This window comes from Molossus molossus, unplaced genomic scaffold, assembly GCF_014108415.1.
Source record: "Molossus molossus isolate mMolMol1 unplaced genomic scaffold, mMolMol1.p scaffold_m16_p_13, whole genome shotgun sequence".
Lineage (NCBI taxonomy): Eukaryota > Metazoa > Chordata > Mammalia > Chiroptera > Molossidae > Molossus > Molossus molossus.
Window position 1 is genome coordinate 74,814,302 of NW_023425348.1, and position 144,179 is coordinate 74,958,480.

The window sequence follows — 144,179 nt, forward strand, 5'->3', positions numbered from 1 at the left end:
TGGCAACAGGATTCCAACCCGGGAGGGAGAAAGAGCCCCCAGGTGGAGTGGGGAAGAACAAGAACATATTGGAAATCCTGCCTTTGCAGGTCTGACGTTTACCAATCAGAACTTTATGAAACAAAACAATTAGAAGAGTTTATCTTCATATGCACTCACTGTGTTTTTGTCTTGTTTTAAATTCATGATTAACACTTGTATTTATTTGTACATCCTGTGTTTTTTCTGTTTATCAAAGTAATACACGGCTAATAAAAATTAAACAGTACAAAAATCTATGGTAAATATGGTAAAACAAAAGAGAAAGATTTTTCATTCTCTGGTCTGACCGTCATGCCCCTGCCCCCATGTCCTGTACCACATTCTCTGATGAGTCTTTTTGAACACTCTAACTTCCCCAAGAACATTTGAAAAAGATTTCATTTAAGGATTTTTGAGCTCAGAACATTTTTCAGTTCTGGTTTGGGACAAAAGGGTGACCAACTGACCTTGTTTGCCTTGGATTTTCAGGGCTAAATCCAGGAAAGTCCTGGGTAAGTTGGGACGGTTGGTCACTCTGGTCTCACTTAACTTCTAAGTCAGTCTATGAACTAAACCTGATCCTTAGAAGCTGGAACTTGCTACTTTTCCCCCAATTATTTAAGATTTTACTGTTTCCTTGGAAGTGAAGTAAGAAAAGCTGGCCCTTCCCTTCCCTTTCTGTGAGTCCAGTGGGGATGGAGGTTTGGGAGCATGGAGGATGGACCGGAAGAACATCTTCTCGAGTGTCAGCCACCTGTAACTCCTCTGTCTCTGACCCCATGTGTACAGAGGACATCAAGGCACATCCTGGAGGCCCTGCATCCTGCTGACTTGAACATGTGCACTGCCTGCAGGAAATCGTGTGTTTCCACCTGTCCAGCCTCACAATGTCATGTGAACCTCAGGCAAAGGCTCCATCCATCCCCCGGGAATAAAACACAGAAGCTCCTAGAAGCCGCAGGCCAGTTCCCCTCCCTCCCAAAATTATTGCAATGGCTTCTGCCCTGTCTTGAGTTTACTGAGCAGAGCGGTGTCCCAGGACTGCTGTGTGGTTGGACAAGCCTACGTACAAAATAGTGGGGATATAAGAGGAGTGTCTAATAAGCAGGCAGAGCATGGAGAAATCCTTGCACCTGCCACCTTGCCAGCTCGTGCTGAGGACCAAGCGAGAGCAAGCTTATCCCTCATATCTCAGCTGAACACAGGGGTACTTTGGGGGTAACGCTGGTCTGAGGGTTAGAGAGGGGGTCTGAAATAGACACTGAGCTAGGTATACTGATGTTCATTTTTCCAGTCATCCTCACACTATTGCTACAAGTGGACTTCAATATTCTCTTTTTACAAGAGTGGAGTGGTTGAGAACACAGGCTATGGAAGCCCACTAGGTAGCGGTGATGGGACCACTGGCAAGTTCTTCATTGCTCTAAACCTCGGTTGCCTCTCTTTAGAGGTAAGAACATCAACTGTGTAGGACTGTTGTGACAATTGAAAAGCACTTAGCAGCCTCTCTATTGCTCTCAAGGACTGGGAGCCACTATGATCAATCCTAGGTTGTAGATGAGGAAATCGAGGCATCAAAGCCTGTTGACTTCAAAACCCTAGTAGTGTTTAAAGATGGTGTTGTTACAAGGAGCTCAACCTCCCCTGACTGAGACTTGACCCGGGAGGAGGATCCTGGGGTAGTTTGGATACCACTTCAAAATAATAATACAAATTATTGTATAGTTAGTGTTGGATGGGGTACTGTTCCAAATACTTCCCTATAACTCTCACTGAATAACCTCATCGACTCTTTGAGATATATACTCTTGGTATTTCCATCTTATAGATGAGGAAACTGAGGCACAGAACTATTGAACCTTTGCAGAACCCAGAGCTTATATGGGCAAGATCACTTCCAGCCAAACAGGGGAGTGAGCTGGTGGCTTTGGCATCGCTCCAGCACGTACCCGTGTAGGGTTTTCACTCAGGCCCCCAGCGAAGCCTCCTGAAGAGCCAGGTGCCAGCTGGAGCTGGGGGCTCCTGGGCTGCGGTTGGCTGCCATCATCTGTGGTTAGCCCTCTGTTGGGGGGGGGGGCTGGGAAGGGCAGTGGAAGATGATAAATAATGCAGCAGTCTGTTCTGAGGGACAAGAGAGCAAGGTGGGAGAGGAGAACACACTTTGCTCTCTTGTTGGTATCCAATAATATCAGCCGAATTACAGACATCCCAACACTTTGCCCAGGCAGCCTGCTGAGCAAGGTAACACTCGAACTTTTCCTGCCTTGAGTTACATATTTATTTACATTTTTATGTTTCTAATCAGAAATACTTGGGCGGTTCTTGCTTGCAGGGGATAAGGGGAGGGAGTGAGGGATGCTGACACCGATCTGATTTTGCTCTCTAATATATGGAAATCGGAAGGGTAGAGAAGCCAGGTTTAGGAAGACACTGTAGGTTCAGAGAGAAGCTGGAGGAGCTCTCAGTTACTATAAATGCATGCTGCAGGCAGAGGAACGGTTTGAGGTGTGCTTCTTGAATGGATGAGTCAACAAATCAGCAGAAGAAAAGATGTGAGACTCTCGGGGGAAAAATACTGTGCCGGTCCAGGCAGGAAAAATGATCAGGAGCAAACAAATTGCAGGGTGGGAGGAAATCTGTCTTTCCTCAGCTGTTGCCAAGTACTGCCAGGATGTGTTTGAACTGGATTGGACTAAGTAGGAGACCAGTATCTCTCAAAGTGACCCGTGGGCCACTTACAGCGGTATCACTGAAATGTTTGTTTTAAAAATACAGTTTCTGGATTCCATCCCAGATAAACCGAATCAGACTCTCTGGGACCTGATGATCTGCATTTTTTTTTTTTTTTTTAACAGAAGCTCCCTAATGATTCTAATACGTAATAAATTTGAGAGTTGCCACTGTAGAAACCCTGCTTTGACGTTATGGCCTTGAGCCTGGATTCCTGGCCAGGGCTTGTGACAGTAGCACTTCTCTTTCTGAAGCGGTTCAGGCGGTATTGCCTGGGGGAACGGCAAGAATCTTGGGGTTATTTTGTGGCTGCCTGAGACTTGGAAAAAGGCTTTTGATGCTGCCAACTTTTGGATGATGGTACCGGGGAAATTGTACATAATGGTATTTGTGGAGAGAATGAATGAATGAGTGGAACAGGTATGACAATGAGGGGTCACACCTGGGCACCCATTAGTCAATTAGAAATTGTGTATAGTCCAAGTTGAATGTGTTAAGAGGGGAGGTTGAGAGCCGAGTACTAGGATGTATATGTGCGTCGGGTGGGGAGCTGGCTAGGGTGGCGGGTGTTGCTGCTGTGGCCCAGCCTCCTGAAGGAAATCATGATAGTGCTCATCGCCAATGACAGCGTCTGCTCCACCCACGCCACCCCAGGCTGGTTTGTGCAGATGACTGCACGGTGAAGAAGGACCGTGGTAGCTGAGACGGCAACTCTGAGAAGGCAGTGTCCAATGGGACACTGAGACGGCAATGCTGGGACAGCAGTGTCCAATGGGATGCTGAGATGGCAATGCTGAGCCGGCAGTGTCCAATGGGATGCTGAGACGGCAATGCTGGGACGGCAGTGTCCAATGGGATGCTGAGACGGCAATGCTGGGACGGCAGTGTCCAATGGGATCAGAGCTGAGCCAGCAAGAGCCGCTGCCTGTTAGATTCTGAGGCTGTGGAGACCTTCTGTTAGAAGAGAGGAGATCAAGCATTTGCAAGATTCTTGAGTGTGGAAAAAAATGACTACAAGATAACTCTTTTCCAACTTCATGTTGTCTGTGGGTTCATATTTCAGTCCCCTCTCTACATTTCTTTCCAGAAAAGAAGGAGCAGCTAAGGATGGTGGTGGGCTCTGAGGGTTAGCCAGATCTCAAACTTTTCTCGGGGGCAAATCTAAATTTAAAATATTAAGAGTAATCTAAATACGAAATATGGGCAAATGATTATGGATATACAGGGAAATCTACTGTTTCAAACATTTCCCTCTGAACTGAAATTGAGGACCAAAATTTTAAAAATGTTTGCCGTGAAAAATTCAAATGATATGAGAATGAGTAAAATAGAACAAGAGGAGACCTCCTTCCCAGTGCCAATTCTATTTTGTTTAGAGAGTAAACATGGTTAAGACTGCAGTGCATCTCCTTCAGCATCTCTGTGCTTTCCGGTACACACACATGTGAACAAATATGTGCAAAAGGAGCCCCGCTGTATCGCTGCTGCTGCTGTTCTCTGCTTGGTCATGTGGGCATCTACCGCAGTACTCATGCACTCAGGAGTGGCACATATACACCCGTGTACACAGAAATGCTGACTTTCTGTATTGTTTTCCATTGTACACTGAACCATGGTTTAATAATGCCCCATTGGTAATCACTTGTACTGCTTCCTATTTTTAAAGTAACACTTTCTGAAAACAAATCTTTCTGTCTGTCTCCAGATAAGCGGGAATAACCTGTGGAATGTTTATTCCCACAATAATAACCCGTGGGACCCTTTCTACAGAATAACTTTCTAAAAGCAAATTTATTGCACCAAAGACAATATGTAGTTAAGCCTTTTAGAGACATTGCTGGCTTTTCCGCTAGAGATATTACACCAGTGTACACGCCTCCCAAGAATGTATGAAGTTGTCTTCATGTCCCCATGCCTTCATTAAAGCTAAATAACATCAATATTCTTAATCTTTGCTAATTAGATAGACACAAAATACCTCTTTAGTTTTAGCTCTTAAAAATTCTTTCTTCTTCTAGAAGTCATACATGGTAATTTTAGAAAGTAAAACTCATAGATAAGGATAAAAACATAAAATATCTATAGTGTTCACAGATAACTACTATTAGCATTTTGGTGACTGTTCCCCCCAAAACAAGAATTACAGCCCCCACACCCCCACCTCCAGTTTGAATAAACTTTTAGCAGTTGGGAGGCAATGTAATAAATACATTTGATTTGGATGTTGATCGCTAACCGCTCAGTGACTCTCTCTTTCCGTGGGATGATTTAAACAGAGGCATTTTGGTAGATTCTGCGATAACCTCACAGGCCAGTGGGAGTCAGCAGAGGAGCGGGGAGGGGGAGGAGGTCGGTCTAGGGGCCCTTCCAACACGCCTGTGGTTGACTGGCTCATTGTGATGAGCTCCAGAGAGGGTCATCATTGTCTTGGAAGTCCAGACAACATGCGCCTTCAGAAAAGACCGGGGAGGGGAAGGCTAAAGGAGGGAAAAGGCACTTGGGAATGAGTTCAAGCCCACAGGACAGGGGAGACATGGAAAGCCCTCGCCCCGACACAGGACAGAATTTAGGAACATGAATGAACCAGGAGCAACTCGGAGGTGTTTGCTGAAACACTTTTGAGGTTAACGAGACCTTGGCAATAGTTTGAAATTTGTTTAGTTCCCACATGGGTCTGCATATGGACCAATTTGACAGGGTTTTCCTTTTCAACGAGCCTTGGAAATTGGCTCTTAATTTCTACGGGGAAAAAAAAATAAATCTCTGAAACATGACACATGCAAAATGGAATGAACGTCAGTAGTTTAGGGGGATAAGCTAAAAAGAAACTTTGTCAGGTGCAGTCAGGATTAGCTTGCACCCCTCCCTCATCCCACCTGTGGCTAAAGCGTGTTCACCTGAGGATTACTGTCCATGACCACACGGTTATTATTATTATTATTTAAATCATCACTTAGTTAATTAATTGAGGGGGAGAAGTGTTGCTTGATATAATTGGTGGGTCAAGAGTGTTAACCCAGGCAAATCTGGGAGAGAAGAATGGTAGGTTGAAAATACAGTTGCTGCCCTGGCCAGTTTGGCTCAGCGGTTAGAGCATTGGCCTGCAGTCCAGAGAAACCCGGGTTCGATTTCCGCTAAGGGCGCGTAACTTGGTTGCAGTTTGTCCCTGGCCCTGGTTGGGTCGTGTGGGTGGCAACCACTCGATGTGTCCCTTTCACGTCGATGTTCCTCTCTCTTTCTCTCCCTCCCACTCTATCTGAACAAAAAATGGAAAAATGTCCTCGGGTGAGGATTAAAAAAAAAGAAGAAGAAAATACAGTTGCTGTTTTTTCCAGTTATGTGTACTAGAGCATTTTGAGAGTTTGGGGCTCATTGGATCTAGAAAGGACCCAAATGGCACTTCAGACATTTTTCTACAGCACTATTGATGTCTGCACCACAACCCAGACTTGCAGGGTTTCCTGGCATATATAATGGTGTTTTGTTTTTGTTTTTGTTTTTTTAACTAGAAGGTAAAGATTACTCCTTCCTCTTATTATAAGCTATAGAGCTAATGACCATTGCCCGGTAATGACTTTCAGGATGGCAGCCCAGTAAACACCTCAAAGCTGCTTATGATTATATCTGAAACAACTTGAATTTTTCATCTTAAAATCCTTTGGAATCTTTGCATGTGCACACTGTGGTTTATTGCGGGTTTAGAGAATAATGTGGTTTTCGCTTCTAATGTTGACACAGCCTTGTAATTTACAGCAGTGTTCACTAATTAAAATTGTAAGCAAAATTACTATCCATGATTCTTATTATTAGTTGGCATCCATAAACCTCAAAATTCACTTCATCCTTCAAGTAGTGAGTAATTACTTTCTTTGGGTTAGTAGCTTTATCATCTCTTTATGACCCGTTTGGAAGAAATAAACAACCAGCCTCCTGAGAGACTGCCTTAAAAAGCTGCAAATATATTGTCCAGCTAGTGCAAGAGGCTAATGCAATGTGAAAAATATGACTTTTCTTTGGTTTGAGCAGCCAGTTTTGCCTTGCATGTACTCAGCAAATAACTACTGAGCACCTAATGTGTACTAGGAAAATTGGAGAGACAGAGACGAATCACCCAGAGATGCTGTCTTCAGAGACGCTAAGATTTTGCTGGAAAGCAAATAGGATTGTACACGTGTATATGAAATGAACCGTGGTGGCGCATAAACTTCGATACCTGGTACGAAGACCAGAAGCAGGGTCAGAACAGGGAAGGGCTCTGTGCTCTGCTGTGTGATTAGCACCCGACGTAGTACATTAAAATAGGAGGTTTAACAGGTAACTTTTCGGATGAATTAATGAATGACTATTTGAACGTATTCGTTTGTCTACCTTCCAAGATGCATCAGTGGGATATTGACATTCCCCCCTAATCTGACTCGTTCTCATTGTTCTCAGGCACCTCAGCCAGCATGGCTGTCTCTTTGCCACCCACTCGGGGACTCAGTTCCGCTCCAGATGAAATCCAGCACCCACATCTTAAGTTTTCAGAATGGAAATTTAAGCTGTTCCGGGTGAGATCCTTAGAAAAGGCACCCGAAGAAGCTCAAGCGGAAAAGAAAGATCCCCCTGAGGGGAAACTCTCTCTGGAGCTGTCTCCTGCAGCCCCGGACAGGGCTGGAGGCGAGGAGCCGGCCTTGGTGCAACCAGCATTAAAGCCTCACCCTAAGTTTCTGAAGAAATTCCGTGACGATGGGAAGACAAGAGACAAAGCGATCCACCAAGCCAACCTCCGGCACCTCTGCCGCCTCTGTGGGAATTCTTTTAAAAACGGTGAGCACAATAGGAGATATCCAGTCCACGGGCCCGTGGATGTTAAAACCCAAGTCCTTCTGCGGAAGAAGGAAAAGAGAGCCACCTCCTGGCCAGACCTCATTGCCAAGGTCTTCCAGGTCGACGTGAAGGCAGATGTTGACTCAATCCACCCCACTGAGTTCTGCCATGACTGTTGGAGCATCATGCACAGGAAGTTCCGCAGCGCCCCGTGCAAGGTCTACGTCCCAAGGAATGCAACCGTGGAGTGGCACCCCCACACACCATCCTGTGACATCTGCCACGCTGCCCGTCGGGGACTCAAGAGGAAGAGTCATCAGTCAAATGTGCAGCTCAGCAAAAAACTCAAAATGGTGCTTGACCGAGCAAGACAAGCACGCCAGCGCAAGAAGAGGGCTCAGGCAAGGGTGGGTGGCAAGGACGTGATGAAGCAGATTGCCAACTGCGCTAAGATACATCTCAGTCCCAAGCTCCTTGCAGTGGACTTCCCGGCGCACTTCGTGAAATCTGTCACCTGCCAGATTTGTGAACACATTCTGGCTGACCCTGTGCAGACCAACTGTAAGCACGTATTCTGCAGGATCTGCATTCTCAGATGCCTCAAAGTCATGGGCAGCTATTGTCCCTCTTGCCGCTATCCCTGCTTCCCTACTGACCTGGAGAGTCCAGTGAAGTCCTTTCTGAGCATCTTGAATTCCCTGATGGTGAAATGTCCAGCAAAAGAGTGCAACGAGGAGGTCAGCTTGGATAAATATAACCACCATGTCGCAAGCCACAAGGACTCCAAAGAGGCTTTAGTGCATATTAATAAAGGAGGCCGGCCCCGCCAGCATCTCCTGTCCCTGACCCGGAGGGCTCAGAAGCACCGCCTGAGGGAGCTCAAGCTGCAAGTTAAGGCCTTCGCTGACAAAGAAGAAGGTGGCGATGTGAAGTCTGTGTGCCTGACCTTGTTCCTGCTGGCGCTGAGGGCGAGAAATGAGCACAGACAAGCCGACGAGCTGGAGGCCATCATGCAGGGACGTGGCTCTGGCCTGCAGCCAGCTGTCTGCTTGGCCATCCGTGTCAACACCTTCCTCAGCTGTAGTCAGTACCACAAGATGTACAGGACTGTGAAAGCCATCACGGGGAGGCAGATTTTTCAGCCTTTGCACGCCCTTCGGAATGCTGAGAAGATCCTCCTGCCGGGCTACCACCCCTTCGAGTGGCAGCCACCTCTGAAGAACGTGTCTTCCAGCACCGACGTGGGCATTATTGATGGACTGTCTGGACTGTCCTCCTCTGTGGACGATTACCCGGTGGACACCATTGCGAAGCGGTTTCGCTACGATTCGGCTTTGGTGTCTGCTTTGATGGACATGGAAGAGGACATCTTGGAAGGCATGAGAGCCCAAGACCTGGAGGACTATCTGAATGGCCCCTTCACCGTCGTGGTGAAGGAGTCTTGCGATGGAATGGGAGATGTGAGCGAGAAGCATGGCAGCGGGCCAGCAGTGCCAGAGAAGGCGGTTCGGTTCTCGTTCACAGTCATGAAAATCACCATAGCGCACGGCTCGCAGGATGTGAAGGTGTTCGAGGAAGCCAAACCTAACTCTGAACTGTGCTGCAAACCCTTGTGCCTTATGCTGGCAGATGAGTCTGACCACGAGACCCTGACGGCCATCCTGAGCCCTCTCATTGCCGAGAGGGAGGCCATGAAGAGCAGCGAGTTAATGCTGGAGATGGGGGGCATCCTCCGGACGTTCAAGTTCATCTTCAGGGGCACCGGTTATGATGAGAAACTTGTCCGCGAAGTGGAAGGCCTCGAGGCTTCTGGATCCGTCTACATCTGCACCCTTTGTGATGCCACCCGCCTGGAAGCCTCTCAGAACCTTGTCTTCCACTCCATAACCAGAAGCCATGGCGAGAACCTGGAGCGCTATGAGGTCTGGCGTTCCAACCCCTACCATGAGTCGGTGGAAGAACTCCGGGATCGGGTGAAAGGGGTCTCGGCCAAGCCCTTCATTGAGACAGTCCCTTCCATAGATGCCCTGCACTGTGACATTGGCAACGCAGCTGAGTTCTACAAGATTTTCCAGCTGGAGATAGGGGAGGTGTACAAGAACCCCAGCGCCTCCAAAGAAGAAAGGAAAAGATGGCAGGCGGCGCTGGACAAGCATCTCCGGAAGAAGATGAACCTGAAGCCAATCATGAGGATGAATGGCAACTTCGCCAGGAAGCTCATGACCAAAGAGACTGTTGAGGCCGTGTGTGAGTTGATCCCCTCCGAGGACAGGCACGAAGCTCTGAGGGAGCTGATGGACCTTTATCTGAAAATGAAGCCGGTATGGCGATCATCATGCCCTGCTAAGGAGTGCCCAGAATCCCTCTGCCAGTACAGCTTCAACTCACAGCGTTTTGCTGAGCTCCTCTCCACCAAGTTCAAGTATAGATACGAGGGCAAAATCACCAATTATTTTCACAAAACCCTGGCGCACGTGCCTGAAATTATTGAGAGGGATGGCTCCATCGGGGCCTGGGCAAGCGAGGGGAACGAGTCTGGCAACAAACTGTTCAGGCGCTTCCGGAAGATGAACGCCAGGCAGTCCAAGTGCTACGAGATGGAGGATGTCTTGAAACATCACTGGCTGTACACCTCCAAATACCTGCAGAAGTTTATGAATGCTCACAATGCATTGAAAAGCTCTGGGTTCACCCTACACTCGCAGGCAAGTTTGGAGGACCCATTATGCCTGGAGGACTCTCTGGAAACGCAAGATTCCATGGAATTTTAAGCAGGGCAGCCGCTGACGCGTTGGTTTTGCGAATGAGTTTTCCTTCGGGTTGCAGCGAGACCTTCTCCTCGCACCCTTCGCTCTTGTGTGTGGGGCTTCACCACCCAGGCGGTGGTAGGTGGGAGAGGCCGCAGGTGCTGAAACCATGTCAGGAATGGATAAATGATGAGCTGATTGCTTGCGCTGTTGAGGAAGTTCAGAGAAGTGACAGGAGAAATCAGTTATTTGAAAAGCTCGGTTGCTCAGAACAGGGACCAGAGGTTAGCACGGATCCGTGTGTGTGCACGAGTGATGTGGAAATCAAAGCCGATGTTGTCAAGGAAGAGTCGCCAGAGCAGCCGGGGAAGGAACTGGTCTTTGGTTTCCATTTTCCCTCCCAGTTCATTACAGTTTGTATTGAGATACATGTTTTCTATATCAATTTTGTAGAATTCTTTATTTTATAATTTTCACATATCTTGGCTTACTTGACAAGATACGAAAGAGCTTTCCAGATTTCTCTCATAATACTGACATCTGACAGTTGTACGGCACAGTGACCATGACAAAGTGTTTTCCATGCATTTTCTCATTTGGCACATTTACAGAAATGTCCTATACCCAGAAACATTTTTTGGGAAATTGAACGTTTAGGAGGTCATCTGCTGCCGTGGATTTTTCAAACATGAAGTTAGAAGAAAGAATACAACTGTTAGCTACAGTTAGTTATGAAATCTGGTAATACTTGTTTACCTAACCATTAGGAACCAGGTGTGACTCTTATATTTTTACTTCTGAATTTCAATCAGTTTAGTCTCCAAATGTTTTGTCTTCCAATCTCAAAGCCACAGAGGCTTTTAAAATCTGGGTTTGCTCACTGTGTAAAAACAGATTTAACAAGCTGTTGAAAGTGTCCGCCAGACTTTCTCCATGTGACACCTGGGTCATTTTGACTAAACCCAGGTTTCACGGAGTCTCTCCCACAGCAGGCTGTGATCACTGCTGTTATGATCAGTTTATTTTCAGTGTACTGAGATTTTGTAGCAGGTACCTTTGGGCTTTCCCCCTTACTCATTTTAGGTACAGCCTGCTCATAGCACAGTGGAACAGTTACCATTTGTAGATTGTTTTTACTTTTTTGCACTTTTGGAATATTTTTACTTTTTTTTTTTTTTTTTTGCTTTATTTTTCTGTGGGGTAGACGTAGATATTGCTATTATCCTTGTTTGACGGAGGGTTAAATGATTTGCCCAAAGTCACAGGGTTAATAAATACCTGATCTGGAATTTGAACACAGGCTTTTTGTCTCCAAATTTTATGTTTTTTTTTTTTTCCTACCACATCAAATAACTATTTTTTTTTCTGTAAGGCAAGATCATACTTGGTTAGGACCCACAATTAATCCCTACAGTTCATAATCCTGGGATTATGTTTCTTGGGGACAGGGATGGGTGGGTATTTAAGTTATTGGTGTGCTTTAGGACTTTTGACAAAGGAAAGAAATGCTAAAGTTCCCAAGAGCCCCTAAATCTCTGGGGCTCCAGTTTTTTAGAAACAATTGTCTGCATCCCGAGGATTTTGGGAATTGCCAATTGCTGGCACTTTAGAGCAGGCACGGGATTTTATATGCTCGTGAATCAAAATGATAGGTTAGTGTTCATTCGTGTTTTTTTTTCCCTTTGATTTTATTGGCCATAATTGCCACCCTTCATACATAGTGTATCGAAGAGCTTTGTGATTTAGTTGTCAAACGTGCATCAGTGACATTTTCCTAAATGGTATGCGTTCGGTGATTTTACGGGGGTCGAAGCCGGCGTTCTCCATTTAATAAAGCCAGCAGCTTTTCTTGCTTTTTTATATAGAGAATATATAGAAATTACAAGACATTTATAGTTTAGTCATCAAAAACATATACATGTTTCAATTTTATTCTTTCTTGAAAATGAAAGGTTTGCATTTTGTAAATGAAGGGGCTTCTGAACCACCCCTTTTCTTCATCCCGTTCAGTCCTCACAGCAGGTCTCTGCACTGACAAACAGCTGAGTCATGTCCTCATCTTACTCCGGGAAGCACGCTGCCACTGGTGGGTGGGCTTTTCCCCACGTGCGCTCTGTTAGTCAATGGCTGGCACTGTAAATACTTTGCAGTATTAAATTCCCCCTTTCTAGCACTGTAGGAACTATTCTGAATGCATGTGACTATCAGCATGATTAATAGCACAACCATCCCAATAATCCCTTCATTAGATCCCACTCTGACAAACTCCAGCAACATCTGGCCACGGGAATTTCAACGTGTAAACATGCCGCCTGTGGTTGTTTCTGCCCTCACTGTTGAGATGGCAACATCCGAGACTCTGATTTTATACCCAGCTTTGCTTTTTGACAATACCCATTGTCAATGCGGTCACATTCTCCAGGGAAATACAGCGCACTGAATGAAGCGTTGTTGTTTTTTTTTTAAGTCAATGCATTTTCCTCCTGTGAAACCTGATTCTACAAGTTTTCCTTCCAACCCACCAAGGGGCACTGCAGGGACCGGTGATAATGGCTGATGAAAATTGATGAATGGTCAGTGTGAAGTCAAAAAGCACTTTGGGATTAATAAACACGCACCGAGAAGCAAGAGCTGGAGGAAAAGATGTCTTTTCCTTCCAGGTGAACTGGAATTTAGTTTTGCCTCAATTTGTTTTCACAAAATATAGTTGAAGATATATATCCTTTTTTTTTGGTTGAGCGTGTGGGTCTTGCATTACATCAAACAGAATTCAAATTCCACACAAGTAGGAGTTAGGATTTGCAAGCACCTTGGGGTGATTAGAAGGAACAAATCATCATTTGGGTGCAAGTGATTTTTGACTGCAGATATGTATGTATCTTCTATTGTATGAGAAAGGCTCTATTCTTTCAATGTTAAGAGATTTTAAATGAGTGGATATTTTGACTCTATTTTGTTTTATTTTATTTTTAACTACAGTAATATACCTCAGGTAATTTTTGGTGAGATTTTCTTTGTTTTGTGGCATTATACTTCACTTTATTTTCTTACAAACAATCATGAAGTTTGTTTAATGGCTACCAAGAGGCTTCTTTTTTCTTGTTTTAGGAGAAGTTCAGGTACCAGGATGAATTGGATTTATTTGATGTGGGGGACCTCTATTTCCATGTTAAATGTTTTCAAATTCAATGAAGCATGTATTTCAATACTTGTTTTTATATTTTAATATTTCTACTCCTCATTAATATTATGGTTACTATTAACAATGTTATGTTAAAGTATTTGAAATAAAAATTTAAAATTTGGAAGTACTGAGTATTGTGATTTATATTCAAATAATATTGAGTTCAACATTAAAAAATTAAAGAAACACCTTTTTTCTCGAGGGAAACACAAAATAAATTTGTTGATCTTTAGAAGAAAGGGCATCAGAATAGTGATAATGAGTATTATTTGTCCTAATGTAGAATGAGACAATTTGGTTCTGGATACTTGAGGTAAACAGTAAGTCTTGGAAAATGTACGATTTGCAAATCAGTGGGTTTTAACTCCTTTGAGAATATGACAAAAATATGGATTTGTTCTCCAGAAAATTCACAGCTTCATAAACATAAAGTTTTGGTCAGAGAGGTTGACTTGTCTAGGGCTAATACAGATATTGGCAGAGCTGCACGGAGACCCAGGTTCTTCTGCCCAGTGCTTTGCCTGGTGATGGTGATGATGCCAGCGGCAATGACAATGGCTACCAGTTAGCACACAGTGTGGTGAGCCCTCTGCCTACGGTGTTCTCATTGGATCCTTTCGGAGCTGACCCTGCTATTCTCAACGTGTTACATACGAGGTCACTGAAGCTTATCTCAGCCAGAAACTGGCAAAGTCACATCTTCACAATCTCCCCTCTGCTTCTGTCCACCTCCCCTCATCACTGCCCAGTCATCCCTCCATCACCTCCAGGTTTTCCACCATCTTGGCACCATCTTTGCTGGAGACGTCCAGCTCCTTCTACTCAGAAGTGAGGTCAGCCTGGCTGCTCCCGTGCGGCCATACGGTTTTAAAACCCTGCCCCACCCCCCAGAAACCCACAATCCAGCAAGTGACAGGTTAACTTCCAGCATAACAGGGGCCTTAGGGATCCAGCACCCGGCTAGCATCTTGCTTTGTTTCATCCCCCCGCCCCAATGTTTTTGAGGTATATATAATTGACAAACAAAATTATATGTATTTAAAGGGTACAACATGATGATTTGTTATACGTAGACGTTGTGAAATATTTACTATCATCAAGTTAGTTAACACATCCATCACCTCACTTAGTTATTTTGTATGTGTGTTGACAATACTGAAGATCTACAGTCTTCACAAATTTCAAGTGTGCAATTCTATATTAGTAACGACAGTCACCACACTGTACACTAGTTCCTCAGAACTAAAACTCATCTTAGAACTGAAAGTTTGTACTCTCTGGCCAAGTATTTGAATAGTACCTTTGCATTTAAGAATGAAGTAGCTCCTTACCCTTGAAGGTCCAGCTAAGTTCTATATCATTCCTGATACTTTTCCTAACCACTTCAGCCTATATTATAAACAGATACTTATAGAATGCCTTCTATGGACAGGCAATGAGCGCTAGGCACTGGAGGTCGAGTACTGAACAACACAGGTGGTTGCTGCTCACAAAGAGTTAAGGGGAGGTGACATCGATAGACAATAAACCTAGTAATGCATGACTCCCACACTAGCAGGCATCATCAAGAAACGTGCTGGGTGCAATCATAAAACAATAGGATGATGGAATTTAAACTGAGGCATCAAAGAAAGCCCCTAGGTAGGAGGGACCTTCAGGTGGAGCCGGTAGAATGAGTGAACTGAGGCAGGTGAGAGGTGACAGACTGGAGAAGACGTAGCCCACCGCAGGCAGATGCTGAGGCAGGATGTGTAGGAATAGACGGCAGGTCCCTCTTGCTGGAGCTGACTGGGTGGAGGCGACGGGAGGCTGTGTGCGGGCGGAGAACCAGGCAGAGGCTTCATCGTGCGGGACCAGGTGGGCTGGGTCTAGACTTTCAATCCTACCCCCATGCAGATGGAAACCACTGAAGAGTTTGAGGTGGGCAACTGACGCAACCCGTCCTCAGCCAGGCGTGGGCACGAGCGGAATGCCATGGGAAGGTACTCCGTGTGAGGGGGTTTGAGCAAGAGTGAGGAAATGTACGCATACACCTTCAAAGGACGCAGTAGCCGTTCCAAATACTTTTTGACATGGGTCACACATGTCCTACCGCACAGGCCTCACGCCCTTCGATGACTGTCCAACCAGGAGGAAGTGAAGGGTTCCCTGCAGGAACCTCACTGCTAGACTCGTCTTCTCCTGAAGTCAACATTCCTTCCCTGACTTTCCCCTTCTTTCTCATGGAAACTTCCTTTCCCCTCTGGCTTTCACAGAATCTCCCCCACTCCCCCAAAGGTGAGAATGTATTTCTGCCTTCTCAAAATACATGTTGACTGATGTGGAGGCCAAGATCTGTTTAATTTTAAACCGCAGTCTGATCAAGGTCTAAATGAACGCCTAGGGCTCCCACAGGCATCTTTCCATGTTTGTCTTCAGGAAGTTCACGGAAATGGGTTATTCCTCTCCACAGCAACCAAGTCTCCAACACCAACTGGATGTCCTACAATTACATTTATTTCCGACATAAACTTTCCAGAATTTGCCCAGACCTCACAGGTGAAGGTTGAGTTCTGTAAGACTGCCCCTACTTCAGACATCAGCTGCAAATGGGATACCAGGCTCCCCACATTTCTGCCTGCTTGAATATAAATTTGGGGGTTCCCTTGACCCTCTCGGGTTTTTAATTTTTTTTATCCTCACCCAAGGACATTTTTTTTATTTTTTGTTCAGGTAGAGTGAGAGGGAGAGAGAGGGAAAGAGAGACAGAGGGAAACATCGATGTGAAAGGGACACATTGAGTGGCTGCCACCCACACGACCAACCGGGGCCAGGGACAAACTGCAACCGAGGTACATGCCCTTAGCGGGAACCGAACCCAAGTCTCTCTGGACCACAGGCCGACGCTTTAACCGCTGAGCCAAATCGGCCAGGGCGACCCTCTCAGGTTTGATAATACACAGGAATGGCTCACAGAACTCGGGAAACTAGTTACACTAACTGGCTTATCATAAATGATACAAGTGAACAGCCAGATGAAGAGGTGCATGGGGTGAGGTCTGGAAGGGTCCTGAGTGCAGGAACTTCTGGTCCCATGGGATTGAGGCAGGTCACCCTCCCACTTCAGAAACTCTCTGAACCTCGTTGTCCAGGGTTATTTGCATGAAGGGTTCAGTAAGTAAACATGATTTATTAAATCACTGGCCGCTGGTGATTGAACTCAATCTGGAGCCTTCTTCCTATCAGGAGGGTGGGGTTGGGGGCTGGGGCTGGAAGATCTGAGCTTCCAGTCGAGGCTTGATGTTGCCAGTGACTTGGAAGCTCTCTAGGGGTCTGTCAAGAGTTGCCTCATTCAAACAAAAGACGCTTGTTTCACCCTCATCACTCGGAAAATTCAAAGGGTTTTAGGAGCTTTGTGCCAGGGTCTGGGGACAAATATCCTCCTATCATCCCACATGCATACCTTTTCATGGTTTAAATGGACGAGTTAGCCACTCTTCACATATCCACACAAGCGCCTCTCCTTTTGAGTGATCACTTTGCACAGCGCTGCAAAACATTTTGCACTTTCCTTGGGCACATCTCTTCAGCAATGGTCGGTATAACAAAGGAGGTGTAGAGATATGTCAGCTCAATTTCGTAGTTTTACCAATATATCCAGGTTAAAAAAAAGTAAACTGTTGCCCTGGCCAGTTTGGCTCAGCGGTTGGAGCATTGGCCCACGGACCAGAGAGACCCGGGTTCGGTTCCCGCTGAGGGCACGTACCTTGGTTGTGGTTTGTCCCCGGCCCTGGTTGGTGTCGTGTGGGTGGCAAACAGTCAATGTGGCTCTCTTTTGCATCTATGTGTCTCCCTCTCTCCCTCCTGCTCTCTCTGAAGTTAAATGCAAGAATGTCCTTGGGTGAGGATTAAAAAAAAAAGTAAACTGTTATTGCATGGATGCCAATTTTAAATTTCCCACCAGTTGCTTCAAGCGCATCGCTTTATTTTCTGTAACTCTCCTGCCCTTCCCGGTTGCCTCATTCTACAGTGAGAATGTAACTTCCCTGAAGATGGGCCCCTCTTTTATGCTCTTTCTTTTCAGGTCCCATAATATTTTGTGTGGATCTTGGATTTTTAATAATGCTTACTGACGGACACCCCAAAGAGGCCATTCAAAGGCTCTTCATCCTTAAGCTATTACATACTAATTAGGCTTTTTGAAAGGAGTATTATTGACAACCTTTCATTTCTAGTGTTTCAAAGTTACGATTTAAATAAATACGCATTTGCTAGATTGATATGTGGAGACGGAATGAGGTATCAGCTCCCGCAGACATGGGAGTGCTGCATGCGGTGCCTCCTGGCAGAATGAGGTCTGGGGAAGGGTGGTGTCATCTGTGCTCAGCGCCAAGTCAGAAGAGCAGTATTCGACGCTGGAGTGAGATTCGGGGACATAGCACCGATTTGGAATTCTTGTCACTGTGGATTAGAATGGCTGCCCTCTCTATCTAAATTTACTGTGATATCCATTCTAAACCTGTGTGACCTCTTTTCCCTGGAAAAGAGAATAAATTTAACCCAAGACCTCACCTCATTTTCTTTGCGGCACATTGTTCTTTTTGTTTCCAAGTTCTGTAAGATGAGATGTTTTGATTGGGAAAGCTATTTAGAACACAAGGGATGTATTTCCATGCCTCGTCCTTCAGTTATTAAGGAATCTGAAGGCAACCACTACAGAGGAAGTACATTTCGGTCCATACACAGTGAATTTAATTCTCTTTGGTGAACATTTATTGAGCAATAATCGTCATATACCAGAAAGAGTGCTCGGGATTAAGAAGACAAAGCTAAAGAAGAAACTGTTCTTGTTTTCAAGGACCCCAGTGCCAACTAGAGAAGGCAGACCTGTAAATAAGTGCCATCTATGTTGATAAATGCTATAAAGAAAGACTGGGCAAAGAGGTGGCTGTACCACAAAGGTGACTGTTTCACTCTCTGTCGGCTGAAGCCATCACAGAGAACATCACAGAGAACTAAATCTTGAAGGACGATAATGATTGACCAGAGGAAAGAATTTTCCAGATGGGGGAAGTTCAGCTTTGATGAAGAATCAAGTGCAAGAGGGTTATGGGGAGAGAGGGATGGGCCTAGGGAGTCATGTCCTATTCATGGGACTTGGGGAATCACTGGAGAGTTTTCTTCTATGTAATAGCATGTTTTTATTTTGGAATGATTGCTGTGGTCTCAGAACTGTTAGATGATTGGGGTAGGCCATGCTGGAGGCAAGGAGACCAGTTAGGAGGTTGTTTAAGTAGTCCAAGCACAAGATGATACATGTGGTGGCCATGAATGTGCAGAGCATGTGGCTTTGTTTCCAGTGTAAGAACTACGCTAGCGCCCTTCATGGTCATTTCAAGGTGAGTAGGACTGTTTCATCTGGATGTTTAAACATGTGCTATAGCAGATATTGGCTCAGTGTTCACAACATTTAAAAGGCACACAGCTAAACTATATTTCCCAGTCCCCTTGCATCCAGGTGGCGGCCACGTGTTCAGTTTTTTGGCAATGAAATGTTTTTTGAAATGTCAGAGGAAATGATGTATCACTTGCAGGCTGAAACATTCATAAGTAGGTGTGTCTTTTCCATGCTCTTTCTTTTCCTTGTATGTGAATTCTTGAGGACACACAATAAAGAAAGATGGCCATAGTTGCTAAGTCGAAAAACCCAGATTGCCTGAGACACGTCTTGGAGAAGGGTCACTCAGGTGGATTAGCTAATAATGAAAACCTGCACTGGACTCTACCTGAACGAGAAATAAACTTTAATTGTGACCATTTACTGGCATTTGAAATTATTTTTTTGTGACAGCATCTAGTGTTAATTATCCTAATACTTAATTTCTTATTCTCATCTATGTAGTCATTCAGGGGTTTGTTGGTTTCATTTATTCTCATATCTCTTGCTTATTCAGTGAAATTAATTTATTCACTCAATTTTATTCTCTCTATGCATAAATATACATAGTTACATATATCTATACATATATACACACACACATGTATACATACATGTATATATATCAGTGTTATGCTAGACAAAAAAATAGGTCACTTTGGCTGCCCATACTGAAACATGATGCAACTCACCAAAGAATTTAATTCAGTTCAGTTCAACAGCACTTTAACCGCTGAGCCAAACCGGCCAGGGCTCAACAGCACTTTAAAAGCCTATAATATGCCAGGCAGAATGCTAAGTATTAGAAATTATAGATATACAGAAATAATAAAGTCACCATTTGAGTCCTAATGGGATTCAGAGTTGGTTAGACAATGCAGACACTTAGTGTATTTAGTGACCAGTAGTTTACAGTTTTAGGTGTAAGACTAGAAATCACTGTATGATGTTGAAACAGCACCGAGGAGAGATGATGGACACTGTGTGGTGTGACAATGGTGTGAGATAGTACTCTTGTTTTTTGGAAATGAATGTAATTAAAATGTTACTCTGTAATTCTGTTACACAATGAGTTTGAACTTCAGAACATGTCTGAAAACGACATGGCCCTCAAATAATATTATCTAAAGATAATCTTTAAAAAGATTTTACTAATGTGGATCAATAAAAATCTATTTTCTTATATTTTAACTATGGATATTAATAAAAATGACCTTAGTGTGTGGCTGGTTTTCTATTTCTGTTAACACAGAATCATTGTAAATGTATTTCAAGTTTGATTCTTTTACAAAGAACTGATGGATTAAAGACACTTTTATTTTTTCTTAATCTTAATAATTTATTTTTTCCAGAGTTAAAGATATAATTGGCATATAACATTGTGTAAGTTTATGGTACACAATGTGATAATTTGATATATGTACATATCGAGAAATAATTAATGCAATAAAATTAATTAACACATCCCTGACCTCACACACTATTTTTGCGTGTGGTTGATGAGGACACTTAATATCTACTCTCTTAGCAACTTATAAGTTTTTTTTTTTTTTTTCCTGGGTAACTGTAGTTTTATTATTATTATTATTATTTTATTTTTTTATGAATTTTTATTTATTTTTTTGTTACAGATATTTTACCTTTTTACCCCATTGGCACCCCCCCCCCTCCACCCTGTCCCCGGCTTAGTTGTCCATGTCCATTGGTCATGCATACATGCATATAAGTTCTGTGGTTTATCTCTTCCCACCCCCCCCACCCCCCATCCCCTCTTCTGAGGGATGTCAGTCTGTGCCCTACTTCCATGTGTCTGGGTCTACTGTATTCCTCAGACTGTTATGTTCATTATATTCCGTATAAGCAACTTATAAGTTTTAAATGTAAAGCAACTTTTTCGGTCAAAGACAAATTTTTTTCTGTATTGTCAAAAATAAAAACGACATGTCTCTGGAGCAGAGCATTGGTCAATCAACCTAACGGTCAGATAAGGTTAGAATTATTTTCAAAATACTTTTGCCATTTTTGTGTGTTTGGGGGAATTTTTGGAAATAGTGTGAAACAAGGTGGAACCAGGTCTGGTAGATAAAGTGGGTTATCAAACTTTGTAATAACAGCTCAGGTGTTTGTGATAAGTAGCACTTGACTTGTTTTCCTCCTAGTTGTTTTCATTCTGACTTTGAGTTTCAAATGCTCATGCTTCATAGGGAATGAAAAGAACTAAAAATATTAGCTCAGGTTTTGAAGGCTAGCTGATGAGTAAGAGCCGGTCTATTGTGCCTCATTCATTCATTCTAACAATTTATTTGGTGCTCACCAGAACCAGAAACTGTTTCTGTGTTAAACAAAAGTTTCTAAGGAAAGAGTAAGGGGAAAAGCTGGGATGAGCAGACACTGAATCCTAGAGAGAAAGGATCCTTGTATCCTATACCTTGGGTTGAGCTATGAAGTTGGGGAGACCAACAGAAACCCAAGATAAGTTTAGGGAGCCAGAGGCAGAGAGGATCTGGATCTCACTTTCCTGATAAAGCCAAGGAGGCCAATGACATCCAGAAGCAAGATGGTGGTGAGTTGCGCTTGGCCAGAGACAGTCAGGAACAGGTTCTGCGACCCAGGAAGGTGTAGAAGCAGCACCATGTGCAAGACTGGTACAGAAATAGGTCTCACAGAGAGAACTGTGGCCACTGTGGGACAGGAAGGGGAAAAATGATCTCCTCATTATCATGTGAGCCCACCACGGCCCTGAAAGCAGCCGGGAGAGCTAGACCTAAAGAGACCTTGTGGTTAATGCTGAGGTGCAACTCGGAGTCACCTTCAAAGCTGGTAACCTCAGGCCAGGTAGGAGTCTGGGTGTTTGTTACAGCAGAAGCTAGTGAGGAGGGACGATGACCCTAAGGACTAGAGGCTTCCCCACACTCACTCCCACTCCTGAAAACTCAACCATATAGTTCTCCCTGGAACATGGCTAAAATGTTAGGTGAAGAGGGAGAACCTAAATTTGTTGAAATTAAACTCTTGACACACAGAAAAAGAGATGCATAACATAATGCGAGTTGATGCATAATGTAATGTGAGTTTGAGTTGTTGAAAAATACAATTTTATTTCATGTGGTTCTGAGTATAGAAGCAGAGATCTGTGAGCACTACACCTCTCAAGGTGGAGGTGATGGGGTGGAGAAAAGCCTTCCTTGGGGAGCAGCTGTTCGACTGGGAGGTAAAGAATGGATTGGAGTGGGCCAAGTGGACTAGGGTATTAACATGAGTCATAAAGTGCAAGAGGGAAGGTATGCCCTGCACAGGGAATGGGTTGCTCCCAAACACCCAGGGGTGCTCACTAGGAATGTTACCAGTTCAGCATTTCTGGTGATTGAGCACAAGGTGTGCGGGGAGCAGTGACACAGAGGTAAACAGGAGGACATAGGTCAAAATGATATCAAGTTGTGTATGATTTTATTTTACTGATGAAAAACTGGGAGCCCTGGCCCCTGCGTACCTACCTCTCCAGGCTGATGCCATTCCACGCTCCCCTTGTTTGCTGTTTTCATCAGACTGACATCTCATGGCACACTTCTCATCCTCAAACATGACACACGCCCCAACTAGACCAACTATTTCTTTATAATGATGATTTCCCTTATCCTAATGTATTAAACTCACTTGTACTTGTAGATGAGTGTAGTCCCTTAAAATAGTCACCTTGGAAAGCCATGTATCGTTTGTTGATATTATTCAACAGTTTTGGGACTTATCTTCGAACCCATTTATGAGCCAAATCAGGAAATCCGTTTTGTTAGCTTGTACTCCGACTTCCTTCTGACCTCTAAGGAACAGGAACAACTGTTAAATATCTTCACAAGAATGCACCAGAGGCTTGGAAAGTGATTGAAATGTGAGCCTAGAAATGTTTTAGGTAAGAGCTGTAGTTCTGAGTATAGAAGCAGAGATCTTGGAATATCTTGGAAGAAGAGAGTGTTCTTCTAAAGTGCTTCATTTAAATGTTTGCGTATGCCTATTAGAAAAGAAGTCTTGTTATCCTAAAGTTGCATCCAATGAGCTCATTGGTGAGATGACTTAAAAAGACCTATTTTAACTCAAATATACGGTAAGTAAAACCAAAGTACTTACTCTTGAGACACACACACACACACACACACACACACACACACACCCCAAAAAGTAGCTATGCTGATGAGATCTCAGTTTAATTATAGAACCCAATGAGTTCAGAATCAAATCATTTGGATTATCACATCTTGATCTCATCGACTACCAAACAAACATGGTAATAATTCTTTAGCCACTCAGTCATTGTAGACAAATCAAGATAAGAGTATGTATCTATCTTTAGAAGAAACAACCCTTTTGAGCTCTGTCAAGGATGTTTCAGCTCTTACTTAGGCCGGTTTCTACTACCAGTTAAAAAAGAAATTACAATGATCTTGAGAAAATTACATAGTATGATTTTGCTCTTAATTGGGTAACTGTGAATGTTAATACTTGGAGTGAATCAATACAAACAGAAGGCATTTTACTATTTTATTAGTTTTATGTAGGTGATGGAAACAACAACAAAAAAAATCAAAACAATGGTATAGCAAATTGTTACCGAAACAAAGTGAACATGATTTTATTTACTCAAGTTAATTTTAGTATCTAAGACATGGGACTGTTAGCTGAAGAACTTGGGTTCCAGGATTTTATCTCTAGGATGGTTAATGCTTTTCTAAATTTTGCACTGTGGACTCTCAATGAAGACTGATGAATAAGAGGCTATAGCTCTTATGATAAACTTAAACGCCTTTCCAGAAATATACTTTAGGAGGGAAGATTTTTTTTTTCTAAAGTCACCTAACTATCAATTGATTTCTTGAAACCTCAAAATTAACAGTCCTTTTAACTTTCATTCTAGAAAGTATTTAATTAAATCTTAGCAAGCTCACTGATTTTATTATTTTCACTGGCAGCAAACACTACATATTAACCGGACATATACACAAATTTATTTTTCCCCATTTGAAATCTTCTTCCTGTTAACTCTTGGAAAGCCTTTAAACTTTTAGTACTTGGGGAAATAAACAATACTATTTTTGTCCATGAGATTTATTTTTTGGTCCTTTTTTTTTTTAGTGTACTCTTGACATCTTCTTTTTCAGAGCGCTAAGTATGAGTGGACTTCAGTTTTCATTAAATCTCTGCAAGAATTGATTCAAGTGACCGACTTTTGTACACATTATGACGGGGGAATCCTTTGAAGAAAGTGCAGAGGATAATTTGATAAAAATGTAACAAACTTGACACATATTCCTTTTCTATTTATTCATGTTAATGGAGTCTCTCTCTCTCTCTCTCTCTCTCTCTCTCGTTATTACTACTCCTGTATTTAAGATTCTTTGAATGAAACAATTCAGATCAGACATTTTCATTTGATTGAAATATTTTCAGGTATTCAGCATTGCATTATAAATACTTTTTTTTACCGTCACTGAATTAATCGAACGAAAAGAACACAATTTCAATAAATGAAAATAAGAATGTAATTTTATCACTGTTATGATTCTTTAAAATAGGTGAAAAAATCTGATGCACTTGAATCTGGAAGGCTTTTGTGAAACTAATCAAACAACCTTCTAAGAAAGGATTTTTTGGCAGGAGTAAGGATTTTCCCAGAACCCTTTTTGTGGAGGGATTTCAGTGGAGGCTTTTTTAAGGGTGGCGCTCGTTTTGGGGTTTGCAGTGCTCTTGCTATCTCCACATGCCCATTGCAGTAATACTTGTTGCTCCCTTCTGACAATTGGATGAGTGTGTGTTCTGCCAGATCCATGCACTGGGCATGGACCCAGTGCCCATCACCATGAGAGCAATAGATCATGGCAGGTTTGTTTAGTTCAGTGGAATAAAATGGTACCCAAGTGTTGATATCCACATCACAAGTAGAGCAGCATGTAATCCAGTAGCCAGTTACAGACTCATCTTCCTCATCATCTTCATTATAGGTGTCAAATTCATCATCTCCATCAAAACTATTTGCTTCTGCACTGAAGCAGAATTCTTCTGAGTCTTCAAAGGGAGTGGAGTCCCCTGGGTCTTCTGTTGATGTCTGGCTATTTGTGAATGTTTGCTGATCTTCATTCACATCATCTTCCATACATTTCAACATGTAGAAATAGTATGTTTCTGAAAGAGCCTGTTTATTGTCTCCTGGTATGCCAAGAAAAATACTTCCATTTCCCATGTTGCTTCCAAACCATATCTTGCTGTGCTTAATATCTGGGGTCCAATCTGGAGTCTCCATCTCACGAATTTCTATCTTGTTGTCCTCAAAAGAGATGATGTTGCAGACCATTCTTTTTTGATTGTCAAGCTGATAGCCACCCACAATCACAAATTCATCATTGTTTGTTTGAGTCAGGATTGCACTGGAGACAGAGATTCCTCTTGGCAAAACTGTGCAGTTTACAGCTGGGCTACCCAGGGGGAGATCAACCCTTATTCTGTATAAGTTGGCAGGGCGGACGTTATTGGCAAGTGAATGTCCTCCTAAAATATAAATGGTATCATTTCTGACAATGGAGACATGAAAAGATAGCCCATCCTGAAGTTCTGGAAGGACGTATGATGTAGAGCACCCAAATTCAAAATCCACCAAGAAAACATGGGGCAGGCAGTCAGCTACACTATTCCATTTTTCTGTGATTCTTTGGGCAGAGGGTATGTATGATCGGCCTCCAAAGACAACACCCATGCTTTTCCCTCGACTGTAGACCACATCAATGGAATGACCATATCTGGCTTCAGGAACATCTCCTACCAAGTCTCTCTCAGTGCAGCGAAAAGTAACTTTTTTGTTGTTCTTGCACACAACAGACATGACATAAATCTTATCTGAAAGCTCATTGTTGGGTGTCTTCCCTCCATGGATAATGTATTGTTGCTTTTCAGACTCTAAGCCTCCTTTGAAGGTGCAAGTGGCTGGGTAGCGAAGAGGGGGAAGGTAGCAGGAATCCTTAGAAAAAACTGCAGGCTTCAGTTTGAGATGGTTATTTTTTACATCAAAATGAAAAACTCCCGTGGGGCAGGACCTCTTGGGCCAGCCCTTTTGGCCAAAGAAGAAAACTTGCCCATCAAAATTCAGTAGTGAGAAGCCCGGTTGAATTAAGGTTGCATTATTACTGACTGTAATCATCTGCAGTGACATTTTCTGATCGTGGATAGATCTTTTATCTGTAAGAATAAAAAAAATTAACGTATTATATCTCTTTATATGAATCATTGTGTTTAGATCCCCTCACATGTAAAAAGCATGTTAAAAAAAGTTTCCTCACAAACTTGTAGTGGGACTGAATTAGCAAAATCTAGGCAGTTATGGAAGCAAACAGCCACAGAACCTTCCTGTCTAAGACAATGGAAGCAGCTGGGACATGGTTCAGACATGGACAGTCCTCCCTTAGATTTCTGGGAATTGTAGTCCTTTTTCCCTTAAAGATTCACCCCTGGACGTCGGAAAGAACTACATTTCCCAGGAATCAGTTCTTCACGGGATGCGTGGCTATGGTTGTTTTTGTTGCTCCAGGAGAGGGAACTCCTAGGAAGTTTCTCTGAATGAGAGCGTCAAAAGCCGAAGTGACTAAATGGGAGCCAAAGCAGAAAACTAGGGAATGGGAGGTGAGAGTGGCTAACGCAGATCCAGTCTCCGGGTTACGGGAGGTCTGCAGCGCCAGGAGCGGCTTCAGGCAGCCCTCCGCCAGGTGTGGCCGGTGCTTCTCCCGGGGACTCTTAAACCGGCGACTTAGGAGGAACAGCTGCTTCTGGCCTGAGTAGGGTTGCCTGGAAACCGGAGCCTGAAGGACGCCCGGCGAGGTGACCTTGCAGACTCCTGCCTGGATGCTGTGGCGCTGGGCCCAGACGTGTACCCCTGAGCATCCTTAGGTTGCTGGGGCGGGGAGCTCAGGGGGGCACCGAGGTTAGAAATGCCCTGACTATTTTACAGAACCAAACGATGAGTCTCAGAATACCTGGAGTGCAGGGGATAAATGACTTGATCATGATTTTTACCACGCCTATATTTAGTAATGAAAATACAGTAATTAGACTTTAGTGAGTGCCACGTCAAAGGCCTTTTGTTTTCTCAATTGCTCTTGCTCTGGTTTTTAGGGTTCTTTTAGAAAAGCAGAAAATATTTCTCAACCACTAACTCTTTCTCCCCCCTCCGTCTTCCTTCTTCCCACTCACTCTCTCTTTCAGAAAACAGTTACTGGCTGTTATTTCAGACCTCTTTCCAGCCCAAGAAATTTGAAGTGATTCTTGAGTAATATAGCAAGCAGGCACTAAGCCAAGAGGTTCCAGAATTATTCAGGGTTTAATATCTATATTATAATATTTTTAAAAAGGTATTTACTAGATGAAGTAAGCTTGATGAATTTTTATTTTTATTATTATCACCTACCTTAGAGAGATGTCACGAGCCTTAATGAGAAACACCGGCCCTGTTTGCAGAGTGAAGTCCTAGGCACTGAAGGATAAAGGAAACAAAATATCACAGATTCCTTGACCTTTAAGAGTAAATTGTTAATATGCTTCATAAAACAGTGGCTAAGAGTGGACTCAAGGCTGTATTCAAATCCTGGCTCTGTCACCTACTAAGTACATGAACTCGGAAAAGTAATTTAACGTCTCTCTGCTTCAGATTCCTCATCTGTAAAATGAGATAATTTTACCTACTTTATAGGCTGATATTAGTTATGATTGATACATTAGTACATGTAAAGGACTTAGAACAGTACTTTGCACACAGTAAGTGATAGTTGTTATGATTATGCTTGAACTTATCAAACGTAAGATTGTTAGTACACAATTACCTGCTGGTCATGGCAGATGATATTTATAATATTAGAGATATTAGAAGAGCTTTAGGATCTGGGAATCTGCTCAGTAGGTATAAACTGATAATTTTTTTTAGACCAATAGAATTGGATAAACATATACAATGGAGGTGTGGGTGGTGAGTTCAATTTAGATAACAGGAAATAATTCATTTTTCTTGTTACTCTTTCTGTAACCCCTCATTAAATATGCAAACTTAAATTGGATTGTCTGAGTCCAAGTCTGGGCTCCAAAAACTGCTCTATAACTATCTTGGACAAGTTATTTTTTCTCTCTCTTTTTTTTATATCTGTAAAATGGGGATAATATTAGTTCCTATTCATTGGGTTGTTTTGAAAAATAAATGGAGTAACGTAAATCCCTGTGTACATAAATTTCATAGCACAGTGCCTGGCACATAAGTATTCAGTACATGTTAATACTATAATTCATTTTTATCTCCCTTGCAAAGATTCCTTGGACTATTTATGATCTATGGTCAGTCTAATGGTGGGGCTTTTTACCTTGAAGCACTTCTGTAGATGGATGTAATTAATTGCTAAATATTCTTTTCTACCTATTAGTTTTAGTTGGAAGAGTCCTCAGAGTGTGATATTTTAATAATCATCTTGTGGGCTATTAAACCAAGGGAGTAATGAATGGTGAGTGAGATGGACTATTACTAAAGTTATGAAAGCAAGCCTCCCTCTTCCTCAGACCATAGTGGTTTGTAGGTTCAGCAGCTTGTCCTGCTTTTGAAATAATGTGGGCAAGTGTTTTCTTTATTTGCGGCCTATCCAAGTGTACATAAGAGAATGCATCTGTGCAGCTAAGGAAATGCACTCTTTAGGAACCAAAAGGAAGCACTGTCCACCCTCAATTTAGTAAATGCAGACCATAAGTGACTACACTCAGTATGTTGTGCGATGATGTGAGTTGCCCACTTTTGGGTGGAGGGTGTGCTAAAGCCATGTTTGTTTTAAATATTTTTGAAGACTGTTATTGGGATATAAAGCAACCTATTTAGGTGAACATACACCAAGAACAGTTACTTTTAAACAGCAAGCTTTAAAATAATGTTTTCAACCTGGCCAGTGTGGCCAAGTGGTTGAGCGTTGACCCATGCACCAAGAGGTTGCTGATTCGATTCCTGGTCAGGACACGTGCCCAGGTTGTGGGCCTGATCCCCAGTGGGGTCATGCAGGAGGCGGCCGATTAATGGTCTCTCATCGATGTTTCTCTCTCTCCCTCTCCCTTCCTCTCTAACCAATAAAGAAAAAATATTTTTAAAAAATAATGTTTTCATTGTAGCCTGTTGACTTTATTATGTTAAGGTTGTCATAGGGATATTGGCTTCTCATAAGTGAAAACATGATTATCGTAGATTAAATAGGAACATTTTCTCAGGCAAGACATAAGGAATACTTATGTCTTCTTTGTAGGTTAGTTCAGGTTCCTAAATATTTGTGACCTGTTCTCCTTGTGATGCCCTCATAATTTCAGGGACCAAAAAATAGTGCTAAAGTTTATTAAGATGAATTATCGCCTCTTGTAACACAGTTCAAATATTGGTGTATTTAATTTTAGATTACCCATATTAAACCATGACCAGGTGACTTATGTATTTAAAGAATAAACAGGAATGCTGAAGGTGTTTTCACATTATTTTGCAATATTCATCTAGTTTTTGAAATTTTGCTTTATTAACTTAATTATGTTTTCACTAGAGCAGACTATGGTATATTTTCCATGGTTTTAACATGACTACATTAGTGACATCTTTTTTTTGGTAAGAGTTTTTTGAAAGGTTATACTAGGATTAAATGAATATACTTTCTTTAAATAGGCTACATAAAAACAGGCAGGTTTTGAAAAGAAGACACTGTTCTTCAACTGAAGGAAGTTTCAAAGTCAACACATTAAAGATTCTTTTTAACAGACAGAAATAGAGGCCCACTAAATTTATACAGTTTTCCCAACCCCATGCTAACATTTCTCAGCAGGGAGATTTCATTTATACACTGTGAAACTAGGGCCTAATTGAGAGTCAAAAGAGGACTAATAGTGTGAGGTCTGGGTTTGTAGTTTCCTGTGTCTGAACTGACTCTTTTTCCTTTCAAAGAAAACCACCATGCCCTGAAGCATGAAAACGTACTGATCAGTGTTGCCCGTGTTTTCCTGATTGCTCCAAAAGCAGGTAACCTCATGGAACTGCGGTTGTTTGGTGCATGAATTAACCATACCTTGCACGGTTAATCAGGTTTGAGACATATATATATATATTTGCTAGCAATAAAACCAGAATTAGGTCTTTCTAATTTCTGACACTTAGGCCAGAGAAGCATTCATGCACTAAGATTAACACATGAGCTCTGATGCCCCTGGAATCGAATCCTGGCAGAAGCTTGAGAGCAGAAAGCCCCAGAATTTCCAAATTCTACCTCTTCCCTTCCCCATCTCGACCTCCAGTCCACCTGTTAACTAACAGGCTGCTGAAGGGTCTTTCCCTTCCTGTTGACAAACATAGGCGCCCATCTTTTAGCTCTGGTAGAAATGAAGGTATTGGACCTACCTGGAAGCCAGAGGGGCTGCTCACCCCTCTCTGAATCTTTGCCGCTAAACCAGGTTTTAAATGTCAGCAGCACTTGGGGAAGATTCACTAACTGCCCACTCTGAGCGTGGCAAGCCGAAGGCAGACGGTAGAGAGAGTGTGTGGGCCTACAGATGTTCAAGTGCACACTGATCTAACGGGAGTAACTGACTGTGACCTTTTTTTTTCTTTAGATGGTTGAGGGAGATATCCACCAGGGTGTACCCTCAAGATTTAACTATTTCCTGACTGGCAAACAAAGGAAATGCAGTCCACTATTCATCAGCAAAGACACAAAATAAAAATCTGGTTGAGCCCTGGCCGGTTTGGCTCAGCAGTTAGAGCGTCAGCCTGCGGTCCAGAGAGACCCAGGTTCGGTTCCCGCTAAGGGCACATACCTTGGTTGCAGTTTGTCCCCGGCCTTGGTTGGGTCGTGCGGGTGGCAGCCACTCACTGTGTCCCTTTCACATCGATGTTTCTCTCTCTCTCTTCCTCTCTCTCCCTCCCACTCTATCTGAACAAAAATTGGAAAAAATGTCCTTGGGTGAGGATAAAAAAAAAAAATCTGGTTGAGACCTTATTTATATTTGTATTAAGAACATTTTAGAAAAGCACAGAAGAAAATGAAAATAATTGCTGTGATTTAAGTAAGAATCAAAGGGGAAATTATTTTTCCTAAAGCAGAGACCACTAATCCCATTGTCAGTCATTCTGACTTGGAATTGTGCTACGACGGTCCTGTCTTCTCGCGTGTAAGGCTCAGAAGGAGTTCTAATTATTGGGGATCTGTTACATGCTTTGTATCAGGGAGCTGCTGTGTAGTACTGTACAAGGGCATGATGAAGACCATGGGCTTTGGAGTCAAGCTAGCCGGGTTTTCTCTGCCAGCTTTGCCATTATCCAGGTGGAGCCAACTTAATCCCTAAGCCTCTTTGCCCACCTGTGAAATGGGGATACTGGAAATACCTACCTGAGAAGATTGTTGCACATGATTAAATGAGACAATGTCTTTGAAGTGCTCAGCCAACTAGTTGGTAGCCGCTCCTGCTCCCACCCCACAGTTTCACAATCAAAGGACGAATAAACCAAAGGTGGCCAGATTTAATTTTTCACTAGACTTTATGTTTTAGAGCAGTTTTAGGTTCACAGAAACTGGGTGGAAGTTACAGAGATTTCCCACATACCCCCTGCACCACTCATGCATAGCCTCCCCCATTATCAACACCCCCCACCAGAGGTACATTTGTTACAATTGATGAACCTACACTGACACATCATTGTCACCCAAAGTCCATAGTTTACATCAGGGTCCACTCCTGGTGTAGTCTATGGGCTTGGACAAATGTAAAATGACCTGTATCTACAATTATAGTGTCATATAGAATAGGTTTGCTACCCTAAAAATATTCTGTACTCTGCCTATTCATGTCCCCCTCCCTGCTCTTTTTACTGTTTCCATGGTTTTGCCTTTTCCCGAATGTCATACGCAGGCATACCTTGGAGATACTGTGGTTTCAGTTCCAGACCACTGGAATAAAGTGAGTGTAGCAATAAAGTGAGCTGTGATCATTGTGCTGGTGGAGGGTCTTGCCTTCAGCTTGTTAAGAAACGAAACATTTGCCCTGGCCGGTTTGGCTCAGCAGTTAGAGCATCCGCCTGCGGTCCAGAGAGACCCGGGTTCGGTTCCCCCAAGGTGCGTACCTCGGTTGCAGTTTGTCCCCGGCCCTGGTTGGGTCGTGGGGGTGGCAGCCACTTGATGTGTCCCTTTCACATCGATGTTTCTCTCTCTCCCTTCCTCTCTCTCCCTCCCACTCTATCTGAACAAAAAATGGAAAAGTGTCCTCGAGTGAGGATAAAATAAATAAATAAATAAAAGAAATGAAACATTTGTGAAGCACAATGAAGTGAGGCGCAATAACATGATGTATGCCTGTAGCTGGAATCACACTATGTAGCCTATTCACATTGGCTTCTTTATCTTAGTAATATGCACGTAAGGCTACTTTCTCTCTTTTCCTGGCTTGATAGCTCATTTCTTTTTAGTGCTAAATAAGATTCCATTGTCTGGATGGACCACAGTTTATTCATTCACTTTCCTACTGAAGGACATCATGGTTGCTTCCAGGATTGGGCATTTATGAATAAAGCTGGTATAAACACGCCTGTGCATGTGTTTGTGTAGGCACATGTTTTTAGCTCCTTTGAGTAAATGCCAAGGAGTGTGATTGATGGATTTTATGGCGAGTGTATGTTTTGTTTTGTAAGCAAATGCCAAACCGTCTTCCAAAGGGGCCCTAGGACTGTGCGCTCCCACCAGCGTGCTCAGGAGCGCCGGCTGCCGCACCTCCCTGCCAGCATGCGGTGTCGGCCCTGTCCTGGATTTGGGCTCTTCGGATGGTTGTGTAGTAGTATCTCCTTGTTTTAATTCGCATTTCCCTGAGGACACAGCTGCACGTGTGTGCACGTGGTGGGTTGAGGGGAGGCTGGGAAGAAACACTCTTCCTCGAACTCGTGACAGTGTGAACCAAGAAGTCCAGTGCACCTCTCAAGCATTTCTGTCCCAACAAGTTACATCGTTGCTCAGTGAGCTAATTAGTGTTTGAAATAAGGTCAGCCGCAACTTTTCATAGCATTTGGATAGGCATAGACAGTTTAAACATTTTTAATAGGTGATTTATTTTTTTAAATTAATTTATTTTTGTTACAGATGTTTCTCCATTGACATCCTCCTCCAGATTCCACCTTAGGTAGTTGATTTTTAAGAAAATAATATAACTAGTTTAGGAAAGGGAGATGTTTGGTTTATTAAGTGTATCTTACAATATAGGAGCTATAACCGAAACTGACAAGAGAAAAGAGGAAGGAAAAGGAAATATATGGACAGAAGCAATCTACAGTTAGTATGATGGATTGTCAAGAGAAGAACATGACAAGTAACTTGTCATTTTTTGTTTAAAGCAAGTAATTAAATATAGACGCCTGACCAGAATCACTGGTATTTTTCTGTGTTCCATGTTCTCTGATTTAAGAGTTCCATGCACTCTTTGCTGTAAAGTTAAACAGGGAAAGATTTCACAGGTGTTTTACAATGTTGTACCACTAATAAAATTCACTTAAAATTTTTACTTTTAGAGGAGGGAATTTGTGTTTTAATTTTTACCTTTGAATATAGAAACTATGTTGGTAATAAGAAATTGTGTGTGTGTGTGTGTATTGTGTACATTGAGGCAAAATTGCAAATAAAAATGCTGAGAGTAATTGGTAGCTGGGAAATTACTGTATTATCTCTAAAGCCCATTTATAACTTCAAACTTATAGGAATTCAGAATTAAAAATAGTTGGGAAATGCATCTTCAAATTTCATTTCTTTTAGGAGAATAGCAAATGGAAAGGTCGATGTTATGTGCAAGATCTGGCACTTAGAAATGAATTCCTGCAAGCAGAGAGTTGATTTAGTTCTGTTGGTCAACACCTGCTTCTAACCAACTGTGCAGGCTTTGCTTTAAAATTGGCTTTCTGGTATTGTACAAGTGCTGTGCAGTGGCTGGCAGGCCCAGGGAGCTGGGGGAGGGGATGCCTTTAATCAAGAGTGGATGCCTTCAAGTTACTGTTGTGTAAGACAGATAAAATAAGCATTGATGGGGCATTGCATCCCGTGTGAAGGTGGCATTATAATGAGCTAATACAGCTTTTATGATTGAAATATTATTGCATGATTATAAAGCTATAAAGTTGACTCAGAAATGACCGCCTTAGGGATTCCCGGCTTTGTCAGGGGCCTTGAAAGAATGTTCACTGAAAACACTCCCTGCTACTGTCCATAGTGCACTGATGTAGTTGATCGCAACTCCGAAGGTAGGAGAGCAGTTTGATATGGTTGATAAATGTGATTGTACATCCTCCTTAATAAATGTGTTAGTCTAGAGGTCCAGCGCTGTAGGAATTTTGTTCGGGGATGAAGACAGGATATTTACTTGTGATTACCCACAACTCTAAAATTTTCACACAAAAGCCAATAAAAGAAACAAAAATGGTGATAAAGGGTATTCTTCCTGATTTCAAAAAATGGGTTTTCTGAAATTTGTCTTATGGGATATCTTCCAGATTCCATGTCCACAGATAATCTGTTTTGTTTTGTTTTTTAAAAACGACAGGGTGTGAGCAGGGAAAGGAAGTTTGAATGCTTAACTGTTTGCATATTTCTTTGTTTAATGGAATGAAGAACTGTGTAATTGAAAACAGTCTGTTGACCTGTCTCCATGAGCCAATGCAGATATTTCTGGATTGGCTTAAACAGCTTGGAGGAAGAGTATATTTTGGGGAAATAAAATTGATTTTATACAATCTGCTGATGAGCAGCAAGGCTTAATGAATGATAGCCTCAAGAAACCTCATTACAGTAGCTTGGATGAATGAGCAGGAAAGGGAAGCAAATTTTTCAAGAGGAAAGTTTCTGCTAAAACATGTAATTTTACAGATTAGTGTTATTCCCACCCCCCAGAGCTTTCTGCAGGGGGAAAGCAATCAGCACGCCCGAGTTCCAACGTTCTTGTAAAACTTCTAGTGATCATTTTTTTCTTTTCCTAAATCTCTTTTGCCTTAATTGGCTTACCCTTCTTCTGTGCCTCTCTCCCCGTTTTTAAACTTAAAATTTTAAAAGAATTGTAGATTCACATGATGTTGCAAAGAAATATACAGGGAGATTCCATGTACCCTTGGTCTAGCCTTTTGCAATGTTAACATCTTGTGTGACTGTAGCATTATAACTTGGGAAATTGATACAGGTGGAATCCTCAGAGCATATTTAGATTTCACCGGTTATATATTGTTTGTATGTGTGAGTAGTTCCGCTATATCACATGTGTAGCCATGCATAACCGCCACCACAATCAGGATACTTGGCTGTACCACCGCTAAAAGACTCCACAGTATTATCCCATTTATAGTCACACCCATCTCCTCCCCTCATCCCCTCATGAATAACCCTAGCAACCACTAATCTGTTCTCTGTCCATCTCTATAATTGTCATTTCATGAATGTTACATAAAATGGAATCATGTGATATGTATATAGCCATTTGAGATTGGATTTTTTTCACTCTGCATAATTTCTTTGAGGTTCATCCAAGTTATTGAACGAATCAATATTTTGTTCCTTTTTAAAATTTTTTTATCCTCACCTGAGGACGTTTTTCCATATTTTGTTCAGATAGAGTGGGAGGGAGAGAGAGAGAGAGAAACATTGACGTGAAAGGGACACATCGAGTGGTTGCCACCTGCACGACCCAACCAGGGCAGGGGACAAACTGCAACTGAGTTACTAGCCCTTAGTGGGAACTGAACCCGGGTCTCTCTGGACCACAGGCTGATGCTCTAACCGCTGAGCCAAACCGGCCAGGGCAGTTTGTTCTTTTATTGCTGAGTAATATTCTGTGGTAGGGACGTACCACAGTTTGTTTAACTATTTACCCGTTAAAGAACATTTAGGTAGTTTTATATTTTTGGCTGTTAGAAATGTAGCTGTTACGAACATTTGTGTGCAAGTTCTTGCATGAGAATAAGTCTTTATTTGGGATAAATGCAAAGAGTGCAGTTGTTAGTTTGTATGCTAAGTCCAGTTTCAGTTTTGCCAGGAACTGCTAAACTGTTTTGCAGACTGGCTGAATCCTTTTGCCTTGCCACCAGCAACGTGAGTTATTCAGTTTTCTGCATCCTTGCCAGCATTTGGTGTTATCATAATTTTTCATTTTAGCCATTCTAATAAGTACCTCATTGTGGTTTTAATTTTCATTTCTCTAAAAGCTAATGATACCGAATATTTTTCATGAGATCATTTGCCATTTATATATCCTCTTTGCTGAAATATCTGTGTGTCTTTTGCTCTTTTTAAATTGGATTTTTCTATAATGTTAAATTTTGAGAGTTCTTTGTATATTCTATATGCTAGTCCTTTATTGGATATGTGATTTATGAATATTTTCTGCAATTTTTCTTTTCATCTTAACAGGATCTTTCACAGAGCAAAGTTTTTAATTTTTCTGAAGTTTGTTTATCAAATTTTTCTCCTATGGATCATGCTTTTGGTGTCAAGTATGAGAACTCGTTGTCTAGACCCATGTTTATAAAGATTGTCTACATATTTTCTTGCTTTCTTTATAAAATTCACTATTTTGCCTTGGTATGTTTTTATTGTTCTTATTCCTGTTCCATCCTTTATTTTAAAAAGCTTTCACTCCATTCCATACTGCTGATCATGTAACAGGTCATCATCAGACTCATTCCTGTTACAAAAACAGTGTCCTGTATTGAGCACATAGATTATAATCCTCTTTAGGAGAGGAACTAGACCTGGTCTGTTAAGCGAATGTTGCGATATCTATGTTCATGGCAAGCATGTAGTGAGCACACGTGTTTCCTTACATGCAGTTTTTAGAATGGGTGTCTTTTCTTTTCCTTAAGATGAAATTTCTGTCAAGGAAAAAAGTATAGCCAAGACACGCCTACCCGAGACATCTGCGTGGATGACAGCCCGTCCCTCTCTTTTCTAAAGCTTTGTAGCCCACAGTCCCCCAGGCCTGGCCTACCTCTCTCCAGGTGCTTCCTGTAATATTCCCGCAGTGCCCTCGGAGCATTTATGTAGAATAGAGATGCTCGTGCCATCAACATTTTTGATGATAATGAAAAATTCTGTGCCTTTTGAGTGTTAGGGTAGATTTGTTGGGAGAAGCTTATAATTTGAAGTGCAGTGTATTTTTTGATGTGGGAATTGCATCTTTTTATCTCATCCTTATGAAAAAAAGAACAGAAAAGGAGTTGAGATCCTTTTCTATTTTGTAAGATTTCTATCTATGCCTTCTTCTTTATTCCTTTGATCTCTTCTGTTGTTTTCTTGTTTGTATTGGGTAAGTGTCTGAAAGAACAATATTATTGGGTACAAAATATAGTTGGAGGCGTGGATACACCCATCAAGGGGAGATGGCTGCTTTTTGCTTAATTTCCTGCTGACTTCACACATGCCTTAAAATTCATAACCATGAGCATGTCATTACTATTTATGACATGAGTCACACAACATTCCTCATCGACAGAATCATTAGATGGCAAAAACCCTATCTAAAATTTCCCAGATTTGCTGTAGTTGGACTAGATGACCTTCAGTTTTCTCTCTGAGAATTTGTGGCAACTTCTGTCATTGGACTTCTTTCTGTTTCCTTAATGTGATCTAAAAAAAAAGAGGGAATGCAAAATAGGTGTAGTTAAGTCAAGGAGGATGAAATCAGTTCACATCAAGTCTCTGCGGTCACTGTAAATAAATCAGTACATTTACAATGCCACTTGGTCTTTTTGAGATTTGTCCATTTTTCAAACTATATATATAAGCAGATGCATCCTTGAAGTACCAAGGTTGTGTTTCATCTCCTTAGGCAAGGAGACTTATTCTGATAATATCCCATCTTACCTTTTAGCACAGGCGGGAGATTTTTGTTGAGCAGAAAGAACTATGCACACTTGAGGAAGTGGGTTCTGATAGTCCCTGCACAATTCTTTAAAAACGTGCTCGTTATTATTTTTATGTATCAGTGGTAAGCCTCCCAGTGTTTTAAAAAAAAAATCTTTCTGTGGAGACACACCTCTCTGTGCAGTGAAAAGCAGGCTTAAGCACGCTGACAGGAGGCTAGCTCATGGCATCCTGTTTCGTGAGCCTGTGACTCTTGTCTCTGAAAGTTGCACTTGGTGTAGTAAGTTGCATCAGGCAGGGATCTGAAGGGAAACATCAAAGATGTACGAAATCAGTGGTGGTAATTCGGCACACCACAATTCGTAATGGTATCCTTTCAGAGAGCACACTACACCAACTGGCGTGGGTGGTTGTAGAAAATAGGACCCCGGGAGGGTTATGCGGTTCCTTTGCTGTCTCTCAGCGACTGGGTAAGAGAATCCTGTCCTCACCAAGCCTGTGGCTTTCGCGTGTTGTTTAGTAGTCCAAGCGGAGCAACGCTTCCTCCCCGTGTTTCCTACTGGAGGCTGTGATTGTGAAAGTGTTACCTATGATTTACCAGTAGATATTCATGCACATTTACTTACCATCATAATATGTTCTGGGTCTTTCGTGTGGAGCTCAAAGCCTCACAACATAAAAACCAAACCAAAACAAAGAATCTCGTTATCTAGTAAGTGTCTCCCCCCCTCCCCTTCTTTCTTTTAGAAAAATACTTTATGATCAAAACACAAACACATGTGAATAGTAACTGAAAAAGCATTGCTTCCTTTCAGAAAACCGCTAGGATTTGCATAAACCACTGGACTGTCTGGTAAATGATGATCTGCCCTGTCAGTCCCCGGGGACGTGTGACACTCGGTTGTTTGTATTTTTACAGACAGGGAAAGTTCTAAATTTGGAGATGGATGTTTGTTAAATGCTTTAAATAATGGCATTTTGCGAAAGTGGATTTTCTAGAAGTCTTATAAAAGTCAATGAAAACATAACTTCTTCTGTATTGTGATAATCACATGAAGAAAATTAAAGGTCTTGAAGGATTTTGAATTTGTGCTGTGCACAGTCTGTTAATTATTTGCCCTTAGTAAAGCGGACGTGTGTTAAGGCTAAATACTCAAAACATTCCGGTTTGTGAATTGGAAAGGTTTAAAGGAATTTCTGTCGTCGCTCTTAAAGGAGACGCGTACAGCAATCTCAGACCCAGCTGACTGCTGCTGTGTGGTGTTTGCTCGTGGAAGTGGGTGCCCTGGGCTGCTGTGAGGGTCTAGGACAGTGTTAGAATTTTGTTGGGGTCCAGTTCTGGAAAATCAGATGAACACTGACATTCTTGGAATCAAGCACATGTCCTACTGATAGTGAAGTTATAGCCACTTTTCATTTTATTTATCTTCACGTTTTGTCTAGCAGTTTCAAATGTAATTGATTAAATTTTGGCAGTGTTGCAAGTAAATCTGCATAAACCTTAACTAATGCTTTTTTTCTACATCTAATTAAGAGGTACAGATAGTTTGGAACAGTTTGGAGCAGTTTCTTTCTTTGAGTTGGTACAGAGCTGCACATTTAATTTTCACCCGGTCTTTTACCAGCACCATGTTTTATCTAGGGTTGTAACGCATGAGGAATTATCTTCATTTTTCTCGAGGTCACAGCAGCGCCTTCAAAGGCAGAGGAGTGACTGTCAAAGGACGTCCTTGTGTAGGCGGAGGACAGATCGTGGAGGCGGGTCCATTGTCATCACCGCGACCACCGGCTAACGTTCCTTGAGGTGCCGTGCGTTCGATGAACCCTCGTCGGATCCCGTGAGGCGCACGCAGCTCCACGGTTCTTCATTTAAGACCCTTGGGGTCAGATGTACTGCAGAATCCAGAATTTTTTGGCGTTTAGAAAGGGAATCAGGGCAAATGCCACTTATTACACAAAATCTCCAGTGGGGTCTTTCTTGGAAAGCATCTCAAAAGTAAGCCAATTAGTATTTCTGCAGGGAAATATCTGAATAGTTACACTGAATGAAGTAAATAGAAGCTATAAATACTTTCATGTTAATTCAGATCAGGTTTTGCCACCCAATGAAGTTGGGCATTTTTTTTTTTCTTTCTGAGCTTTTTGATACATACCAAATACGTACAGTTACTATTGGCAGATTTTTACTCTCACTTTAGAAAAAGATAAGAATCTTGGTGCTTTCTCTGTCTGCTCTACAGTATAGGAGGACCCCTCCTTTTCATGATCCCCCAGGAATCTTACTAGCTACTTCGGCAGTCATTACTCCTCTGCTTTTTGTAGATAGCACTGTCCCCAGAGCTACGTGAGACCACATTCCGCACAGTGAATGGGCTTGAACAAGGTGAAATGTCAGTAAAGGAAGTTCAGACGCGTGACGGAGGCATTGCGTCTTGGCCGACAGGCGGACAGGCGGACAGGCGGTCCGTTAGCCGAGAGGCGAACTGACACCGCGGAGGGGCACCGGCAACGTGAGCGTGGTCTGCAGCTTCACAGCAGGAGCGCAATATCGGGACCGTGGGAGGCAGTCATGTCTCACAGTCGCAGACCATTTCTGGGTCTTGTCTTCATTTTGGGTGGCCTGCTTTAAAGGAATGTAGGCAGTGTGAGGCCTCTTCCCGGCCGATGGGTCGGGAGGGCGAGGGACTTGCCGCTGCGTCAGGTACAGCACAGGGGAAGTGATTGGGCACCTTTATATGAGTATTTTGCCAGTTTCCAGCCACATTGGACTAGAGGACCTGCTCAAATGAGAACGGATACTCCTTGACTTACCACAGGGTCACATCAAGATAAACCCATCATAAGCTTGTGAAAATACTGTAAGTTGAAAACGCATCTAACACTACACCAGCACTTGTTTACCTTCACAATCGGGTGGCTGGCTGGGAGCTGCGGCCTTTGTCACAGCTCAGCACCACGAAGGAGCATCGCCCTGCATATCGTTAGCCCAGGAAGAGCCCAACATGCGGATCTGAAATATGGTTTCCTGAAGTCTTATTGCCTTCACACCACCGGTACAGCGAAAAGCACCGCCATAAGCCAGAGATAGTCTGTGATTTCAGCTTGACACCGTCTGCCTGCGCTCTGTGCCCTTTCCTGGGCTGTTAAACATTTGGGGTACAAAGATGAGAGGACATGTGAATTCAGGAGATGGGAATGAGGAAACGGAAGCAGAACCAGAATGGTGACAGCAGCCCCGAAGCCAAGACATGAATACACGCTGGTCTCTTGAACTAGAGCTTATTTATTGCTGCAGTAACTTTCCTGATCTGTCCTGTTGGGGTCTTGGCATTCTTTCACCTGCCATTAGAGGGTTTTCAGAGAGGCTGGTACCACATGCCTCTCTCTAGCTCATGTTTTTCTTTGTTTCACAGATAGAGTGGCCTCGTGAATAGGAGTGCTTGCCCAGATAGCAGAGCTGGAGATCATGGATGAAGATCAAATAATTGAAGAAGTCTTGGATAAGTTTGTTAATTGTCATGAGCAAACGTATGAAGAATTTCTGAGCACCTTTACTCACCTTTCACAAGGTAAAATGGGAAAGTAAACTTCCTATAGCCGTAGAGATAAAGAATATTATTATAATGTTATGCCTTTGCTGCCTTCTCAGAAAGACTACTTAATGAGCATTCATTCATTCCACTCCTTTGATCAGGCATTCCTATTAGGCATTCGGGCTGATACATGTAAATGTCAACATTTTAATGCAACCAACAGCTGTATTATGAAGTCAGAACTATTGAATTTGAGAACTAAAAGGGGCCTGAGAAATCAGTATTATTTTTGAAGAAACCCAAGTGCAAACAGTGGAGGGTTTTAAAAGCATATTTAAAACTTTAAAGATCTACATCGTAGTATATAGGCGGTGGAGTTACACTGCACACATGTGTACCCTGACATCGCCACTTTCTGGCTGTGTGACCTCGGGTGGGATGGTTATCAGGGAAAGAGGATCCTCAGAGGTTGGTGCAAGTGAATTGAGATAATCTGTAAAGCTCTTAGCATAGTGGCTGACATATAAGTACTTAATGAGATCCGGGTATTGTTGTTGTTGGGATGATGAGGAGGATGATGATGAGGAGGATGATGGTGGTGCTGTTATGATTTCCTGCAATGGAAACCACCCTTTAGACTAGAAGTGATTAACTGAAGCTGAAAGTCCAAACCTGTGTTGTGTGTTTCATGATGTGTTTTGTTTGCCACCTACTGTATTGGTTTTTTTCAAAGCTGGAAATTTTTACATAAAAATCTTGATCTGTGTTTCTTTCCGATTAAGTGAGAAAATCTGTTCCCAGTTATTTCCCTGATGGCAATGTCAGCTGGAGCTCAGGTGTGTCTACATGGCCTGCGCCACTTACTTAAGTGGTTCCCGTAGGCAGCTGAGCTTGTAATCTGTATTGTGAATCCTGCTTCAGATCGCCCTGGCTTGATCTCAACCTCGGGCCCTTCTGGGTCATTGGTCCACATTTGTGAGACCATTGGTTCTCCATTTAGCTGCATATTGGACTCACCAGGGGAACTTTTAGAGCTTATGGATACTAGGGTTCACTCTAAATCTTAGCTGGGGCCTAGGAATCAGTAGTTTGTAAAAGTTCCTCTGGGGATTCTAACCTGTACCCCAGAATGAGAACAGGAAGTTTCAAATCTTCCAGTTCATGACACTCAAGATGCTTGACTTTATGATTTTAAGTCATGATTCATGAGTCCTTAACAAATCTGAAGGTAGGGTAGTCAACATGAAGAAAAGGAAAAGTGATTCTAAGCTGTTTCTTTTGTGGTACAAAACAGCTGGAATATCGATAACTGTTTTGTTTACACCTAAAAGCTGTGGGCTGTGGTTTGGTTTACACTAAAGGTAAACGGAGAATTTAGAAACTCTCTAGTTAACTTTAGGACTGTGAATGATCTATTTTGACATGATATGTAGATCAAATTCATCATGATAATGGCCAAATCACCTGAGTTTAGGAACTGGGGTTTAGGAAGATGCTTGCTTGCTTTGAGGCTAACGATTTAGTTCCATAGTTACTGGAGCCCAGCATGCCAGTATGCAGTGACTGGGAGTGTGTGTGTGTGTGTGTGTGTGTGTGTGTAGACAAGAGTAAAACCAACAGAGTTTATGCAATGGCGTTTGGCGTTTTGATACTTGACATTGTTTGTAAAGCTGATTTTATTTTTGTACTATGGAAGAGGAAGAACTTGCAAGGACTTGGATGCTTTAAGGGGGTTATTTATAATATTTTTGTTTTGGGGATAAGGGGTCTGTTCTCTTTTCAGATTTCTGTATGATCATTACATGCTGAGACAGACACTGTGGCACATGTGTTCACTTATTTTGAGTTTAGTTTTGGGCCCCAAATTGAGATGAAATAAATGATGATGCAAATAACATAAACTGCATCTCAAAGCTCACTAGCTTTTTTATTTTTTTTCTCCTTTCAAAATATCCCGAGGCACCATTCTCATTATAAACTAATGACCTGAAAAAATTCCTCTTAAAGCACAAAGAATTGTGAGTGCAAAAATGTGTCTTAAATCAGTAAGCATCCTCCTCCTCCAGAAACATTTAAATGCCTTCTGAAAAGCCCAGCAGGACTGGGGACAGGCCTAAGAGTTGAGTGACAGCAGGCTGATCCGAGTGAAAATGGTTCGTTCGGCTTCAGGAAAACGTGAAAGCCATCTCTACAAAGTCTTCCCCTTCTCTTCAGCCCTTCATTTCTCTGTGTGTTCGGTCGTTTTGCTGCTACGTAGTGGAATCTGTTCCCTGTTAAAGATTATGCGTGGTTAGCACCGTGCATACTTACGTGCATTTCTGTAGTAGGTTTAGGTCCTCAAGTCCATTCCCATTTCTACAGATTGACTGTTCTATTTAATTTTATAATAGCTATACGCCAGAGTGCTCATGGGAGTCATTTTCTTTCTAAGAGTGTTAAAAGGATCAGTAATCCTATTAAAAATATTTCCCTGGAAAAAATTAAACTATAGCTTTATTGAAAGATGTTCACATTACTGCTTCCAACTCTTGGAAATCAGTTGGAAACTGTTAATATTATATAGCATAATTCTCACTACAGTACATTTATGTTGATCAGATTTTGCGGTTTTTTTGTTTTTTAGAACAGCTCTGGTTTTTTAAAAGAGGTATATATTTGATAATAAATAAAATATTCTATCAAAATCTTTAAAGAGACATATTAATTATACATTTAAAGAGACAGTTATAACTTCCGGTCTAGACGGCGGGTAGGTAAACGCGGTATCGCGTCCTCCCACACCCACATCAAAGGTACAACTAAACTACAGAACAACCATCATTCAAAACCGCCTGAAATCGAGCTGGATGGAAGTCCTACAGCTACGGGATTAAAGCAGCAGCCACATCCAGACTGTAGGAGGGCGGAGGGGACAGCCTGGGCCCACACCCACGTGTGGGGATACGAATCAGGAGGACACCTCGGCTGGGAAGGTCCTCCCTGAGGACTGAGGGGTCCCCTCCCACACCAGGTGCCCCGCTAAGGGTTCCAGTGCCAGGAAGAGAATCCCCATCACTTCTGGCTGGAAAACCAGCGGGAACTGAGGCTCAGGGAGGCTGAGGGGCTGGAGCCCCAGGCAGCTCCTTAAAGGGCCCGCGCACAGACTTATCGGACTCTCTCCCTCTAAGCTCGGAGGGGAGGCAGCTCGAGGGGCGCCAGAGACACACAGGGAAGAACTGAGCTGTTTGGCACTGGAGGGAAGGCTGGAGAGGGGGCTTTCTCCGGGACAAACGTGCTGTCAGAGGCCTTTGTTCCTTTGGTGAGCCCTTCCCGGGGGTGGCAGACAGAAGCCATATCTGGGATTCCAGCAACCTGGCTCACACTGGTAGCCCCGCCCTGGTGACTCCTGAGGCCCCGCCCCACCCAACTTTCAGGCCCACCCAAGCTGTTGCCACTTGCTTAACCATAGGATTGGCCGGTCTTGGATCCTGCTTCAGGTTTTCCTAAATTCTTTCAAACGAGCAGCATCTGGTCTCAGCTAGCCCCATACCTCTTGTTAAGTAATACACAGAAACAAACACAGGGAGGCAGCCAAAATGAGTAGACAAAGAAACAGGTCCCTAATGAAAGAACAGAACAAAACCCTAGGAAAAGAACTAAGCGAAATGGAGATAAGCACCATAACAGATGCTGAGTTCAAAATACTGCTTATAAGGATGCTCAATGAACTTAGTGAGAACCTCAGTGAACTTAGGGAGGGCCTCAAGAGCATAAAAAAGGACCAGTCAGAAATTATGGATGCACAGTTAGAATTGAAGGAGGCATTAACTGAAATAAAGAATAATTTACACAGCTTCAATAATAGAGTACGTAAATCCAAGGAGCAAACCATCGATTTAGAATATAAGGAAGCAAAAAATGCCCAATTAGAACAGCAAAAAGAAAAAAGAATCCAAAAAAATGAGGATAGTGTAAGGACAACTTCAAGCATGCCAACATTCGCATCTTGGGGGTGCCAGAAGGAGAAGAGCGAGAACAAGAAATCAAAAACCTGTTTGAAACAATAATGGCAGAAAACTTTCCTAACTGGGTGAAGGAAACAGACATACAAGTCCAGGAAGCACAGAGAGTCCCAAACAAGATGACCCCCAAGAGGCCCACACCAAGACACAGCATCATCAAAATACAAAAGGTTTAAGACAGAGAGAATCTTAAAAGCAGCAAGAGAAAGGCAGCTAGTTAGCTACAAGGGAGTTCCCATAAGGCTGTCAGCTGATTTCTCAAAAGAAACTTGGCAGGCCAGAAGGGAGTGGCAAGAAATATTCAGAGTGATGAAAAGCAAGAACCTACAACCAAGATTACTCTATCCTGCAAAGCTGTCATTTAGAATCAATGGCCATATAAAGACTTTCCCAGACCAGAAAAAGTTAAAGGATTTCATCACCACCAAACCGTTATTATATGAAATGATGAAGGATCTTTTTGAAGAAAAAGATAAAATGTATGAACAAACAAAATGGCAATGAATACATATCTATCAACAATGGAATCTACAAACAGAATGAACAGGAAGAACAGAAACATTCTCATAGATACAGAGAACATTTTGTTGGTTGCCAGTTGGGAAGGGGGTTGGGGGATTGGGTGAAAAGGTGAAGGGGCACAAATTCATTGCTAGACTGACAAACCTCAAAGGGAAAGGGGTTGGGGGTGGGTGGGAAGAAATAAATCAAAGAACTTATATGCATAACCAATGGACACAGACAATAGTGTGGGAAAAGGCGGGAGGGGGCGGGAGTGGGGAGGAGGGGGTCAATGGGGGAAAAATGTGGAACATCTGTAACACATTTTACATCCAACAATAAAGATTTAAAAAAACAAAAACAAAACAACAACAAAAAAAGAGACAGTTATAGTTGAATTCTCAATAGTGTTTTTGGTTCAAGAGAGGAAGACCAAGCTGTAAGATTTATGTTAGAAAATCAGAATGCAGATTTGGTTTTATTTTTTGTTGGTGAAGACGTTATTATATTGTTGACATTACTGTGGATAAAAATGAGATGCTAAGTTTCCATCTTCGGTATCTCAATTGTAGTAAATGGTATTAATATATAGGCCTTTTTAGAACGTCCATCTGAAGGGAAAAGTGCTCTTCCTCCTTATCTGTCATATTGCTGTCATTTTCTTAGGTGATAAAAACCTAGATGTGAAGACTTCTGTTTGATTTTCTGTTAATGCATTCATTCATTCTCTGAGTATCTCCTTGTGGTCTAGGTATTATTTTAGGTGCTGAGGATCCAAAAATAAATAGTGTTCTCAAGCACTTACATAGTCCAGTGTGAGAGAGAAATAAGCAAACCAGAAATTATGCTAATGTATGATAAGTGCCATAATGCAGAGCTGCACAGAGCTTCGTGAAAGCTCTCAGGAGGGCCGTTCAGCCCGTACTCCAGAGAAAGTCTACCCGCTGAGAGGCTGCTGGGTGAGTGTGGGATAACGACTGAGCCACACTTACCTTGGGTCCTAAACATCAGAGTGCAGAGGTGTTCGATCGATAACAGAAGAATTTGAAAGATGTTAAAAATGCTTCCATTGGTGACAGTGCTTTTGGATCATGGTCCCATTTGTTTTAGTGCTGATACACACACACACACACACACACACAAACTTTTAATAATAGGTTTAAATAATGTTTTCAAGATGGAGATGTACCCTTGCTTTAATAAGGATTAGTTATTTCTAAACTGCTGAAAGAAAAAGGCAGTTTTTAAAAATTCCCTTGCACACCGAGATTACCACACAATCTAATTTGGGAAGCATTTGCTCCCACCATTTAGAGTGGTAGTTACTGCTCATTCTGCCGTCGCACAGAAGGTGTATGTGTAAGAAGCCAGTGACCTAGAAGTTGACATTCAATCTTTTCAACTCCACTTTGTCACATATACTAACCTTGGGGGGTTTCAGTAGTGACATGCAATTCTCAGTCTCTCTCTCTCTCTCACCCTATTATTGCTAGGATTTTGTGTTTCAGGCTAAATGATTAATTTTCATTAAAGTTTCCCACTTTACCAACTATTCAGCTTAAAATAGTTTAGAAATTGCAATGAATCTACTGTGATGTTATGATTAACTCTTAAGCAAGTCTTTGTTTTTCATCCTCCCATGTCATTCTTAAAAACTCAGTACCCAGTTGCCCGAGTGATTTTACCAGTTTCTGTATCACCACTTTAGCCTGTATGGATCCACTTTAGCCTGTTTTCCTGTGTCCAGATCAAAGGTTTTGTATCTAATTTTAATGTTTAATTTTGTCTCCAGTTTTCTTTAAGCTGTTTTCATTTCCCCTGCAATACTTTGTGCTTTTAGCATTTTACTGTTCTTTCCACATATATTTGAAAAAATGTCCTATCAACTCACCCTTTCTTTTGCCTTCCTACTAGTTAGCATTTTTTTTTTTCTTAACACTCACCCAAGGATATTTTTCCATTTATCTTCAGATAGAGTGGGAGGGAGGAAAGGAGAGAGAGAGTAACATTGATGTGACAGAATTACACGGACTAGTTGCCTCCTGTACGACCCTGACCAGGGCCTGGGACAAACCGCAGCTGAGGGACGTGCCCTTGGCTGCAGTCGAACCTGGGACGCTTTGGTCTGCAGGCTGACGCTCTAACCGCTGAGCCACACTGTCCAGAGCCCTACTTGTTAACGTTTGAATGAAATACCCCCGTAAGTAGAACATTGCATGTCTGAATGGTCAGTGCCAATGGCCATGCCTGTGGCTTTAGTAACACTGGTGGTGCTCTGACCTTCAATTGTGCCAATGAAAATCTTTGAAACTCTTATTTCAGAACCTCTAAATAGGTTTCAGCTTTTCTTAGATTTTAATAATCTTATGTAATCACAAGAGTTTAATCTATACTTCTTACTTCCTTCTCATTTTGTTCCTTAAAGGGCTTTGCCAGTGGTCGAGCACCATTTCAGATTTCACAAATGCACACTTGCCACGTGATCTGTGGTCACGAGGCCTGCACTGTCCAGCACGGCAGCCACTGGCCACGCGTGGCTACTGAGCATTTGAACTGTGGCTAGTGCTACCCAGGAACTGAGTTTTAAATTTTTCTTAATTTTAATTAATTTAAATTTAAATTAAAACACTGATATTCAATTTAGTTACTGGAAACCTTTTAAATGTGTTTGGGACAACTTGTGAATCAATTTTTTAAACTGTGTATTTTATGAATTATAAATGCAGACTAAGTATTTCTGATGAAAATTCTGCATTTGGACTGAGAGATAAAATGTGCACAGGAATTTGAAGACAGTATAAAAATCGGATGTAAATATCTCAGTAATATTTTTTTACTACATTTGAGAGGACAGTAATTTAGCTTAAATAAAATATATCATTAAAATTAACTTCAGTTTTATTTTTAACTTCTTAAAATATGGTTGCGTAAAAACGTTGAACTGCGCATGTGGCTTACACTGTGCTTCTGGGCAGCTCCTATAGGCCAGTCGTTTCAGACTCGACTGATACTCAGAAAGGCGTTTATAATAGCAAACTTCTATAAAAATACACATTTCCAGACACTGTCCCGGGCTTGTTAACGAGAGACTCCACGGCGAGGGGTCCGGCGCCCCGCTGGTTCTGAGCACACCTGCGAAAACGCAGTCCCCGCGAAGCAGGGCCGCCCGCGCTCCTTGAGGACACCGCTCGACGCCCAGGGTTTCTTTCTGTCTAAACTGTAGCCTGGAAGAGGCAGCCCAGGGCTCTTTATTTTCGATTCGTTCACTGGTGTATTCACTGCGCACTTGTCTCGAGTCATTTATTTGTCACAAGGATGCGATTGGTAATCGCAATAGCGATGACTATTCCTTTGTAAAGCTCCGAGAGATGAGCAGTTTGCCTGAGGTCCAGTCAAGCATTCAGACTTCACACTTCTGCCCCCCTCTGTATCACTCACCATACCCCTTCCCCAGAGACATCTGGGGTTGTGAGATTGTAAGAAATCTAGTCTAATATTATTATTGATAAGCAGGTCACATTTATTAAGTACTAGGTTTTATGCTTAGTCCTTTACTTGGACCATTTTAATTAATCCTTATAATAACATAGTGAATATTTTTACATTTTAATTTTTATTATTCCCAATTTACAGATGAGGAAACCAAGGCTTAAGGACAAGTAACTTGCTGTTATGGACTGAGTTCATCCCCTTAAAATTTATTCATTGAAGTCTTAACTGCCAATGTGACTCTATTTAGATTTAGGGTCTTTAAAGAGGTAATTAAGATTAAGTGAGGTCAGCCCGGCTGGTGTGGCGCAGTGGCTGAGTGTCGACCCAAGCACCAAGAGGTCACCGGTTTGATTTCCAGTCAGGGCACATGCCCAGGTTGTGGGCCTGATCCCCAGTGGGGGGCATGCAGGAGGCAGCCAGTCCATGTTCTCTCTCATCAATGTTTCTCTCCCCCTCCCCTTCATTTCTCTCTCTTTCTAACATCAATAAAGAAAAAAAAAGATTAAATGTGGTCATACGAGTGGGTCCTAGCCCAGTATGACTGGTGTCCTCACGAGAGAGACATGGGGGAGTGCACACAGAGAGAAAAGGCTGCAGGACACAGCAAGGGAGCAGCCAAGGAGGGGGCACCTCAGGAGAAACCGAACCTGGCAACACCTTGATCTGAACTTTCAGCCTCCAGAGTTGTTGGGAAATACATGCCTGTTGTTTATGTCACCAGCCCGTGGTGATTTTGGATGGCAGGCCTAACAGACCTGCCCAAGGTCATGTAACTAGTTAGCGGTGGCATTGTATTACCTGCGAATGCTCGGATGCTCGATGCTCGTGGCCCGGAGCCCCTGCTCCGCCCCACTCCTCCTTCCTGCCTTGCTTCCAGCACTGGGCAGTTCTCCGGATCTGGGAGCCACTGGCGTGCAGGTGGTACGAGCCATAGGAATGGATGTGCCCCCTCAAGACAGGGCTATTCTATCTTTTCTAGAGTGTAGGCGTCATGAGGCCTGGCTGCTTGTGGGTTTTGTTCACCGTTATTCCTCCAGTGCCTAAAACGGTGCCTGGTAATATGGAGTAAGTAGATGCTTAATAAATATTTGTTAAAGAAATGAAATCTAAAGAAAATAAGAGAAGTCAGAATGATGGAAAGACGGACGGGACTGCCTGAGGCTGAGCCCCAAAGAACATTCACATTGAATGGATAGACAGGAAGGAGAGCCTGCAAAGTGGGCTGTGCCGCGCATGTGAGACACTAGCTAACTGGGAGTCTTAGAATTTAAACACACGTGTGCGTGCACGTTATTTGGAAAGGTAGACGCAAGAAGGAAAGAGACAATTGGAGTCAGATGACAAGCTGGAGGCTGAGCAGGTGACTGACAGAGGATTAGGGAGAACAAAGAGGCAAAGACCAGTCACAAGTATCTTAGCACCCAGGCCACAGTTCTCATTACAGGAGTTTTATTTTTTTCCTCATTGAGCGTGTGTTCTGTCCAGATCTTAGAATCTTGGGCTGGGATTTGGTTTACATTTCCAGACTGATACACTTTGAGTTGTCATTTCAGCCAAAGGAGTATCACTACTCACACTTGACAGCGTCTAAAAATGTAATTAAAAAGGAAACTGGTGACAGCGCACGACAACACGTTTCCACAGCTGACACATCATCTTGGTCCCCAAAGCTGTTTCGAATTGGAATGTTAGAAACGCATCTTTACGCTTCCATAGCAGTACAAAGAGTCTTTTCCTACTCTGAAGAATGCATTTAAAGTCCGCTGCAGAAAAACACCACAGAGAAAACTAGGAAGCTGCTGGCCCTCTTACCAATTTCAAGTAGGAAAGGACTTTCAGCCGAGCATAAAAATGTCTTTCTCTTATGAAAGAAAACACAAGAACAAAAAAGTGCTCCTTGATGGGCAGCCTTTTGCAGTTGTTTTCTGCAGAACCTAAGAGAGAGACCAGTGGGCTTCACATTGTTTTGATGCCCTTGCAACTGGCAGATTGTCTGCCGGAGGAAGTTGGAAACGAACTGGCCAGCTTTACCCTTCCAGGTGGTACCTAAGCCACAGTTTCTGTGCTGTTGTTATCAGTCATTTAATTCCCTGCTGAATATTGAGTGGTGTTTTCAGTGGTGTTTTTAGTTCACAGGCCATTTGCAGTGTCTTTCTGTTTCCTTTTTATCGTTAGCCACATTGAAGAAAAAAAAAAAAAAGCAATTCTGGAAACACTCTTGCAAGCGTGAGTTGAACAGTGTAGCACACAATTGAAAAGAACACAGCAGGTAGCAATAAACATATTGCAACTTAAGACATGGGCTATTGGGATGTTGACCTCAGGAGAAATTTGTAGAAGGCATCATAAGAGGACTTGCCAGGAAAAGCAACAAGGAAATTAAGAAACTCACCTAATTAATCTGACATCCCAAGGGAGAGAAGAAGGATATGGTGTTATTTTAAAGCTTTTTATTGATGGGTTCTTTCTTTGGTATTGCTTCAAAGGATAAAAGGAAGAGAAAAAAAAAAAAAAAGCTTATGGTTTTATACTGATCATAAATTCAGTAGCTATCTATATGTGACTCCTTTATCACAACATAACATCAAATATCACATAGAACACTGGAAGAGAAAAAGAGTATTGTAATTTATAGAACAGTCCTATGGAAGAAACAGCATTAGTAGCATTAACCTGTTCTTTCTCTTTGGGAGAACATCTGCAAACTGTAATTAAGCAATTTTCATTTGTTTCTCTATTTCTTTTGTCATCACTAAATCACTACACTTAGGGAATAAATTGACAGATTATGAAACACATAAAAATGCTGTTTCAGTCACAGAAGGAAATTTCTTCCCTCCAATTATGATGGATTTTGAGCTGATGGAACCATTTTGTTTTCAGATACATTAGCAGAAATCTCCAGCTGCAGTTATTACAATTCATTTTTATTCTACCCATGAATATTTGGTCCAAAGATATTCTTGTGTTTGCTGTGTCTGCTGTAGTTAGGTGTAATTGGATAAGAAAAGAAAATCTGTTTAAGTCTTTACAGCATTTTGAATTACGATCATTAAATTTCTCTTGGGCAGTGTTTTTAGTGCATCATATTTTGTTACAATAAGTACCTTTTCCTGGTATTTTTCAGTGAAGTAAGATATTATGAGAAGTTTCTAAATTCGATTTATGTACAAATAAAAAAATCATTTTTTAAATTCTCTTTTCGACATATATATTATACAGTATACAGTGATACCTCGGTTCTCGAACATAATTCGTTCCAGGAGGATGGTCGAGAACCGAATTGTTCGAGAACCGAAGCAATGAAACCCAATAGGAAAGCGGACTCCACAAAGCGTGACTCTCTCTCTGCACTCACACTGATGACACAAGCAAGGCGCGCTGAGCTGAATGAACGCCATTCGGCTCAACTCGGAAGTTCGAGTTCCAAATATTTGTTCGGATTCCGAGACAAAAGTTTCTCGAATCCTGATTTGGTCGAAAACCAAGGCGTTCGAGAACCGAGGTATCACTGTACATATGTATTTTATATGTACATGTAAATTAGAGAGGTGAACTTTCTTCTTTTTTTGTTTTGTTTTAATCCTCACCTGAGGATATTTTTCTATTTATCTTCAGATAGAGTGGGAGAGAGGGAGGGAGGGAGGCAGGGAGAGAGAGAGAGAGAGAGAGAGAGAGAGAGAGAGAGAGAGAGAGAAAGACATTGATACGAGAAGGACACATCAACTGGTTGCCTTCCCCACAACCCCAACCAGGGCCAGGGACGAACCGCAACCAAGGTGCGGCCCTTGATCAGAATCGAACTCACGACTCATTGGTATACGGGCCAATGCTTTAACCGCTGAACCAATCTGGCCAGGGCGAGAGGTGAACTTTCTTAGGCAAATGGAATTTTGAACTTTTACAAAACATAAGCAGAGAACTTTATAGTAACCATATAAACCTTTAAGATGGTCATGACCAACCTTTAATTAGGTGATTTAAACAATATTTGTTTTGTATGCATTTCTCTTTAACTTGCAACATTATTTTTACTCATTGTTGTTAAAGATAGTGTTGAACTTGATGGAAAAGAATAAATCATCAACTTGAAACTGGGGTGATCATCAGACTGCATCCCCAGATTCAGCTGAATGGGCATGTATTCAAATCTGGATGGTTTTAGCAAAATGTTCTTTCAACCATAAAACAATAATATTTTCTTTGAAATGGTCAGCTAAACCCAAAGGATGCAAACAGGAAACTGTATCTTAACCCAAACTCCTATCTTCCTTATATGAAAATGAAACGACAGTCTGTCTTGTATGAGGTGTTTAGTGTCTGTCTTTCCCGACTTGGATTCATTCCAGAGGAGACGGATTCCCGCCGCAGCCCACTGCTTCGTTAGCACGGGGAGAAATCCTTACACCGTGCTGATGTGTTCATGTGTTTTCAGATTTTACAGTGCATGAGTTCCTGATTAGAAAAAAGCGATTGGGAATCAAGTACCATAGTTTCTTTTTTTCCTTTTCCTCTGTAAATTATGTTTGGTATGACTTGTAGCCAGTCATCTAATTTCTGAGTATCATGTTTCATCCCTAATTATAGCGTCAATCCGGTTTTGCTTGTAATGTTGAGGTCATTTCAGTATGACCTCATGAGGGAGATGACAGAGACTGGCTGCCCACTCTGACACGTCGTTCTTATTTACTTCCGTGTGCTGTGTGTCCCAAGTGCTCCTGATGTGTGAAGGCAATGCTTGCAGACTCTGCAGCTGGAGGTCGATTGGTGAGGCAGTGCTAACTACTCCATATAATGCTGCTCAAACAATGTCTAGAATATCACCTTCGGTTTTTTGGTCGTCTCAGTTTTAGATCAACTATGCACTGTTTATGAGTTAATAAAAGCAATAAGGTAAAAAAAAGTGTACATTTACACAGTGGAATACTATACAGCTGTACAAAAGAAGGAACTCTTTTTAAGACAGCATGGAGGAACCATTATTTCATTATGCTAAATGAAATAAGCCAGTCAGAGAAAGACAAGTATCACATGATCTCACTTGTGTGTGGCATCTAATGAACAAAATAAACCGATGAACAAAATAGGTCCAGAGGCAGGGAAGAATGGCTCAGACCGACTGATCTCAGGGAGGAGGGCCAGGTAGAGATTAACCAAAGGATTTATATGCATATATGCATAATCCATGGTCACAGATAATAGTGTGCTAAATGCCTGGGGTGTTGTGGGAACTGGATGGAGGGGGGTAATGGGAGAAAAGTAGGGGACATCTGTAATATTCTCAGCAATAAAGATAAATTTTAAAAAAGCAACAAGAACGATAAGAACAGTGAACTTTTAAACTGTTTCTTCTTTTTTTTTTTAACTTTGTTTTTTGTTTTTCCTCCCTGAGGGATGTTCTAAAGTGCCCTGGAAAAATGAGGGAATGTGAAAGACATGTAGCATTTAGGTCTGCTCTTGAATTGTCCTAATGCTGTGCGCCAATGTATGAGGCCTGGATTATACAGTTTTGTGCAGGAGAGATCACTCTACTTCATCAAGTTCGGAAACTCCTAAGAAGCATTATTTGTAAAGGAGACAGAATTGCTTTACTCCCTCTCTCTTCTTCTGCCTACGTGAGCGAGAGAGGTTGGCTCAAGTAGCTGCATCTTCATGCAGACAGGCAGAAGGGCATGATTTCGGGGCGAAGGGACATTTTTTCTATGGATAAGGTTTAGTTTTATGAAGAGTTGAGTATAGTGTCCTTCTATTTCTTACTTGTTTGCAGGGCCAGTTTAATGGAAAAGGTCCTCGTCTAGCTTAGGATGCAGAAGACCTGGTTCAGGCATTTATTAATTCTGTGGGGCTGCAGGCCTGCCGCTTACTCTCTCTGGACCTGTACATCAGGGATAACTGTGCCTGCTTGGGGTGATGGGTGTGGGGAGGATCGAATGAAATATACATGAAGGTTCTTGGTGAGTTTTAAAGATTTACTCAAGTGTTAAGTTTTATGATTATGGGAACTATTTATGATTTAGGAGCGGGACATCAAGGTTAAGTATTAAAGAAATCTTGCATCTACAATATAAAAAATGTAAAGTACTTTCTACAATGTTAGTTGCCTACATCATATTCCTCGAAGTAGTTAAAACCAGCTGTGTGTAGTGTGTATTGTATAATATCTCTGTATAGAGTATGTTGTGTGAGTGTAAGGCTACACAATTCAGAGAATAACCCTACACTGGCCTCTGGTGGATGGACTAAAAGTATGACTACACATGACCTTCAAGGCAAGGTATCATATACCTCTTTAAAACAAATTGTTTTTTCTTAATTGATTTTAGAGAGAAAGGAAGGGGGAGAGAGAGTGAGATAGAAACACTGATGAGAGAGAACATCAATTGGCCTCCTCCTGCACGCCCCCCACTGGAGATCGGGCCCACAACCTGGGCATGTGCCCTGACCGGGAATCGAACCTCTTGGTGCCTGGGTCTACACTCAACCACTGAGCCACACCGGCTGGGCTCAGATACTTCTTTTTTATTCTCAGTCTTTGGATTCTACTCCATGGACTCTTTACATGGGACTTTTGCCATAAGTATACATAAAGGTCACCTGGGAGATGCTTATTAAAGTGCAGGTTCCTGGGAATAAAGCTCCAAAGTCTGATTTTGCAGTTCTAGTGGGCAGCCCAGGCACCTTGACTTTCAGACCAGCTCTGAGTAGTACACCCTAAATGAGATCAAGGCAGAGTTTGGGGAGATGTGCGAATTCCTCAAAATTCTGTGCTTTTTAAGGATTGCATTTTCTAGGGAAAAGGACCATAACTTTTGTAAAATTTTTTGCATACTCCAACCATAAGGTAAGAACAGTTATTTTACTTTAAATATAATTTTTCATTTCCTGTCACCATTTTACACTACTTCAAGGCACTTTGACAGTGAAACAGTGTGATGGGTTACAGGAATAATTTTACTGTTCACCTCTGATACAGAGGCTAGAATATAACAGTTTGCAGAATTTTAGGGTGTGCTTTGATTCAGCATACATTCTGTCCCAAGTCGGAAGGATTACTGTGTACGTGCCTACAGGCCAAAGCCACTCCATCCCAGGGAAGTCTCCTGGCGACTTCTGTTATTGCCGAAGAACTGTGTTCTCTGGAGCATTTTGCCATCAGCAGTGCACGAGTCTGGGGAGACCACCTGGGCTACGGAAGCATCTTATTCATGGAGTTCTGGGAAGTGCCCCTCCAATAATTTTGTTGCTTTTGGTACCTTTTCTGCTATATATTTCATTCATGTACTTTGTAGGCTGAAAAAATTTATTCAAGTGTAAAATTTTATGATTAGGGTAACTGTGATTTAAAAGAGGAACATTAAAGTTAAATATTAAAGGAATATTGGCTCTAAAATATAAAAAATGTAAATGTAAAATATTACATATGTATATGTGTTTTTTTTTTTTCTTCAGTGTTTCCAGGAAAGACTTTTTTAAGAAAGAAGAGCTACGTGTAGGTATTCTCCCTAGACTGAGGATTAGAAGAAAATACTTTACGCTCCTATACATACATTTTTTATTTTTTTGGTCATTGTAGGAAAATTAGAAAATACAGAGAGGCACCAAATCCCACAAATAAAAACCCAGCAAAATAAAACAATAATGCTCTTTGTATAGCAATGGAATTTTTAGCTACTCTGTAGCCTCTCAGAAAGAATGAAGATGACATTTCCCAGTCTCCCTTGCAGTTAGGAATAGCCATTTGACTATGTTTTTGCCAATAAGTGAGGAGACTGATATGTGTAACTTCTGGGCCATGTCCTTAAGATACGTTCCCTGGACTCTTTTAAAAAATGATTTTTCACCCTGGCCGGTTTGGCTCAGCCCTTAGAGCGTCGGCCTGCGGTCCAGAGACAACACCCGGGTTGGGTTCCCGCTAAGGGCACGTACCTCGGTTGCAGTTTGTCACCAGCCCTGGTTGGGTCGTGCGGGAGGCAGCCACTCGATGTGTCCCTTTCACATCGATGTCTCTCTCTCTCTCTCTCTCTCTCTCTCTCTCTCTCTCTCTCTCTCTCTCTCTCTCCCTTCCACTCTATCTGAACAAAAAATGGGAAAATGTCCTCGGGTGAGGATAAAAAAAAAAAAAAAAAGATTTTTCCCCTTATCAGAAAGAGGTGATCATTGGAGCAACTCCTTAGACCCAGATATAGAAGCCATGTGCTGGGGGTAGCAGAGCACCTGACCAGCCTTGATCCCTGGATCATCTCAGGGAACAGAGCCTGCCCACCTGTCCTAAACTGTTACACGAGAGAGAGAAAACATTCTTGTCTTAGCTGCTCTATGTTGGTGTTTTTTGTTTTTTTGTTGTTGTTGTTCAGATAGAGTGGGAGGGAGAGAGAGGGAGAGAGAGAGAGAGAGAGAGAGAGAGAGGGAGAGAGAGAGAGAGAGAGAAACATCGACGTGAAAGCGACACATCGAGTGGCTGCCACCTGCACGACCAACCAGGGCCGGGGACAAACTGCAACCGGGGTACATGCCCTTAGCGGGAACTGAACCCAGGTCTCTCTGGACCGCAGGCCAATGCTCTAACCGCTGAGCCAAACCGGCCAGGGCCCTTCTTGATACAGTAGCTGAAACCACACCTTCACTAATAGCAGGGGAAGAGATGGACACACTTTCCTCTTCTGTTTCTTTATCCACTTGCATGGGGCAAGGCTGTGGTGGTGCACCCTCCTGGACCATGTGGGGAAGGGTGGTACCCTAGGGATGGCAGACAGAGAGATAGAAGGAGACCGATTCTATGATGACTGTGGAGCAGAACAACCGTATTAGCCCTGAATTATCGATGTCTGTATTATTGCGTGAGGGAGAAACAAATTTCTATCTTGTTTAAGCTGTTGTTACTTTGGGTGTCTGTTTCGTGTAGGTGAACATATATACCCAATTAATTGATTAATTAATAATACCATAATCCTGTGTTTTAGAGATAAACTATGGGTGTATCCATCCTTCCTGAACTTTTCTGTTGATTATATTGTATATAATTCTTGGTTAAGAACTTGGGATGTGGTGACAACCAGGATTTGAATTGGAGCTCTGCTACTTCCCAACGAGGAGGGCTTAGGAAAATTACTTAAAATCTCTGGGCTTCAGACGGTGTAATAGCATCTACCTCGTAAACGAGTTGTTAGGATTAAATAATTAAGTGCACACACACGCATTACATATATGTTTATCTGAACGGTATCTGAATCACAGTAAGGGTCCAACTGAAGTTTCATTTATTTATATATTCAGCAAATTCATTATAATTAGTTTATATGAGCGGGATTATACGATAAGTAAAGAAGTCAGGTACAAAAGACCACCAGTTGTGTGAGTCCATTTGTGTGGACTGCCTGGAAAAGGCCGGCCTACGGCTGTAAGAAGTGGGTTGGGCCCTGTGCCTGCGGGTGGGGACGGCGGGACTGCAGATGAGTGTAGGGGCTCTTTCTGGGGTGATGGAAAAGACCCGAAGTTTAACCGTGGTGATGGTGGCACAACTCTGCATTTACTAAAAATCATAGACCTGCATACTTGAGTGCATTTTGTAAATGACACTTCAGCAAAGCTGTGTAGTGGCAGAGGCACTGTTCACGTCCTCACCTTGAGTTCTTCCCTGGATGAGCATATGACCTTGGGACTCCGGACTTGACTCAAGAACTGGGGGGGTGGGGAGAGGGTGGGGTGTGTCCTGTTTTTTGTAGATATTTCCTGTTAAGACAATACATCATTTGTGCATGGACTTGAAAGTGTTAAGTAGGTAAGGGCTGTTATTCAAAAAGAAATGAACTTTTGGATGCAGCAAGACCCCACCCTGCATAGACAGTGTCACGGGCAGCTGTCACTGTTAGGGATTCTGGGAGCTAAGGGGAGCTGTGCTGAAATCTGCTCCATCTGCTACCCTCTGGGCCACCTACCTCCCGTGGTCTTGATGGAATCAGCTGGGAAGGAGCTTATCTTGGGGGGCGATACGTGTGTCCTCTTTGCACCAAACTAACCCGCCAGGCAGGTTGCAAACACGCTGTATTATCTACTCCCACCATCACAGAGATTGCTAAGAAAAAGGAAGTCACCTAGGGCACGCCGAATTAAACTAAAAGAATAGTGCAGGTTGCAGTGGAAAGATAAGGTGAATATTCCGAGATATCTAAAGGGAGGGAACATAACCACGTGGAGATAATGTCTTCATTTCTGTTCCAGAAACCCCAAAATAATTCACTTTATGAGCTCTTTTTACCTGAAATCCCCCTTTATTTCCCGCTCTGATGGCTACAATAGCTCTGTCCTTTCTACCTCCAGTGTCTGAACCTCTCTGCTCCATTCTCTCCATCATCAGCGCTCTGACTCCCAAGGGCCTGGGTCAAGTCCAGAGTTTTCTTCAGGCCCTTCAAACATCCTGCCTTCCACGTGTCACCAGGTGTTACTGCCATCTTCCTGGACATACTTGGGGACGCTTCCTCAGGCACTGTGCTTCCCCACCTTGGGGGCTTTGCTCATGCACCTTTCTCTTTGTAGGTGAATTCCTCCCAGTGTTCACCCGTTGAATTTGTAGCCGTGTTTCAAAGCCCAGCTCAGATCCCTATTCCTGTGTGAAGCCTTTTGTGATTTCCCAAACCGACTGTGACTTTACCGTTCTCGAACTGTCCCTCCCTCGCATCATCTCCCATACTTGTATTCTGTTTTGGTGGTTTGCAGTCTTTGCTGAACGTCCTAGTTTGTAAATTCTGGAAGGGCAGGACTGGGTCTCATCCAGCTTTGTCACCTTGCACGTGGTTGGTGCCCAGATGTAACTTTCGGATGGATTGAGTGGCCTAAGTCAGCTACCACTCAGATTTTTCTTCCCGAAAGTACACGTTCAGCAACTTGACACTCTTCATAGTTTTTTCCCTGTAAGTGCCTAACACTGGACATTTAAAAATTTCGACTGACTGCCATTGTGTCCCTCACCTTGGGCTTTTGACACAGGTCTTTCCGGGCCGGGGTTGTGCATTTGTGTCTTGGCAGCTTGAGAGCGATGGCTGTGAATAATGAGTCAATTATCATCCGGCCTCAGGGAGAGCACAATTATTCCCGACTGGCCAGGCTGAGGTAATCCTCTCTCCTCTGCTCTTTCAACGAACAACATAAAACAGTTGGAATTCAGAGCATTGCAAAGGGAATTTAGACAAAACATTTGTCTGCTGAATTTAGCGTCTTTGGATTTATTCTGATTTATGATTGATTGGTTTTTAAATTGCTTATTTAATCCTCACGACTGTCTCTCCGGGGGAGGCCAGATACCAAGTAGCAGGTGATCAAGAAGCAGTCAAGCAAAGTAGTTCGGCTGGACCCATCCAGCGCACATATTATTGTCCAGAGAAACATTGCCCTAGGCTAGGAGCATAATGTGAAAATCACCCCATGACTTTCAAAGTACCCAACCTTGTTACAAGCATGATTGCTTATCCCCTCTGCTCTTTGCGGAAGGCTTTCTGCCGCTGCCCAGCATTGCACAGAATTTCCCCCACGCATTCTCCCTTCCTTCCAGCAATGTATTCGGTATCTCTTGGCGACAGAGAACATGCTCTTGATTTATATTGCTATTGACCACGGTGCCAAAGAACAGAGCCTCAGAGGATGCTGACAGGATTGGGTCGTGAATTCTGATGGCGGCGGTGGTGACCTGTGAACACCCTCCTGCGAGTGGGGCGATGCTTCTCAGCACATGGACCCCAGTTTGGCTTTTGTGTGGGCGAGCTTGCGTTTTTAAAGGGTTTCCTGCAAAATAGACTCTCGCGTGGAAGCTGCGTAATCAATGTATGATTAGTATCTCATTTGTCAAGACATCAGGAATCTCACCCTTTGCAAGGAGCGCAACCTTTTCCTTTGGCCTGAAATAAGACATCGCTGGTGGTCCAGCAAGGGGGACCTGCTGTAAGCTTGTCTGCTTGGTATCGAAAACGAAACATTGTAATTCCATTGCTTCAGATGCATGAAACCTTTAAAAATCCTTCAGAAGAAGAAGAAAAAAAAACCCTTTTGTTTCTTCTTTATTGAAGTGTTGACTCAGAAATGCCCAAAGAAATGCTCTTTCAGGTCTCAACAACCTACTTGTTCCCTGAAATATTGCCGTTAGATTTTTATAATGTATTATGCCTGACACGTATTTCAGTGCAAGAAGCATGAGGGATACATTGAAAGAGTGGAAAAGGATTGCTGAGAAACGAACAGAAGAAGAGACGAACACGTGGGTGGCACGCTTGGACTGTCACCAGGACACGGGGGCGGCTCTGGGAGGCAGCAGCTGGCTCTCACCAGGCTTTTCAAACCTTTGGATCATTTTGACGTTATCATATGGAAAAAGAACTTCTTTCCTATCTCGATCTGCCAAGAGATAAATTATTTGTTGTTTTTTAAAATGAAAAGGGTAGCTTTAGGGGAAGCACTCTGGGTCTTTGGAGCTATACCGATTCCGTATGTGTTCATGGGAGGTTTAGGGAGGGGCCCTACATATCAGGTTCAGTCTGAGAGAGAACATGTTCTTTCCTGAATCTTCTGGTTGTTGACCTATGAACAAACCTGTAGTGAAGTTTTATAAGCACTTATTTGAGCCAAACTGATGATAATTGCTGGGAAACAAGATCTCAGATGCTCAGGAGAAGGGGAGAAATACAGTTTGCAGTTCCTTTTACACATTTGGAACTGAGGGGACTTAAGGAAGATGACAAGAAGGTGGGAAAAAACACAGCGGGGATGGTCATGGGACAGATAAGATTATGTGCTCTCTCTCTCTCTCTTTTTAAAAAATTCTTACCTGAGGATATTTTTCCATTTATCTTCAGATATATTGGGGTGCGGGGGAGGAGACAGAGAGACAGATAGTGACCTGAGAAGAACACATTGATCGGTTGCCTCCCACACAACCCCAACCAGGCCTGGGACCGAACTGCAACTGAGGTACATGCCCTTGACCAGAATCGAACCCGCGACTCTTTGGTCTGCGGGCTGACACTCTAACCACTGAGCCAAACCGGCCAGGGTGATTTTTGTGCTCTCTTGAAGGTGGTTATACTTTCGAGGGGTATTCCTTCTGATATTTCAAAGGTGTATTAACCTAGATGCACAAGAACTGTGGACAGGGCTGGCTTAGACACCTTTCACTAAAGAAGTTGTCGGCCTGGGCGTGACTGCCCACCATGATCTGCCCAGTTAGGAACTTACAGTTTATCACAGCAACCCTTTTTTGCCCACATGATATTTAAAAAAATGAAAGCTTTATGTTTCCAAAAGGCAGAAACTTGAAAGGCGTGAACAAAAAATTGTGTTCGATCCGAGTACCCAGCAATAGTTCAACATCAGCATCAGAAGCGGGGACTTCATTATATTTTGCTCTTTCTTTCGAAGAGTGTCACCTGGTTATCTGTCAAATAGCCTGGTTATCTTATTGGAGATGGCACAGGAGTACCTTGTGTGATTTGAGTACAAACAGAACTTGTCCTTATGGAACATCTGTTTGACTCAACGCTTTTCAAGTATTTAAGTCAAACAGTCACGTTGTGCTGGGTACATAGTATTTTCTTAGTCGAGACTTAAAGGTAAGCAGGGAGGACTGAGGGAATCCCACCTCATTAGAGCAGCGCACTGAACAATGGCAGCTGGCCACAGGAAGCCTGGCTTCTAACTTGGATGAGTTTAGGAACCCTTTCGTTTCTCAGATAACCTCTGTTCCCAAGCGTTTTCAGACTTGTCTTGCTCCACCCTGCTAATGCTGCCTATCTTTGCCTGGGACTGATGTAGGACATCTTTGTGGCTGCAAAGAGGAAGACTTCAGGGAGGATAAGTCTCCTTCACTTACCTGATCTTTCACAGTGCTGGTCACTGCAGCAATATTCTTCGCAAGCCCCCCATCACCCGACTCACTCAGCGCCCCCAGCCCCTGCGCCCCAGCAGCCAAGGCTACTGCCTCACATCAGAGTTGCTAAGGGTTTGTTGAGGCCAGAGACAGGGGTCACTTGTTCCAGGAGTAGCTAGTTAGGAGTCACAGGTGCTGGTGCAGGAGGAAGAAGAGAGAGAGCTGGCCCGAGCTTGTGTTATTTACTAACATAACCCTGTTAAAGAGAAGGTGATACATTCAGCGTTTATGTTTTCCCTATCTGGCTTATTGAGTTAATCATTATAGACTAGGTTATCTTACCTCTGCTCCCCAACAGTATTTCAGTGTTAATGTCCTTTAGACATCCCCACAAGTTTCAATTCTACCAGTGATGGGCATTCAGAAGCAGACAAAGGCTTCTGGCTGGGGGTGCACCAGCAATGATCATTAGAGCAGCAGGCATCTCACCGATTTTGATGCCATGTGACTAACAATCCAACAGCAAACACGGTCACCTTTTTGGGTTAGGCTGTCTCATAACCCCTTCAGCAAGATGCCTGCCTAAGGAGCGCACAGGTTGAACAGCCCCTGTGTCTCTGGAGCCTTTTCCTAAAGGGACGATACAGTGTTCCCCAGCCTCACAATACCTTGGTCCTGCCCCTCGGCCCCTTTGAGTCCTGTGTCACTCGTGTAGTGACCCCCGACATAGATTTCTGTGTCTGCTGCGGTCAGTAGCAGCAAACACATTCTAGTTCGGGAATGGGTCACGTGCTTTGGTTCTTTCTGTACTATTGTAGACTTTTCTTCATCTCCTTTTTGGATTTTTCCTGTCATCATGTCCTTTTCCTATTTTCTAATGACCCTTGCCCTTCATTTGCAGCTTGAGTCTAGGTGGCACAGCACAGTGGTTAGGAGCGTGGATCGCAGTCAGAGGCCTGGGTTCAAATCCCCCACTGCGGTTTACCAGCTGCCTTACCTCGAACAAAATGCACGGATAAGATACGCGGAAACTAGCCCCTGAAAACATTTTGTTGCAGCTTTTCTTTCTTATCAGGATTATGAGTAATTTTCAAGTTTTAATGTTTTCTCTTACAAATTTTCTAAAAGCATCCATATATTGCTTCCATATAAGTAAAAATCCCTCTCAAATTTAGGAAAAAAAAAGAGACAGGTAGTGCCAAAGAGTCTTGCAAACACTATACTTTACCAACCTTTTCACAATGGCTGAGAACAATGTTGGGTACATAGTAAGCACTTAATATATATTTTTGTGCAGTAAATGAAATAGTGTTCTTCTTCTTACATTTTTAGAAATAACTTTGTAAAGTTAGGAGTGCTTAATGCCTCAAGCACCCAGGTTATCGATTTCTTTGAAAACGATTTTTTGTTTGCTTGGAAGAGTCTCAACAGGAAATGAACCAGCCTGGGTGTGGGGGATGTTTTCCAGTGATGATGTAATTTATCATTTCAGAGGATAATGTGACCAAAAGAGGTGTGTTTGGAACCAATTCCTCAGAAAACAGAATTTCTTTGATACCGTGTACTCATGAAAATGGACCACGTGCTCACCACCCCGGGAGGAGAGCCGTCATCCCTCGTGCTTCACCCCCGTGTCCGGAAGCGGAGCCGGTAAGGCCCTGGCACCCTTCGAAACAGTCTGAGAAAAGAGCACTCTCTGTGAATGAGGAAAAGGTGTCTGTAAGAAGATGAGAGACTCTGGAGAGGGATTGCATCAATACTCAGACTCCAAATTCTAGAAGGAGGACCACTGGGATACTTGATTGAAAATCATCATTATGTTTTATGTTTTCACAGCCAATGTTTAGGATGGTAACTTGGTTATCCCTAATTTTTGTTAAAAACCCCTTAAAGCCCTGCAATGTAGCTCAGTTGGAGCATCATCCCGTACACTGAAAGTTGTGTGTTTGATCCCCGGTTGGGGCTTGTATGGGAGACAACCGATTGATGTCTCTGTCTCTCACATAGATGTTTCTCTCTCTCTCTCCTTTCCCCTCTCTCTAAAATCAGTAAACATATCCCCAGGTGAGGAATAAAAAAACAAAACAAAAACACCTCTTAAGAAGCTGCCATCTACAAAACCTTCTTGAAATACATTTTAACGTGTCCTCTATGTAGAACAAAAGAATTCCTTTTTAAATTCTCTGTGTAAAATGGGAGCTTCTTTTACCTGTTCTGGACTTATCTCTTTTGAACTTAAAGTAGAAGTTGTTATCTTGTTTTTCTTTCCAGGATTTGGTCAATAAATATTATATGCTTTCTCCCTAATCTTCAGGACTTCATAGTTGTATTCTTCTTAGCTTTGTGTTTTTTGTTTTTTGTTTTTTTTATCCTCACCTGAGGACATTTTTTCTTTTTCTTTTTTTTTGTTCAGATAGAGTGGGAGGGAGAGAGAGGAAGAGAGAGAGAGAAACATTGATGTGAAAGGGACACATCGAGTGGCTGCCACCCGCACAATCCAACCAGGGCCGGGGACAAACTGCAACCGAGGTACCTGCCCCTAGTGGGAACCGAACCCAGGTCTCTCTGGACCACAGGCCGACGCTCTAACCGCTGAGCCAAATCAGCAGGGCTTAGCTTTGGTTTTTAACTATTGAGGAATCTAAGTGGAAGTTATTCTACTTTTTATTATTATTTATTTAAAACAAAATTCTCATTTTATTTAGGTTGAAATAAATTACACAAAATTGATTTTCTTCATTAAAAATAACAGCAGCATTTTCTGTATTTGTCCTAGATAAACCACAAAACACATTTTTGTAGGTTTTCAGGTTTTGGTTATAAATTAAGACAAGGCAGTAGATAGTCACGGAAAATGTTCTACTTTTTAAATCACTTGAGTTTCTGGTTTCTGCTTCATCATGTCTTCCCTGTGATACTGTGGATAGAATTGTATTTGGGATTGTAGTTTTATACCAGGGAACAAACATTTCTGCTTTAGAAAATTAGAGAGATGATTGTGGGACAAACACCTTCCCCCCCTGGTGAATTCACTGTCTGCTGGCAATCCTCAGCAAATGGAACTCTATACCTCTCGAGTCTTTGACCAGCATGCGAGAGGCAAAGGATTGTTCGATGGCATTGTTTTCTAATAACTTGAAAAAGTTGTATTAGCATTTTTGGGTTTGTCCTTCCAGGGTTCATTGAGAAGGGCTGGTTCATTCATCATGAATAGCTAATTCACAAAAACCGGACGGAGAGTTTTATTGTCTGGCCTATAAGTCAGCTCCTTTATTTTCACTTGTTTCATTTTCCCACCGACATGTGCTCACTGTATTATTTCTCAGGTAGTGCTGCATGAAGGCCAAAACGTTGGCAGCTCCTTCCACGGTGATCTGAATCGGGCAGGAAAGGTGAAGGTAAGGCATGATTTAATTTTTTTCCAGGGTAAAAAAAAACAAAAAAAAACCCAAACGATAAAAGCACAAAAATCCCCACAGGACTCATTTGCTGTCTCATACAAATTGGAGAGTTCAACAGATTTTGTCAGCATACTTTTTTTTTTTTTTTAATCACCGTTTGAGTATGTTTCATGGTTGGCTGGGTTCCAGATCTTTTATTTCCTCAAAGCTTCATACATGGAAGGGGTGCTTTGATAGAGAAGCACGCCTCTAGTCCCCCTTAGCGCGTACCAGTAAGAGACATGACAATGTAACAGATTCTCACATTTTAGTACTGAAACTGGCATATGGAAGATACATTTTTCTGTCACTGGGTGCCAGGAAATAACTGCCGCTATGTACTTATAAGCACTGGAAGCTTCCATTTTTAATTCCCATGTGAGAGCCTTGGTCTGGCACATATTCTTGCTGAGAGAAGAAAGACCAAGACGGTCTTTTGAATCCCAATGATGGGATCTAAATTTGCAATTTGAAGGTATTTTGTTATGCACATAGTTTAGGTCATAAGCACAAAAGGCTCTTTGACATTATGCCTTTACTCTACCAGGTCTCCTAGGAGCCAGTGGTGAAATCATTTTCTTATTTACACTCTTTGATAGTCACTGGAGATGAATTAGTTCGGTGTCTGAAATGTTACCATTTTGTTAATCTAAAATGTCTCATTGTCAGCTTGCAGTGGAAAGCAGTTATTCTATGTGGAATAGTTTTTCATTGAAATGTTGCTATTGTGTCTGTAAAGGTCATTTGCTCTGCTTTTTACCTTTGAAGTAATTTTTAGTTTTGTTTGTTCCAAAGCGAGAACACTTGATTTTTTTTGCCCTGCTCACCTCTCTTGTGATTTTCCTGGGGCAGGATGATTTTTTTTTTTTTTCGAATGAAGCTTTCTCTCCTGCTTCCTTTAGTTTTTTTCTCCCTGGCTCTTCGGAGTGAAAAGCATGCTGTTATGACAATAGCCAGACCCACCACCATCATTTGCTTGAGAAGCAAAAGCAATACGATGACAATAGCAACAACAACAACAGATAGAGACACTGTTGTGGACTGTCTTGGTGGTGGAATATATTCTGGGATAGAATCTGGAACAAAGTTCCTTTTCAAAAACTCTCCAGATGGTTTTTTCCCTTTCAGTATAAAGATCTTACTATGGTGCCTACAAAATCCAGGCCAACTTCCAAATTGATTGCTTCTTTCCCACATCTCTGGGAGAGCGTTGTGAACACAGAGACCTTTAGCTGGGACTCCAAAGTTAATGAGAAAATTGGATTCAGTTGCTCACTTGAGTGTTGTGGAAGTGGATTCATTGATTCTTAATTGCATTTTTTAAAGTCTAATGTGCATAAAAATAATGTTAATCCTTTTCTAGGTCGATAATTTCCTAGAAGTAGAAGACTTGGACATGGATGAAGAGATTAAGCCCCAAATGAACAAGGGTATGCCTTCTGTTTCCTTCCATCACTGCTGAACCTCTTTCTAGAAGCTACAAATAGGACTTGAGGCAGCTTTTCTTTTTTCCGGCGGTCCCAGCCCCATCTTCCCTGAGACGGGGAAAGCTGGAGTTCTGCAATTCTTTTTTCAAAAATAGAGATTTCAGCGGGAAGGTCAAAGCCTGTTGAAGGTCGTAAGTGAGGTCTTGCACCTTCTCCCCTCCCCCCACGCTGATTTACCATAGGATTGATTTTTGGATCATTGTCTCAAATAAAGTCATTGAAGTCATACCCAATTTCTTAGAAGCACCATGTTGTAAATTGAGGTTATTTTGGAATGATACATAAGACATCAATTGATAATAAAAAATCATAGAAATATCAGAATTGATCATAAACAAAATAAAATCCAAATCTTTGCTTTTATAAATATTTATTAAATATATAAACCCAACATTTAAGACTTATGATATATTGTAAATGTTTCTTCTGGGGGCATTCCCCCCCATGGGCTGGGCAGAGAGTCTTAATGCGAGTTCATTGATGTCTGTGTAGAGGAGGACTCTTTCCTTGTCTGGTACACGTTTCTTTGTAACATAGTATCTTTTTTGCTCAAAGGATCTTTGAAATATGTTCACAATGAGAGTTATTTGCTTTGAAAAATCTCATTCCTAATTTAATATGGAAGACTATTTCCAAGTCAATGTTAGATGTTAGGAAAGGGGCATTTTCCATGGGGTTTTGGTGGTGGGCATTTAAGTGTTGCTTAGTGTTTAGGTAGTCACAAACATGAATTACAGTCATTTAAAAATTTTTTTTTCTTTATCGATTTGAAAGAGATGAAGAGAGAGGGAGGGAGAGAGAGATAGAAACATCGATGAGAAAGAACATCAATTGGCCTCCTCCTGCATGTCCCCCACTGGGGATTTGGCCCACAACCTGGGCATGTGCCCTGACTGGGATTCGAACTGGCGACCTCTTGGTGCATGGGTCGATGCTCAACCACTGAGCCACACCGGCCAGGCTATAGTCATTTTTTTATTGGATGGGGACTTCTTTACAACCAGGCAGGAGTTAGAGTGACTGAGTGTAGTTGGGTTGGGGATGGTGACTCTCTGTAAACCCTACTCTGGCTTCTCTGGGGCTCGGGTAATTGGAAGCAACTGACCTTAATATTTTGCTTCCAAACATGACGCTATTCTATTGAAGGGTTTGTTTTTCAAGCACCCTGTTAACTAGCAGACTTACTTGGTTCAAGTGAGATAAGAGACCTAAAGGAATCACATAGTCCAAGGAGAAGTTCTTTTAACTTTTTAAAAAAATATATTTTTATTGATTTTTTGAGAGAGAGGAAGGGAGAGGGAGAAAGAGATAGAAACGTCCATGTGAAAGAGAACCATCAATCAACTCCTCCTGCACTCCCCCTACATGGGATCGAACCTGCAACCCCTGACTGGGAATCCAACCTGTGACCTCTCTGTGCATGGGTCTACGCTCACCCACTGAGCCACACTGGCTGGGCAGGTTCTCTTAACTTTAATACCCTGGGTTGCTCCGAATTTCTTTGTAAGAGCAACGTAGGGGCTCCCATTGGATTAGAAAGGGTAGCTAAGGACTTATCAAGAGCCGAGTTTATAGAGCAAGCACACTGTTTCAGGGTATTGGGTGACTGGGGAGGGGAGGCTGGTTAAAAATGAACGTTCCTGGGTCTTGTGCCCAAGGGAGAGTCTAATTCAGAAGGTCTTTGGTGGCATCCAGTAATCTGTGTTTTTAGCCACCACCCCGGGGATTCTGACAGTGTTCACCCGTGGATGACACTTGGAGACAAAGACTTTGCATGTAGTACATTTGCGATATACAATTAATTTTATGGGAGGGCAAAAAATACACGGGTTGAGCATTTTTGGCGACGGTTGAAATTTCTTGCTTCCTGCCAGTAATGAGAAGATCTACATACTGACATAAACCTGCTTAGCCAACCAAAGTGATTTTGGTTTATAGCCATTATCTTAAATGAGCTCTTTTACCTTTTTCATTATTTTCACATTGTTTTTCCTTAAACATTTTTTCAAGTTATGTTTTAATGTTTTGTTTTGTTTTTTTTTTTAAATCAGATCTATTTCTTTAGTTTAAAATATTGCATAAAAAAGCCTCTCTGGTATGATTTTTCCAGAAATCAGATAACAGGCAGTCTTGCATTTTTATACAGAGGTTACTGAGGCCTGAACCAAGTCTCAGTGGACTTGGATGAGCTAGTCAAGACCTTTCCATATGTAAAATAATGTGAAAAGCACAGGCTGGAAAGCAACCCGGCTTCATCGATCTATTCCAATTACCAAAAAGACCACCAGGGCTTCATACTTTTCATCATGGGTCACTTAAAAGGAAAAAATAAAACTAAATAGTCTGTGCCAGGGTGAATTTTAGTTTGGGCCTAATTTGTATTACACTTGAGGAATATGAGCAGAAGGCAAATATTTATGTCAGACGGGAAATGTGACATTTTAAATAGGCAAGTTGCTTGTATAATTTTGGCAGCTGAGAGGTTTACTGATTAGATTCTGTTGTTATTGTTTAAGCAACAGCTTTGCCTAGGGCAATAAGGAAGTGGGTTGAGCATTGTTTTCCTACCGTTGACTTCATTTGCTCACCTTATTTGCTTTCATAAATATTCTTCAAGATTCAGGCGCATGATTCTCTCCCCGTATTTGGCTTATCATTTTGGCAGCTCAGATGGACCCGGTTTTTCAGAGGCGCCCACTCAGTGCAGTGGTGTTGAGCTGTTGTAGTTGCCACAAAGTGGGGGCCCTGCGTTTCTTTGAAATCAGGTTAATCACTTTTTCTTCCTTTGAATCTGAGATAAGGTAATTAGCCATCAGGGTAATTGCCATCATACCCCTGAATGCTATCCGGTAGAATTATTATTTGGACTAGGTATGCTGAGGCCATTCGAGTAGAAGAATCTTCTGGCCATCTTTGTTTATTTGTGTTTCCCCTCAGTTGGCGCAGCCTGTTCTCTGGCTGAGTGCAGTTGGCTGAAGAGACTTACTGAGGTCTAGTTCTCAGAATTATACCCTCTTGCACAACTTAGTCAGTAGGCGTACCTATTCTGTGGTTGATTGTGTTGGATGAGAATGGGCAAATAATTCCTGCTCAAAGACTGGCAGTCTTATCTGTTTCCACTTTCCAGCTCTCTAGTACTGCCAATTTAATGAAGGCATCAGTCATCTCTTTCTTGTTTTAAAACAGTTCTTTCCTTATCTGTAACTTTAAGCAGCTTGTCAATGACCTGGGACTCTTACTGAACAAATATTTAACCTGTGATTGGTGCCTGGAACACAATGAAGAATAAAACAGATCTGGTTCCTGTTCTGATGAAGTTCATAGTTCATTGGAAGAATCAAATGTTAACCAGATAATCACAAATATATGAGTGCAGATCATTCTAGATCTCACGAGAACGTACGTCGTATGGCAGGGGAACTTAAATTTGTCTGTGGGATCAGAGAAAACTCCGTGAGAGCTGGAGATCCACAGGATGAGTAGTAACCTTCCACCAGCTGAGGGGGGCGGAGTGAGGCTGAGGGATGGGGGGGAGAATAAGAACAGCATGTGCAAAGGCCCGAGCTAGGAGACAGCATACTTCAGTCAACTTATAGTTTAGGCATTTCATTTATTTCACACTTAGTACTGTTAAAATCATTCTTTCATTGCCTGGAAGATCACTAAAAACACTAAGGGGGGAAAAAATCCTTGCTTCCAAATGTTCCTCTATCCCCATTCCTCCAATTTTTACACGGGAAAACTTAACAGTCCATTAAAGTCTAGCTCGAATGCCATGTTAACCGTGAGGGCAAACCTCCTGCCCAGGCCTCATGATTTCAGGAGGAAACTTCACCCCATTCCTGAGAAGAGAAGAGAATTGAGAAAACAGTTCTGCTCCTTTACAATTCCTATGCCTGTATTTTTCCTCCAGGGAAAGGAAGCCTTTCTGGGACTGGAGAGATTGGGAAGAGGAAGTAGTGTAGACGGATCAGCCCTGGGTGTCTTCTGGCTCCTGCGGTTGGAAAGGCGAATGCTCTCTTCTGTGTCTATGCCACACTTTGGATGGGGCCCGGCCTGCCTCATGCACTAGTTTCCAACCTTTGAGACAAATTGGAATCACTTAAGGAGTTTAAAAAGAAACATTGATACCTGGAAATTCTTTTCCATTGGCCTTGCACATCATCAATTTTTAAAGCTCCCTGGATGATTTTAATGTGCAACTGAGGCTGAGAACCAGCTCTAGACAGAAGTCTGGAGCTATTACTCTTGAGCCCCTACTCTAAGAGCTCTGTGGATTGGAAATAGTTCTCCTTAGACCTGACGGGAGATGTGTTAGCTATGCAGAATTTCTCTCAGGTGGGATAGTCCAAGGTCTAGACTTGGGAGGAAAGCTTGACAAATGAGAAGCTCAGTTGTGACTTCAGGACAAGGAGCATTTTTAAGTTCAGCTTCATCTGTTATAAAGTTCATATTTTGATCCCTATCTTTCTGACTCCTGTATTTATTTCTTTTTTATTTCTGAACTTGGAGGGAGAGGGATATGATTTATTATCGTTGTGTTGTCAAATGCCAACCTCATCCATGAAGTAAGTCTTCCCTGATCTTCTCCACCTTCTCCTTGGATAGCAGGTATCTTTCTTGTTTTGCATTTCCACTTTTATTTATTCTGATTTTTGTCTCTTGAAAACTATCATTTATACATATGCATCTACACACACACACACACACACACACACACATTCTAAAACTTTGTCTTTTAATTGGAGTATTTAATCCATTTACATTAAATGTAGTTACTGATACATTTGGTTTTAAATCTGTTCTCTTAGTATTTTGTTTTCTATGTGTCCTGCCATATACATATTGCTTATTTTGTGTTAATCAAGTATTATTGTATTATTATTTCATATTTCCATATTTTTGCTGGGTAGAGAATTCTAAGTTTGTAATTTTTTTCTTTCAGCATTTTAACGACGTTACTCTATTCCTTTCTGATCTTCATTACTGAAAACTGTTGAAAAATGTCAATCTGATTGTTGTTCCTTTGAAGACAGTATGTTTCTTTTCTCTCATTTGGCTGCTTTTATGATTTTTTTTTGGTCTTTGGTTTTTAGTCATTTCACTGTGTCTTGATATTGCTTTTATTTGCATTTATTTTGTTTGGAGTTTGTAGAGATTCCTGAAAGTGTGGTGAAATTCTCCGCTGCTAGCTCTTCAAATGTTACCTGTGCCTGAACGTTTTCACATGTCCCATGTATCCCTTAGCTCTTTGCTGCATTTCTATCCTTTTTTATTTCCATTCTTGCTTCAGTCAGAGTATATTCTACTATCTATATTGTAGTTTATTAATCCTTTCTTGAATTGAAAAATTCACTGAAATGGTTTCAGACTGCACACTGAAACTATTTTTTTTAAAGCTTTATAATGTGTTGAGATCTGGTATAGTATCAATATTGCCAATTATATAAAAAGACTATTAAAGTACTCCTCCCTTTTCCAATTACATATCTGTGTACTAAGACTGGATTTTTTTTCATTTACTTCAAGTGAAACAGAATATTCCAAAACTTGAATACTTAAACAAATATAGAATCCAGCTTTCTTTGCTTAAGGCAGACAAAAATTTTTTAAAAATGTAGAACAATGCTTCTCTTCTCATTATTTTCTTTGTTTGGGCAAATAGATTTTTCATTAAACTACTTATTTTAATATATAATGATATTTTAAATAAATACATGTTCAAAAAATTCTCAGTTTTAATTTATGATATGGTAAATATTCATGTATATAACCCACATAAGCTAAAGTTCTTTGGAATTTTCACAAAGTTTTAAGAATAAGAACCACTGAGCTAGACGATCATAGCTGTATGCTGTATGCAGAAGAGGTCATTTCTTATCTATATCCTTTTTGGTCTTGGGGAAGTCCCAAGATTTCAAAAAATTGTGGCCATTTCTACATGACAAGAGAGGAACGGATTGGTTGACTTTATAATCAGGCCAGGCAGATTAAATATTATTCTTATCTGAATTATTAGATGTCAGATAGATTGTTTACTTTTTAATGTTGTACTAGATTATGGAATTATAACTTTTGACTTTCTCATTATTGACTAAATACAGAAAGACAAATGGTATGAACACATAGTTCATAAGTATTGGAAATTCTTATGATGTAGTTGAGAAAGAAGAGAGTGAAATGTTTTCAGTCAGTCTTACTGTCCAACAAGAAGGTTCATTTTGAGAGTTGCCTTGACCCTACAATGTACATCAGTATAGATGGTGGTATTTATTTATTTTATTTATTTTTCCTTTTTATTGATTTTAGGGAGAGGGAGAGAGAGATATAGAAACATTGATGAAAGAGAACTTCGATTGGTCGCCTTCTGCATGCCTCCCACTGGGGATCGGGCCCACAACCTGGGCATGTGCCCTGACTGGGAATTGAACAGGCAGCCTTTTGGTGCATGGGTCGATGCTCAACCACTGAGCCACACGGACCGAACAAGATGGTGGTATTTAGTTAAGAAGAAAACAAAGCCTTTGGTAGTTTCAGAAATAATCAAGATAGGATTAAGTTTCTCAAAGCATTTCAGTTTTAGAATGCCTTATAGAGCCTTTAGAAATTCCATTCCCCACTATTAATGAATAGTATAATGCCTGCCCCCCCCACCTCGAGATAATGTTTATATATAAATAACCCACCATGATTATAGAATGGTAAAAGATAAGGTAGCTTTCTTCATAACTGTCTTATCAGACTATTCTCGTTCATACTGGTTTTACTCTTTCATGAGTCTGTCCTCTTTAGAGTTAACGTTGTTCAATTTTGTTTTGATTATTCTCTGATTGATTTTACATGTGAAAATCTTACTCCTGTAACAAAGTCTAGTTTTTGGAGGTAAGGACTCTGCATCTTTCACGTCATTGACAACGTCCTCTTGGTAGGTAGACTCTCGATGCTTGCAGTTCAGTGCAAGTTGAGATGCAGGAAATTCATTTCCATCTCCAGTGTTTGTTGAGACTAGGCCACATACAAGATGTGGTATTAGTCACCAGTGGATATGCATCTGCTCATTTCGCTGTTACACTGAAGAAACAAATGGCAAGAAGAGTGCGGAAGATTCTGAGCCTTCTTGTTTTAAAGGAATTGTTCCCGTGGCAGTAGAATTTTTATGAAAGAAAATATTCTTTGCAAAATACTAGAGAGGTTTAGCAAAGGAATTGCAGAGTTGTCCTCCTTGGTGCACACTGTTGTCCATCAGATTTTCAATAGCTCTGAAGGCGGGAATGGATACACTTACACTTGAGCTGATGTTTGCACTGGCAGTCAGTGGGTCTGCTAGATACCGGCTGTTACATTAAGAGGCCTGAGCCTTTCTCTGTTTGCCTCTGTTGCTGGCAGGCCCCACCCAGGCTTGTACCTGTCCTAGGTAGTTCTACCAAGTTTGGCTTTGAACTCATAAATAGATATAGTAGAAAGCCAATCTTTCCACCAACCTTATTGAGATAAAAAATAGTACTTCTCTGGGCATAAAATGTTTGAGTGCACTTAACACTGATTAACCGTGCTAATGAGCTATTGCAGTGACATTTCTTGGCCCCGAGTTTGGATTTATAATCTGATAGATTTAAATAATATGTGTATGAAAATGCTTATTTAAACGAAGTTTATAATGTGACATCATGGACTCTGCAGACAGCCTGCCCGGCTCTGCCACTTTCTAGCTGTGGCACCTTGAATGAGGTTGCTTTCAGTGCTTAGAGCTCATTCCCTACAAAACAGAAAATAACTGTCGGATTAGCTGAGTTAATAATGCATATAGTATGTCAGCTCATAAGACTTGGCTATTATTATTGTTTTTATTTCTGCTAGTTAATTAGGTCACATTTTATGGTTCCAATAATTAATCATAGCAAAACTACCTTCTCCACCATCCCCCTGCCTACATGCTCAGTTTCTAGGCTATGTTCTCTGTTGCTGGAGTCTTACGAATTTTATAATTATGTTTTTTTGAGAAGGTGACATCGCAGTGGTGAGAGATGTGTTTCAGATAAGTTTCAGACTTTGAATATCGAGTCATATTCAGTTACCTGCTTATATATGCTCCACTGGCAAACAGCCAAGGCATGTCCACTGTGAATGAATTACTTCCGAGGAGAACCATTGGGACCGTCACTGAGGAGCAGGCAGCGCCGTGAGCCGGCCAGCTGCCAGTTACTGGCCAGCTCCAGCAGCCCTTCGGGTCCTGGGAAAACTCAGACCCAGGAGGGAACCTGCTGTGTTTCTGTTTGTTCTCTCGCCCTCCTTGAAGAGAGTGGCGCAAGAGCATCGGTTGTCTGCAGTGCTTCCCTGTCCTCTCACACGTGCAAAATTAAGGGGACACACCCCTTGCGAGGGGTTGATCAGAAAACCGAGGCCGGCTATTGAATTCTTGTAATTGTGCCAAACAAGCCGGAAACACATTTTTGTTGTTTGCAGGTGTTGAAAGTTAGAGCATGCATTCTGAATATGACAGAGTAGTTCATTTTTTTTCTGCTGCAAGCTGAAGTTCTTTCCGTCTGGCATCATCATTTTTTAGTATATATATTTTGGAAATATCGCCCTGTCATTACAGGATGAAATCAACACTCCATTTTCTTTGTCTTCATCCCTCAGGAAAAGATGGGAAAATGAGACAAAAATAACATCGTCTTGCCTTATTTTCCTCTGGAGGTAGAAAGTGGGTTGAGGGGACAGAGGCATGAGCACGTTACTCCCGAGCAGCATTTCTCCCAGACCTGTGGGAAGGACTCTCACCGCAGCAGTAAGACACAAATAGGTGCACCAAGGGCTTCATCTTTCTGGAAAGCGGAATCCCTTGAGTCAAGTTCCCAAACAAGGACAGGCATTGTGAGCGGGACCTACTCTTCTTGAGCATATTTGCTTTATTCTTTCAACTGTTCCAGGCTTTTAGATGATTTAGGTCAACTGTGAACCCCGTGAAGGGATCAAGTGGAATATTTTGTATCCAACAGGTTTGCCGCTGCTGCCGGGAGAAGCGGAGCAGGACGGGAGCGCCTGTGTCCCTGCTCCCACCCCTGCCGGGGCCCAGCCTCTGAGCCCTGGAGTGCAGCCCAGGTCCCCAGTGGAAGGAGCAGACCGGCAGAGGGACCAGCCCAGGTCCCCAGTGAAAGGAGCAGACCAGCAGAGGGACGAGGTACTCCGCCGGAATTTGATCAGTCTCGAAACTGCCTTGACTTTGTAACGTCCTTTCAGGGGAAGCTGCTACCCAGTGTGCCCTGGTATTCTTCTCAGATTTGGGACAAATTTAGAGTTCAAGTTGCTTCACTGGGTCCCCCTCACTGCCGTCGATTTTTATGCGTGTATTTCTTTTCAAGCACAGAGAGCACTTATGTTTATATGTGGAGTTATTATGTGTATGTGTTTCATGATGTAACAGGCCAGTGCTACCTGGGGACAAGGGAACAGCAAGGACAGACGGTCTTCTCATCTCTTTTAGTCTGAACCGGCCTTTTTTCTTTGTATTATTGTTCCTAAGGTCCTGCAAACATCTTGTATTTGCTAAGATAAGGCTGCTACAGTAGCGGATCCCAACAGTAATTGGCTGAAGAGGATATAAGTTTGTTTCTTTCGCGTAACAATCTGTGGAGGGTCTTCAAAGTTAGCAAGTGGCTCTGTTCTCTGGGATCATTATGCTCCTTCTCTCTGGAACTGGACTATGCTTCAGGACATTGTCCTCGGGTTCACATTGCAAGTCAGGTCCCCATCCTCCCTGAATGGGCAGGGGATGAGGTCATGGGGCAGCCTGCTTCCCCAAGGCTCAGAACTCTATATATTTTTTAAATCTTCACCCATGGATATTTTCCCATTTATCTTCAGATAGAGTGGGAGGGAGGGGGATAGAGGGAGTGAGGAGAGAGAGAAACATCGACATAAGAGAGACACATTGACTGGCTGCCTCCCACAGGACCCCAACCAGGGCCAGGGACAAGCGAAAACCAAGGTGTGTGCCCTTGACCGGAATTGAACCCGAAACTCTTTGGTCCACGGGCCGATACTGTAACCGCTGAGCCAAACCGGCTGGGGCTCAGGACTCTATTTTTGTTCACATTCCAGAGGCAGCCATTCAGTTCCATGTTCTGTCCAGCCACAAGGGAGGCTGGACAATGTCATCTAACCATTTGCTTCACCTGCAGGTAGGACGGGATCTCTGCCACATGTTTTCTCTCCCAAATGCACACCTTGAAAGTCATCTTTCGCCATCATTTGCAGCCTGTCTGCATGTACTTGACCAACACGCAGCCGCCGAGGCTGCGGTGGTGCTGGATGTGACCATTATCCCCCCGTTCTCTCTCACACGAGGACCAGGCACAGAGGGTGTTGGAGCTCTTTGTTATTGCCTCCTTTTAAAACCCCGAGGATGCTTCTGGATTATTAGTTATTCAGGTACTAGTCTTGTCACTTGAAGATATTTTGTGATGGAATTATCCACACATTTCAGTTTTAAATGACCCCTTTATCGTAACACTCTGTTCACTGGCATCGCAAACGTATGTCTGGGATGCTTGTGGGCCTATGTTAACCCCCTAAATTGGTTACCAGGTCCACTGGTGGGAAAGCCACTTTTCAGTGTGCTTTTTGAATTATGGATGACTTTTGTTGAGCAGTAGGAAACTAAAAGTGTGAAGTTATTTCTATCAGGAAGCAGTCTCTTTCAGAGATGTTATGTCGTTGACTTCCACTGCGACCACACACATCATTCGACCAGCTGTGGTCACAGCACCTAGTGCCATTACAGACATTTTTATAAAATGATTTTAGTTGATGGGTTAAAAAAGCTGAATGATTTCTGGAACCTATCAAACATCCAGTCAAATGCTATTTAAAACCCTGTATATGATTGTATCTTCCAAAAGAATATAAATTTCTTCCCAGAAGAGGTGAACATTTTAAAATGCTGGAATCAAAATGATATAAATGTGTATGTGTGCGTGCGCGTGTGTGTGGGTGTGTGTTGGCTAACTCACGAGACATAGATGAATAACTTTTGCTGTTTTTTGAATATCCAGAGTAATATCTTGGTTTGGGATTTTTTATTTCTATCCGCTATTTATTAAGGAAACTTTTTAGAACTGTCTAGCATCATAATACTTTGCTGTGGTTTAATAGTCTTCATCTTATTTTAAAGCGTCCGATGTCAGTAAAAGAACATAAGCATCAGCTCCCAGCAAACACGGCCTCTGAGGGCCAGCCGTCGGGCTAGAGGTAGCTGCCCTCGGTCTGGGACTTCATTCTCGAAAGATGAAAATGTCCCTGGGTGTCCTGACTTCCTATAATTGCTTAATAAGAATCCACAACTTCCTGGCATGGATGGGACCAATTAAAATAACTTGTTTTGGTAATTTTATCACTGGTTTTATACGTGTGCATTTCCCCCTCAGAGTCAGGCATTTCCCAGGAACCTTCCACTCTCTATTTGTGAATAATTTCTTGCCTTTAGTTCATCTATTTTGATGAAAGGAATTCACAGTAGGAAGATGAAAAATTGTGAGTTCCTCCTCCCTATCCCCAACCATAGAAGAGGTCACAGAAGAAACTTTTGTAGCATTTTAATGGAATATCTCCTGCTTTTCCAATTCATATTGGAACTTTGAAAATTTTCACCTATTAAGACAGTTAATTTACCATATTGCTTTGAAAGAGGGCCTATAGCTAAATGCTGCTACTATTGATTTGAGCGTTAGTTCTGTTGTCTTTGATTCTCCTGTGTGGTAACTATGAATGAAAATGATTCCTCTTGTAGCTGAGTCTCTCTCAGAATATGTCATATGAGCAATTTTAAGGAAACTAGCGGTGTTCTGCTAGTGTACAAATTCTACTCCCTGAGAGGCTACAAAAAGACTTCAATTAAATTTGAAATTAGACACCTGAAATTCACACATTTCTCTCAGCTCCTTAGGCAAAAATAACGAGCTAATAACTTAATTCACAGTTGTTTTCTGTTTAATAGTGGGGGATTTGGCTTTCCACTGCACAGATTCTTCTCTTTGAAATAAATCGGAATCTGAGTTCGCAATCGGAAAACCTTGAGTCTTTTTAGCTCAGGACACTAAAATGAACCTAACTTGAAGGAAGGGAATTCCCCAAGTGTGCCACAGTAGCCAATAGCTGAGATACATCAATAGAATTACTACTTTGTTATCTTTTGAAAGCTGTCATTTCGAAGTTCACAGCGATGTCTTCTGAGTTGCAGTGTGCATCCAGTTATTTCTTTGTTTTTGTTTTGAAAGTTAGGTTCATTGAGATTTCATTTACAGAGTCAAATTTACCATTTTGTGGTGTATAGTAAAAAATACTAAATAAAAACACTGGAGTACCTTTTATTAAATTTAGAATTTTTAAATGGCATCATTAACATATATAGTAAAATAATAGTGACCTTTTAAGTCCTGGGTTGGTTTATACATTTCTAAGTATTATGTTGATTTATAAATCTATGCATACTAGGGTATTCATAATTACATACTCATAATTACGTTGTTCTAATAACATTTATTTCTATTCAGTCTGTGAGAGCCATTGATAGATATGTAATGTTAATAAAAAAAAATCAGAATAATAGATTAGTACAAAATTGTAATGGCAGAGGCATGGGAAAAACCCAAAGTGCATAAAAATGTATGCTAAAATTGTTAAGTCTTTCAAATTATCCATCTGCACTTCCTTTCCCAGCCACATTTGTATCTGTGTACACGTTCTGAAAGACTGTTATGTAGAAAGTTTACTTTTAAAATTACATTGTAAAGTATACTAGATCCTAAAATAAGTTAGACTCCTCAACTTTAGTAAGAAGTCCATTTGATCTACAATTGGGCTTACTTTTTTGCATGAATAATAACGTGTTCTTATTTTTCCTACTTATAATTTCTTAAATGGTTTATATTCTTTCTTGCCTTTAGTTCTTAGACACTCATTTTCTAGTTCTGTTTTTTATTTTTTTATTCCTCATCCGAGGACATTTTTCTATTTATCATCAAATAGATTGGGAGGGAGAGACAGAGAGAAACATTGACGTGTTAGAGCCACATCGACTGGTTGCCTCCTGCACAACTGGACCAGAGCCGGGGATCAACTGCAACCCAGGTACATGTTCTTAGCCAGAATCGAACCCACGGCTCATTGGTCCAAGGGCTGACGCTCTAACCGCTGAGCCAAACAGGCCAGGACGACACTCATTTTCTTTGGCTTGGCATGTTCACTCTGTTCTCGCAGGCTTGCTCTCGCGTATCCTCTGACTTCTACCAGTCCTTTCGGAGTTGGGGTCAGTTTCTTTCTGGGAGTTCTCCTTGACCTCCAGGCTGCGGTTACTTCCCCTCCTCTGTGATCCCACCGCACCTTGTGTGAGCTCCTGTAACAACCCTGTGCCGCATTAGCTTCTGTTCATGGTGCTCCACCCCGTGTCGCTGGAAACTCCTGTAGGCTGGGACTGCAGCCTCATCTGAGTACCGCTGCCTGTGCTAGCACAGGGTCTGATGCTACCAGCAGCAGGACACCTGCGCACGTCCTTCAGCCAGGTCTGAAAGGGCAGCGAGGGTCCCGCTAGTCCGAATGCACTGCTAAAGATGGGGCTCCCCTCGTCCCGCAGGATCCATGAGCTCGGCTCAGGACGGGGTCGGGGCGGCAAGCCTCGGTGCTTCGCCGAGCAGACTTGAGACGGCAGGGGTGAGTCTAATTCAGGAGGTGAACGTATGCTGTCCTTGTGTGTGTGTGTTTCTACACCTGAGCTGCTCTCAACACTATTACTCGTTGTCACTTCGGCTGTGGCGATGGTGAGTTTACTCTCAGCGAGTGACCATGATGGATCCGTCACCGTGCAGGTGGATCTACTCCTGAGCCCGCTGCTCCTTCATATGTACACAGTCGTGGTATTATGTGGAGCCTCGAGTGCTTTTTAAAGTATATGCTGTGGGATTCGTTTGGGTTATTTAGGGAAGGCCTTTTTTTCCTGGCCAGTGTGGCTCAGCGGTTGAGCACTGACCATGCACCAAGAGGTCGCCCGTTCGATTCCCGGTCAGGGCACATGCCCAGGCTGTGGGCTCATTCCCCAGTGGGGGGCATGCAGGATGCGGCCAATTGATGTTCTCTCTCATCGATGTTTCCATCTCTCTCTCCCTCTCCCTTCCTCTCTCTCTCAAATCAATAAAGGAAAATATTTTAAAAAAGAAAAAGGTCTTTTCTCCCAGACAGTGATGACTTGGCTTAATGAAAACTTCCAGGATATTTTTGCTGGTGTTTTTTGAGAAGGTGAAACTGTCCGTGCAGCAGGTCACTGTGGATTCAGCTCTGCTTCTCTTCCTTCCTGATGGTGTTGTGTGGGGCAAGTGCTCCGACCTGCAGCGCGTCACGAGATGGGCTGTGTGAATTACTGCGCGTGCCCACACAGCGCCCAGTGCTGGCTGGCGCTTGGTGGGACTCACCTGGTGACGGTTCCCGTCATCGCCCCCATCATCGCCCTGGCCCGGAAGGCACGCACTTTCCGGTAAAGAGGAAGCAGACACGTCTCTGCGATGTGTGCTCTTGCTGGTTTTACTAAGAAAGGATGATAGATGTCTGGGTGTTTGCTACGAACCCTGTACCCCTAGCTATGAAATTCAACTTGCCGAACAGACAGGAGGTGTCTCCTTTTCATGGTTGTAGGTTTTTATTTCTTCACCTTTAACAACAGCACAGTTTCTGAGCTGTATGCTCCATTTTCAAGAACATTGCAAAAGCTACTCAATGAGATCATTTTCCAGGCAGGAATATTTAAAGCTGATTATAGCCTCAGAGCATTTATTTTTTTCATTCTGGCATAAACTATAGTTTTCAATTATTTCGGCATCACCGTACATATGATAGAGCTGCACCGAGGTGCCAGCTGATTTCACTGGGTCACACACCATTTGCTGTGTGAGCAGCTTCTCAAGGGGGGAGACCGCGAGATTCAAGGCATTCTCTTTTTGTTGATTGGAAAATATGCTTTTAAAAATACTTCACCTTTAGGAAATATTAAAAACACCGACTATGAATAAACAGATACAAAATTATTATACCTCTTTGCAGTTTCTCTGACTTGTAGATAAGTTCTGTACTATTTTAAAAATTCTTGGTAGGACAGAGGGATCCTGGACTTGTAAATTTAAGATGATGCTATGTGTTCTCATTCCTACTGTTACTGGAACAGGAATTATAGGTATTAGCCGAAGAAGTTAATGTGTTATGTGTAGAGTATTTTTAACTTTGGAAATTGTTTTATTGATATGTCTTTTATAGTAAAATGTATTCAAGGTTGATCAAAATCTTAAGGTGTGTTTTTTTACACTTTAATATAATTGTCAGTGTTTCCATGTGCCTGTAGCTCTAACACTACAGGTGGTAAAAACGTAATGAATGTGTGCAAGGGAGACGTTCTGATTCTTGCTGTGGGTGGAATTAGTTAATGGCATCTGTTTCCAGGCAGGGCGTACAAATGGGGTCTATTAAGGGGCTTAAAGTAGGTCAAATTGAATCATTGAATTTATCCCTTTACTTAAAAAGAGCTTAATCAGCTGAGAGAGCTGAATTCTAAAAAAAGTTTAATTAAATATTAATAGGGAATTTATGTTTTCAACTTGATCTTCATTTACAATGATTGTAAATGATTTGCCTCCTTTGTTACCTCTTGTAGACACCCGGAGATGAAGTTCAGCCCTTCAGACTTGATGAAGAATTTGATTATGACGCTGTGATGCTAACCCCCAAGTTCAGTCCTGCAGAGATGGAAGCCATCAAAGAACTATCCAGGCAACATCGAGAGAACACCAGCACACCTGGAGGAACCCTGTGACCGATTCACCAAGACATCTTCCTGTTTACGTTTCTTTGGTTCTTATTCAAGCCACAATAGAATAAACGATAAACCTCCTATAGTCCCCGTGTGGAAATTTATGTGTGCATTGATTCATCAGAGTTATTTGTCCGTAGGGAGATGCTACTAACAAGACCACAGATCTGTACCCTCACAGGGTTCCCCTCTGTCTCGTTGTCCCTGCAGCCCGTGGCTGGCAGGGAGCTCTGGAGGTAGCAAGCGGGGACAGGAAGCAACATCTACCGAAGGGTTCGTTTTGATGAGAGCACTGTAATTAGGTAACACCGGGTATTGTGACCAAGATTGGAAACATCATCCCACCTTTCTGGAAGGACGGTTGCACACGTAGAACACACTGCAGCACACAGAGAAGTCTTGATAATGTGGGAGGTTACTGGCCCCGGCTATCCAGACATAGTGGTATGACTCCGAACGCTGAGAGGTTGGGCTTCTAGGATTGATTGGGAAAGGCTTCACTGAAAAAGAAGGGATCCGAGAATTGATTCTGTGTCATATATTAAATTCTTGTACTTTGTTATTGCCATTGTGATGATAGCTACAAAGTGCAAGGAATCATCTCTGTCCGCAGAAGCGTAAAATATAATTTGAAAAGGCAAGATGTAGCTAGAGAAAACAGCTAGAGAATGTAAAAACTTATTACAAAGTGCTAATTGTGTACAGTACCCATAAATGCGTTAAGGAAAGGAGACTAGATGGATGCAGTCACAGGTGAAGGGGGAACAGTATGTATGAAGTCATTTTTATTATTGAGTAAATCAGTTACAAATGAAATATACTTAATTAGTTTTCACACAGGCCTGTGCTTGTGTGCGTGCATGTATGTGTGTATGTATGTATTCATAAAAGTGGCCATTTATATTCCTTAAAAAAGAATGCTTTTGGCCCAGCCGGTGTGGCTCAGTGGTTGAGCGTTGACCCATGCACCAAGAGGTCGCCAGTTCGATTCCGGTCAGGGCACATGCCCAGGTTGTGGGCCCAATCCCCAGTGAGGGGCATGCAGGAGGCGGCCAATCGATGTTCTCTCTCATCAGTGCTTCTATCTCTCTCTCCCTCTCCCTTCCTCTCTAAAATCAATAAAGAAAAAATTTTTTTAAATGCTCTTGATTTAACTTTACAGTGGAGTCAAGTGATTTCCACATCTATTTTCCTGTGTTTAATGAACACACATACATAGGACTCCCTTCTGTGCCGGGGCACCGGGGAGGACGTGAGTGGGTGAGGCCTGGTCTGACTGGAGCGAGGCTGGGTACACAGATGACCGCCGTAGAGCTGCGCCGCCCCAGAGCATGGGACTGCCGAGCACTTGAGGTGTAGCAAGTGTGACAGGGACTGATTTTTAAATGTTCATTTTATTTTAACTTAAAATAGAAAGTTGATATTTGATGCAGTTATTATAAAACTTTCAAGTACATTTGGAACAACTTGGGTATGGGCACCTATCCTTTTTCAGCTATAAATTTTATGACATCTAAATAAATACAAATCAGTTATTTTTGACGACAGCTTAGTGCCTACATTTAAAATATGCTACAAAAGTGAAATGCACATTGGATTTCGAAGGACTAATATGAAAAACTGTAGAATGACTTGCTATATTTTTATGTGTCGATATGATAATATTTTGGATATGCCTGCTTAAATAAAATTCGCCAATTTCTTTTTACCTTGTAGACGAGGCTCCTGGAACATTAAGGATTGCACACGTGGCGTGCATATGCGTACGCGCGGCTCTGCAGTACAGGGTCATCTGTATTGAAGCTCTGTGTACTGAGAGCTGGGACAAAGCAACCTGGAGTGATTTAACCACTCCATGGATCGTCTTCACAGAGGAGGTGGCATTGGAGCTTGGTCAGGAAGAAGTCAGGAGTTTTGGGCTGTGGGCTATTAGAATAGCTTGTCTGGGGAGATGAAGGAACCTGGATTAAAGCAGTGTAGGTGGAAGTGGAGAGCATGGATTTGATTAGGGATTTGAATGTAGAACTAGCAAGGTGGGAATGAGAGAGCAATTGCAAGGTGAAGAGGATTTAATTAATTAATTTTTTTTAATCCTCACCTGAGGACATTTTTGCATTCATCTTCAGATAGAGCAGGAGGGAGAGAAGAAGGAAGAGAGAGAGAGAGAAACATCAGTGTGAGAGGGACACATCAACTGGTCGCCACCCACATGATCCCAACCAGGGCCGGGGACAAACTACAACTGAGGTACGTGCCCTTAGTGGGAACCGAACCCGGGACTCTGGTCCGCAGGCTGACACTCTAACCGCTGAGCCAAACTGGCCAGGGCGAGGTGAAGAAGATTTTAGCATGCAATCTGTATAACTCACCGGCTTGAGGAGGCAATCACGTATGATAGAATTGTTCACAGGACCAGAGACTGTCTTTTGACTCAATACGTAGACAGCATTTTGGCGTCTTAAAGAAAGAAAAGACTTCACCATTTTAAAGACATCTCAATTTTATGGATGTAAACAGTTTTCTAATACAAGAAACAAAGCCACCTTTCTGAGTGTTTAAAAAGAATGACATTTTAGCGCTGTATTTCATTAACTAGGCAGGTAAACGCTGTCGCAGAGCGTTCTGTCGAGTTGGTGTACCCTGTTTGCGCTTCATTCCTTTCGGTAATTTTTGATTCCTGCGTTATTTGGGGCAATTGTGCTTTACAGCAAAAGTGAAACTGGAAAATGGTCCCTTAAAACCTTTCAATGAAATAGTTTTGTCTTGGTTGCACTGTTATTCATGGCCTAACTAGCAGCGACTCCTCCATGACTTTCAGCTTTCTGGATGCCCCGGATCGATGTCAGTGGCCTGTTTGACGTTGGCCAGCAGACCCTAACCCAGTGCCTCTGGGAGAAGCTGCGCTTACATTGACGGAACACGCTGACGACGATCAGGGAGTGCCGTCCAAGGTAAGACAAATACTGCCACGTCGAAGGTAAGGAGGCGCACCTGTATGCGCTCACCAAATCGGGAGGGGAGAACACGGAACATTTCAAGTGTCTTGAAATAATATGGCGTTTGCAGCACACACTGGCTTGAATGTCAACCCTGCCACACTGAGTGCGGTGGCACCTGAGCAATCTCAGAGAAAAACCTTGACCTGATCTCGAATTTCCTTGATTCCTTCCTCAAGAATTCATTTCCCCCCATGAATGAGATAGAACTATATCCTCATTTAAGAAGAGGGGGAGGCGGGGAGGGAAGAGATAAACCCCAGAACTTACATGCATGTACGCGTAACCGATGGACACGGACAACAAAGCTGAGGACAGGGTGGAGGGGATGGGAGGAGTGTGTCCAGGGGGGAAAAAGGAGAAACATCTGTAACAAAGTAAATTAATTAAAAAAATAAAATAAAATAAAAAGAGGGGGGGGGGAGAGAGAGAGAGATGATTTTTTTTTTTATCTGTAGGTGACTGTATGGTTGAATTCAAATATGAAAAAGACAAAGACATTTCCATCTTATTGGCCTATTTCTTGGAAGTTGATGGCAAACGAATACGACAGCACAGGAAATGATATGAAAGAGGCAATCTTATTGGGAATTTTTTAGAAAAAGATTTCTCAACATGAGGAAGAGCAATCTACCCCTGGCCGTGGCCACCACCTGCCTCTCCGATCTCATCACACCTTCTTCCGCATTTTAGATCATGTCCTGAGCAGTTGGCATTTGTTTTTGTTTCTCACACTCCACCTTGTTTCTGCCTTCCTGCCACTCGTGTGTGTGCCCGGTCCTCTTCGAAGGCTCGATCCTTCACATCACTCAGGTCTCCGGTGAAAAATATCTGCCCCAAGGGTCTCTCCAAGCACCTGTAGAATCCCCGTCCCCAAACCGTCACCCGGTCACTGCCTCCCACGACCTTACGTGGTCCCGTTTGTTATCCGACCCCTCATCAGAACGGGAGTGCAGGAGTGTGTCTGAGCCTGCCTCTCCATCACTGCCTCTCTAACACCCTGTAAAGCACCTGGACCCAAGGAGGTGTCAGTAAATGTTCACCGAGTGAATCAAACCTCAAGGCATACGTGTATTAGTTTGAAGGACCCGGGATTCCATTTCAGCAATCCAGTTTGGTTGGATACATGTTGTGTATTTTTTTTTTTTTTTATCCTCACCCGAGGACATTTTTCCATTTTTTGTTCAGGTAGAGTGGGAGAGAGAGAGAGGAACAGAGAGAGAGAGAAACATTGATGTGAAAGGAACACATCGAGTGGCTGCCACCCGCACAACCGACCAGGGCCGGGGACAAACTGCAACCGAGGTACGTGCCCTTTGCGGGAACCGAACCCGGGTCTCTCAGGACCGCAGGCCGATGCTCTAACCGGTGAGCCAAACCGGCCAGGGCCATGTTGTGCATTTTTGATATCATTCGGGGCATGTGTACGTTCTTACTCACTGTCCTCATGACCATCTGAGGGCCAGGGCAAATTTGGGAGGCCTAGCCCGACTGCACAGAGCCGCTCCATGCGGCATGCTCCTTGCCCTCGTCGCCCCAAGGGGAATCGAGAGCTCCTGGAGTCACGTGGGAGCTTGACCCACTTCTCCACGGCTGTTTTGAAACCTCGTCGGGACATCTTACATGAGAAGTCCTATTCCAGGAGCACGTGACAGGGTACTGATCTTGCTAACGTTGTGCATTAGAAGGTATGGTCAGATGGTTAGTGAAAAACTGCGAAGGGAAAAAAAACAAAAACAAGACCTGAAGAGTGAGGCAGGGAGAAGAATCCCATCTGGGTCGCTCTCTGTAAAGCAGGATCCGTTATCCATTCACTCAAATATGTTAATGCTCGAAAGAGTCATCAAACTTTAGAGGCGGTTTTAAAGCCCAATTCCCCTGTGTCTTTTATATTTTTATCCATTCTGAGAGCGTTGTGAGCCACAGGAGGGTTTTAAACGGAGGAGAGACGGGATCTGACTTCAGGTGAGGCGAGATGGGTGGGGAGGGGGCAGGCTGTATTGTATCAGGGGGGGTCACCCTGGGTGGAGGGGTGTGCGGGGCTGGAACGTGAAGGACCTTTTCACTGTTTCCACTCCGGAAGTTTACATCTCGTTATTCCTCGTTTTCTGAAAACGCGTGACTGTCAGCATAGGTCTATTTTCAGCCTTTGTGCGAGGCACTCAGTAGCCACTCAGTCTGCAAACCTACGTCCTTCAGTCCCAGGAAATTGTCTGCAGTTATATGTTGACAGTTCTCTTCCTTGCATTGTCTCCTTTCTTTCCAGGAGGTTCACTTTGTGGATGTTGAACTTCTTAGAACACCACTCCAGTGTTCTTGTACTCTCCTCTCTCCTCTCTCCCCCTCTTCCTGCTCTATTCTCCGAGATTGTTCACAACTCTATCTTCCACCTTTTTATTGCAATGCATTATTTTATTTTTAAAATAATTTTAGCTTATTTTTAAATCTACAAAACAGAAAATCCATTTCCATTAAAAAAAAAAAAGGCAAACACCAGGAAAACACATCCTTCCTTGCCAGACTTGCGTCCGGAGGAGACTATTCGACTGCAGAGGTGAAGGCGTCTTACCCTTGGCCACGTGGAGACACGCCCGATGGCAATAAGCACTGTGCTTACCGTGTTGAACGAATGAGCAGTCGGAGGTGGAGTGCGATGTCGAGAGGTTTTTGCACATTCTCTCATGTTGTAGAAGGCCTCAGATGTGGCCGTGTGGCAGGCAGGTGGGTTCTAGGACCCCTGACTCGGAGCGGGAAGAGATGAGCTAGGGTGCTGGGTCGCTGGCTGGGTTGCCGTTGGTGTGCACAAAGCGTTCGTGTGTCAGGGGCTAGCTCCATCCCAGGAGCAGATCCTTCTCTTCCTGATGTCTTGCTGCTGTTTACGGCACCGTGCTGGTTGGCCCAGGCTGTTGATTTTGCCTCTGCACAGCCTTTTGATTCCAATCTCTTCTCTCTCTCCCCCTTCCCATTCTTTAAACCTTCCTTTTTACTTATCTCCCTGTGGGAGCTTTCTTCCTTCCCAGTTAGTCTCCGAGTGCCTCTATTCTCTCCGTGCTAGCTTATTTACACGTTGATTTCATATTAGTCTTCATGTTGTTCTCTTGTTTCAAAACTACCACTAGCTGCTCATGGCCTATTGCATTTTTCAGAACTTCTCAACTGAGCGTTCAAGGTCCTAGTATTATGGACCCCGTGAAACGAAACTGACTACTGAAGGATGCCTTCCACCTTCATGCTTTTCTCCTCATCGTTCTTTCTTTCCGGATGATCACCCTTCATTTCTGCCTAATGCATTTCTACTCATCCTCTAAGATGTACCATGGGGGTCACCTCCTCCATGAAGGCTTTCTGATTCTCCCAAGCCGCTGTCATCGCACCATTCCCAGAACCGGGATGTCATTCTGGAACACTGTCGGGATCGTCACATTCTGCTTTGTATCACAGCCATTCATGTACAGGTTTTCCCGTCTGACCCCGAGGGCAAGCAGCAAGCCTCATTCATTCTGACCACTTCAGTGTGTCTCTTGCACACTGTGGTTCTCAGCCCTGACTCCACTTGCTTGCAGTCCCGGGCGGAGCGCCACGGAAACGGGTCACATTCACATATTCCTATTCAACCAATATTTACCTAGTGTCTGCTTTCTTTGTTACAGTGTATTATAGAAACAAATAATTAATGTCATGATTTATTAGCCCATTGAATTTATGGTAAAGAAACTAATGCAAAATGTCTTCACAAGCTGCACGGGAATGATTTATTGAGTTAACAATCAGAAAAAAAAAAAAGTAATTCTATCCAGAACAAAAGTGGGAGGCGAAGAAAGACCCAGCAGTCTAATTCTGATGGAAGTAAATTTTGCATGAAGAAATGTAGGAAGACATTTTAGTATCAAAATAATGGCAAGTCAGTAATAAAAGTTATGGTACATGATATATAATTATAATACTTTTCATGTTGGTAAAAAAAAAAAAGGCACAGTCTTTTTAAAGGGATTTTTGGTTCCACTTCAGATGTTAGTGGATTATCTCCATTATGTGCACTTAGAATATTGACATCCACGTTAAGATAAAAAAAGTAAATCCAGCAACTCTCCAAACTGTATTAATATTGGCTATATTCTCAGAAGAACTTAGCATCAATTTTAGTTCAGATTGAAAAGTAGTTTCAAAGGACAAGCTTATGTGCAAGTGGCGGTAATGGGGCTTGAAGGGATTAGGGTGTTTAACAACCAGGCCGAAAAAAACACTAATTATTCTCATCTTTTTTTTTTTTTTCGTTTAAAAGTATTTGAATCGTACAGATTGCAACTTGGAAAAAAACCAACACACAAACAAACCACGCAACCATGGTATCAACCGATACCTTTGCAAAAATGATTTTCTAAGTCCTTTGGGTTTAACTAGGTTAGTGTCTCAGACTTGCAGAGAACTTAGCTTTGGGACAGAAAGGTCCGCTGGTCCCTGGAGAGACTTCAGTTCCTGAAGGCTGGTTTATGTCTGTCTTGAAATGTTTTGGTTACAGTGTCCCTCTGTGACTGATGCAGTGACTCGAATGATTTTTGATGAATATATATATTTTGTATGTATATATATTTATATCATTTTTCAGTGACTCTAATTTATTTTCAAATGTAAGTGTGGTGGCTTAGTCTGTATTGCCTTTTTGTTTTGTTGAAATTGAGTTTGCTAACATTTCTCAGGGGGGAAAACGTGCAGCATTTGTCTTTGTTCAAAGCTCTTCCTTTTTATTGTCTGGCCTTGGACTCCTCTTGTAGCACCTGGGTCTGCCCCCCTCACCCCCAATCCACCGGGTGTGAGCGTAGCACAGAGAGATGCAGGCTGGCTGTTGTTTTGTGTTTGAACAGCTGAACACCTGGATGCTCAGACGCAGGTGCACAGAACTCTGGAGAAGGGATTTCAATTTGAGACAAAGAGAAGAATACATGCATGTTGCGGATGAGGGCTTGGGTGTTGGACTGAGAGTCTTCTGTGTTCAAAACACAACAAGGACCTGTGTACCCCTTGCCTGTCAGAGACTGAGTGAAATGTTAGTCCTGGCGTTTGTGGAAAATTTCTTTACTTACATCATGGCTTCTGTATTTGTCAGCGTGAACGAGTCCATTATGTCTCATTTAGTTTGTGTCTTCGATTTGCAAGGATCACAAAGAGTTTTACATAGCTGGTACCCAAAGTGATCACTTCTCATGGTGCCGAAATCGAGCTCTAGTGTGCTGTATATCAGTAAACCACCAGTCCAATGCCATCTAGTTCGGAATGAGAGTATACACTTCGTGGAAAGCGTGCTTGCGTGCCTGTTTCCCCCAAAGCTGACGGTCATGACGTCTTAAACAAGAGTTGATCAAAATGGAAAGCGTTAAGAACATACTAAGTATCGACTGAGTGTCACATGTTCAGCGTCACCTTAGGTGAGATGGGGAGAAGAAGAAAAAGACTTTATAACCTCACGGAGAGGCAAATTTGACACAGGAAAGAGAACTCTGTGGAATATCCCAGGGAACCTGGTGGTGACCTAGTAATGCAGTAGTTACACTCATTGCTACAAATAAAGTATTGACCTTTAATCACTAAGAGGAGAGGGCCATACACTTTATACTTGCTAGAAGTTGAGCTCAGTGTGCTCTGGGGAGAGATCGCTCATCTCGGTGGTCTGGCGCCGTGGTAAATACCTGTGCATGTCCCTGCTTGTCCCACGCCCCTGTTAGACACTTTGCTACACCACAGGTGGCGAGGGGTTGACATCAAAGGCGAAGAAACCCTTGAAATCTACCGCTCTCAGCCCACAAGAGCGGCCTCTCTCTGTCACAGTGATGGAAGCCAGTGATAACGGGGGCATTCCCACCCTGCGCTCTCTGTTGTGGGCAGCCGACAGTTAACACAGGTGGGCGTAAGGTGCTGCCCTTCTTTTGAAGGTTATCTGTCGAACGGGAATGCCAGCTCTCCCGGATCGGATCGGTGTCCTGCCTTGGTCCACGAAGCTGCTTCTGAGAAGTAACCAGTAACCAGGGGGCGAATACCTGCCCAGAAAATCAGAGGTGGCAAAAAGACCCACTAACATTCAAACGCTGCCAGGCAAGGTGGTGGGTCTTTGCAAAGAGTGGCTGTTGGAGGGGTCACCTTGATTTTTTTTTTCAGAGGTCAAATTAGATTGCTGAACAGCTGGCTGATCTACCTCCTCCCATGAGCGGGATGGGAGGGAGGCTGAGTCTGCTCAACGTGGGGTTCACACAGCTAAAGTGCTCAAGAAGAGAAGCAAGTGTTAAATAGGTCTGCCATTCACCAAACAAACATCATTTTGTTTAATTTACACTGTGTTATTTTATCTCGATCCACAACTAAATGGAACTCACTGTAATACATTTTCACTTACAAGAGAGTTGGCTCATTAATAAAACCCTAGGAAGGAGACAAGGGTAAACAATGAAACTCCCACACTTTAACACCATAATGCACTACAATATTCTTTTTTCCTTTTCATCAAATTCCTCCATGTAATTAAATCCCAAGTAAGTCAGCAAACAAATCCCTCAGCTTCTTGTGTTGCCCCTTGTTAGAAGTGAACTAGTTATTTTTCACAGTGCTAAGTAGCAACTAAGCACAAAACTCTGCACCAGGTTGAAACTTCCTATAGACAGGAAATATTTACTGAGTGCTTATCATACACGACGCACTCTGGAGTTCTAGCAACGAACAAGACAGCATGTATTACAGATAAATGCTGTGATTCACCCAATCTGGGTGAAAATGAAGGAACCATTTAGATGCTCAGGGGGGAACGTGTTAAGGACGTTACAGGTGAGCTAAGACTGGACCGGCAAGGTGGAGCCAGGCTTGCAGTGACCTGCAGAGTGTTCCTGGATGAGCCAATTGCTGGGTTAAAGACCCTAAGGTGGGGACAAGCTTGGGGACCAGAGGAGCAGAAGGGAAGCCTGTGGGGCTGAGGGCAGGGGAGGGAGGCCAAGTTTGTTGGCGATCAGGTGATCAGGCGGGGGATCCGGAGACTGTGGCATTTTTGGCCATGGTCAGGAGTTGGAGTCTAATCTCGATGCTGTGGGAAGCCCTTGGGCTGTTTTTTTTTAAAGCCTTTGATGGGCTTTATATTTTGAGAGATCCACTCTGCTTGATGGGGTTGAGCTGGGTCAGGAGAAGAAGCAGGGAGACCAGCTCGGTCTGGTGGTAGGGGATGGGGCCGGACTCGGGGATCATGGTGGAGGTGGAGAGAAGTGGGCGGATTCAGGACCCTTTCTGGAGATAAAGGTGATGAGACTTAGTGAGGGCTCAGCGATGGGAGGGTTGGAGGATGGGGGATGACGGCCGAGTCCTAGGTCTTTGCTTTAGGCTTCTCTTCTAACCTCGACGGCTTCAAGCCAGGATAAAGAAAAAATGTGTTGAACGAATGTTGGGATTTGTCTGGAACTTCTGAACACACACTATTATATTACAGCAGGTTTCATTCTCAATTAAACATCATTTTCTCGTGCTCGGATCTGATACCTCTCAAGCCTCATGCCATCTTCCCTCCTTTCAGCCTGTGGATCACTTAACAGTTCTGTCACTTTGCAAGAGCCCAGCCTCGTTCTCATTCGTCTCCGCATCGGAAAGAGGTTTTAAGCCAGTCACCTGAATGCCATTGGTGCCTGCAGCACCTAGCAACAGACGTGGACAGACGTGGACATTGCCTAATGCGTGTGTGGGATGGGACAGGAACGGGATTTCGGGCGGTCCCGCTCAGGGGGCTGTGCTGCCGTGTGGTTCTGTGAACTGTCTGTTTTGAGCTGTTTGTGACAAGTCCACGCCAAGGTGTTTGGAGGTGAAGAGTAAACATTTAGAAACTTTTAAAAAATGTTTTTATTTTTATTTTTTAGAGAGAGAGGAAGGGAGAGAGAGAGAAACATCGATGCTAGAGAAACATCTACTGGCTGCCTCCTGCACGCCCCCTAGTGGGATGGAACCAGCAAAACCGGGAATCAAACCGGACTCTCTCAGTCCATGAGAGGACGCTCAATTCACCGGGCCACACTGGCCAGGCAACTTTAGAGACTTTTATAGCAATTTGGAATTGCTGTGACATCCAAGAAATATTTCCTTTCCCCAGGAATTTACTTTAATTATCTATATCTATATCTATATCTATATCTATATCTATATCTATATCTATATCTAATCTATATCTATCTATTTTTTTATCTTTACCCGAGGACATTTTTGCATTTATCTTCAGATAGAGCGGGAGGGAGAGAGGAAGGAAGAGAGAGAGAGACACATTGATGTGAGAGAGACACATCGACTGGCTGCCACCCACATGACCCCAACTGGAGCCAGGGCCGAACTGCAACCGAGGTACGTGCCCTTAGCGGGAACCGAACCCGGGACTCTGTGGTCCGCAGGCCGATGCTCTAACTGCTGAGCCAAACCGGCCAGGGCACTTTGATTATATTTTAACAAAATATTGGAAATTAAAACAAACAAACAAAACTGGTTACTCACGCCAGATGTTTGGAGAAGCGCTGGTTGAGCACAGTAAGCAATGCCTATTGCCTTTCCACGTGGGCAAAGCGTGCGTGCGTGGTGACACACGAGACAGGGGAAAGGCACTGGGGACAGCTGGCTCCTGCTCTTTCCTTCTTCGGCTTCCTCCAATCCCAAGTGTGTCGGGAGGAGCCCAGCTCTCCTGATGTGTGTAACCTCTGTGGGCACCTGAAAAGTGCAAACAAGAACCGTATTTATGTTGTGAGGAAGCATGAGACGGAGCTCGAATAGAGGACCGGAAATCTGTGTGTGGAGTGGACCAGTCCTATCTCTGACTTCTTCCAAGGAATGTTCCATACGCTGCTCCCAGTGGGCGATCTGATACCGGTTTGGCCACTCCGCCATCCCATCCGATTTGGAGCTGAAAGACACTTCTGAGACAGTTTAGTTCCATTCCCTCGCTTTCCAGAGGAAGACACTGATATCCCAAGGATATCGTTTGTGAAGAAGAAGCCCCCAGGGTCTGGGAGCCAAGGATAAAGGGCACTCGCTCATCTTCCCACCACGAGCTGAGCAGAGGTGGTGGGTGCGGTTTCAACAGGCTCACTTTGCAGCTCCGGGATTTCGATGAACTTGCTTCACTGATCCGCGTCTCTGTGAAATCGGAGCTTGTGAACCCATTTCCCGCCTGTTTGGACATAAACCTGAGGTCTGCGTAGCTGTGGATTCGGGTGGGACAAATGCAATGGCGAGCTATCGCAGCTCCGTTTGCACTTCATGAGGTGCCTTTCACGAGGAACCCGGCAACAGACGTGATTGTCTGCACCCTGGTTATCCACTCCCTACAGGATTTTACAAGCATTGAATTGTTTTACTGAGGGTCTTCAGGGCTTAGTGTTTTGGAGTCCAGGAAGAGCAGGGTTTGAGTTCAGCAGATATTGGGTGATTGTGTCAATAATGTGCCCTCTGTGAGCTTAATTTACTCTTTTTAAAATTGGGTAATATTGCTTACTCCACGGGTTATGAGGGTTGAAGGGGATGATCTGTGTAAGCACTTGGCATGGTGTCTGGCACAAAATAATTACTCATTCGGGGTGGTCGTAGGCAGATGTTGTATCTGGCAGAGAAAGATGCTCTATAATACGCTTCTATGGTCAGACATTGAAAATGTCCCTTTTTGGAATTTCAAATTGTACATTAGCCCTGGCCGGTTTGGCTCAGCGGTTGGAGCGTCCGCCTGCGGTCCGGAGAGACCCGGGTTCGGTTCCCGCTAAGGGCATGTACCTCAGTTGCAGTTTGTCCCCGGCCCCTGGTTGGTCGTGCAGGTGGCAGCCACTCGATGTGTCCCTTTCACGTCGATGTTTCCCTCTCTCTCTCTCTCTTCCTCTCTCTCCCTCCCACTCTATCTGTACAAAAAATGGAAAAATGTCCTCGGGTGAGGATAAAAAAAAACAAAAAAACATTGAAGGCTCTGAGAAATCCTGTAGTCAAGAAAAATCTTTGTACGAAGCATTTTCTAAACCTTACTCTCTTTTTCCTTCCTCTCCCCCACCTTCTTTTTCTCCTTCCCTCCTTCTGCCCTCCCTCCCTCCTTTCCTTCATTTTCTTTTCTCCTCCCTTCTTTCCTGCCTTTCCTCTTTGTCTCACTTTCCCCTTCCCCTCTCGCCCTCCCCTCCCTCCCCTCCCCTCCCCTCCCCTCCTCCCCTCCCCTCCCCTCCCTCCCTCCCTCCCCTCCCCTCCCCTCCCCTCCCCTCCCCTCCTCCCCTCCTCTTTGCTTCCCATTTCCCAGAACACCTCTAAGATTTTGCTGGTTTTGATTAAGAACCAGTAAGGCCTACTTTGAATGTCTGCACAATCCAATGTGGACTCATGGAATGAAATCCCTACAGTTCTCCTTCATATTTAAATGAAAAAAAAAATTGCTTTCCCTTCTGTGTAATAGTGTGAATCGGATTGATTTTCTAGAGCAAAGTTTCTCAAACTTAAATGTGTAGGCAAATCCTCGAGGGAATTCGTTAAAGTATGGATTCAGTTGAGGAGTGTGCCAGCCCTGGGCGGCAGAATTGCCCGCACTTAGGAATGCTGGTCTCGGTCTGTCCCACGGCCTTATAGTCTGTTCCTGGGCCATCCAGGGATGTTTTAAATAAGGTCACCAAGGGATCATCTTGTTAAGGTCCAGTTGCCCACCTACTGCACATCTGTATCACCTGGGGGAGACTTGCAAATTCCGACTCACTAGGATGGGGGGGAAGCTTAGTAACCTGTTTTTGTTTGTTTGTTAAGTTTTTAAATCTTTTTGAAATGAAGGCGATACCTTAGATTTATGTAACACAGGCTGTACCAGGAGCTTTACATATATGAACTCATTTAATTCTTCTAAAACCCTATCAGGTAAGAACAGGTGTTATCTCTATTATACTAATGAGGAAATCAAGCCACAGAGGAACTTCTCAGGATTACGGAACCAGTACCAGAAGCTGATGGGGGAGGGGGAACAAGTGCTGGTGGCCCTGCGGTCCCGGGAAGGGGATGGGATAGCCCAGGTCTCTGGCCCGCTGGGCAGTTATCCATTTCAGCATCGGAAAGATGGGACCACTGCCATTTTCCTTAAGCCCAAATTTCCCACACTCTTCATTTTATGTAGGTGTGATGATACAGCTTTGCCTTTAGGGCATGTGAGCTATTTCCCTCGATATCTGCTTGGACCCCGCGACTTCTCCTGCCCCTCTGCTACTCACCACTGCTCAGAGTGCCCGGATTCTATCCGACCAAAGCTCCTGGCCTGAGTTTTCAAGTCAAATGGGGGAAATGGAAACCATATGGACTCCCTAGTGATACGCTGTGAATGAAGAATCCGTAATTGTACAAGATCTAGAGTTTGGTGTTACTGACAGTGAGTCTAGTATAGATACCTTTTATTCTCACCTTGCTTTGTGCAAAAGGATAGTATTGAAGCGGTGATTATAGTGGTGAGAGCTGAATTGTGGGCCACGTGAAAACATGATAAAATTTCAAAAGGCCTAGCCCAGCCGGTGTGGCTCAGTGGTTGAGCGTCGATCCATGCACCAAGAGGTCACCAGTTTGATTCCCGATCAGGGCACATGGCCAGGTTGTGGGCCAAATCCCCAGTGGGGGGCATGCAGGAGGTGGCCAATCAATGTTCTCTCTCATCCATGTTTCTGGCTGTCTCTCATTCTCCTTTACTCTCTCTAAATCAATAAAGAAAAAAAAATTAAAAAATTTTTTTAAAAGGCCTTAATGTAAAGTCCTCTTAGGTCCAAACATCCTGGGACACACGTTTCTGGGAATATTTCCTGGAGATATTTCTAGAAATTAAGCTGTTTTAAAAATGAGAGCTCTCATAAGTTAGCAATAACTATATTTTAGACATTGTTATAAGTTTCTTAAATAAATTAACTTATTTCTCAACGTCTCTCCAACAATCCTACAGGGAGGTACTCTTATTACTAGCACGATACAGATGAGAAAATGGAGGCACAGAGAAGTTGTGTAGCTTGCCCAAAGTCACACAGCTGGCTACTGGCAGAGTCTGGGCTCTGAACCATTCTTACTGGCTATTGGTTGGGATTATATCAACTCACTGTGTCGATGACGTTGGTAGCCCTGTGCCAACCAGAGCTTGTCATTTTCTATGTTCTTCGTTAATGAAAAAAAGAAAAAGAAAAAGGAAACAAAGGATGGTTAATAAATGCCCTAAGTTTGACAGGCAAGATCTTCCAGTACATGGATTCCGTGGAGCTGAGGAGAAATATATGATAAAAAGGATCCTTAATTGTGAAGACTTTGGGTAAATGTGGGTGACCACTGCTCGTGTTGCCCTTCTGCAATATTTCCATGTCAGAGGGGGTTGATTGGAGTGACTCCCGAGTCAGTGTAGGGGTTGGGGAAATGCTAGCACAGAGATTTGGGACCCAGAAAACGTTTCAGAACTCCATTCGCAAGAGAGGCCATTGTGTCTACTGTCTCAGTAGGCTCTTATTTGGCTCTCAACAGAGGGTTCTAACCCTCTTTATAGATGTGCCTATTGCAAGTGAACAGTTTTCCCCCAGAAAATTGGAGACGAACAAACATGGCTGGCGGCTCTTCTCCCCTCTGCTCCCCTGTTCTATGAGCGCTCAAGCTCTGTCCTCCCCGGACTGAAGGAGAGCTCCAAGCTTTACTGAAGGAAGCGCGATCCCGTTTCATCAGTCCTTTTGACCTCTTCAGAGGATTCGGCAGTGATTCTGGCCAAGGGTTCCAGACATTCCCAAGGCAGCTGCGCTGCAGGCCCACAAATTCACAAGGGGCCCCGTTGCGCCCCACAGCCTGGGAGCCGTGTCTGGTGCAAAGCGTGATCTCTTTTGAAGAAGTATTTCTAAACTCTGCTGAGTTGAGATATTTTGGAGAACCCTGTCTTTTAGAATCCTCATTTGAAACATAAAAATAGATATGAAAATAAATTAACTTCACATATGAAAAAGTTGCTCATATAGTTAATCTACCTTTACATAATTTCTTGATTATGTTTGAAAGTAAATTGCCTTGATTATACCTTGGGTAGAAAGAAATGCCTTTTAATTAATTTGAAACGTGTTGAAGAGATGCTGATTTGTACCACAGAGTGATAAGTCGTGTTGAAAGCAATAAGTCTCTCTGATAGGAATGAGCCGCAGTGTGTTTTGATTTTAATTTCGGCTGAGAGATGGACTCAGCTCCGCTTTCTTAAAGGGACAAATGGCAGAATCTGTACCTTATTTGGAAGTCAGGCTTTTGATTGCATGGTAATTTCTGAGAGCATTTTGCTAAAGTCTCCTATTTTCTTTCTTTAAAAAACAAGACAAAATAAATGACCAAGATCTTCTGCTGAGATACTGGCAATTATAAAGCTTAGAACCTCGAGACCTTGGAATGACAGAGCTGGATAGGAGAATTACATAATATATAATGGCTGCTGTTCTTTACTGAGAGTACTCTCTAATTTAATTGTAACTCACTTTACGTTGAGGAAACTTTGCAGAGAGGTTAAATCACCCAACCTAGTTTGCATTGTTGGTTAATGGCTAAGCCTAGATTTAAAACCTGATCTGTTTCTCCAGATCTATGCTCTTAATTATTTAGGATCCTAGGACTTTGGGGGCTTCTTGCGTGATTAGTGGTAATACTAAATTGCTAAAATTAATCTCAATTTAAGTGGTGTAAATAACAAAATATATCTTCTAAGATCTATATGACATTTAGTCTAATAATGAATTTTAATGTAGAAATTTAGATACCAAATAGCCTCTTGTTTCTTTTTCTCATAGTTATCTTAGGATGACCCTGTTTAAATTCTGAGTTAATAAAAAATGTAATGCAATGAAGGTATTATTAATCTTTGTTATGAGGCCATTTTTCATTGAGGTGGCATTCTTCAAATGTAAGAAAAGGTATAGGAAATATTTGTTTCTGAGATTTAAAGAACATTATTTATTTTAAAAAATTAACACGCCCAATGAGCAAATCTCTGAGTATTTTTTTTGTTTTAATCCTTACCCAAGGATATTTTCCCATTTATCTTCAGATAGAGTGAGAGGGAGAGGGAGAGAAACATTGATGTGAGAGAGACACACCAATTGGCTGCCTCCTGCATGACCCCAACCAGGGCCCAGGACCAAAGTGCAACTGAGATACGTGCCCTTGACGTGAATCAAAACTGAGACTGTTTGGTCTGAGGGCTGATGCTCTTACCGCTGAGCCAAACTGGCCAGGGCAAATCTCTGAGTATTTTGCTGATAGAAATAAGATAGCTAATGTGAATAAGGTAGGATGGTATTTTTATATCAATATCAAAGAGGCCCACTTCTTTACTTTTTTATATTCTCACTTCTTGGAAATCAAAGGTAAAGTCCTGAAAGTGTGTGTGTGTGTGTGTGTGTGTGTATGTGTTTAACAGAGAACCATAGATTCAAAAAAAGTCTTAGTTTTATTTGAAAAAAGCTTTATAGGTGGTAGGAGGGTGTGGAGATGCAGGTGTGTGATTGAGGCAGATGTGTACTGTGTTTTGGAACATACTGCAAAGATGTTTGAACATCTTCCAAACCTGTGATTGGTTAATACATGAGTTAAAGAACCTGCATCTTTCAGGTGGAGAAGCCAAGGCTACAATAGTTAATCAGTTGTGTTAAAAGATTATCCAGAATCTTCTAGAATTATCTCTCCTTCCTGATACGTAATTCTTATTACAGAAATATACAAGACAACTAAATAGCATTCAGATAGATTTAATTCTTATATTAATTCCATGGCATAATATCACAAATGTGATAAATATGTAATACAGGAAGGTTGGAGCATACAAAAACCACATAGGAAAACCAAAACATCCTGCCAACCTGGAAATCCTCCCATGCAGTAGAAGAGAAAGAATATAGTTTTCTTACCGCACAGGCAATAAGCCAGAATGAGGTGTGTATCACAGGCAATCCGGTAAGAGATTACAAGGACAAAAAGAAATCTCACTCTTTTCTATAACCCAGCAGATACCACCCATTACATACATGTCCTCAAGGTACCTGATAGCTATTCCTCAGTAAGAGAACTTGACAGAACTATTTGCCACATAGTTCTTTCTAAATTCACCTGGTAACGGGGATGGCATTCTGTGTTTGCGGAATTGCCTTTATCCAAGGGAAAAGTACATTTCTCACATCTTTATGACAGGAGGTAGGTTTGCCATTAAGGGTACAAGATGTTGGGCTCCTAATCCTCCCCGGACACTGAGAGGTTGTGGCCTTAGCTTTTTTTTTTTTAAGATTTTTTTCTTTACTGATTTTAGGGAGAGAGGGAGAGAGAGATAGAAACATTAGTGAGAGAGAACATCGATTGGCTGCCTCCTGCATGCCCCCCACTGGGGATCCAGCCCACAACCTGGGCATGTGCCCTGACCAGGAGTCGAACTGGCGACCTCTTGGTGCATGGGTCAATGCTCTTGATGAAAGAGAGAAAGAGATGACTCCCCGGTCCTTGAAGAAACGTTTCTGGAATATAAAATTGGCAAGAGCCTTATGTTAAACAAAAAAAATTTAACTTTGATGACTGAAAGTCTTTTTATAAAATTTTTTTTCTTTATTGATTTTAGAGAAAGAGGAGGAGAGAGGGAGAGAGAGAGATAGAAACATCGATGAGAGAGAACACTGATTGGCCGCCTCCTGCATGCCCTCCACTGGGGATCGGGCCCACAACCTGTGCATGTGCCCTGACCCAACCGGCGACCTCTTGGTGGATGGGTTGACAATCAGCCACTGAGCCACACCGGCTGAGCTAAAAGTTCTTTTTTAAAGAAAAGATTTATTTGCTAGCAAAAAAAACCCCAAACAAACAAAACTGGTCGTGAGCAAAACCTAAAGCACCGGCCCTGCTAGGTAAGGGAGGGAGGAGAGACAAGCGTGTCCTTCTTCGGCCCAGAGTCTCACGAGCGTTGTTGTTCTCCAAGTGTCGGGGAGAGAGGTCAGCCCTGAGAGGGTTCGCAGGAGCTCTGACGGCGGGTGGGACGGCGGGTGGGACGGGAGGGGCGCTAGTTCCGGCGCAGGCACAGCATCCAGGGAAGAAGCCTGTGCTGGATTCACAGCCGTGGCCAAGTCAGGGAAGAAGACCTGTGTGAATAAGACCAGCAGCTCCTGGGGCTCCAAGGCGCCTGGCTATTCTCCCTTCAGAAAGACCGTGGAAAGAGCCACCTGGAAATGAATCCGAAGTTCCACCGGGCACCGAGGAGCCGAGCAGTCTTTTGTCAGAGATGGCCCGCAGCTATTAATAGGTCTCCCTCTCCCTAGCCGGCTGCTGTAATTTTAATTTAGAACATCTCAGAATTTTTTTTTTCCTTGTCACTTAGCTTTTAAAAAGATTTACATCCATTTCAAAGAGACAGAAAAAAAGCTTTAAGTGACTAGTTTTCGAAGGTAAATGTTCAAAGAAAAAAGGGACTGGTAGAAGTCTCTTTTTTATTTTTTTCACCTCAGGGAGAATTCTATATTTCCCTCATTTCTCAGTGTGTATCACCCTGACGCCAACAGCATCAGCATCACCTAGGAAACAGAGAGACTTAAATTCTCAGCCCCCAGCCCAGACCTCCCGGGCCAGGGACCAGGTTCCCAGGTGAAGCTGATAATCCCTGAGCTGGACAACCTGCAGACCGTTGACAGCAGGCCCTGGGAAAGGATCTGGGGAGGAGACAGTTTCATTCCCCTCCAAGGAATGGTTGTTTGCAGTTTGCATGAGAGAGGCCGGCACCCGCTCTGCAGCACAGCCTACCCTCAATGCATCGGCAAGACATCAAGGTGTCTGACGTCAAGATAGTAGAGCAACTTCAGGTTGGCAGAGATGGTCAAATCTGAGCGGCTTGCAAGAGCGGGAGACGAAAGCAAAAGCACCCGATGTTCAGGGGTGGACAGAAGCAGGCTTGCCGTCCGGAGTCACACTGGCCGCGGAGTTGACAGCTACGGTGACAATCGTGACCTGCGCGTCTTTTCCCACACGCACAGCTGTCAACCTGCTTCCCCACGCCCCCGTATAGAAAAACCCCACCAACGTTTATGTCCACCTGTCTCTACAGTGCATCCTCTAGTGTGACATTCGAAGACGTGCCTGATTTTCCGGCAAATCCCAGAATACCCCAAGCTAGGAAACCATGAGGAGGCCGGGAAGGGAGACAGCGGTACACTTTTCTCACACACATCCTTTGAGTTCACCGGGCTCTGTCCTGGGAATCTGTTCTTTATCAGTGCGCCTAGATGGTGGATGCGAATTGGAGTCACCTGAAGACATATTTAAAGTCAAAACAGCAGGGTGGGGGACACTCTGAGAACAGTGGGCGAGGTGGGAACAGATTTCTCCTGGGGCATGAGTTCAGGTGAGCAGCCTGGGCAGTGAGCTCCCCACTTCTCAGCCGGACCCCAGCGGGCCAGGGACCACCAAGAGCAGAGTTTCAGGGGCCTCGTGGAAGTTGCAGGCGGGGACTGAGGTGGGTCATCAGGAGCAGCTGGGAACGTTCTCATTTAGAGAGACTGCCCCGAGGAAACAGCTTCTGTACCTCGACCCTGGCTCGTTCCTGAAAGGCAGCCCTGATAGATGGGTGCTGTGGCCTCGGAGGCACAGGATGCGGCCTGCCTCTCTGGGGAAGTCCGCTTGAAGCAGAGAGCTAGAATTGGACTTATTTTTATTCTACTTTAAAATGTCCATAGTTTTATAAGATTTTATTCCTAGAGAAGTAATTAGGGCACACAAACACTTTCCATTGGAGGACGATCATTGCCTCACGGAGCTGCTGTTGTTCCTGTCCCCGTGAGTCCTGCGCCGTGTCCCCGCCCGTGTCCCCGCCACCTGTAGGACATGCTGCAGGACAGCCCAGAGGACCTGATGCTGCAAGGTTCGCAAAGAGCCCGGAGAAAGACTGGAAAAGTAAGGACGAGCAGCTCCAGGAGAAACGCCTGGTGGGAAAATCATGGGCGGGTCCCACCTGCTAATACTATTACAGTGCAGGGCAGGGTTCCACGTAGAAATGTTAAGGCAGGACACGAACATTCAGTCTATAATAGGGTTTGTTTGATGGAGAGAGTCTTTGAGCAGAAGAGGAAAGAAAACCAGGAGGATCTGTGATGACCCGATTTCAGAGGATGTCACTGATGAGCGACCTTTTCTCCCTCCTGTTGTCTGTCCATCTGGCCGTGGGACCCTGGCCCCCGCTGTGAGCAGGTCTCCTGTACTTCCTCTCTCTCTCTCTCTCTCTCTCTCTCTCTCTCTTTCTTTTGGCAGAAATCTGAGTAACCTTTAAAAAATACTATAGAAATGAAGTATAAGATGCTTTGACTTCTGAATGTTACACTTTTTCACGCTCTATTTGGCTGTGCGTTAAATGTTGATGCTAATCTTGAACACTGCACAAAGTAAAAAGGACACAGATATACACACACGATCCAGAGTAACTATTGGCAATATTTAGTTCCGCCCTTCGAGGTCTTCTCTCTAGGAAAGCTGACTTTTAAAAAGAATCAACACCTACCATTCTCTTCAGAAATCTTCCTGGAGTGAAAGCTAACAGGTAAAAATCACTTGGTGTAAGATTTATTTTGCAATGGACTGACTATATTTCACATATAAGAAGACTGCACAGGAACAAGACATTTTGCGTACTATTTAACTAGTGGCTGTTTGCTTGGTAAAGCATTATGTGACCCGTGAAGTAATCAAAATAATTACGGGCACGAATTGCATATGCACAACGGAGACCTGGCGGGCGTCCTCATCCACTGGGCTCACCCCCTGGGGACTGCTGGCTCCTGACAATAGGGTTGTCAAGTGTGCCTGGTTGCTTGCTTTCTCTCGGCCTCCGGCCGGCCTCCGTGCTTTTCTGTCAAGCAGCAGAGAGACTAAAAAAATGAAAAAGGAAGAACCGCCCTGTAGCAGAGGAGGTGGGGAAGGCAGGGGTCGGGAGAGTGCCCTTTGAGCTGCCAGCTGGAGCATTTTCTGCCTCCACCACACGTGTGCAAGTCAGGTCTCACCTGTGGTTGCTAGTCAAGAGCCCCTCTTACCAGTGGATTGGAGATTCCCTGAGGTTGTGCCCATGTTTTGCGTCTCTTCTGTTCTTCCTGTAGTGCTTCCTCTCAGGCTGAGGCTGGAGCAGATGCTCAGCAAGGTCTGGAGAAGGCAGAGGGAGAGATGTGGGAATGCAGGGGGCGACACTTGGAATTATCTCTGGTTTGCACCTCTGCATACCTCTTAGGATGGTTGAAAGAGGGATGCAGAGAGAGAGAACTATTATCCCAGGCTTGATATTTAGAGGAGTAGTTTTTGATTCTGCAGTGAGATAGATCTTTGTCCAGAGAGGAAAAGATGCCCCAAACTCCTTTTATTGTCTCCCCACCCCCACCCCACGAATCAAGGGGAGGACTTCGAGAATGAGAGCCTAAAGATTTTCCAATTGTAGAGGCTCCTCCCTCTGCCTGGGCAGGTAGGGCCCTACTTGATGTCCGGAGGAGGAAACTTTGTAGAGGAAATGGGAAATTCACGATGTTCCCTCTCTGGTAGGGAGGGGGTGGGATTGGGAGAAGAGAGGGAGAAGGAAAATAAGAAAAGGGTGAGACACAGGTTTTGATCTTTCTTCTGGGCCTGCGCCCAGGAGATGGGGGGGCGGGGGGGGGGGGAGAGAGACAGGTGCTGGCAGCAGCCCTGTGGCAGCTTCATCGAAGGACAGTGGTCAGCACAGCCTGGTTAGGCCAAGAAAGCCCTGGCTTTTCTGAACCTGCCTTAATTGTCAAGTGTCCTAGAGGTGCCTCCTGGCTCCAGGGCTGACCATGGAACTTTGCAGAGCCTGACCGAGAATCTCGGCAGAAAGGGGTTGGTTTCAGCAGGCAGAGGAGCCAGTGATGCTGAGGACGGCAGGGCGGGGATTCCTGGCCAGGCCTCAGGGGTGCGCATGTCCATTCGTACCAGCAGGAATTGAGTTACTCCAGCCACAGATGTCCCAGGCTCCAGCAGAATGTCTGGTGCACATGCTCATGGCTCAGTAGTCTCCAGTCCAGGGTCAGCCCAGCCTGGACGCTTCGTAACAGATGCCAGGTGACAGCTCAGGGACCCCAGCCATCTCCCCCATGCCCTCGTGAGGTGCCATCGAAGAGGGGCAGGGCAAGAGGGACCAGCCTCTGAAACACTGAGCATTGGGCCAGGTGGTCAAGCCCAGACATGATACCAAGAAAGACTGGATTGCGAGGCCGGACCAACATTTTATTTCCCCTCTCCTGCTATCAACTGGGTGAAAGCCAGTGAGGGAAACCAGGTCAATTACAGAAGAATAACATGGCTGCGTGTGTTTTTGTATCTCTGAGTATATGCACGTGCATACTTTTCCTGTTACAGCGTGCGCAGGTCTTATGTTTCTTAAATTCATTAGGAACAAACACTACTTGGCATTCATTCTCTGTACTTTCCAAAGGGAGACCTCGGTTGGCGAAGGCGGCAGCAGGTGCAGGGGATGTGGCCGAAAAGCTCCCTAGTTGCTTCAGGTGAGCAGAGAGCAGCCCGGGAGCCAAGCACGATGACTTGGTGGAAGCTGCTAGCAAGCCGATTCGAGCAAAGAAATGTGCTTATTCTCCTAGAAAAATCCCCTTCTCTGCCTTCACGTGGTCAGCCCAAATGTCTCATTGTACATTCAATGCCACCTCATCTCCAGGGATGAGGGGAAAAGCCATTTCGAATTTCACTTTTTAGACTAGAAGACACCAAAGCTAATAGCCATACCACGGGAGTGAAAGAGATTCTCCATCCCCCACACAAATAATGAGCTTTTCCAAATACTAACTGTGTGCATGTGTGTGTGTCCGCACGTGCACACACACGATTAGCTTCGAAAGCAGAATTTAAGAAAATGCAAAGTTCTGGGAATTAGAATAGCATGGATATGGAGGAGGACCTAGCCAGGCCCTGGCATGCAGAGGGGTCATTAATACTATGGGGAGCAACTGTAAAAATACGGGGTAATCTGATTTTTCTTGGGTGGATGTTAGACCCAGCCTTTAGTCTTTAAGTAACACCAACTCAGGCAAAGTTGGGTGAGGAGAGCTACCTTGTCCTCAGAAGTATGGGGGTTGAAACGGCGTGGGTGGGTGAGGAGGGGCTACCATTTATTATTTTTTGCCAAGACTTTCACATCTTTTTGTATGATACCACATTTAGTCTTCATGCTGTCCTCATGAAGTAGAGATTTACATATTGACTCTGCTGATAAGAAAACGGAACCTCCAAATGTTCTGCCCCGGTTCCCAGCTGAGGGGTGAGGTGTGAATTCAAACCTAGATCTGATTCAAGAGCCATGCTCGTCCTACCACACCACACTGCCTGCTCTGGGGGAGGTGGGAAAATCTCCCAGACGGATCCAACCATGGCCCTTTGGAGAACTGATCTCATCTATGAAAGTACTGAGCATCTGCTTTCCCTCCAGCACGGTGAGCGACAGGAGAACTGGGACCTGGTCTGTGTCGTTTCTCGTCTTCTGGACAACACGTGGCCCGCTCGTGGCACGTGGTACACCCCGTGGTTTTTACTGGCTGATTGTAAGCAACCGTACGATACTGGAGCCCTGTAGGACAAACCCAAGCGTCGGGGGTTGTTCTTTGCAGACAAATAGGCTTACTGATGTGCCTTCGATTCATTTAGAAAATGAACTCTATTTTTCCTAAAGTTACAGATGGTTTGTAAGATTTCTTTGATGTCCATATGTCATAAAGGGGTGAGACATGTCAACGCAGAGGCAGGCCAACTGATGGAGTACTCCCTGCTAGAGTTTTCCGAGTGTCCTGCTTTTATTTCTCCTTCTTGCAGACCAGGACGAGACTGGGTTTCTAATCGCTGGATGTGGGCTTTGTGAAACCTGGAGGGTCAGGTGGGAACGAGACTTATGATTTACGCTCGGCGGCACCTTTCATGGCCAGCAGCCGAGATCCAGGGATGCCGTGGAAGCTGACTGAGCGGCAACCTATTAGGTATGGAGAAGAAAGGGACAGGAGGGGCAAGCACAGACTGTATTGAGTGAGGGGTGAAAATGGAATTCTGATGGGTAACCTGATTACAGTTCCCACTGCACTGACTGACTGACGCCTCGCGTCCATCCGGAAACAGGCCTCCCCTCTCCTCGTCCAGCTGACGCCTAAGCTGAAAACACAGAGGTTGAGCCAGTGGGGCCCCAAAGCAGCGCGTCTATTTTAATGGGGGTGGATATCATCTCTGTCTCGGACATTTTCCTCCGGCCACCACATGGTGGCAATGTTGCATCATTCCTTGCGAAACCTTCACCCACAGCCAGACTCCAGGTAAATTCAATTGCTTGAGCAATAAATTGGGAGATGCAGGATGCTGCTGGTTTAACCAGCAAACATTATACTTGCATTTGGTACCACGGATTGCGTTTTCCGTGATAAAATATAGCATACTCCAGGAAAAGTAATACATTTTCATCCCTTGTTAGCACACTCCTGTAATTCAAGCAAATAACAACCGTGAACGGAGTCTGAATTCATGTGTTAGAGTCGGTTTTCCACAAGATCAGCCTAATTCGTTTTAATTTATTTTATTCCACCCAGCCACCACCTGCATGAGGAGAACACTTAGTGTCATGAAACGGACCACCCACCAACAAATCCGGCACCTGTGAGAAGCCCACACACCGGCACTGGGTTGCCGAGCTGCGCTCTGAAACAAAGCCTTGCACTTTCCTGATGGGTTCTCCTGGAGAAAATCACTTTCTAATGTAAACATCTCCCGACAGAAATTCTGTTCAAGGTCCTGAAATGTTCCTAAGCACATGATACTTTGGGGATCTTGTTCCTCTTCGTTAAGCAATGATCCCTGAGATCACGTTGGCGGGTGACTTCCTTCAGCCGATTCTGCGGCCCTCTGACTTCCAACTGTGTTTGGGGAAAAGAGACTAAAATGAAATTCCCGTGTGATCAGAGCCACCAGGTTTGGAGCCTTGAGAAGTATGATGGACTTGGATTAAATACTGAACTCCTTTTGATGAATTTTAAGATGAGGTTATGAGGTTAGAATTGGTGTCGAGAAAAAGCTCAGGTGTAAATGAGTTGCTTTAACAAAGATGGTTAAGGGGAAGCCGGCCACTAGATTAGTGGTTCTCAGAGCCCCTGGAGGACTTTTTAAACAGTGCTGGGCCCCTCCCCCAGAGTTTCTGGTTCAGTAGGTCTGGAGTAGGGCCTGAGAATGTGCATTTCTACAAGCTCCCAGGTGTCGTGGATGCAGTTGGTCCAAGGACCACACTTGGAGAACCTCTGCTCCAGATCTATGTTTCTCAAAGAATGGACTACTGGCTGACTCTCATTTCGGTGCTTTGTGCAGAATGCTGAGGAACACTGGCTCAATGCAATGAATGGCTTGCTTTGGGATCGAGGGCGTGAGTTCAAAGACTGGCTCCATAATTTAGGAGCTGCATGAAGGAAGGAAGTGACGTAACCTCCTCGACCTCATTTTGTTATCTGTAGAATAGGATTTCTACTCAGATATCAAGATTTAAATCCTGGATCTGCTAATTACTCTGGGACCGTGTGCGAACCACTTTGCCACTGGTTCCTCAGTGGTTGCACAGAGAGTTCTTCGTTTCAGAGTTGCTTTGGAAGTAAAACATTTAATGTTAAGGCTTTGCTGCCTTTTCCCTTTTATTTTTTTCCTTCCTTGGTTGATTTATGTACCTGAAAGCACTTTATGGAATATAAAACATCATAGACATGCTAGCTCATATTTTACAGAGAAATTGCTTTCGGAGAAGCCTTCCTGGGTCCCTGTGATGGTCTGTTTGCATTGACCAGCCTCAATAGTTCAGATAAATTGGCTCTGTTTTTCCCACAATCTCACATTTATTTGACTGAAATTACTGGACAAACCAAAAGGTTGCATAATATAGTTCAGGTTGAAGAGGAAGCACTGGTGATTCCTGGAATCGTCTCCTGATTGGGTTGGTAACTCCGCATCCCTCTTCCACCCCCCCTTTAAGAGATATGAAGACTCAAGAACTGGGTGATTCACTGCAGCTTGGCTTAGAGAACAGGGGTCCCCTGGGTGAGGCGACCTTTGCAGATCCCTTTCTAGGTCCCAGAAGAGGCTGGTGACCAAGCAGAATGTGCGGACTGGTTTCCACATCACGGCCGTGTCTACTTGATGTCAGCATGACTTGTCATAAAGTGAGAAAATGGTCCTGTGAACGTTGATTTGAAGATGTTAAAGACCTAATTCTGCTTCTGCCTATATCTAGTTGTATAACCTTGGGTTAGTTATTTCTCTTCACCGAGCCTCAGTCCCCCCATCTACAAAGGAGGGGCTTGCATGGGATCAGGCTTCTAAAATAGTCTGTAGGTAGGATTCATGGACCACCCAAATTCCAAATCTGTGATTGTGCGTTTTAATGGAGGGGAGGCTGTAGTTTTTATCAGATTCTTAAAGGGTCTGTGGTGCCAAGAAGTTTAACCTTAGGTGTTATTGAAAAATCATCCTCAAGTCTAGACTTGCCTCTTTGTGTTGCCAAATAGTCCATTTTGACTAGGGTTTTTCATTAGTGAAAGAGACCCACTTGTCCTTTGGCTTTGTATCCATACTGCTCACGACTCGTGCGGTGAGGGAAATTAACCTTTTCAGCCACGGTGAGAATGGAGAGAGACAGAGCCCCAGAAAGCCGTCTTGGTAAAATGCAGCAGCAGCTTTGAGAGTGTCCCGATGTCCGTGGCTACAGAAACTGGGCTTTATCAGTATACTTAGAATTGATCACATTTAAGGTAACGGATCCTCAGTCAATTCACACGCGGTCGATGGGTACACGAGAAGGCCAGTGTGATTCTTTACAACCAGAGGGGGCTCCTGCCTCTGTCTGCATGGCCCCTTTTCCAGGCGTTGAGCTATGTTTTCATCAGATGGTCGAGTAAGGATGAAAGGAAAAGGATGCAGATAGTTTTGAGGAGTTTTTCTTTTGGGTCAGGGTGAGGCCCCAATGTGCCAGCCTCATTGATTGTGCTTCAGAAAAACAACAACAAACCCAGTGGACTTTTGGCTCCCTCCTGCTCAGGGTTGATGCACTTGACTTGCCTGTCGGTGGGCTTTGCTTTGCTCCCAGGTACTGCCTAAAAAACCAATTGTTTTTGTTTTTGAAAATATTCCTAAGAATCATTGTGTGCAAACCCAGTTCAGCTGATGAGATATTGCTTTTCTATTCGCAGTGCCCTTTAGATTGTTGACCAGGTTGGAAGCAACTTGAGTGGCTAACCTCAAACAACACAATGACCCATTCTGTTACACTTGAGTTTCTGTGAACTATTACAATGGAGCTGAGGCTTTAGCTCAGACACACTTGTTATAAGTTGTTCTCACCGCTAGAGCCTGTAGGTGTAAGAAGTCTCTCTCCTAGAGGCCGGTGACCTCTCTATTTCCCAAGAGAGAAGATTGCTTATTTCTCTACTAACTTGTCTGATGAGAAAATCTCTTACCAGTTTGGGGATGCTCATAGCCACCCTAAGAGTCCCATGTAGACACATTGAGATCATCAGGACACTCGTGCAGAGACGTGTCCACCTGAGCAGGCATTTTGTAAATTAGATCAGTAGTTGTTATAGGGTTCTAAATAGTCTGCCCTGCATGGGGAGACACACCCCACACAGGAGATGTACCTCTTAGCAAGCGAGCCCAGTGTAGAAAAGCATGCATTTATAGAGGACGGTCAAGACCTTCTCACTGTTCAAGATGAGCTCACCAGTTCTCTCCTGGAATTATTATAATTTGATTATCAAAAATTATTTACTCAGAGCTTGTCGGGAACATAGACACTGTATCAAGTGGCACACTGAGTTGGAATTCATGCTGCCTCACGCTTGGGATACTAGTGATGCAAAATCAGAGGCAGAAAATTTCAGTAACGCAATTGGGCAGAATAGGATGCTAGCTCTGGTCAGGCTCCTCAGCCTCTTATTTCCATGCAGTTGTCTAGGATTTCATCAGTGCCAAGCAGGAAGCAAAAACATGAACAGGTGAGGCATGCTTGCTTGGACCATCACTCCTCTTTTGCCTTGTTTTCTCCCCTTTTTGATGAACTGGTCCCAACTGCTCATGCATTGCCCCCAGGTACTGTCTCTTAATTCTCTATGAATACCAGTACCTGAGAAAGATGCTAAATTCATTAACCTTATCTAGGGCATAAATGATTGACCATGGCTCGATAGGTGATTTATTCTATATGGTATTTGCATTTTAACAGTAAAAAAACAACAACAAAAAAACCCAACAAACCTCTAAAGGAATACAGGTCATGTTTGGGGTGTGTGTGTGTTGGGGGGTAGTGGTAGTGGTGATCGGGGTGGGCTTCTTGGGTTTCAAGAAAGAAGATCCCATTTAATCAGACTTGTATTTCTAGGCCTGAATTCTCTGTGCTTGTTTCTAACTGTGCAATTGATATAAATAACATGATGGTTACTGCCGCTCCTTTGGGATCAAGCATGCATTAACCCATGGGGCTGCCTTTTAGTAATTAAGTGAGAAAAACCTCTCTGAGGTTGATGTGTGTTTTGAAGACTTTTGTAGTTGATTAGGAGGGGAGTGAAACTGAAGAGTTTAATCAACCGCCAAAGTTGTTGGGTTCAAGTTTATAGCAGCTTCACATGAGCTTTTCTGTATTAAAGGAAGGAAGGGAGGAAGGAAGGGAAGCTTCTGTTCATTGACGTGCAGCAATGTGCCTTTTCAGTTACATCGCAGGTTGGGGAAGATGAGTCCTTACATGTCCGAGTCCCACTGCCAGATTACGCTGCAGGCTGACTTCGTGCAAGGGCCTCGGCTCAGCTGGGGAGTGAGTGACGTGCCGAGCAGCCAAGGGCAGAATTTCCCTTGAGGGTAGAGCCAGGGGGCTTTGCCCCTAATCGGACTCTGCTGAGTGCTCTCACTCAGCCTCACTGTAACCACTGGTTCCCTAGCAACAAGGATGAAAGAATGGGGACGGATCCATATACTCCATCCCGATGTCGGGAAGCATATCCAAGGTTCAGTCTGCTGACAGGACTGCAGTGCTGTCGTCTTTGTGGATGAAGAATAACACCTTCCTCCCCTCTCCCTCGTGCACTCACTCACCACATATTTGGTGTAGCACAGACTCTTCTGGGCTTGGGGCTGAGGGAAGTACTAGAATTGATAAGACATGATTCCTGACCCCAAAGAGCTTGCAGAAACGTGGGAGGGAAAACTCCACACTGTTTTCCATGGTGTCTGCACCAATTTACATTCCCACTAAAGTGCACTGGGGTTCCCTTTCCCCCCACCCTCGTCGACACTTCTGTCTCTTGTTTTTTGATAAAGGGCATTTGAACAGGTGTGCTATGCCATTGTGGTTTTTTTTTTACCCTCACCCGAGGACATTTTTTCATTTTTTGTTCAGATAGAGTGGGAGGGAGAAAGAGAAGAGAGAGAGAGAGAAACATCGACGTGAAAGGGACACATCGAGTGGCTGCCACCCGCACGACCCAACCAGGGCCGGGGACAAACTGCAACCAAGGTACGTGCCCTTAGCGGGAACCGAACCCGGGTCTCTCTGGACCGCAGGCCGACGCTCTAACCGCTGAGCCAAACCGGCCAGGGCCCACTGTGGTTTTGATTTGCATTTCCCGGATGGTTAGCGATGTTGAGCACCTTTTCATAAACGTGTGGAGCATTTTTATGTCTTTGAAGAAATGCCTGTTCAGGTCCTTCACCCATTTTTCGACAGGGCTATTTGTGTTTTGGCTGTTGAGTCATAGGAGTTCCTTGTCCTTTTCATATGTCACTCGTACCTCGATAAGGCGACTTTTAAAGAAAGGGGGCGGGGAGAGCCCAAAGCACTGGGAGTCGGAGGACTTTGTCATCTACATATTGTGTTGAGTGAGTTCCGGGTGGGACCTGGTAGGAGAAGTTTGCTGGTTGCTGAGAGGACGCAGTCAAAGAAGGCAGAACAGTAGGGTGCCCTGGAGGAGAGAGAGCCTGTTTAAGCCGAGGGTTTGCACGCAGTGTTCTAGACCGCAGTCCCATCTCTACACTCCGACAACTCCTCGATTTGGAACGATGCCACTTAGCATGGAGTTGCAACTTGCGCTGGAGTGAGCAGTGGGAACAACAAGGTGAATACGACAGGGTTTCTGCTCTCTAGGAGCCTGCAGTCTCTTAGGAGAGACAGATACAGACACAAACAAGTGAAGCCGACAGTGAGCCAGGCGACACCAGCTACCTGGAGACGACAGAGCCCGGCACGGCACGCGCGGGGTGTTCAGGACATTGCATGAGGGGCCTGGTGTAGGGGGTGACATGGTTCAGTGTGGGTTTTGGGAAGATCACAGCAGGCCGGGTGGAGCAGCGTGAAGCCAGCCTCGCGCTGGAACAGGCTCAGTTGAAGAGGCAGCCGAGTTCGCGTGGCAAGTCTGGCTCTATGGCAGCGGTTCTCAACCTGTGGGTTGCGACCCCTTTGGGGTCAAATGACCCTTTCACAGGGGTCGCCTAAGACCATCGGAAAACACATATTTCCGATGGCGATTCATAACAGTAGCAAAATGACAGTTATGAAGTAGCAACGAAAATAATTTTATGGTCGGGGGTCAGCACAACATGAGGGCCTGTATTAAAGGGTCGCGGCAGCAGGAAGGTTGAGAACCACTGCCCTATGGCATTGTGGGAAGGAACTGGGCCTTCTGAGTTCGGCAAGTCTTGCCAAGACCTGGCATTGCCTCGGGCAACCATCCAATCATTTAACCTCAGCTTTTCCTTTGGCCATTTGGGAGTCCTCAGAAGTTCTGGGTTTTCTCTCAGTACTGTTGGTGACCAGAACACTGGCAATCAGGGATGGACATTGGCCCTACTGTGAGAAGACAGGTAGAAATGAGGTGAGGGGGTGAAAGACAAGATCCGGAGAGTGAGTGAGCTGTGGGTGGGCGCTCATGGAGGAAGTTCCCATGAGGCTCCCAGAGGCCTGGGTGCTGTGGAGGGTGCAGGGAGACAGGAGAGCAGAATGCCCTGAATGGGGAACAGAGAGAAAGTCCCTACATTTTATCAAGTCCCTAGGTGGCCCTTCAGGCCAGATTTTATATTAGAAGAGTAGTAATGATAATAGCAATAAATTACACAGCTCTAAGCACATTAGGCCTATTAGCTCATTTAATGACCAAACAACTCTACGAGGAGAGTGAAGCTCAGAAAGATTAATAGCTTGTCTAAGGTAGAGCTAGTAAGTAGTAGAGCGAGGCTTTGAACCTAGGCAGCCTGGCTCGGGGATCCATGTGCTTAGCACCGAGCTATCTCCCAAAGTATTGGTAAGAGAGAGCATGAGTTTATAAAACCCCGGATTATGTCTCTTTCTTTATCCCAGCAATTCTAAAATGAGTCTTTCCAATTCTATGATTAGCTTGAAACAGAGAGAGGGAAGGACATTGCCCTGTGTCTGTGAATTCCAGGAGACATCAGTGAATAAGGAGGGCAATCTCTAGGAGCCGGAGGGTCCTGGAGGCCTACCATGCTGGCGGGACCATGGGGGCGGGGAGGGAGGATGAACTGACCGCCTCTGAGAGCCTCCGTCTTGTTAGATCTAAAAGTGATATTATCAAACCTGTGTCTCTCCTCATCAGCCTGCTCCTGGAAATCGTGGGCGCCGAAGCCAACACGACCAAGGACGTTCGAGGCGACTGAGACCTAACCAAGTCACGGACCTGGGAGATGACAAGGTGAGTCTTGTTTGAAATTGCATCTCCCGGGACCACTTCAATGCCTGAGCTTTCAGACAGAATTGTGGTGCACACACTTTTCTTTATTTTTAAAAGGTAAGACATTGATTGTTCTAGGGACAAGCAACCCACCTCAGCTGTGAACTAATGCTCCAATAGAAGGTAGGGGTCAGCGTCTCCATGGCTTTCTAACCCCTGGGGGATGTTTTATGGCAATTACCTGTACAAGTTGCTATAGTTACCTATTGTCTATGCTTCAAGGGGAGACAGCATAAGAGAAATAGTTAGCATAAGAGAAATAGGTACTGAGGTCTGACCCCCCAAATAAATAAATAAATAAATAAATAAATAAATAAATAAATAAATAAATAGTGGGACATGCAAGAACATATTTTCATCCACATAGCAACAAGTTTTAGAGCATCGACCCCATTCACAGTCTAGTCAACACATATCTGTCTGCAGTCCCCTTTTCTTTATGAGCGTCACCCCCGTTCACAGGCAAGCTCAGACAGCCATATTTGATTCTGGTGATCACATTGTCCTGGCTGTAACTAATAGGACCATGGTGACCCAAGCTGGGGCAGCCAGATTCTCTACCCTGGAAATTGGTACTGCCTTAGAGTTTTTTCTTTCTTTGGACGATGGTGATGTTGATTGTGATTATTAGCTCTCCCTGGTAAGAATGAGTTTCTGTTACGTGTCCCTAAAAACTTATACTCTGCTCTAACAATCCTCGACACCCCCATTATGGGCTGAATTGTGCTCCCCCCACCCCAAGTCATATGTTGAAGTCCTAACACTCAGTACCTCAGAATGTGACTGTATTTGAATATAAGTCGTTCAAGTTAAAATGAGATCAGGTTAAAATGAGATCATTAGGGTGGACCCTAATCCAATATGACTAATGTAATAAGAGGAGCTTAGGGTGCAGACACACACATACCCTGAGAAGACCACATGAAGACACAGGGAGAAGGCAGCCAAAGGAAGAGGTCCTCACAAGAGACCAAACTTTCTGATACTTGGATCTTGAACTTCTAGCCTGCAGAATTGTGAGCAAATAAACTTCTGTTGTTTACGACGCTCCATCTGTGGTACTTTATAGTGGCAGCTCTAGTAGACTAACACAACACTCTTCAAGCTAGGAGGCTGTAATTCCTCCTCCCTTGGTCCCTGACCAAGAAGACTCAACAGTGGAGAAACTGTTGGTTCTTTTCTTAATGGTGATCCTTAAAGACAACAGCAACGGGATCTTTCACCTCTGCTAGACTGTAAGCCAGTGCCTGGCACTCAAGGACCCTGAAGGAGCACATAGCTCTAGAGAAATAGGTCTTCTCAGTGCTCTTATTTGGCTTCAATTAAAAGGGTGTCTGCTAAGCTTTAATTTTACATGCTTTTTACTAATTGGAATGAATGGGAACTCATTCTTGCACTCATTAAACTTAGGTGAAAACAAAGCTAGCCATTTTACAGAAAGTACCAGGGCTTAAGGATTCTCCCTATTGCCCTTGAGGTCTGAGGTCAGCGTATGAAAATGTGTTTCCAACAATTATTACCAGATTAGAGAATGATGTAGAGACACACGTCCAGGTCTTGCTTTTAATCAGGACAGGGTGTTTAGGAAAATGCTGCTAAGATTTAAAAAGAAACATCGAGAGGAGAGGTGAAGGCCAAGAGTGACTAGAAAAATAAAAAGATGTTGATTTAACTGAGCTAGAGTGGCATTTAAAAGGTCACCGAGCAGAGACAAGGTGCAAAGGAATGGAATAGTTTGTACATTCACATAGAATGTGCTCCTAGAAACAGGCTCTGTAAGAACTCTGGCATTTGAGTGTGTGCCCCAAAGCACTTTCTCTGGAAGGGAGGAGAGCAGAGGCACTTTGGTGGCACTTTGGGACACTCCTGTTTCTGGAGAAGAGCATTAGTTGGCCCTAGAACAAACATGGCAAAGAAGTTTCAACTCATAGGCAGCTCTGGATGTTTGCTGTCTTATCTCCCTGGAGGACTGTGATGAGACAAATTTAGAGGTTATATTCAGATTCAGTGGGAAAGGCTGTCAATCAGAAATGGTCAACGAATGCCATCCATGAAGCCGAAAGTCACAAACTGATGGCCCATGGGACAAATGGGACCTGTGATAGGTTTTGTTGCCCCAGGTGATCTTCTTAATAAAATAAAATAAATAAAAGATCTGAGCTAGGCATTTGAGAGTAGAGAGATTTATTTATTTTAAACCACATTTTCGGCTCCTCTTAAGGAATTGTAAGCTCCAGGGATTCTGGCTGTTACGACGTGGCAAGAGCACGGAGTTAGGTAGTGGCCCCTTTCAAGCCCAGCCTCTGTGGACGTTGGAGCCTTTGACCCAGACTCTTTCCCCTTCTCTGGACTCAGGGATCACGTGGCTGTAGACTGAGGAAGTGTCCAGTCGATGGTGTCACAAGTCAGAAAGGGCTGAAACTGCAAGACCATTGCAGGCCGAGGCAGGATCAAGGGCAGGCCAAGAGTGGTTAAGGCAGGAGGTCTTTAGTGGGAGAACCAGACCGTCTTCCACAGCGCCTCCCAAATGAGCAGCGAGTGCAGTCTCCTCCGGAGGGGCCCCCCGAAGTTCCGTGGGGATGGAGCTGTGACGTGCACAGGCTGGATTCGGGAGAAATGCTCCTCGGTCTATTTAATGATGCTTCTGGGCATCACCTTCCATGAGTTGGAAAGTGAGACATTTCACCAGAGGACCACTTGATCTTTATTTTATTATTTTTCAAATGGAATCAGCAGTATAAACTAAACCACTCCTCCACACTCCAGAGGCACGTGTCCAACTGTCTACCTGCCATCCTATGGTACCAAAGATACTTCAAACGTACGTGTCAAAAATCAAACTTCTTTCCCCCCAAATTCGGTCCTTTGTGGTGTCTTTATCTCAGGGAATAGCACTTCTCTCCATTCAGCTACAAACCAGGACCGTCCACCTCAGTCCTCCAATCTTGACAAAGTCTTGGTAATTTTGCCCCTAAATACCTGTTGGCTCCGCCCTCTTCTCTGGGGCTCCGTTGCCCTCGGAGTCCTCACCTCTATCCCTTTCTGCCCAAACAAGGCGAAGACCTCCTAAGTGACCTCCCGCCCCTCTTGCCTCCCTCCAAAGCCATCGCACCTTCACGAAGCCTGGACCGATCACGTCTGCTCGCCGCTTGGACCGGTCCAGCGCTTCTGCTGTTCTCAGGACACACGCGCACCCGCCTCGCCGCCCTAGCAGCTTCCCGAAGGCTGGCGTGGGCTCCGCACCAGCCTGTCGCTTCCTTAGCAGATCGACCGTCCCAGGGCAGCAAATCACTTTAGTCCCAGCCCAAGGCAGGACTGGGGACATGCTTCTGTAAGGGAAAAATAAACAGGAACACATTTTGCTTTGCTTTGGGGGGTACTTGGTTTTCGTTCCCTCTGTCCACCCGTGCTGCCAGGGCAGTGGCCAAGTCCAGTCCCCCTGCCGCGTCAGCGTCACAGCCACCTCCACTGACAGGGAAGAGAGGAGGAATCGGTCCACCTGCTGGACCGGAAGAGTGACAAAGTGGCCCAGGGCCCATTTGACACTCAGTTCTAGAAGCAAATTTTGGAAACATCTGGTTTTGGTCATCTCTGTAAGTCTTGTCACCTTCAGAGGACGGTGGCGTCCTCCGAGTTTACTTTTTTGGTTGTCCCGGGAGCTCAAACCCCGAACCCGCATGAGTAGAAGTGCTCTGGCCAGTATGGAAGTCACGCCCTACCTGTGGCTGTTTAAATGTACTGACGTCGAATGCCATAGAACGTGCATTTCCTCAACTGCAGTGGGCACACTTCGCGTGCAGAGGCTGTGGCTGCTGCTGAGTGACGGTGGGCTGTCATCGCGGAGTCTCACTGGGCGGAGCTCCCCAGGTGGGCCCTGCACAGGACACATATGGTGCACCTATAGTGACACATTATCTTTCAATGAGAAACGACCAATCTGCTATTTTAAATGAGAGTTGCTATCATTTTGTTTTCAGTAAAACCACAGGGAAGGACAGTGCCTCCATGTGGTCTGGAGGGGAGAAGACAGCTCACTGGTAAAATGTGGAAGGCAGTTGGATTTGGAGAGAAAGCACCCCCTCTAAGGATCCTAGAAGGAGGGAGGATGGGTTTGGAGGATTCCCCCCTCTATCATGCTGGTTCCTTGTGTACACAGACAAAATCATCATGTGATTTGTATCTAGAGGAAAACCCAATCTAGGGCCCTTTTCTTTATTATTATTATTTTTTTAGTGCTTTACCTTTTATTACCCTGTATCCTTTATTTAAAAAAAAAAAAGTTTTTATTGATTTTTAGAGAGAGAGGAAAGGAGAGAGAGACAGAAACATCGATGAGAGAGACACATCTATTGGCCGCCTCCTGCACACCTCAGTGGGGACCTGGGCATGAGCCCTGACCGGGAATCAAACCAGTGACCTCTTGGTGCATGGGTCGGCGCTCACCCACTGAGCCACACCGGCCAGGCTACCTGTATCCTCATGAAAGAGAACAGACATTGGACATAAAGTGGGTGCATGACTGGGCAGCATTTACTGTAAACCAGAGAGCGTAAGCCAGTTCTCCATTTTGACCCAGTAATTAACATGTGACCACCTTCACCGATGAGACGTCAGAGAGATGTACATTACTAGAGAATTATCCCGGATAGGGCCCTTTCCACTTTCCCATCGGCTTGAGCTGGGTAAGGAGAAATAGGACAATGGAACTCAGGCGCCCTTCAGAACCTTCCCGCCTCTGTCACCTTCACTTGTCAGCTGCCTTTGCATCCACACTCCAGTTTGGCTGCCCTGCCCTTTGTGTTCCTTCTGAGGCTGTAGGGAGTGAACAATTCTATTCTGGTGCTTGGTGTAGGCAGGTGATTAGATTACATTATAATTTAGACGAATGTTTGCTATTGTTCCCCTAACCAATACTAATGAGAGCAGTGGCCGCCAATGTTTATGAAGAATTAACTTCGCAGCAGGCTGGTGCTGAGGGGCTGCCCTCGCCTGGTTTCATTTGGTATTTGAGGAGATCTCGGAGGTGATGTCCATGGTGGTTCAAAGTACATTGAACCCGTTCTGGCCTGAACATTTACTAGCTATGCCTCAGTTTCCGAACTACAAGTAGTTCATGGTTTTTATTTCACTTGTTACAGGATTAAATTATATGAATTATGTGACAACCACTTAGAATAGTGTTTGCAAACAATACTTATTCTTATGCTCATTCTTTCTATTTTTACTGATGAAGAAAACATGGGCTTAAGAAAGCTTAAGGAAGTTGAGTAATTAGCAAGTGGAGGATCTGGGGTTGGGACCCTTTGCATTCTGATGCCAACATCCAAATGACTCCTTACACTTGATTACTTCCAGCTATGTCAATATTGTTATTCAGTAAAATCATGTATATGAATGCAGTTTAAGTATTAGTTAAGAGGAGATTATCATCATCATCTTCAGAAAAGGACTATATGCTAACTTTGTCTCAGATTTATACAGATTTACAACACCAGTCATTTTTTTTCCCCAAAAGAAGAAAATTTACTTTCTTTAGCTCAGTTGCACCTTGTGGTTGTGGGTTTGATTCCCAGACAAGGCACAAGCGTGGGTTGCAGGCTTGATCCTCAATAGGGGGTGTGTAGGAGGGAGCTGATGGATGTTTTGCTCTCACATTGATGTTTCTCTCTCTGCCTCTCTTTTCCTCTGTCTCTAAAAAAATCAGTTAAACAAATCTTTAAAAAGGGATGCTATCATGTCTGTGACTTGGAGCAGAGATGCTGGCAAGTTTCTAGTCTGTACTAAAATAACACATCTGGGGAATCGTCCTGGAAAGCAGGAATCTAGCCTTTGTAGAAATGAGGGTACTGATAAGGACTTCAGAAAAGCAAACAATCCCAGGTACTGGTGGGCAGTTATTTTTAACCAAGATTTTTTGATGCCTGTGGTGTCAGACACCGGATTTGTCACCAGGTGTACAATAATAACAATTCAGACACAATCCCTCCCCTTAAGAGGTGTAAAATTTAGTGGAAGAGGAAGATTTATAAGCAAATATTTAGAGAATTTGGCTTTGTAAAAGTGATACTTTTAGGTATGAATGGATGAGTAGGAGTTTTCTGAGGAGAGAGAAAAGGGCATTTGAAATGGGAAAAGGAGAAAGAACAAACCAAAGAGGCTTAAAGGAATAGTTCTTGATTAATCGATCAGTTGCTTGGAATGGCTAGAGCTTAGGACACACGGGGCACGTTTCTAGAGAGGACTTGGGCAGGTAGGTTGTGTCGAGAATCATGCTGAGGAATTTGGACTCTGTTCCAGACGCTAGGGAACAGTCCAAGGCCCTAGATAAAGGGTGACTTGATTAGACTTGTGTCTTAGAAAGGTAACAGCACCTGTGCGGAGGGCAGGTGGAGGAGCTGAGCTGAGTCAGAGAGAACAGTTCATGGAAGGTGCTGGATAGTCCAAGTGAAAGTGATAAGGGTCTGAATGTTGAGGGAGGAGGTGAATTCAAGAGAGTTTAGAGAAAAACATGGGCAGGCTTGGTGACCAAAAATAAAGATCTGGGGAAAGGGAAGAGTTCAAATTCACCTACTTGGTGCTCATTCTGCACCAGCCTATGCTGGAAGGACGGGCACGTGTAATAATGAGCTCGTGCAAAGCAGCGTCATGCCTGCAGCGAGCGGTGTGTGTACAGAAACAGTACACAGGAGGTTCTAAGACTCCAGTGACTTGGTGGATGTTAATGTGTCTGCATGAGAGAGGAAAAATGGAAGAGGAGTAGGTTTCTGGGGTCTTTATGTATTAGTTTTCATGTTCATGAGCAATCGGAAGTTAAGAATTTCTAGCCATAGTCAGTCACTGTCAAGCTTGTCCTGGATTTGCAAGAGTTACAGAAACAGAAAAAAAAAAAAAAAAAAAATAACCCAGTAGTCTTAAACAACCCCTACTGGCATGATGTTTCTCCTTTTACATTTTTTATTTTATTTTTGTAAGAATATACCTAGAGACAGACTATTAATGCCCCTCTACCTCCTGCAGTCCTGACTTGGCTTTAAAAATTCTTCCTGCACTAATTACAAGGTCTCTGTCTATTCACCCTGAAAACTTTGGGTTAAATTATTAAAAAAAAAAAAAAAAAAGAAAAGAAAAAGAAATAACACTGAAGGCAGGCAATGGAAATATCCTAATGCCTCACAGTCAGCATTGCTTCTAAAGGTCAGAGGACCTTTGCGGTGACCTGACCTCCTCTGGAGAGGAGCTCCATGCATCAGTGTGCTCAGGGCAGTGGGACAGCGTGTGTAACTCGGAAAACAGCACAAACAGATTCAGGGTGTCACTTGGTGCGAGCACAGGAAGGCATCCGAGGCCAGCTGTGTTAGCACAAATGGCGGTCACCAGCCTTTTGGAGGTCACTGAACAAGAGCGCTGTGGTTTTGGGGACAAAACCTATCATTTACGAGTCCTCTGATTTATGAAAGGACGTTCTGGCTCCTAAGTGTAGGAAGGACACTGGCAATGACTGCCCTGCATGCAACCAGAGCCACAGCCGGATGCAGTTCTCTCTCCTAGTTTCCCATGTGCGGACGGAGGCGAAGGATCCTGCTGAGGACCCGAGGCCTTAGTGATGGCCGAGTCCCAGGGGGACAGGAGCCCGTTGCTCCTGGCCCGCAGCAGCCTCCCTGGATTGCGAGTGAGCAGGTGCAGAGCTGAAGCCCTGACTCTGAGGACCGGGCTTGGCCAGCCCTGCGGTGCCCTTGTCTCTGGGAACTTGATGAGGCTCATTCCGGGAAAGATAAAAAAAAAAAACTGGAAAGGGAAACCGAGTGCGAGAACCAGCTGCTGCCGCCAGGTAAGGAGGTGGTGCTCAGGCGACAGCGACAGGTGTGGCAAAACAACGCAACCCACAGAAGCACCAACAACCCAACAGGAGCCCAGGAAGGACCTCCTCCCTTCCCCTCCGCCAGCCTCGCAATCTCCTTCCAGCACCCCCTACTGGCAGGAACGGCCACAAAGCACAACGTGGTTTGCTGAATGTCAGTGGGAGATCAAGATGAGTTTGGGGACGTGGGTTTTGAGAAGAGAGACAATAGCTTAATGACCACCAGAGTAAGAAATACCCTTTCAATGTACTGAACAGCCAAGATGTTTGGTATGTGTTACTGTAGCTAGTCAAAACAGATCCCCAAACTAAATTTAAACTGACCAAACTGAGTATCGTGAAAAAGCACCACTTTTTTTTTTTTTCTTTTTCTTATTTCATTAAGGATTTGGTGAAAATTCACCCCCTGGCACTGTTCACAGGGAGGCATCAAAACACCACCGGTGCCCATCACTCCACCCTTCCTCCAAGTGTTTGTGCTCTCGGGTGTTCGCGTCTGCGGGGTGGGGTGGGAACGGAGGGAAGGATTTGGTGGGGGAGAGTGGAAGATGAAGTATGGTTTAGCATTAGTTTGCTTTCGGCGCCTTCGATTGGGTTTGATTCCTCTGGTTAGAGGAGTAAGAGTGAGAGCCAGGCTGTGTCCTGGGAGAAATCTGGTCAAAGGACAATGGTCAGCAGCTGACGATGGTTCAAGGGAAACTCTGGATCCAAGAAGAGCTGTTAAGGGGTCCTGGGGACCCAGTGTGGCATAGAGACGGGGAAGCGTTCATATGCTATAGCCTTCTTCATGGACTTGGCACTAAAGGCTCTGAGTACATCCCCAGCAGGCACATGCGCTGGCCTCTCTGGCTTCATCTTTTCCCCTTTACCTCCTCCCACTGCTCCAGCTCTCCTGATCTCCTAGGTGTTTGTGGGACAGGACTGCTCCCACCTCAGGACGCCTGCACTTGCAATTCCCTCTGCCTGGGATGATCTCAGATTCTGCCAGCTCATTCCCTACTTCCTCCAGGTCTCTGCTCACGTGTCATCGTATTAGTAAGTCCTGCTCTTATCTATCGCCTTCCACCTCTGCCCACCCACACGCGTCCTTGACTCCAAATGCCACCTGACTCATTATATATTTCTTTGTTTACTTTATTATGGACTGTATCTCCACTCTAGACACTAGAATATTAGTACTATAAGAACAGGGCTTTTTTTTTTTTTTTTTTGGTGCCTGTTTTGTTCTTCTCTATCCCTGGTACCTAGAACAGTTCCCGGCCTGTAATAGGTCCTTCATAAATACTAGTTGAATTAATAATGTTGTTGTTGAGGGCCCCCTGAAATGAACGTGCTGCTTTTTCCCATGGCCTTTCTAAAACACACCTCCTGTTTTGTCAGCTCCTTGTTTAAAACTCTTCAGGTGGTTTCTCTCTGCTTTCAAAATAAAATTCAGACTCCTTTACATGGCCTGCAAGGCCTTCTCAGCCTGTCTCTGCGGCATCTCCAGTCCGGCCGCTGCCCACGCGGTTCTGCCCACTCTGCCTTCCCCGCCCGCTGAAATGTTTGCAGTGCCCAGAGCCCGCGGTGTCTTCTGCCTTCCGCATTTCGCACGTGGCCAGTTTTCCCTCGAAGAGACTTTCCACCCTTTTCATCCTTCAGCATTCAGCTTTAGACATAGTTTTTTCTGGGAAGACTGGGTTAGTCAGCACTGCCCGATGGTTGCCTTCATCAGAGTGTCCATCATGGTATATCTTCATGGCATACTTTATTATCATTTAGAATAAGAGTGTCCTACTTGGCTTGGGCTGCCATAACAAGATATCACAGATGGAGTGGCTTAAACCACAGAAATTGGTTCTCACAGTTCTGGAGGCTGGAAGCCCGAGATCAGGTGCTGGCGTGTTGGGTTGTAGAGAGAGCACTGTTGCACTGTTCCTGGCTTGCAGATGGCTGCTCCTCTCTGTGTGTTCATGAGGTCTTCCCTCGGTGCGGTGCAGGGAGAGAGAAAGACCAAGAAAGGAGCGGCTGAGAGGGAGAGAGAGAGGGAGAGAGAGAGGGGGGGGGAGAGAGAGAGAGAGAGAGAGAGAGAGAGAGAGAGAGATTGAGATTGAGTTCTCTTTTACAAAGCCACTAATCCTATTGGATTAGGACCCTACCCTATGACCTTGTTTAATCTTAATCACCTCCTAAAAGGCCTATCTCCAAATACTCCAAATATGAGTCCTATCAGCACTCAGGACTTCAACATGTGAACTTTGTGGGGTCAGGAGGGGTGATGCATGATCTGTTTCATAGCAAAGACCCTGACTTGAATTCTATTACTTCAAATGTCAAACGGTCACCCAACAGGGACTGATCTAGGTTTACCCCTCAGGAGGCATAGGAGGTATATGAGAATGAAGGGGAAGGAGGAGGCTGCAACCAGGTACTAAGGTGTTTGGGCGGGAAACAGAAAGTCTGCTTCTCTTGCACCGAATATTTTGTTTCAAGGGTCCTTGGTTTGGTAACGGTGAATCGGAGAAGTTCAGCTAGGAAGGGCCCCGGGATGCTGTGTAGCCTGGGTTGCAAGGACACTCCCGGGCATTTGTCTGTGCAGGAGCAACAAGGGAGCCTAGCAGTTATACTGGAGACTAGATCCCAGGATCAGACACCTCACTCAGTGCCTCATGACCATTCCTATGGTCCCCAAAGCTTACTTCCTCCCAGGCAGGCCTACTGGAGTTTCCAGAGTAACTTACAAAAATACAAAGAAAAAGCCACTTTATAATATCTGGCGATTGTATTATCAGCAGGATGTCAAGAGCCTCCAGGGCAGAGAGCAGTGTAATGACTCAGCTTTGGACCTCGTTTATGACAGTCACAGAAGCGCCTTCTCCCCAGGAGAAACCCCTCTTCCCTAATAGGAGGGACAACTTTTGATGTCAAAACTCATGACAACCAAGGAAAATAACACCTCCAGATTCCTAATGCCTCAGGCCTTCTGTAGTTAAGACCTACACCAGGCTTCTGAATATCCAACTGCCTAACTCTTATATACCACTGGGAACATGGGGGATTGTGAGGGTGTTCTAACAGAGCTCTCTCTCCTAACAGAAGGAATCAAGCATGTATATGCACATTTGCAGGGCAATGATATAATTCTGCCTCCTAACTACCAAATCCCAAGCAGTGGGAAGGCTACGGATAGGATTTCAAGATTGTCCCACATTGCTTTGCGGTTTAAGTAGTTCCTACTCCCGTTATGCCTTCTGCCATGCTGACCTACTCTTCAGCCTTCACACCCCAGGTGCCTGTAGGTCATGACCAGCTCACATTGTCCTGCAGGAGGCAGGGTGTCACACAGGTTAGGGGTCCTGGGTTTGTGACATTTGGGCTTCAGTTCTTTAAGCCTCAACTTTCTTATTTGGAGAATGAGTTTAATAGGAGTCTGTCTCTTTCAGGGTTGTTAATGGATGATCACATAGTATGTGAGATGTTATTATCCGTCAAATGTGAGATGTTATTTTCACATTTACATCTCCCATATTGGAGCATACACCCCACAGGGACAAGAGAGGCTCTTATGACCTTCAGGTCATCACACAGACTGTAGCACATAACAAGGGGTCAGTGATAGTTCAGTGAATAAGGAAATAAACCATTGCAATTCCCAGACCACCACAGGCCACACCTGTTCCTTAGCTCTCTACTGAAAGTTGGAGATTTATTGAGGGTGCTGTCCTGACCTCGGGGGTTACAATGTTGACTAAGACTGTGCACTTACAGTTCAGTTTAAATGTCGTGGTGAGGCAAGTACAATGTACCACAGGAGGCTGTAGGAAGGGCCCTGTGATGGAACAAGCTTGTCCACAATTTCCTTGAGAGGAAATGTCTTGGTTCTGAGACCATGTTGACCAATAGAATATAACAGACATAGCCTCATCCCACTGTAAGGAAGTAGAAGCATCTTCGCTTGGAATGGTGCTCTAAGGGAAACCAGATGCCATATAATGGATGTGACAGTTCTGAGTCTGCCATGTTGTGAGGAAGCCCAAGCTAGCTTTGTAGAGAGGCCACGGGGAGAGGGTTATTAACCAGTGAGCTCTGGTTATTCAGTCATTCCAGCCAGGTGCCAACAACTGACTGAAGAAGCCATCTTAGCTATTCCAACCCCAGCTTATATGCTGTAGAGAGGAACCTAAGAATTCAACTGGAATCTAAAACCAAGGCCTCAGGCAGGTGGCCCCAGGCAGGTTGTCCCAGCCATCTCCAGTTATTTGAACGATCCGTAGCCATTTAGCTTCTGGTGTACACAAAGGCCTAACTTGCGAAGCTGTGAGTTTCATAATATGATGGCTACTTAGTTTGGGGTGATATGTTATGTCGCAATAAGTAACTGGAACAGGACCCTAGTGTACACTTGGAAGATAATTAATACATCCTATATGTCACAAATACAACATAAGAGCACAGAATCCATGCAGACACAGAAGTCTTGGACAATGCCTGCGGAAAAATTAGTCTCTGCTTTCATGGTGAAGGCTGAAGGTGAGTGACTCTTGAAGCCTCAGGTGTCACAGTCTGCTGAACTCTACAGAAAGCACTGATTTTGATTTTTACATAAAACTGCTACCTGTGTGGGGCCTGCTGGTCTCCAGGGGGCTGGTAGTGCAATTTGCTACAGCGGTCACCCTCCAATGACTCTACGGGTCACTACTGCAGGCTGCTTATTCAGCCTTCCGTCAACCCCTGGTTCCGGGCCATGGATGCTCCCTTCTCTGCTTTGCTAGAGGGCCTGCTCTTCTCTCTTCCCACTAATTATTTTTTCTGCCCCATGTTACTTTTTTTGCTTTGCTGGGTCCAAAGATCCTTCAAACCTTTATTCCTCCAACTCTCCTTCATGTTAAGTTGCAGAAAAGCAGAATAATAGGGAGATTCAGGGTGCAGGGCCTGGAGTTAGACTGCCCGAGCTTGAAGTCTGCCTCTGCCTCTTACAGGATGATCTTGCAGTCTCTCTGCTCCTGTTTCCTCGACTACAGAGTGAGGGAAACGGGAGTGTCTGCCTCATCCGGTCGGTGTGAGGATAAAAGAAATCACACATGTGTAATGCAGAGGACAGTGCCTGGCATGTAGCAAGCGTCCAGTAAATGTTGTTGACCTTTATTATCCATAACATGGAACTTGCAGTGTGCTAATAGCCTGTCAATTTATGGGTCTGCTCACTAGCTTCTAAATTCCTGGAGGACAGATAATGTCTTGAGTATTATCGCCTGTTGCCTCCCTAAAGCCCTGCAGTGTGTGACATATATTAGGCACTCAGTAGCTGCCTTTTGAATGAGCAAATCCCACAAAAACAATGGAAAGACTGCCTTCTATCAGTGGCAGGACAATAATATTATTATAAGAGCAAGGCAGCAAGAGTTGGACAGTAGCTTGATGTTGTAGAATGTACTCTACATCATTCCAAGATTCCAAAGGACAGAAAGTTGATTGGGAAGATAGGTGTAAAACTATCAAATTCTTGCCCGGCCAGTGTGGCTCAGTGGATTGAACATCATCCTATGGACTGAGAGGTCCTGGTTTGATTCCCGGTCAGGGCACGTGCTCAGGTTGTAGGCTCGATCCCCAGTAGGGGGAGTGCAGGAGGCAGCCGATCAATGTTTCTCTCTCACATCCATGTTTCTCTCTCTCTCTCAAACAAATAAATAAATAAAATAAAAATAAAACTACCACATTGTTATGTCTGTTTCTCACATGATTCACTGTAATTACCGTGTGCTTAAGGTGCTTGAACATGTGGAACAGTAATGATCAGGTTTCTGAAGAAGTTGGGGTATGGTGATCTTGAATCTGAAACACCTTAATTATTCACGGAGAGGCTACATAAATGAATAAAGGACTACTTATTTATGCATAAGATCCACCTTGTCCAGGAAAGAATTTAAAGCGGCAATCAGCGAATCATATAATAATTTGATACAATAAAGGAAAGTGAAGGAAAGGAATTGAGTCCTAAGAAAAATATGGATGAAGCTGGGAGTAGGGTTTGTTCGCAAAAGGCTTGCAGTCCTGTACGTTTTCCCAGAGATGGGTCACACATTGGAGGCTGAACTTTCTATCGGTTTTTATGTGAAAACCATAAAGTAACCAATTACACGAGTCATCCTTTGGAATAGTAGTGCTAACAGCTAGCATTTATCAGGTGCTCACCGGCTGTGCTCTAGGTGCTATGAGTGCATTAACTCCTAGTTCTTACCTTGGTCCTGGAAGGTAGGTACCTGGCCCAGGTCATGCACTTGGTACACAGTTTGGAAACCACGCACCTTGGCTCCACGCTTTTAAAACCTATCAGTTGTTTAAAACAAAAACAACTAGATCTCATATTAAGAACCTGGAGGAAATTTTTTCTTGTTAGTTCTTGAATTTTCCTAGGAATGTCATCTGGCAAGTGTAGACGACCCCCCTCCTTCCCCCATCAGAAAAGGAAATTGAGTGCATGCTCATCTAAGGCAGGTCTCAGACTTGACCTCGGATTACCAGCATCAGCCTCACCTGGTCACCTGTTAGACACGCAAACGTATGCTCCAAGGGTGGAGCTCAGCGGCCTGCCCTGAACAAGCCTTCTAGGGACTTCTGCTGTGTGCGACAGTTTGAGAACTGCTGGTCCAAAGGGAAGGGGCTTCTGGTGCAGAATGAGACATTGGGCTTCTCATGACCTTGGAGGAGCTTTAGGAGGTAGAATGGCTCATGAAATCATGCTGTCAGCCTAGGGATTGGTCTTCTATACTCCCCTAGAAAACCGGGAGAGGCTATAAAGTCCAGTGGCTGTATTTCTGACTAACCCATCAGGCCATCGGGGAAGGATTCAATAACAACAGCAATACCTCCTCACATGAGTTAGCGACACAGACTCTGACAAGGTGCTTTCCTGATGTTTTCTCATGAGATTCTCACACCACCAAAGTGAATTTGAGATTTTTATATTGGGAAGATTTTATAGAAGAATTAGAGGCTCAGGGAGTTTGATTTGCTCAAGGCCATACATGGATACATCTCAGGACTGGAACTTGAGTCTTATCTCTTCTACTTCTGGTGATTTCCCAACACGTTTCTCTTCTTCCCACCTCCAGCCATGCCCACTGTCTTTCACCCGGGTTATTGCCATGGCTTTCTTTCTGGTTTATCTTCCTTTGCTCCAATCCCTCTCCAGTCCATTCTTATTAACTCATTCATTTAACGTTTTTTTTCCTTTGAACACCTTCTATATGCCAGGTGCTATCCCAGTGATGGATTATTGCAGTGCCTGTGATGAATTATCACAGGCACAGAGCAGAGATCAGAATACAGAGCTGGCATGACAGCAATAGGCATCTCTTAGGATTTTAGTACAGATCGTGTTTTTTTGTGTTGAAAATCATTTAAAGGCTTCTGACTCTACTTAGAACACAATTCAAATACCTGGCCATGGCCTTCCCAATCCATCTCTGTCCCCTCAGCCGTCCAATCTTCAGCTCTTCTTGCTCCCCATGTTCCTGCCATGCTGATTGAATCTCAGCTCCTTGAATACCCCAAGAACGACACCTCTTCAGAGAGGCCTTCTCCATATGTCTTAGTCCATTTGGGGTGCTGTACTAAAATACTACTGACTGAGTAACTTAGAGACAGAGAATTATTTTTCACAGTTCTGGAGGTTGGAAGTGCCAGCATGGTCCAGAGAGGGCCCTCTTCCTGGTTCATAGCTGGTGCCTTCTTGATGCGTTCTGACTTGGTAGAACTGGTCAGAGATCACTGTGGGGTCTTTTTTTTTTTTTTTAATGAGAACACTAATGTCATCCTCATGGGCTCTATCCTCATGACCAAAGCATTTGCTAAAGATCCCATTTCCTAACACCATCACATTGGGCATTAGGATTTCAACATATACATTTGAGGGACATATAAACACTCAGACCAAAGCACCACCCAACATGTAATGTCCAAGATAGCTTCTCCACCTGGCTGGGGCAGCCGAACCAGTGGCCCTCTCCCCCACTCCCCCCCCCCCCCCGCCTCTCAGCACAGCTAGCTTGAGCTTCCTCACAGCATGGCAGTCTCGGGATGGTCAGATCCACTTCATGGCAACTGGCTTCCATAGAGCAAGCATTCCCAGACAGGATTCTTTCTGCTACTTCCTTAAAGCGTGGGTGAAACATTACTTTGCCACAGGCTACTGGTCAGCACACTCTGAGAACCAGGCCAGATTCAAAGACTGGGGACTTAGACATCTCCTCTCAGTGGGGCGGGGAGTGGGGGGTGGGGCAATGCCAAAGAATTTATGTGCAAGCTTATCCCACATAGAGCTCTTTTGCTAGCCTCTGCAGGCATGCTGCTTTGACCTCACCAGGGCATTGAAACTGAGTCGGAACTGTCCAGTTTTAGGCAACACTGTAACCCTAGAGGCCAGCACAGCACCCTCAATCAATCTCTGCTGAATGGATGAATGAAAATGGAAAAGGTTTGCCCTATATTTTGGATATCCCCCAGGGTTCTGAGAAACAGGAAACAAGACATAAAGCTCCAGGAGGGGCCACATCTGTTTTGTTCACTGTTGCTTCCTCTGTGGCCGACATAGTTCCTGGCACATATTTTAGGTGCCAGCAGCTACTTGTCGAAGGAATGAGTGAATGCACCTTTCAGTGGCATCGCAGGTGGTTGCACGTGAACCTCAGGCTTATTTCCGCACCAGCTGCAGAGGCACCTCCACCTCTGCCCTTCCCGGTCCTCTCGAACCTCTAGCCCCAGGGAACTACATAGAGTCACATTCCCAGCACCATATACCATACTTCACACATGTATTCTCAGATTCTTGAAGTGGGAGTAGGAGAGGAACATTGTGAGTTTTAAAATTCACTCAACTCAGGAAAAAAAAAAAGGTGCCTTCAAAGCTAAAAGGTCTCCTAGCTGTAATTTTTAGACCATTGATGTTTCTTTCAGCTTTCTCATGGAGGGGCACATTGAAACATGAGAAACTGGAGAAGGCTTTGGATAGGAATGGAGACAAAGCCATAAGTGCATGAAGCCCTTTCTCCATGCCCAGGAGAACTGCACAGGGGGACTTGGTGAGCACTAGTAGGAGTCACTGAGAAGCTCAGAATTAGGGTCAATTCCTTGAATGGGATTTTGCTTTTCATCTCCATAAGATGGTTTCTTTTTTACTCTGGTGAGTTTACTTTGCCTTCTTTGAATTCAGGATTTGCTTACAAGGGACCAGGATGATTGCTTGTCAAGTAAGGGAGTCCTCTTTGGTTTAAACTTCCCTTCTGATCTTTAGACCTTTCCATCAGACTGCCTACCACAGATGTCTCCTCCATATCCCACAGTTATTTCAAATGGCACTTGCCCAAAATAGAATTTTTTTTCTCTGCTCCCAGAAATGAGTTCTTCCTTCTATAGATCCTATCAGAATCACAGACACCGCCCTCCAAACCATCAGTCAGTCACCTGGGTGGAAGCACAGACAACGTACTTTAAGCATCCCTCATATTGATGGTAATGGATAATGTTTATTAATAGCTTCCTATTGCCAGGGACCACGGTAAGTGTTTTGTGTTCAGTGACTCCCTTAGCTATCATGTCAGCCCAGACGAAAGACTAAGACTGCTGTTATCTCCATTCTGCAGACGAGGAAACACGATTGCAGAGGGAGCCTAGCCCTTTGCTCTCAGCCCCTCCCCCCATCTACCACTTGGCAGCTGGGTTCTTCTCAACATGCACACCTGGCTGTCATCCCCTTCCTCAGCAGGTGTCACTGACTCCCCACTGTCCTCAGAACGCAGCCCAGCCCATAGCCGGGAGTACAGGGTTTTCATGAGCGAGCTGGTCCCTGGGCACCTACCTGTCTATTTCTAGCGTCTCCGACCTCCTCCCGCTTCCATGTACCAGCCATGCCGGATGCTGGCAGCAGGCTGAAGTATGCATGTTTCCCTGGCCTCATTCAGTTCTCTGTTCATTCGATGAATCCTTTCGGGGAGCCCCCTCGTGCCAGGACTGTTCTAGGCTAGGGGGATGTAGCGGTGGAGAAAACCAAGGAAGCCCCTGCCCTCAGGGTGCTTATATTCCAGGGGAGAAGTCAGGGGCCTAGTTAACCGCAGAGTGTGGCATCAGAGTCCTGGGTGCGGTGTGAAGTCAGGCGGGGCAAGGGATGGAGAGCGAGGGAAGTTTCTTCCGTTCTTGGAAGGGCTGTCACAAGGGCCTTGCAAGGGCCCTGAGAGGGCAGCTTCCCTGGGGTCTGACGAACATCCGGAGGCCAGTGTGGCCGGAATGCCGAGCAGGGGACCGTGGGAGGGAGCTCTCTAATATAGCCAGGAGCTGTCTCCTCAAGCCCTTAGACCAGGGTGAGAACGTCTAATCTTATCCCAGGCGTGGCAGGAAGCGACTGGAATTTGACATCAGGGAGTAGTGGAGTCTGACTGACATGTCGAAAGGATCACGCTGGCAGCTGTGTGGGGCAGACCCCGGCGGGGCCACAGCCGAAGCAGGGACACCACGCAGGAGGCTCTCGGGTATCTCTGCTCCCATTTCAGGAACGTCCGTTCTCCACCTCCCTCTTCACCTTTGGTGACAATTGTCCAGCTTTCTACACCCTCTCAAAAGTATAGCCATGCAAAAGAAAAAAGGTCCTCGATTCTCGTCTTCCCCGCCCTCCAGACCCAGAGCTGTACCCCACGTTCACAGTACTGAATCTCAATATTTGGTGGTTATGTATGCGGATGGCTGACTTTCCTGGCTGTGCTCTCCAGTGGGCAGGACCTAGTCTTACTTTTCCACGTGTTCCTAGCTCCCTGGTGTGGTACCTGATACCCCATAGCACACAAGCTGAGTTGAATGAATGGGAGTGAATGAACAAATGAACAGCCTGTTTCGCTAACACTAACCATTCAAATGCTTGTGTGATTGCACAAATTGAACAAAGGGAGGCTTTACATATTTTAATCCCATCAAGAAGGGCTCTGTGCGCCGAGGCCAGCTTTAGAATATAATGTGCAGATGTGAAAGCATCAGGTTTCAGAAACCCAGGGACCACGATTTGTGGAGGCACGGGGCGGTCCTTTTGATGACAGTGCCATCTGCTGGAAAGAGCTCAAGGCCACTAGCTCCCTTCCCAGGGTTTGTTCATGCTTCCACCACCGCTCAGTGGGCCCAGGACCCGCCTGCTTACACGCAGCCAGCAGCAGCCAAGCAGAACCAGAAATCACACCTTTTTGTTCCACACTGTCAAGCACTTTTGCAAAACTCACTTCAGCGTCACCAGGGTGGAGGGTGTGGCGTACGGCTTCTCAGATGGCTTGCTTCGTGAATGGCCTTCAGTTGGTTTTCTGTATGTCTACGCTTCGCTTAAAATAAACCTGATGTAAAACAATATATTTTTTACACAAATGACTGAAAAGAGATTGATTTGATGGCGTTAAGTCATCATAGGATTCTTTTAACGAACAGTTTCCTTCATGCATTTAATGTGATTTGTTAAAAGAAGACCATTTACACTGGCTGGTGCGGTTCAGTGGACTGAGTGTCGCCCCGTGGACTGAAAGATCCTGGTTTGATTCCTGGTCAGGGCACATGCCCGGGTTGCAGGCTCCATCACCAGTAGGGGGCGTGCAGGAGGCAGCCGATCCATGTTTCTCTCTCACATCAATGTTTCTATCTCTCTCTCCCTTCTTCTCTCTCTAAAAAAGCAATTAAAACCTATTTAAAAAACAGAAAAGCATTTACATCTACTTCTAAGCGTCCTTGAGCAATTAGGTTTGAGCAGTTCTAACTTAGACAGTTTTCATCCACAATACTTATTGGGCATCCCTACCAGGCAGCTCTCTGCTGGTGTGTGGGAGACAGAGGGGAGAGGGCAGACCCTGGCTCTCTGTATGGACCTGCAGTGTCTGAAATGCAGGCCCCGGTTCTATGGGAATGTGGTTAATGCAGCTGAAGAACTGGATTTTTAACTGAATTTAATTACACTACAATCCATTCAAATCAAAACACGGATATTTGACTCATCTGCTAGAAAAGTTCTGAGCATGTTGGGAACCACTTGGATACATGGATTTGTTTTGTTTTAAATTCTCACCCGAGGACATTTTTCTATATGTTTTCAGATAGAGTGGGAGGGAGGGAGAGAGAGAGAGAAACATGGATGTGAGACAGAGACATTGACTGGTTGCCTTCTGCATGACCCTGACCAGGGCTGGGGATGAACTGCCACCGAGTTACATGCCCTTGACCAGAAATGAACCAGCGACTCATTGGTCCACGGGCGGACGCTCTAACCGCTGACCCAAACTGGCCAGAGCCATGGGTTTGCTCTTTCAGCTATAAATTTTATGAACTTTACAGTTCAAATATTTCTGCTGAGAATTTAGTGTACCAGTGAACATGTAGGTTATATACATTGATTTAGAAGGCTTTAGTCCCAAAGGATGTAACATTTCTTGTGATCACCTTTTTATATTGATTCCATGTTGAAATATAATATTTTAGGTATGTTGGGTTGAAATATATTAACATCAATTTCACTAGTTTATTTTTACGTTTTACATGTGACCTTAGAAACATCTAAGGGACATCATGGCTCACATTTTGTTTCCACGGGTCAGTGTTGGCCGCCTGCCCAGGGGTGCCCGTTCCTCTTCCCGGCACAGCCTGGGTGCGGAGGCACAGAGCCCGAACAGGATAGCCTCCTGCGCCGGCGGCTGGCGCGTGCTCCCGTCTAAGTAGACAAGGACTGCACAGCCAGGGCTGAGAACCAGTGTCGTGCTATTTGGTTCCTTGCGTGGTCCCTGAGGTAGGCTCTGCCTCTATGTGAATCAAACATCAGAAAAACTCCACCAACCCTGCTGGAAACTTCTCATGCTGGGCCCACTAAATTTTCTCACCTAGGAATTTAGAATCAAGGCTAGCTAGTAAAATGTGGTAGGATATGGGGCTGGAAGGGGATATATTGGGGAGAGCCATGTGGTAACCCAAAGCCTGCCTGGGAGAGCAAGAGGCTTGCAGAGGACACCAGGTTGCAGATGGAGGGTGGGCCCCCGAGCAGAGCCACGGGTCTGGGAGAAACACAGTGGGACCTGACGGACCTCCCACGTGGATTGGTGCCATTCCCTGTGTCCTTACCACCAATCTCTTTGATTTAACCTAGTTTGAGTGGATTTTTGTTTCTTAAAGAGAATGATTTGTACACACACCTGCACACATGCACACCACAATTGAGAAACAAGCAGAATATTTGTAACAAAAAAAAAAAAAAATAAGGCATCAAAATATACACACAGTGAAATGAGAGAAATGAGCATGTATATGGAGATGTAGAGAAATAGTAATGGAGTGGATTAGAAGAGGGGTCCTCAAAGTTTGGTCTGGGGATTATTGAGGGACCCTGAAGACCTTTTTAGAGGGTTCTGTGTAAGGGCAAAGTTATTACATCAATGTGAGAGAGACACATTGGTTGCCTCCCGCATGAGCTGGGGCCAGGAATCGAACCTGTGATCCTTTGCAAGGGGGCCAAGGTTCTAACCATGGACCAGGGCATTATTTGCCTTTCTTGCTCTCATTCTCTTGTGAGTGTCTGGTGCAATTTTCTGGAGACAGCATGACATGTGATACAGCAACAGAGTAAATCCAAAAGCAAATATGAGAACCCAGCTTTCTTCTTCTTCTATTTAACCATATATTAAAGAGATCTGTAAAAATGGCACATTTCACCATTTTTCTTTTGGAGTTCTGGAAAATAAAATTATTATTTTTCTAAACCTATATTATTTATGTTAACGTGAAAAGAGTTTATTGAATATCCTAACGTTTCTCCATTTTAATTGCTCACATGTTAACCATCAATAGATACCACCCATGTAAACAAAGGCTCTTCGTTTTCCTCTGTGGTCTTTGAGAGAATAAAGGGTCCTCAGCAGGACTGGTTCAAAGCTGCTCCGAGATTTTATTTTCTGTTCATCATGCCTGAGTCTCAAACAGTGGCCAAGCAAAGGTATGATTCCAGTTCCCAGCCTGGATTGACATCAAAATCAATTTAGGGGACTAAAAATAAATACAGGCCCCCCGCCCTCTGTCCCAAGATACTTGTGTCATAAAGTCTGAGAGGAGCTCCAGGAATCTGTATTTGAAAGAGCATCTCAGGTGTTTCTTTGCAGGACCCAGAGGAGCAGAGACACCATTTAATTACAGAGAGATGGGTTGGAAGGATGAAGGCCGATGGGGGTGCCTTCCACAGCTTGGCGGCAGACCTTTTCTTGGCAGCTCTGGGGGAGAACTGGGGTTTGTGAGAGGCTGGTGCTTTAGGTCAGAGTTGCACGCACTCCATGGCCGGTGCTCACTGCTGCCCCCTGGAGGCCCTGCTGCTGCGGCAGCCACATGAGCTGGTGGCGCGGGTTCATTCACAGGTTCTGGAGGGCACATCTGAGACCCGGGAATCCACCAGAGCTGAGAATTGGAAAAGATGAGATGCTATAAACATGAGCTGGTCCCTGTGCTTTATTTCTATAGTTGTAGCTCTTCAAACAATATTCTGAGGACAGAAGTTGGCTTCTGAGGAGGAGGCCAGCTGTGTCTCAAGAGGTGGGCTGGACTTTGTCATTTGGATAGAAGACAAGCAGATGATTTTCCTGGTGTGTGTGTGTGTGTGTGTGTGTGTGTGTGTGTGTGTGTGTGTGTGTGTGTGTGTGTGTGTGTGTGTGTGTGTGTGTGTGTGTGTGTGTGTGTGTGTGTGTGTGTGTGTGTGTGTGTGTGTGTGTGTTTGTGTTTGTTGCCTTACAGGAAGGAAGACCCAAGATCCTTTCTCCATGCAATTACCTTGCAGACATGTACTGATTACTTCTGAGGACTTCAAGGTTGCTGTGTTTACCACCCCCACCCCCTGAACACAAGAAAGGCATAGGGAGCACAGGGAGGGTTGATGTGGGATTTTCTCTTCATTTTTTTCTTACTCTGGGTGATACATTGAGGTGGATTATGGGTTTATTTGGATTCTCCAGGATGTTTTCTCTTCATTCACTTTCTTCTGGAAATAGACACTGCCGTCCTGGACAGGAGTATTATATGATACAGGTCTGTTCATTCATAATATCCTGTACTTGGGAACTGGGTCACCATGTAGCACAACTCTAGTAACTCCTAATGCCATCACTGACATAGACTTCTTTGTGAATGGTGCCCCCTGGTGGTGTCTGACAGGATAGCTTTGCCCTGGAATTGAATGGCCCCAAGGGTGTGCACAAGACAGAACCAACCAGACTCTATTCTTAGAATTAATCTAAGGAAGTTAGGAGAGGAAAATCTTTTCTGCTAGGATTGCTAAACAGGGACGTGGGAAAAGGGGCTTTGAAGGCCTTTCTCCTGACATCAGGAAAATCACCGTTGAAGAAAATGATGCCAACATACACAGCAGGGAACAAACGAAAGACTGAGAAAGAAAAAGCCCTGGTGACATAGTTTGAGCCCCTGGATCCAACTGAGCCTGAAGTAAGACCCATTTTTGGACTCATCAGTTCCATTTGTCGATGAATTTACTGTTTTTCTCAATCAGGTTCAAGTTAATTCATTGTATGTTCTCACAGACAAATGGATATATGTAACTTGGATGGATGTGGACATCCAGAAAAAATAAAAAAATTAACTAAGCAGAACATTTATACATATTAACAGTTCCCTGTTCTTTTTAAGAAGCTCTTCACTTTGGACAGACATTCATGCTTATTTTGTTGGCTGTAGAGAAGAGGTTTAATACAGAAATGATATGGATAACAAGAGGAAAATAAAGTCTGATGTCAGTTAATAATAAGAATGTAAGAAAATTTGTATTAACATTTTAAACCTTTGTTGTGGAAAAACATTTTCATTGCTAAATCTACCTGATATTTTATATGTGTAATCACATATCAATATGTATTATTTTACAAAAACGAGATCACCTGGTAAAACAACTTCTGTGACTTGCTGGCTTCCTTTAATTTATCTCATTGTTTTGATTTTTACTTCTAAAATTATTAATGTGCTGAGAATCATCTCATGCATCTTGTTGTCATTTTAATTTCTTTATCTTCAATTATCTACCGTGATGCTTTTTGTCCACCACTTAGATTAATTCATGAAGCATATTAACATCTTTCTCTTAATCTATTTTGTAGATACATATATATTTTTTTTTGGCATAGGAATGCCTTTCTTGTTTCCCACTGATTTTTCTCCTGAAAACATAAAATGGCTCACCGTAAAGCAGTCGAGTGACAACATGGCACAGTGACCGTTCCCTGATGGTCTGGACCAGTGATGTCCCAGGGACCACATATGGCTATTAGCCATACAACCAAGACCGTACACATATGATTTGATTAAATTCAAATCACTTTAAATTTAAATAGCCATTTTATCTTTATGCTACTCTATTTTGCTTTCTAATGTAAGTGGAAAACAGTGTCTTATTAAGCCCGAGAGGGAGGAGACAGGACCAAGTCAAATGGCAGATGCTCTCTGAGACCTGAGTGTCCTCGGGAGCATGCATTCCCAGGCCAGACTCCCCCTCTTCCCTTCCCCCTCTGAAACAAGTGCATCCTAGCGTGGGGCTGGCATGTGTATTTTGGTGTCAGAGGGGTTGGTTTCACTAGAAAGTGGAGTCATGGGGTCACAAATCTACTTCCGGTGGCTCGCTGTCCGAAGACCATGTGGCTCTTTTATTTTTCTGTGGTTGATCTGCTTCCTAGTTCAGAGATCAGAAGGATGCTGACGTGCATTTTGTCTGGTCTGGTTTTTCCCCTCAGATGCCATATGGCACATAGATCCTTCCTTAATGAGTTCTCTGCTGGGACTGCTCTGGGGGCCCCCGGATGGTGACGGGTGACGTGTCCCTGGTCGCTCTGGCTCAGTGAGGAGATGGGAGGTGACTCACTTCCTCCTAGAGCCATCAGGGCCATTAGAACTTGTGACTGTAACATGTTATCCTATTTTTCATATGAGCATAATGGGTCCTAAAAGCCACATAGTGAGTCGGTGCAAGAGCTGAACCTGGAAACTGGTCCCACTGACCTCGCCACCCACCATATCATAGTTGATTTCCTGCCATGTCATGTGGCCACCAGCCGTGCCACCAATTCTCCCTCCCTCCTTGCTGAGGCTCCTCTAGAGGTACGCGTGTGTGTGTGTGCGTGTGTGTGCGCACGCGTGTGCATGTGTATTTCCGGAGAAGGAGAAACAGTGGATGAAGGCTGGGGTTGGAGCTATACAATGAGAGAAGATCATAAATATAATCAATGAAATTAGGATTCTGACATATAAATGACGCCCCCACCCCCAACAATTCAGCCTACTAATAACTGGATGCTTCAGTGAAATATGCCAGACCATTTTAGTGCTACTAGTCCAAGCAATCATGTCACCGGATTCTAAATGTTGACACTGGTTGTCGCTGCTTTTGGGGTCTGATTTCCCCCAGAGCACTGGGCTGTGAAGGGAGCGGTGTGTCTGTTCAGCAATCACAGAAGCTCAAAGCAGACGCAGGGAGTTTTTATCTTCAGTACCAACTCTAGTTGAGTGCCAGTGACTCTTCGGAGAACTGGGCTGCACAGAGAAGGGCTTGAAGGGGCTTCGGAGTTCCGTAGGCAAGTGTGCCCTTCATTGATTAGTGATGTCTGCCACGAGCATTAGATTGTAGTCTATTCAGGCAGGGATTGGTTTATGTCTGTTGCATTACTGCTAGGGCCCAGCACCCCGACACGCCCTGCCCATTGCACATCCATATTGTTAAAGGAACCAGCATTGGAGGACAGGAACAATGGAGGAAAGTCGAGCATTTGCCACCCCTGGTAAAGAAGTCATAGCGGAAGGAGAAACCCTAGGAAGCCCGCAGAACAGCCTCAGTGAAGCCCTGGGTCACTTTCTGTCGTTAGCAAGCTGCTCTGGATCCCACCTTGTCCTCAAGCGCAGGGAGAAGCAGCTGTTTGTCGCTGCTCACCTGCATGCCTCCTGGTTTCCGGTCCCCTCGGCCCCTGGGATCCTCTGCCTCTCTGGGCCTTCCGTGCTGCACTCCCTCGCTCAGTCCCATCACCTTGCTCTGCCTCACGGGCCTGAGCGCACTGCTGGAGGTAATGGTAACGGTCTCTTTAATGAATACCTACTATTTTCTAGGCATCTGTTCCACTTCATAGGTGATGTATCATTTAATCCGCACAGTAGCCTAGTGGGATAAACACTGAGTATTTGCTGGGGAGGAAACTGAAGCTCAGAGATGCTAACTTGTGTCAGGTTAGAGTAAGTGGCAGAGCTGAGACTCAGAGGCCGGAATATCCGACCTCAAAGCCCACGTGCTTGGCTGTTACTCTCTTTCTGGGCTCTCCCTGGATGGCTCGCTCTTGACACGCGGACAGACTTGGCCCTCTGAGGAAGTTATGGCTGTCCCTCCAAACCATTCTAAAGTCCCCTGGTCCTGTCAGGTGGTACATTTACTCATATCTGATGTGTCTCCTCCTGTCTACATGCAGAAGCCAGACAGGTCAGCACCGTCCGAACCCCTGGTTTCCACACCCCTGCTAGAAACACATCTACTCAAACCCCTGCTCCCCGGCCCTCCTGAACAGATGCCCAGTACCTGCAGCCTCTTCCGACTGCACAGTGCATCCAAGGGCATCGTTTTGCTATTCAGCAGAGCCAATCAAATCCATGTCTCATAGTTGCCGGGGCTGTCCTTCAGGAGACCAGGTAAGAGATTTTTGCACAATCGCCATTGGAAATGCATTCGAATTCTTACCAACTTGGACTGGTAGCAAGTTCCTCTTTTATCTCTAATCAAGATTTCTCTGGATTCACTTCGGTCCACTGCCTCCTCATGTCACTTTGCCGAGAGAAGGAGAACGGCGGATTTCCACGCCCTTTTATCCTTCATATAATTGAAGATCTCAATCTCTCCTCCTTGACTGAATTTGGGAAAGAATGTGTCTCTTTTTTTGGTTAGTCCTTCCTTCTAGAATGATGCATTTTTTTTCTGTGGCTGCCCTAACAAACCACCACAAATTTGGTGGCTTGCATAACGTTAGTTTAAAATAATCACTTATTTATTTTTTATTATTATCATTATTTTTTTATCCTCACCCGAGGACATTCTTCCATTTTTTGTTCAGATAGAGTGGGAGGGAGATAGAGGGAGAGAAACATCAACGTGAAAGGGACACATCGAGTGGCTGCCACCCGCACGACCAACCAGGGCCAGGGACAAACTGCAACCGAGGTATGCGTCCTTAGTGGGAACCGAACCCGGGTCTCTCTGGTCCGCAGGCCGACGCTCTAACCGCTGAGCCAAACCGGCCAGGGAAATGATCATTTATGTTAAATAGCATATCCTGTTTGACTGTGCTGGAAGTTGGAAGTCCAAGATCAGTTTCACTGAGCTAAAGTCAGAAGGCTTCTTTCTGGAGGCTTTGAGAAGGAGAATGTGTTTTCAAGCCTTTTCCAGCTTTTATTTTGTTATTATTATTTAAAACCTTCACCCAAGATTTTTCCAATTATCTTCAGATAGAATGGGAGACGGGAGAGAGAGAGAGAGAAAGAGAGAGACATCGATTGGTTGCCTCCCACATGTCCCTGACCAGGGCCAGGGACCGAACTGC

The 144,179-nt window shown here is 44.0% G+C and overlaps 3 protein-coding genes across 5 annotated transcripts; 2 read left to right on the forward strand and 1 right to left on the reverse strand.

Annotated features, from left to right (window-relative positions):
- Positions 1-7,199: 7,199 nt before the first annotated feature.
- RAG1 (recombination activating 1) lies at positions 7,200-10,331 on the forward strand. The gene has a single exon (XM_036260178.1). It carries the CDS (start codon positions 7,200-7,202, stop codon positions 10,329-10,331), a length of 3,132 nt encoding a protein of 1,043 aa, XP_036116071.1.
- A 14,184-nt stretch (positions 10,332-24,515) lies between these two features.
- RAG2 (recombination activating 2) lies at positions 24,516-26,099 on the reverse strand. The gene has a single exon (XM_036260069.1). The coding sequence runs from the start codon at positions 26,097-26,099 to the stop codon at positions 24,516-24,518; it is 1,584 nt and encodes a 527-aa protein (XP_036115962.1).
- Positions 26,100-26,454: 355 nt separating this feature from the next.
- LOC118628133 (intraflagellar transport associated protein) lies at positions 26,455-84,037 on the forward strand. 3 transcript variants are annotated; one of them, XM_036258888.1, is made up of 8 exons: positions 26,455-26,566; positions 29,886-29,960; positions 41,226-41,381; positions 64,681-64,838; positions 66,515-66,586; positions 67,992-68,058; positions 77,115-77,296; positions 83,807-84,037. In XM_036258888.1, exons 3-8 carry the CDS (start codon positions 41,279-41,281, stop codon positions 83,963-83,965), a joined length of 741 nt encoding a protein of 246 aa, XP_036114781.1. In that variant the 5' UTR covers positions 26,455-26,566; positions 29,886-29,960; positions 41,226-41,278; the 3' UTR covers positions 83,966-84,037. The 3 variants fall into 3 exon arrangements, with proteins under 3 accessions (XP_036114781.1, XP_036114784.1, XP_036114783.1); XM_036258890.1 differs by lacking the exon at positions 26,455-26,566 and adding an exon at positions 26,663-26,864; XM_036258891.1 differs by lacking the exon at positions 29,886-29,960.
- Positions 84,038-144,179: the final 60,142 nt, after the last annotated feature.

Excerpts from the sequence above, each read along its gene's own strand:
- RAG2 (XM_036260069.1), bottom strand. The coding sequence starts at position 26,099 with ATGTCACTGCAGATGATTACAGTCAGTAATAATGCAACCTTAATTCAA.
- RAG1 (XM_036260178.1), top strand. The coding sequence starts at position 7,200 with ATGGCTGTCTCTTTGCCACCCACTCGGGGACTCAGTTCCGCTCCAGAT.
- LOC118628133 (XM_036258888.1), top strand. The coding sequence starts at position 41,279 with ATGGATGAAGATCAAATAATTGAAGAAGTCTTGGATAAGTTTGTTAAT. Across the intron at positions 66,587-67,991 it reads ATCGGGCAGGAAAGGTGAAG|GTCGATAATTTCCTAGAAGT; the intron begins GTAAGGCATGAT and ends ATCCTTTTCTAG. Across the intron at positions 68,059-77,114 it reads TAAGCCCCAAATGAACAAGG|GTTTGCCGCTGCTGCCGGGA; the intron begins GTATGCCTTCTG and ends TGTATCCAACAG.